The sequence below is a fragment of the Struthio camelus genome, chromosome 3, assembly GCF_040807025.1.
Source record: "Struthio camelus isolate bStrCam1 chromosome 3, bStrCam1.hap1, whole genome shotgun sequence".
In the NCBI taxonomy this organism is placed as follows: domain Eukaryota; kingdom Metazoa; phylum Chordata; class Aves; order Struthioniformes; family Struthionidae; genus Struthio; species Struthio camelus.
The window spans coordinates 31,401,224-31,545,402 of NC_090944.1; the positions used below are offsets into that span (position 1 = coordinate 31,401,224).

General features: G+C 38.1%; 1 protein-coding gene across 3 annotated transcripts; it reads left to right on the top strand.

Moving 5' to 3' along the window:
- The first annotated feature begins 2,302 nt into the window (after nt 1-2,302).
- Nucleotides 2,303-81,360, top strand: MYOM2 (myomesin 2). 3 transcript variants are annotated; one of them, XM_009677447.2, is made up of 38 exons: nt 2,303-2,386; nt 10,801-10,934; nt 12,055-12,177; nt 13,875-14,013; nt 14,206-14,363; nt 15,288-15,380; nt 24,055-24,143; nt 24,222-24,272; nt 24,565-24,729; nt 29,739-29,900; nt 31,897-32,038; nt 33,711-33,910; nt 35,091-35,144; nt 37,717-37,844; nt 41,106-41,289; nt 44,646-44,820; nt 46,178-46,299; nt 47,208-47,228; nt 48,537-48,724; nt 51,309-51,435; nt 55,581-55,759; nt 55,931-56,045; nt 56,672-56,828; nt 56,934-57,040; nt 59,066-59,110; nt 59,587-59,723; nt 63,056-63,200; nt 63,314-63,373; nt 64,634-64,701; nt 68,601-68,714; nt 70,069-70,156; nt 71,752-71,790; nt 72,441-72,546; nt 74,776-74,939; nt 75,264-75,300; nt 75,429-75,451; nt 76,312-76,367; nt 80,268-81,360. In XM_009677447.2, the coding sequence occupies exons 2-38, from the start codon at nt 10,828-10,830 to the stop codon at nt 80,610-80,612; spliced, it is 4,413 nt and encodes a 1,470-aa protein (XP_009675742.2). In that variant the 5' UTR covers nt 2,303-2,386; nt 10,801-10,827; the 3' UTR covers nt 80,613-81,360. The 3 variants fall into 3 exon arrangements, with proteins under 3 accessions (XP_009675742.2, XP_009675741.2, XP_009675743.2); XM_009677446.2 differs by lacking the exon at nt 2,303-2,386 and adding an exon at nt 2,918-3,000; XM_009677448.2 differs by lacking the exons at nt 2,303-2,386; nt 47,208-47,228 and adding an exon at nt 2,918-3,000.
- Nucleotides 81,361-144,179: the final 62,819 nt, after the last annotated feature.

Consider the following 144,179-nt stretch of genomic DNA (forward strand, 5'->3'; position numbering starts at 1 on the left):
CTGAGGAAAGAGTGTAATTTCTTAATTTATAGTTGAATTTACGTCAATGTTTTTGTCTTTTGTTTATAATGCCAAGGGTGTTCCTAGGACCTGAATATCTGTGAAGAAAATCCAAGAGATTGCTCTTTGATTGCCAATGTCTACTGCTATGGCCTAGCTTTAAAACTTTACTGTAGGACTTTGTGAACAGTTAGGACTGCTGTAGAGATGGGAAACTTCATTTCCAGCTACCAATCTTCTAATTCATATGAAGCTATAAACGTGCTAAGAGCATTTGAAAAAATCAAGAGCTAAAATATTAACAAAGCTGGACTTCAGAAGCCACCATACAAGGATGCATTAGATTTATTTTTTTCACTGCAGAAAGGTAAAAGCATGGGGCAACATATCCTAATAGCAGTCTTTGGGAAACACATCATTGCATTCAGATGGAAAAAAAAAAGCCACCATTAAGGTACTGTAGGCTAAAAAACATACCTCTTCTAACACTATTACATTTCATTATTGTTTTGATGCTCCCTCTAGCAGTTAACTACAAAGCTAAAGCAACCTTTTCCAAGCTCTGTTTCAGCTCTAGGTCTCCCTCTTACGGGGAAATGGCTGGGCCATTATTTAAACCTGTATGTGTCTAAACATCCCAAATCAAGAGCTTGATGTAAGATGGAGAGGTAATCCTAAAAGATCACATTCAGTAAAGGATTTTAGCACAACTTAGTTTTAGGTTCTTGAATAAGCCTGCTAAATCTAGGCTTTAATAAGTACCTTTTAGGGAAGGATTTCTATGTGGAAGGTACAGAGATCAGGGAGGAAATATGTTTGAGGCTGTAAAATAAATTATTTTATGATTAAAATGCTGGGTAATATTTGGACAGTATGTACTCTGGTGCCTAATTTTCCACATCATTGTTTTACACTGTATTGCATTTTCCACTCCTACCCTGTTTTGTGAGTATCTATGAAGAGAAGAATCTAGCTGCTGACTTACCCGGAGACAACGTAGAGCCTGCCCAGCTGCATGACTTGTTCCTGTCTCTGGCATGTCCTCCACAGCCTTCAGGATGTGTTTTCACATTTTTGACATCCAGCCACACCCTGAAGAAAAAACGTAAAATGTAAGAGAGCTCAAGCGTAAAGGCAGACGGAGCAGGCTGTGTATTCCTCCATTTTTTTTAAGATAATAAGTAAAGAACAAGAAATTAAAATCAGAATGTGTAATGAGAACATTAAAATTTTCCTGAAAATCGACCTCTTACCTTCCACAGGAAAAAGCAATAGGAGAGAAGAGAAGGAGCTGTGTAAGTAAAGTGGATTTGCTCTGGTTTATTACCTGCTGATTACTTTGACAGATGCTTCTGAAGCAACAACTATGCTCGGTGCACATGGACTCCTTCCCCTGCATCCATCTCTGCAGATCTAATTCTGTCAGACTGAGATATAATTGAAGATGAACGAGAAGAAGGGAGAAATTTATGTCAAGCACATAGTCACCCTAGATGATGAGAAGAGAATGGGAAAGACCCTTCCTTAATCAGAGCTACTTAGGAATCCTGGATGAATACTGTGAATGCAATTAGAATGAGCTGGTTAAAGGCTTTTCCACATCTTGCTCTGCTTCCCTTACGTGCATGCATGCAAGAAAAATATGACTTAAAAGAGCATTGTTTGCGTATCAAAGTTTCTTATAGCAAGCATTGAAAGATCTTTGTCGTCACTTACTGACTTTGATCTTGACTCGATTCCTGTGTAAGTGCTATGAAAAAAGATTTTTGTTACTTTCAAATACATTAAAATACAATGAAACCCCTGTTTACTGTATATTGCTGACCCAATGACTAGCTGTCTCATTATGGCCCCAGTCATGAAGTTTATTTAGGTCTGCTGTATACCCAGGTTTTCCCAGAAACGTTTCCAAATTTTTTTTTTTTTTTCCAGACTGAATAAATGCGATTATTTCCTCACACATGTCACAAAGCTGGGTCAGGGTTCCTACTCCTCCTTTGACTCCTGTGTGCTCACATCACAGGACAAATACCTGCAGGGTCGAACATCTCCCAGAAGGAGCAGGATTCCTGAGCAGCCACTACAGCCTGGACACATCTGGCCATGTCAGATCCACCACAGCAGCGCTGCATGGCACAAGCCACCGTGCTTCTGCCCTCCAGTTCCCACGTGAAAATCTAGGAGCCCTACAAGCACTAAACTTCAGTTTTAGCCAGTAGTAATCAGGCACTGTCAGAGCCTCACAGAATCACATGCTTTGGTTGTGTTTATTTTCTGCCCATATATGCCTCTACGCACATTAATTCTTTCCACTTTACAGACTACCTTCAAGAAGCAGAGACATCACTCTCAGGCTGGCTGGGGGCATTCTGGATATAAAAAAATAGTGAGTAGGAGCTGAACGCTCTTTAAATCCATGTTAATGAGGCTTTTTATATAGTTGCCATGTCTTAACATATTGCAGTCGTGTTCTCTAAGATCCAGGCAGCCCTTAAGGAGGCAACAGGGAGGCTCATTTTACAGCCTGAGGCACCAAAGGGATCTCACGTCTCTACTAATAAGATTCTGGAGTTTATGGCTTCTTACTGGTCTTCTAAGTCACTGATGATTTTAAGACTTCAATAATTTACAAATGAAATGTTCCAATTGTTTTCTCATTTTAAACTGTTTCCCAGAGACCATGAGCTTGGTGTTTGCAGGGAAGAAATCTCCCCTTTTAACATCAACAACTGCTGTTTGTTAAAATACAATTTAGAACTTTGTGCTGGGGAGGTTTTTCCTTCCCCTTTATATTATACCCATATTGCTTATTACGCTGAACTCAGTTTTGGGAGAATCACTTGGTTAGTTCTAAATATAGAATTGCATCTGCCCTTAAATGGGAGTGAAGGGGCAGTAGCCTTTAGAGAGGGGAATTATTTTTGTTTTCCTCAGCCATAGCTTACTAAGCTGGGAAAGGCTCGTCTTCCTCTCTACTTTGCAATTTTGCTGTCTTCTTAGGTAAGTCTATTTTTCATCTATTTTATTGTTCAGAGCAAATGAGAATGATTATGGGGCAGGTGCTGGGCACTTTTCTATACAAAATACATGATCTTTCTTGGAGAAAGTACGCAATGACTGGGACACTGATTAATTTATGAAAAGACAAACAAACATACATACAAATAAAATGATTTCATTCTGTTCGTGATCAGTTTGATTTTACGTTTCCTATTTCTTTCTGCATATGCAAAACTATGTTATACCAACCCATAGTTCCATTGGCAAATGTACTTCCCCAGTTGGACATATACTCTGAGAGTATACGGAGAGTGCTACTTTCTTGTGTGTTTATGCTGTAAAAAGATAGAAAATGTAATTTATCTGGTATATATACATAAAGAATTAAGGACAACAAAACTTATAGCAGCTGGCAAAATTAGTTGGTATGATGAGAAATAAGATGTAACTAGGACAAAAAGTCCTACTTTTATTTTTTGTCAATCATAGTTTTTAAGTACATATCTTTAGAAGATGCATTTCTGGTTACTGCTATCACTTTAGGCCGTGCATGTGGTGTGCTCTGTGCCACATGAAAATTCCAGCAAAGTACCACTGATAGAGCTGTGCGAAATCATGTTCATGGTCTTGACACTATGCCTGTAGGCTGGTAATACCTGTGAGCCAGTATGAAAGTATCATAATGAAGGAAAATAAATGTTGAGATCATGAGAAGTGACTGACTTTCACAATCTTACTATCACACATTCCTTATTGCCCAGCTGAAGGGACACAGTACACTTGCCAAGTGAAGGGAAATCTTAAAACTTCATTGGAATGTATTGCAAATCTTTGTGCATTTGAAGTGTTAGCATGGCAAAATCTGAAGTCAGTGATGTGGCCAAACTCAGTCTTTTTAAGTCCCAGTGAAGTAAGAGCATGAATCCATAAGAACAGAGCTGCATAAAACCCTTTCTGGGCTGCATGCTGCTTGGCTCGTAACAGCGATATGATAGGAAACGTTAGATTGAGGGCCTTCAGTCACTTCCGTTGTGAGCGCTGTGTAAAAGCCAGCCAAAATTCCAGTTTTTACACTCACAGAAACATAAGAACCAGTACTCCTCTCCACAGCAATGACCTCACTGCGACAGGAGGACCTGGGGGCAGAGCCACGGCTCTGACTCCTGCCTATGTGCTGCTGAGCATAGGTAGTAGCTAAAACCGTGAAGGGTTGTAGCTGTGATCACGGCCAACCATGGTACATGCCAAACTGCTTCCCTACTGATCATTAAGATTAGTAGGTGAAACAAGCCCTTCAGGGTCTACTGTAGGCTCAAGGAGTGCATTCCACCTAATCATACAGTATTTAACTTATACACATTGAATTTAGCTATGCTATTGTTAATATTTTTGGAAAGCATACATTATTACGTGTGCTATAGGCACATGACTGTGATAAACCTCTTAATCTACCCACATATATTTGCAAGCAGAATCATTTGATGCAATGAAATGTTAAATCCCTGCTTAACCTGCAAAGTTACTAGCAAAAAATAGACACATTTGTGATGGTCGATATCACCAGCTACTTGGAAATGTTGCATTACTGGACATTCAGAAGTCTACAAATTGTTTAGAGAAACTCCATTTTTAGGCTTAATGAGGGAAATAATGCATTTACTACCCTGAGAATGATTTGAACAAGATCAAACCTGTTGCCCCCAAGAATTCTAAACATCTATTTAGAACTAATTTGAGAAAGTACGCTCATACTATTCTCATACAAAAGAAGTTTAATCAGTAAAAAGTAAGTCCAGCTATGATGTAGCTAAAGATGTCAGAAAAAACTGAAAAGAGAAGGGATCTCACAGCTTGCTGAGTCATGTCTGGAATTCTGTATGGTTTAAGCATATGGGAATTCCATATGCTTCTTTAACTTCGGAAGCATTTGTGTTCCACTGTCAACAAATTAAAATTTAATTTTTTTTATAAAGAAAAAACAAATTCTTCAATGAGAGAGAGGGAAGCATCTTACGATGAGAGTTAATTATGTGCATTTTTTTCAGTTCATCCCTTGATCCTTTTTCAGCACATAGACCACAAATTTCTATACAAACCTAAATACACACACGCACACAGAGATAAAAGACTGAAGAGAGCAGTATCATTTAAGAATTTTTGTTATCAAAATGGGGAAGATATTACCAGACATTCTACCTCCCGTTCTGTTCTAGACTGCAGTGCCTACGAGCCAAATAATTATCCATGTTTGTTTTGTAGGATTTCCACCAAAGTGAGTTCCCAGAAGGGATATGCTCTCATGTTATTGCCTACTGCAATTTTACAGGATTGATATAACCATCTGAAAAGGACTACATGTTTTTTGATGCAATATGGTAACTCTTCAAAATAGTCATTAGCATCAGCTAATGCCTGGAAGTCTTTTTTTTCTTTCATCTTTCATCTTAGCATATAGGCTGTATAGAATTAAATTTATTTTATCAGCAAAATATGATGGTCTGTAATGTACTATGAAGGTATTAGGTGGCAAAATAGCGCTTACTAATTGGAGCACACTTAACTTGGAGTAATATGGAAAACAACGAGCAGAGCTAAAGACACAGAGAGGAGAAGAAGACGCACCTCACAGTAAAAACAGAGAAACCCTTGAGTCAATGCAAATGATGAAAGATGTTTAAGAGAGACAATGCATAGAGGAGAAGCAAGACACACTAAGAATAAGGATATGTACCCAGGATCAGGATGTACTGATCCTTCAGCCAGTATGAGGGTAGACTGCGTGAGGGCAGGCAAGAACCTGCCAGTCGCTTCTGGCATTTCTGCAGATGGACAAGGACAGTGATGAGCAAAAAGTTGCATATTACATGGTACAGCATTGACAGGGCAGGCAGAGAAAGTACATGCTGTATAGTGCATCACTCAGGACAGGAACCTCCTGCATCAAGGAATGCAAGTTGTCTATCTATGGTGAGCACAAGCATGATCTCCCTCCTGTGGCATTTGTCAATCCCATCCATCAATTCAGTTGATTGCCTGCCTCCTTTCTGAGGCTATGTCAATGATCATGCTAGAATTTGCTGCCTGTCCTTTAAATCTTAAATTAACTCACTTATCAAACTAACTACGTCTATATCAGACCCTGGCTTCTCTGCTCAAGAATGTGCCCCTTGTCACATGGTCCTAGATTATTGCTTTCTATTCAGGTCAGTATTACTATAGCATGAAAGTATGCATATCTTCGCCTGGGAACTCTTGTCTTTTACTCGCAAAAAAGTATCCATTGTTATACACATGCTATTAAGTATGTGGAAAAGTGTGTTTGTATAAACTGACTTAAGGAGTCTAATTCGTCTGTGTTTTGTATCATTAATCCTTCCAGTTAAGGGTATTCTGCCTGACTTAATTTTTTGTTTCGGTTTGATAGTCTTCTGAGTGGTTTGTACAGCACGTAGACTAGTGCAGTTATATCCACAGCATTTACAGTCATAGAAATAAATAGGAATAAAAAAAAATGTTAGCGCAAGGGCGCAATGGTTCTGTGTTCCACCAAAAGAGTGAGGGCAAGGCCATCTTTGTCTGTAGCTCTGGATCTCTACACTAAAATCCAGGAAAGCTAATGGGATCTGAATAGATGCAGTTCAAGGGTTGCTTGGGAGACACACAGGCCGTATTTTTCAAAAAGTCCTCTGTAACTCTTAGAGTCACATACCAGTCGAACTTGGTGAATAGAACACATTTTTACTTTGTTACGATTGTTATCACACTTAATCTCTCTCTTTGGACATTTGTGTGACTTTTTACTGATGGGAAATAGAATTTTTTTTTGACGTATATTTCAAAGCACTGCATGGATCTTGCTGTTGGGTCAGTTCCACCAATTGACCTGCCAGTATAAATAGGTCTCTAGTCAACTGCCAATAATAAAATCTTGATTCACCTAAGTCATTAACTTCACTGGGATTAAGCTGCCATCTGCTTATCATTTTATCTAACTCTGTTACCGGTATGTTGACTAAATGTTCTCATATTTTTCAAACATTTCACATAAATGTATGTTAGTAGAAAACTGGAAAAACAGTCAACAAGTTTCCAAGGAAGGCAATAGAAACCTATTTTATCCTAAATGCAGATACCCTAAGTGCTCTGTAGACTTTACTGAAGCAATTTTTACAGTGGGGCTGTGATTTTATTCTTCAGATACTCATCTTTGCAGCGCTATTAAGTATTAAATACATACTCTGCAAGAATCATTGTAATTAACTGATGATGATTATTACATTTGGAACGGTTACCAGGCAGCTCCCGTCTGTGTTAACAGAAGGCTAAATGAGCCTGGCTTCTAACAAGATCTGTTAACTGCTTGTGTAGAGGACAGGAGTGATGGCTGTGTGTTTCTGTTTTATAAGAGTTTAGACAAACATGCAAAATATGTGAACCTGAATTTTGAGAAAATCTGGCTACTGATTAATAGGAAAAGATTAAAATGTAAGCTTTATATTTAGGGGAGAATGCTGAACTGTAAATAGCAAAGATGTTGTCTCCCATCTCAAAAATGAAAATAACCCAGACTTTGATCCGTCCAAACACATGGGCGTTATTCTACAGCCCTTATACGTCAGATCTTAGTTAGAGCTATACATAGCAACATATAAATTGCATGTGAATGAATTCTCAGAATTATTTAACAGGGCCACGCATAAACACGAGTAGCTCGTAACAGCTGAGTCAGTCTTATAAGGAACCTATGGGTTTGCCCTTTGCACCTCCATTTAAGTGAAAGGGCTAATTATAAATAGAAAAGAGGGAACATTATACCATTAACTGTCTGGTTAAGGTATGTACTAAGGGGAAGTCAAATGTCATATGCACAATAGTCACAGAGTTAGACAACAGGAAGACAACCTGTATTTGATGTATGTGTGCGTAGCATAACATCCTGTAGAGATACCAAAATTAGGAGAAGCTGAGGCTGCTCATGAGTCTATGCAGCCGTGTTCATGTAACTATGACCGTGTGGCAGCCCAGAGGATGAGCTAATAGGTCTGCGATAGCTCAGTGCTGTGTGAGGGCACCTAACTAAACTAGCACCTCTGCAAGGTGCTGTGCTGTGCCGTATTAGCTTGGAATACGTTAGCTTTCTTATTTCACTAGGCATGTGATGATACATTTCTTTAAATGTCTAGTGCTAGTGTTGTCAACCTGTTTTATTTTTGTGTTTTGGTATCTGGTATTTTGCCTAAAGCTCACTCCTGAATTCATGGCTTGTAGCCCTTGTATCTCCCAAAAAAGGACTGAAAATGTATCAAGAGGATATGCAGAAGGTGCAGTTATCAGGCGGTAAATTACAGAAACTCATCTCTTTGAGAGTCATGACTTTTTTTTTCTTTTTAACTAAGATGGCCTCTGCGGAAGACATTAGTTGTATTTAGTTGCAGAAACTTTTTTTTAGAGAAGTAAAACTAGCTGGCTTGAGAATGGCATGGTTTGGGGGCATCTGACTCAATTTTTGAATGCTTGAAACTAACAGTCACACAGCTAGAATATATTACAATACTTAATCAATAATGATTATTTCCTCTTGTCATGAGCACTTTATGCTGGAAATACTGGTATTTGCAGCTATTTAGCCATGTATGAAGGCTTAATTTCATAGTCTGCAAAACTTGTTTTTTAAATTAATTTTGTCTAATCTTATAGTACTTAGGCAAAATTCCCAAACAAATACATAAAATAGAGTTAGTTACCAGACTAAGAACTACAGTCTTTCATTGAATCATATTACGTTTTTCTTCCTACAAGAAATCTAGCTTTAATTTTTCAAGAATAAATTGCCCCAAAGAAACACATGAAATAATTTCTTCTGCAGATACAGCACGTCTGATAGAGCAACTAGGAAAAACATTAAAAAGTCACAGCTGAAAAATTCTTGCAAAAGTCATGATAATATCTGTAATTCTTCAACATTTTTATTGCTGATTGTTTCCCATTCTCGCATGGGTATTTTGCAAGCATTTTTCAAATCATGAGATAATAATTAAAATTCTATAATGTAACAGAAAGCATTGCTTTCAAAATAGGTAATAAACATTTAAAAACCTATTTTCAGTATTTCATTGAAATAAGTTTATTGCACATACTTTTATTAGAATTAGAAGAGATTAATGAAACCAAAAATGTTATTTGAAATTGGAAAGTTGACAATGAACAGTGTTTGAATTTTTAAAATTTTTAACCAAGTCTCATTTTAACAGAAGCCTCTGTTCCATTGAAACTGTTTATCATTTAATTTTGACACGTGTACTACTCATCTTTTCTCCCAAAGTGCATATCTCTAGCTATATGATGAGAAATAGAACATGGATTAAAACCTGTTAGTATCACTGCCTTCGAAATTAAGTAAGAGGTGCTTACATTGTATCTAAATCAATTTACAAGATTTCTGTTCAAATTCCTTTGAGCTCTGCATTTTGCGTGTGTCATGAAGCTACCTACTTATGGGACTTTCAAATGCAAACAGTTGGTACGGTTCTGAGGATTTTATTCATAGGCAGGTTCTGCAGCGGGTACAATGACAGACGAGGATGGCAGTCGTTCCCTTTCCCTCTTCAGGCGGCCCCTGGATGAGCTCTGTGTGCACTGCCCAAGGTCGTGTCTCTGCCTTTACAACAGCTTCTGGAGTGGAGCTGCCAGACTGCATCCCACCTGGAAATAACAATGGCCAGCGCATTTTCCTTACATTTCAGGAGGAAACTAGGTTTTATTGCAGGATTTTGCCTGATTAAAAACTTCAGGATTTGGCCAAAGCTGTTTTACAGACTTTATATGGGGAAAGTGCTTCCTTTGTCACTGAAATTCAGCCATCTCTTGGGGAGGGTGGCACTTGCTAACTGGCCACTGCAGTCCCTCACAACCATTTAGACCAAGTAGCCCAGAAGTGAAGAATCCCGTATCCAACTAAAGCTGCAAACGGGACTTAGAAAAGCAGACTATAAGTACACAAGTGGGCACCAAGCCAGGGGAGAACTAGTTAACATCCCCATTTTTGCAGAAGTTGTCACTGTATTTCTAATGAGCTTAAGTGGGTAGTGCCTCTGGCTTATTTTAATGCCATGCTTGGGAATGCACTTAACTCTGGTTCATCGGGAAGCACATCATCCACTGTATCACTTACACAACTTCCAGGAGCTCCCTGAAAACTTCTAGCCAAATGCCATGCTTTGGAGAAAGTCCACAAGAGAACAACCAGAATGATCAGACGTCTAGAAAAAATAACTCATGAGGAAAGCTTGAAAGAACAAGCTTCGTTTAGCTTAAACGAGAGCTCTGAAAGGAACTTTGAACAAAATCTGCAGTTCTTCAACTGGCTGCTGCAAGGGTGGGTGAATGCAATCTATTTTGTGTTTTTGTGATGAACTAGACAAGAAACAGTGAGCTTAAGTTACGTGAGACCTAGTGAAAGGTTTGAAGAGCAGAAAGCTGAAACACCAGGGAAAAGCCCCAAAACTGTAGAATTTTCATATACGGAGATTTCTAAGAAGGTGTTAAACAGTGTCTGCAAGGAAGGGGGGAACTGATCCCCCCCAAAGTCTCTTCTAGCTCTTTGGTCTATGATTCCTTGATTCACTGCTTGGCTTAAATGGTACAGCCTGAGGTGCCTGTGCATACCATTGATAGCATTATTTGTCATAAATTGATGGAATTTTATACATTTGTGGGTGTACACACATATGTGTATATATGTAAAAATATCAAACCTAAACGTTGGAAATATATTGGTAAATGTGGTTTTATTCTTTGTAGGAACTGCTATTTGTAACAAATTGAACTATGTCATCACTAGCACTGCCATTTTACCAGAGGAGACACAAGCACTTTGATCAGTCCTATCGCAATATTCAGACAAGATATGTACTTGAGGAATATGCAGCAAGAAAGTAAGTACCATGTATTTCATAGATGTACCACAGAGAGGTTTCTATTTCAGATAACCAATTTTTGGAATAAAGATATTTACAGATTCCCCCTCCCCTTTCCAAATTTGCTGTTTATTCACAGCAGTAGTTTTCCACCTCCATCCACTGGGATGCTCCTTGTCCATGGTCTCCCACTAACATAGCTAGAATTTCTAGCTACATAGCAACTCACCTACTCATACCCTTTAGCTGAAGATCCCTCCTGTTGACCACCTCCAAGTTGGAAATTCCTTCTTTTAGAGTCTGATTAAAACTTATTGTGATTTAAGCAAAATGATTGGGATTTATCTGAAATTACAGAAGTAATTTTTTTACCCATCCTTCTCATATGACATGAGGCTATTTCTTGTCCTGAAGTTGGCTATTCCAAGTTATGGTTTCTGTTATTTAGTTCCTCCTTCCCTTCCTTTTCAAAATTTTCATTAAAAAGTTTAAATTCCTCTAATTTAAAATCTCAGAGTTTTATCCACAAGATCCAGGTTCTTTGTATTTCAGACTGGAGTTTTGACTGTGGGTTGCTTAAGAACCACTGTCCTTCCCCCTCAGTAATTAAGGTGAATAATTACCTGATTGTACCCTACTGGTGTAAATGGGAGTTACCTGGTCCTTTGGTCCCAGGCCTTTACTTAGTAGGACTTCAGAGCCCCATGTGCTTGTCCAGCTTTCTTTATGAAAAAGGAGAGTTTATGAGTACGGTTATGTGAAGCATAGAGAGGAAGGAATATTTAGATGTTGTTATAAGGATTCTGTATTACAGATGGGCTAGTACCCTTGTGCTTCACTGAAATGGTACCATAACGCTAAGTGACTGGAGACTGGATGAATATCAATTTGATAGAAATGAAAGAAGTAAAATAACTAATGATCCTTAGTGATTGATAATGGGCATATAGCCTCTGAGGGACAAGTGAGAGCTGGAGCACTCTAGTAGCAGTGCAGTTAGTGAGGAATACAGAATAGGTTTCTCACTGAACAGCGCTCAGTCAGGGCATTCAGCTCATTTAAAATAATTTCTCTGACTTTTCTGAGTTCATGTTTTACCATAATTGCTAAGTTATAACAACATCTTTTATGTTCAAAGGGCTGCTTCTAGACAGGCTGCCTATTACGAATCATCTGGCAGCCTGGGAAAAACAACATGTAGACTCTGTGCCAGAAGGGCACGTACCTTGGCTCACGAAGCAATGCAGGAATCCAGGAAAAGGTAAAGCTCTGTTGGTCCCGTCTGATCTGTGTGGTGGCTGTGATCCCATTTAGTGTCTGTCTTTTGTCAAGGTTCTTTTCAGAATCAACAACACTGGAGGCTTTTCTGTCACTGTTCTTCACTAATCTATTTTGGCTAGAATACTGAGTGGTTGAGTGTCACTTTCAATCTTGTGTTTCAACCTGCTGCCCAATTTGACCCTTGAAAAGAATTTTAAAACCAAAAGAAATTAGAAACTATATAGGATCCAGCATTAATTTTTCAAACAAATTTGCTGCACTGTTCCTGCATTTCTGGTGGGATCATTTTAAACATTTTGAGTTCTTTCCTTATTATCAAGAGGGCTTAGTAGCACATCTCAATTACAGCCTTGATATGAAGTCCTACAGTAAATGTGCTGACAGCAATGTTCCTGTTAGTGAATCTATGTATTTCTTCTCTACCATGCTCTGCAGTGACTGCACCAAAGACGTAGACAATATATGCTATAAGAAATACTTTTGTTTTCTCCTTTCTAGAGAATGTGTACAGGGAATCGTACATATACATATGTTTCTGGTGCTTTGATTGTTTTGAAAGATATATCCTAGAAACTGGATGTTCCAGGAAAATCAAACTTGTTTGCCTACTTTGTTGTTTTTGAAACTGTTTTAACCTCTATTAATGTAAAATAATACATGACAGAACAAGATTGGTATTTAGAATATGATGAAATGATGCAAAGAAATAAAAAAAAACAAAACAAAACAGACAAATAAATAGCCCAAACTACGGTTCAATGAAGTTCATGTAAGTCTTCTTGTTTGCTTCAAGTGCGTGTTGGGTTATGCCTTAAGGGTCTTGTCATATTCTTAGTGACAGTTGTGAGAAATTTCTGATATTCAGCTCCTTTCTTCATCCTGTTGGCAAAGCAATGAATAGTATAGGCTGCTTACTGAGTCTAGCAGAGCCTGGGCTAGCTCCTCCTAAATATGTTGATGAGATTTTTTTTAGGAATTCTGAAAAATCTATGCAATCAGTGCTTCCTCACTGTTCCCAAAAGTTGCTCACCAACCCTTTTAAAAGCCACAGGTTTCTCAAAAGCTCGGTTTTTCCTGGCAGTTTCTGCAATACTTTTCACTCACTCCTGCCCAAGAACAGCTTTCTTGCCTGCAGCACTTCACCAAACATTGTTGAACTCCATGATCTGTATCCTTCAGGTGAGGTCAGTTAATAGAGCCCATGGAGCTAAATAGAGTGCTTCCCGGGTGCTAGATCCAAGGCTATGACATGAGCAAGGTGAGCGAGGCCCAGCTCATTTCAGCGTGTGATGAATGGACAGGATATGCCTTCACTCCTCTGCCCTGTGCTTAACCCTGCAAAATCAGGGGCCAGAGGAATGCCAGCCACATTCTTGATCCTGATGACTAGAGGACTAGGACTGCAGGGTCCTAGGACTAGGACTGCAGGGTCCGTGTCATAGGGACCAAGATCTGAAACTTATGGCCCCACACATGTCAGGGGAAGGAAAGGGAAGTAAAATTCATAGTAATTTCAGATGGTCATTAGGATAGGTGGAGACACTAAGAATCATTCCTAAACTAGATTTTACATGCTGCTGATAGGGTTTCACAGCCCTCAGCTGCCTACTGTGTATGAGTAATAATCTTAAGCTTCATTTTAGCTTACTCTTGCCCGATTTCCTTCTTGTCCTACAGAACTCATGAGCAAAAGTCTCATGCAAGTGAAGAGAAAAGGATCCGGTTTGCCAGCGAGTTGTCTGCTTTGGAAAAAGAGATTCACACAGCCAGGCACCGTGCTAGAGAGCATCTGGACAAACTTGCTATTCAAAGGATGGTACAGTGAACAATTTTTGTTCCCATGCAAGCAGAATTATAAAATAAACTGCAATTTAAGTCTGTGTTTCACATCCTAGCAGTTACTTAACATCTTTTAATCTTGTAGATTTAAGACTAAATCTCAAAGCCCATTTAAGTCTGGTGCTAGACATTTCTTTGCCTGCCTTCATTTCTATTCTACGTTCAATAGGTAGAAGAAAACATGGCTTTGGAAAGACACGCGGTTGAGGAAAGTATAAGTCAAGCTCCTGAAATTCTAGTGCGCCTGAGGTCTCACACTGTCTGGGAAAAGATGTCTGTGAGCCTTTGCTTCACTGTACAAGGATTTCCCACTCCTGTCGTACAATGGTAAGAGATTGGCCTTTCCCAGGCCTCGAAAAAATGTTGTTAAGCTTTTTTCATTTGAAAGTTATGGCATAACTGATAAGTGTCACATACATAATGACTATGTTAAAACCCCTTTAAATCCTTATTGATGTGCTGGATCATAGCAGTTGATACTGCACTGGAAGAAGTGGGAGGATACATTGCTGCATAGCTCTGTGTAGCACGAAAGCAAACCAGAGTATTTCAGAAAGCAGACTCTAGTTTCAGAAAACAGACACCAGCAGAAGGCAACTCCATCCATTTTTTTTTGTCCATTAATTTCCTTGATGATGAAATAGCACATGGCAAAATATACAGTGCTCAGAGGCTCTTTGCTCAGCATAGGTAAACTTGCACAGCGCCGTTGCTGTCATGGGCAGTACCCGCGTTCACGTTGTGTCAGCTCCTATTGAGGTATACCCTGTTTGAGGGTAAGGTCCCTGGAGCTGTCCTCCTCACCACATGAGAGCTATCCTGCAGATCTGAGAGCCTCAGGATCTGTGAAGACCTAACCCGAAACATAACTATGTTACTGCTTCCCTTTTTTGAGCTGAAGTACATTACTGTAATCTCAGATGTAGTTTACTTCCTACCTTGTGTTAGGGCTAGTGGACAGGAAAGCTCAAGGCACGTGTCACCCTCTCTCTGCTTCACCGCCTGATCCCTGTTTTGGGTGTGCAGGTTCTTCTCCTTCCACATTCCTCCCACAGTGATGGTCCTCCTTTGCCTTCATGGCCCCACACATATCTATCCATGCATACTGGAAAATACTCTGTTCAAGCAGAGAACATTTTCTGAGAGAGGAGTCAGATGACAGTGAATGATATCTGGATGTAAAAAATCTACTTAATTATTGTGGTGAATAGTAGCTACTATTAATGAGTTCATTTTTGTCTTGATTGTCAGGTATAAAAACGAGGAACTGATTACCCCTGCAAGTGATCCAGGAAAGTACACGATTGAGAGCAAATATGGAGTACATGTGTTGCATATAAACAGGTAGATTATTCTGATGGATATAACAGATTTTTATAACCTACACAAATATTTTTTATCAAATATAATTGCAAAGTCATACAATAGCTGCAAGAGAGTTGTTACATTCAACCCACTTAACTTCTGCTCTGTTAGTACTCATATTTGGGCCACAGAATGTTCCCTAAGTAGCTGTTATTAGATCGCTGAAGTGAAAAATTGGATATTTCTATTATTTAACTTCAGCAATCTGCAAGTAGGAAAGTAGAGGTAAGTAGCTAAAAGAAGTAGTTCCTTTTTTATTAGAATTATATCTCTTTGGCAGTTAAAGTGGAAAATTTTCTTTATATTTTCTGTTCTTCCAAAGATGAAGTTCTTTAAAGTAAGAATAATTTTAGCTGATCATGGCAAGTATAACCAATCCTCAGGATTTTTTTATTATATGGTAGCTCTGTTCTGTTTACTTTTTGATGTCCCTTTTTCATTCTTCAAAAACTAAGAAAGTGTTTACCTAAAAAAAAAAAAAAAAAGAAAAAAGAAAAAAAAATCTAATTTTATTCATTATGTTTTGCAAAATATAATGAATAATGGTATGATTTAGGAAATGCCTTGGTAGAACAGCTTCCCTAAAATAATCCTATACTGTCCTGCACAATATGACTTGGTACAAGATTTTTTTTAAATATAAAAAGCTTAAATAAAATAATGAAGTAACTGTGGTGTTCAAAAAGAAAATTAATATCTAATGCAGAGACACAAACATACAGACAAAAATTTAATTTCTTCAGAACATGAGCATTTCCTGTGCTCGTATAGCCGGAATATTTGTTGCTAAGACTTGGCTAGACAAACATTTCACCTCCATCTCCACCTGTCAGCAGTGGAAGCAGCCCTGAGCATGGCCTTGTGGCATTAGTACAGAAAATAAGTGCATCATTCCTTCTGCTTTTGCAAAAGACTACTTAACTGTTATCCTCAAAGGAAGTCCAGCCCAACTCTTCACCTTTCCATAGCTTATCTGGGGATGAAAGGCACGCATAAGCATTCAGAAGCTGGCTGCAACAGCCGCTCTGTTGTTGCTTCTTAAGAGATCCTCATCTCATGCTCATACTAAGATTAATCATTAGTAGACAATAAGACTACCTCCTAGCCCATGAGCAACTTGCTGACTGCTCGCTGCATCTGTGAGAAGTCTCAACACAGCTAATTCATCCCACCTATATTATTTTTGGAGGTCAGAGCAAGAGGATAAAAGATATAAGCAGATCATCCTCCTGTGATCCTCAGCTTTGCAGCAGGGTAAATGAAAGCACCCTCCTCTGTCTGAGTATGAGTGACAGATAGAAGAAATGTAGGTGAGGTCCTGCCAGTGAGTAGCTGTACTTGTGCTCCTCTCCCTTGGTTCATGTTCATGCTTGGCAAGTGCGAGTACCCAGTGTGTACTACATAGGCTCCTTTTGTGACATGAGTAAAAGGCATTTGCAAAAATGAGAATTGGTGCGGATGCTGCTGGGTGGCTTTTTGAACATCTATGGCTACCACTGAAGGGTGCTAACGGCTTATATCCCCCTGATATTTTTTTGCTCTTTACTGTGTCAGTCATCACAGTAGTGTAGACACTGTCTGTGAGGAGCTTCATGAGTGTTCAGACCCAAAAACACTTACATAGATCCAGCATGGAGTCATTTATTGGCACCTACTCAGATTCCCACACCCACCTATAGTCACCCACTGGCAACTGTGTACAAGGCCCAGATCTGTACGTAGTTACGTGGGCTCAGTCATGTTCAACCAAGCTGCCATCTTCAGAGAACGTTGCTTCGTTTCTCTTTCCTTCTATCTGGCAGCGTGTCTTTTTTGCCAACTAAAGACACCTAGCTGCTCTCTGATGACTTTCCCTTCTACACTTAAAAAAATATTGGGGGATTATAGGCCCAGAGTTATGATTTATTCACCATAGTTTTATACACACATTAAATTAAAATTTCTAAGCTAAAATATATCTATTTATTACCACTCTATTTTATTCCAAAACGCGACCATGAACTATATAGCGCTTCCCAAAAGACACAAAATCAACATGCAGGAAATGGAAGAATCTTTTGATAGTGTTTTTAATTACTATTATTGTGTGTTTTTTGTATTTCAGAACAAAGAATTTATAGCTAGTCAGTTCATATGTGTGTATATATATGTGTGTGTGTGTGTGTATACATTCTTAATGGTTTATATATAAGTATATATCAGTTAACTCTTCAAATATCTGTCTTCCATACATATCTCTATATATCTATATTTACATTTATTTAGAATGTAATTTTTTCCTGGAAGTAGAACAGTTAGGATTTTCTACCTATCTACTTCTGTACTCTTCTCAGCTGTTCATACCAAAGTGCTGAGCTGCACGTCATCTGATCCACAGCCACTCAGAACAGTCTTGGAATTTCTTGGCCACCTTCTTAGTGCTTCAGTGGAGCTCAGGGAGTGAACTTTTCCTTCTGATGCAAGTGTGATATTTATTCCTATGAGTATTCTTTGATCCCAGTGGAAAAATTCTTGAGGCGCCAAAACCAGAACGTCAACTTGTCATCTTAAGCTGGTAACTGGACACAGTTTCATCCCTCCATTTGCTGTCTTCCTGGGTCCATAAACCTACAGAGTAACCAGATCATTTTCATTTCTCTGTCTCATACTTTTATGATGTCCTACGCTCAATTTGTCATATTTTCTGCATTCACTCAACACTATCATTATCATTTACTGCTTCTTTTTTGCTTCTTCAAGGGATATTATTTTAGACTTCCTCAGATGGGAACTTGGGCTCCAGGTCTCCCTTGGGCACTAAAGAAAAAGTATTTGGAGCTTTCTTTGTAATTTTTGCATATCTCACAGTTATAGGGACAGAGACATTGCCAGCCTGCCCCGTGACAGTGGTTGATATTGTCTTTTATTTCACTTCTGATGGGTGATCCAGAGGAGACTGTAAGGAGCCCTCCGAGAGAAAGCTACTGGTAGTAGAAATGACTGATCAATGTCTGAGAAAATGAGGGTTTTTTTAAACTTGTGTTTCTTTACCCCACTTAATTTAACTACGAATGGTCACATAATATAAGAAAAGATTTCTATATCAGAGATAATCAAGATGAATATACCCTGTTGCCTTATAACATGCCTAAGGAATATGTTCTGCATTAGTGTCTATCCTAGTACTTAAAAAGTACTTAAAAGTAGCACTTAGGTGGTGCTGCTTGTTTAGCAACAATTTCTTTTTTCTTTTTTTTTTTTTTTAACCATTATGCCTAGGCTATTCCTTTTGCTGATGGTAAAGTGAAATGGCTCTTTAAATGAATCTCTTGTCTTTGTGTAACCCTAAATGGTTATATTATGTTTTCTGATATGGTGCTGGGGCACAGAGGAGACAGCAGTGTGCTCTGGTTGTTCCTTTACTACACAGTGAGCCAGCAGATGAGCTGAGGAGGGTGAGATGGTGGAATGAGCAGAGAAGGAAGTTTGATTTTTCCAGAGCTCTGCCCATGCGGCTGCTCAGTGCCAAATACGCAAGGCTCAAAGTCTGGCAGTGTTTTCTCTTTCATTAGGGCCTTCTTCCTTTCCCATTTCATTAAGTCACCAATTAAGAAATGCCTCTAATTGCAGCAGGGAAGAGTTTGTGGTTGCATCAGCAAAAATGTGTAGCAAAGCCAGCAGAGTGCAGTGTAATACCTGCTGCGGGGAGGCACAGCTGACCCGCTGATCAGGCAGCTTGGCTCCTAAGAACCACTGATGTCACTGTAAAAAAAAAAAAAAAAAAAGAAAAGCTTAAAATCTGAATGAACCTTCTTTTCTAACTATTTGCATTTAACGGATGACACTGTGCAGTTGGTACATGACTATTTTAGCTTGATTGGGCATAAAGGGCTTGAAATGATTTAATCTGGAGATGCAGAGAAGAAGTCCTGCTCTTCCTCCTGAGGCAGGGCAGAGTACAGGCCTTGCAGCAGAGACGTGAGACTTGGCTGAGACCAAAAGCAGTGTCCAGTTTAGTTTTGAGCTGTATGGGGCAGATGAGGTGATGACAAACTGCAGCTCCTGGGGTTTCTCAGGTGTGCTGTGCTCGTGTGTGTATAGATAGAGTGGGTATGGTGTACTTCCTGTCTTCTGTCCTTGCTGTAATGCAATGAAATGGTCTGTGATCTTCTGACCTATAAGCTGCAATAGTTGGGAGGCACTGAGAGAAGCCTGAGGCAGTGGCAGCCTCAAGAGACACACATATCCCATCTTCAGTAAAAACAAACAAGCAAACAAACAAAAAACAACAATAAAAATGAAACAAATTTTGACCATGTATATGAGATAGTAGTTCTGGAGAGCATTTCCACGTTATGCTATCGTATAAACCTAACACTGGAGAGAATTTTGTCGTCTGAATTCAAAGGAGGCAATTTGAACTCTATATTCCACCCTCTGCTTCCTGTTCTAAACATGGGCTGAATTGCCTTCCAATTCAGGCAAAAAAGTTATTTCATTCTTCACTTCTGTGTTTAAATCTTCACCAGGCGTAGGGATGAATATATGCATTTTAAACAGGAGTATCTGCCTGGGGAATATTCCCCACACAAACATTAGCACTTCAGAGCCTAATGTGGATTCAGGGCAATTTAAGTTTCACAAGAAGTATTAGTGTCTTGGGACAGTTACAGCTCTGCACTTACACTACATGGTACCTAAATGTACTCTATGCAAATTTTGTCTGACCTTTGTAAAGGCCAGAAAACACATTCTCCATCACGATGCAAGAATAACCATTGGAGAGACCACGTCTTGTCTCCTGTGTACTTTAAATATCATTTGTAACTGGTCTTGAATCAATGCTCTTCACAGTGCAATTTGGGAAATTTAGAAGTTTTTTTTGCATGGAAGCAAAAAAAAAAAAAAGTTTCCAAGATAATCCTCAGTCTGAGTATTATCTTACACCAAAGCACAGCCAGGACCTGATGTAACTGGCCATTCTTTCTAACTTTCTTTGGAGCTATGTAGCTCTTACCCACCAACTCCATAGAATTCCACCATGAGATCTGAATGTAGTCTGCTGAATATCAGGCTATTTACTATTAGGCTGATGTGATTCGTATGCTGGAGAGTCAGGTTAGAGATCGTAGAAAGGAATAATCTATTGTAAAATGCTTTCAAAGCAGTGACCTCCAGAAAATGGGCAGAGTTGTGAGAACTTTTTAAATAGCAGAAAGTGCCGTGAAATAGTTATACGTATGTTTATAATCACAGTAAATGCCCTGTTTCTCTTCTTAAAACAAAATGCTATTGTAAGAGTGTGGTCAGTAGTTTGATTACCAGTTTCTTCTTTCTTTTCTTCTCCCTCAGGAAAACAGTTCTCATTCCAGATAACATCTGTCAAATTGTTGCTTTCAGGCTTTCAGCTACTTGTGCTAAAGAAATAGCTCTTTTGTGAATATCCTGCTCATTCTAGTGATTTTTATGATCATATTCTGTTTTCTCTACCTTAGAGACCCTCAGAAATGGGAAAACCTTGTGAGGCACTCTGCTTGCTCATTTTAGGGAGACGACATTGCAGCTCTTTTACCTCTGGGTTCCTGATGCCTTGAGAGGTCCAGCACAGACTGGGGCTCCATGTTTGTTTACAAAATACGTTTTTCGAATTTCCTGATTATTTGTACGCCACCTTGTGGTTACTGATAAATCACGCTTTTAATCCTGAATCCTGTGTAATCCTTACCGAAACGGATTCCTGTTAACTGTTGTATCTGTTGTTTTACTGGAAAATGAGGCCCATACAGAAAGCAGGTAACCACTTGATTATTTTAAAATGAGGGCTAATCGGAATTAACCTCAGTTTAGGTGCACTGCTGTTTTGTCCTTGTTGGCAACGCTCTAAAACAACAACAAAATGTTAAAGAATAGTGAAACTGTATTTGGCAGAAGCAAGGCAAGCTGAAGCAAGGGTGCCGCGGCCCAGGCAGGGCACGCGCCTGGGGACGAGCCTGCAGCTGTGCTGCAGTGTGTACCTGCCACCGGCACCTCGGAGTCTCACTCCTGGGCTGTGCCTTCCGCAGAAAATTAGATACATCCTCTGCTACGGAGGTCCTCTGGCATGAGATGGGCTCTGCCCATGCTGGTAACTATCTTATCCCTCAGGAGAGGGCAGCTACATCCAGCCTGCCCTCTGGGAACGGTCCCTGACCCCTGGGACCTCCTGAGAGCACCTGGGAAACTTTCGGGAGAGCTGGCACACACCACAACGTGCCAGGGGCTGCTCTGACGCATCATCACTACGGTGATCAACATCCAGTTTCTGGGCACTTTCCCTGGCACTATTTCATTTTACGAACATATAATACATCTTATTATATGTAATGCATAATATAATAAGTAACATGTAGCATACAGCATGTAATATGTAATATATAATACATAATGTATAGCGTACTGTATGTATGTAGTGCCTCAAAGTAGACTAAAACAGGTGTAGTGCAGAGTGGCTGAATCTCTGTGGGTTCCTCTATAGTACATACTGTAGTACCTCTTCTGATGAAACCTTTTGAGACACCTAGCTTGGTGTTAGCGTGTTTCATTAGAGCAAGACATTGCAGTGGGCTGTGAGGAGTGTATAAATTACAGTCATTTAAGTGTACAGGCATTGTTATATGACTTAAGAAAAAAACTATAATGCAGTTTTACTTGCGTTTAGCATTTTATAACAGGACTTTTAACATTGTGACATTAGGATAGTAAAAAAACTTTCTAGTTTTTAAGAAGTTACTGTAAAGAAATATTGTCAATTCGGATAGCATCCAAGCAAGTCCAGAATCAATTAAGCTTCATATAGATTTGTGAACAGGTATTGGCATTTTTTAAATCCCTCTTGAAAACTAAAAAACTTTGAATAAAATCTAGCCTAGCATTTCAATTGTTTTCTTTCCCAGAATTTCTTTGTCCAGACTGTAGTAAGATACTCAAGGGCTTCGCACCCAACTGCAGGCTTTGTTGGCTAAATGCACTAATCTTGGGGCTTACTACTGTGACTTCGGTAATTCGTGTTTTGCTGCTTTATTTTGTGGTATGTGTGGCTGAAGATTTGCCTCTAGGAGGAGCTCTGAGTTTTGTCCGTTTAAAGAGAGAAAACTCATTTTAACACACCTTTCATCAAGTTGTTTAAGGCATCATAGTGCAAATAGTATCATTTCTGTGATATGCCACTGTCCAGAATATACGCACGGGCTGAAAAACAGGTGTCTGATGTACCTGTCGTTGGTGTCACATACCACAAAATTGGCATCCTCTTATGCAGTTTAAATCAAACACTTTCACATATTCTTTCTCCTTTCACACCTGGGATATATAACCTTTCGGGAGACAAGGGCAGCCATAATTTCATCCCTTCATCTGACAGTTTCCAAGAAGATACAGATTCATTCTTCTGAGGAAAGCTAAGTGCATGCATGCAGAACATTACAGCTCATCACTGGCAGTTCCTGAGTGGCCTCCATTAAATGCACTGGAACTGCACAGAAACAGGATTCAATTGCGTGTGTTTCAAGTAGAACTCTGTGACTAACTGATTGCTCAACCTAATAGAAATCCCAAAAAATAAATTAAAAAATAGAAAATCACCAATCACATAGACATATATCTGCATATTCAGCTAATGGAAAAGTTGAAAAAAATATTGAATTGGGTGAAATCAAAAGTTTTTTTCGTTCAAAACAATTTTTTTTTGTATTGGAGTATTTAGTATATTTTTGAAAATAAAGAGAAACAAATTCTGAAATAAATATCCATTTGAATTGAAATGTTCATTTTGAAACATCAAAATGAAATATTCAAACTTTTCAGAATTTTTTCTTCCTTTAGACTAAGTTGATTCAATCTTAATCTATGCAAATCTGCATATAACCAAAAACCAGCTCAAAATATTTTTAAACTTTTCTGGTCAGTAGTCATTTTTATTTATATTTATTGGAAACATATCTGATCAGTTACTTCAAATGTAAATTTGAGTAATTGAACCAAAACAATTCACCTAAAGAATTAGTTTCCTTTACCTCAATTCTATGTCAGGATAACACCCTTGAGCTACGTAAGAGAGGAGCTGGGATATAAAAGTTTGTACTTAAATCTTAACGTTTGTCTTTGTATCTGACAATACAACTTCCCTTGCAAGGAACAATATAGTAAGTGAGATATTCTATCATCAGTCCCTATATTGCATGAAGTGACTATTTTTTATTTAATTTTCCATTATATTTTCCTTACAGAATAAAAATCTATTCTTACTAAAAAGGTATGAAGCCAAAAACATTTTGTCCAATTAACAATCTAGGTCAGATTCCCTGTTTTTGTATCATTTCCTCTGGACTGCCTAAGAGATACAAGACAGGCAGCAAATGCCAATAGCTGCCTCCTTGGAATAGCCATAGAAAGGTGAGGTCATTTCCAGTTTCCTCAAGTTAATGCAGCCTGTGCTGCTTATGTGTTGAAACTGCAGCAAATCCGGTACCAATTTTCTGATGGTCTTTCATCAACTTCCTGTCCTGCCTAATGCCAGCAAAGAGCTTTACACACTTTGCTTGGGTTTGGCATGTCTAGGTTTGAAATAACTATCATTAGGACCTTATGAGCATTCTTCGTATTTACAGTCATCTGTTTTCCTCCTTCCCCTTTTCAGAGCTGATTTTGATGACTCTGCTACCTATTCAGCAGTTGCAACAAATATCCATGGGCAGGCATCAACTAACTGCGCTGTGATTGTGAGAAGTAAGTTCTACTTCATGATTAAAACAAGAAAAAGTATTGCGCTCATTTTGTTGAATCTTTGCTGTCTGTGTTTTATAGGGTTCAGAGGGGATGAAGAGCCTCACCCAGCTGGGATAATGCCCTTCCACTGTAAGCAATTTTTTGTTTTTGCTTAGATAGTTTGTGTGCTCTTATCATTGGTAAGAATCAGAGCAGTGTTTTACAGATTAGAAAATTGAATATAACTTATTTCTTCTGGTTTAGCTTTCTAAGCATTCAGTCACAATAGCAACTGTCCAGGTGCTTTTAATTTCCAAGTTACATTTCTAGACTAGCATAAAGTATAAAAGAACTCCACCTCCTGTTCAGATTAGACAATAATCTGTCGATTCCAAGTACATTTTACTTATACTCAAGAATGTTTTGATTTTTTCATGTATAGTGCCCCTGTCATATGATGTTTGCTTCACCCATATTGACGTCCAGTTTCTGGATAAATTTGGAGTTACCTTTGGAACTGAAGGTGAAACACTGACCCTTAAGTGCTCTGTGTTGATCACGCCAGAACTGAAAAGACTGCAGCCTCGTGCTGAGTGGTATCGAGATGGTAAGTTGTTTTGTTCTGCGGTACTTCATCTGCCCCCATAAACACGATTTTCTGTCTTTTATGCTATTATCTTTCCTTGAAAACTTTGTAGAAATTTTTTATTCACCTATCTTAGTTGAGTAATATCCCTTTATAATATTTTCTAATATCTGGAGAGTTTTCTCAATTACAGTGTGTATGGAGGGGGAAAAGGTACATGACATGATAGCTACAGGTGATGCAGGAAAAGGGGATAGTTCAGAGGAACCTGAGTCAAAAGAGATGACTTAATCTACGCTCATTTTTGAGCAGCTGTGTTGCTAGCTGTGGGCAGAACAAACATCACATTGTCTTTGGGCAGTAGAAGCATTAACTGTACTGGAGCGCCTAAGATCTACAAAGATCTAAAAAGCAGGTGTTCAGTCAAAAAATATCACTGTGCTCCTGAAGATGTGCACCTCCAGCCACTCTTCCCACTGCATATTTCTGTAGCAGAGTGGGGGATGTTGGCTAGGGTACTTACCTACACTAGTTTTTCCTGCAACTTCTCCAGAAGTTTGTATTCCACACCTGGATTCAGGAAGGGCTCTTACAACTGAGCATGTCATAAGAACTAATTAAAACTTTGTCTTCAAAGGATAGGGGGTACCGGTAAGTGTTGTTGCTCCTATGGTTTAAACGTTTAGCTACCTCGTACAGTTCACTGACCTATGTTAGACTTCTGGGAGTCCTGTTGAATGCAAAGGAAGAGCTAGAAGCTGAATAATCTCTGCAATAGTTAGCACACTAAACAGAAGCCACCTGGAAAATCAGTGTGGAAACACTGAGGAGACAGGTCTGGCTTAAAACATAAGACTTTCAAAACTAAATTCAGAATACAACAGACAACTAACTCCAGCTGGAATTCATAGTCTTGAACTCTTTTTAAATTAGATGACTTGGTTAACCGTTTCTTGAGCAAACATTTACAAAAGGAGGAAGTGATCCCATATTATCTAATAGCACAACAATTACAAAATTTACTCACTAGGTGGAGATGCAAACTCACTTCCCAGATTTGAACACGCTTCATAATTGAATGCTGTGACCACTGAGCTGAGGGGTGTTCACAGAGCAGTAAATTAATGGCTGAAGCACTGAAGTGTGGGTGTGGGCCTTTATTTCCATATCTTACTCTAGTATTTATTGGGAATTTTATATTAAAATGTATTTGATTTAAAGTACAGAACCGATTATTGGAGCAAGGCCTGGAACACAGGACTTTTCTCTGCCGTACAAGTGCCATCTTGGTATGTTGCTCTCTTTCCCTGTTTTGTCAGGGGAAACCTATGCCATGCCAAGTAGAACAGTTTTAACTGGAAGTACGAAAAAAAACTTCACTGAAGCATGTTCTTCAGTTTGGTGCATGGTACACTAACTCTTCTTGAATAATGTTTGTCCATCCCACAAAAAAAGGTCTTGAAGCGTAAAACTAAATACTTAAAGTTTAATGTGTAGTAAACTGTACTAGATATTTAGCTCTCCAGCTCTCACCAAGCACAATGTCTGCACAGGATTCTGAAGGAAATATTCTGTCTGAGGATATAAGGAAAGATATAATTTGGTTACTTTTGAGCAGTGAGACATTTCCCCCAAGGTATCACACCTGAGAATGGAGAATTCCTATGACTGGTGTTGAGAATGGTCCCAGACAAGCTGGTAGAATTTTCCATAGTTGTCAAAATGTGGTGGATAAAATAAGAACTGCAAAAAAGATTAATAAGGCAATCAAGAAAATTCAAGGTCAGGAAAAAGAGAAAAAGGATTCTTACATAGCTGCTAGTTAAGCTTTTTTTTTCCCCATATACTCTTTTTTTTTTTTTTTTAAATAGATTCATATCTGACAGTTCAGGGAATAGACTTCTATTTACTCTTTCACTCCTATTTTCCTGTCATTTTGGATACTTGATTGTGTTGGGGCTATTAGGTGCTACTACAATGAAAAAACTTAATAATAAAAATGACTGTTTTGTTTGGTGAGTAATTTAAAATCTGAGGCTTATACTTAAACCTAAGTTCTGTTTGCAATAAAGTGTATAGTGATTTATAATTGCTGTGAATAGCTTCTGAGGTGACCTACCAGTCTCAATGGCACCTTTAGTCTATCTTCTGTTGAGCCCGCCTTAAAGGCATCAAATTTCTGAATGTTCTGAAGCTCAGAATAAATCTAGTTTTTTGAACTGTAGCCATGAGGAGTTGCTAATTTTCTAGAGATGCCTCATGCTGTTCTAATTTTCATCCAGTGAGAATTGTTCTAGTTCTACAGTTAGGTAAAAATGAGCTTTTGGCCCTGTCAGTTTAATCCTTTATGATAGCAATGTAATTTCTTCGTGACATGCAATATTATGCTCTTTATGTTTCTACTTATTTGACATAATGCTATCATCTTCTCCATGAAAACCTGCGGTGAAAATATGGTCTCTTTTAGAGCTAATAGTTTTTTTCCAGTGACTTGAATTAAAAAACCTTTTGCTGCAATATTCAATAGATATTATAGGAAACAGAATGATATGAGAAAACTTAAAATTGGTTGTCATTGCACACGCATGGATCACAGTATTTCCAAAAGGTATATGTGTGCCTCAAAGGACAAAACTTCTTCCCAAACATAGCAGGAATTCATGCAATAAGAACCTTTTCTATGTGCTTGAGTTTCCTATGCTGAGTCTCTGAGAGCTGGAGGCAATGCATAAATGCAAATGATAAGAAGGTTAGTAATTTGTTCAACAGTATGAGCTTTAAAAGTGCTGTTCTTGGAGAGGTAATATTTAATCCTATGCTTGTATTAAGACAATTTTTATTTTTTCTAAGATTTTAAAGTTCATATCAATCAAATAATAACATTTGAAGCCCTTGGATGGATCTATTTGATTTACTTCTATTAATTATGCAAAAGAGAAGCATGTGTTTAGCCAGAATTAATAAGTTTCACACAAGTGGTTGTCTACTAGGGATGTGGAAGTCATCTGAATCAAATACTCTGAAAATGTTTGAAATTTGACAAATATGAGTACCACATCCACAATCCTTGGCCCATTTAGAACAATTTAAGATAGTGAAAGAACTATATTGAAATAATACTTCAAGAATATAAATCCAACCTGGATATGAGTTCAGCTTGTAAAAGAAGCTTACTATAATTGATCTCTAATGTAATATAAATATTATAAAGCTGTATGCACAAATATTCTGCAGTCGTTTATACTGAGTCTGGCATAAGATAACTGGAACTCTTAGGGAAAAAAGCGTGGAGTGCAGAATTTGGGTGAAACTTCAGCACATCACAATACATGAATTGAGCAATTAGGATGAAAAGAAACTTCAAAATACAGTAATTTCCAACTCCATATATAAATTTTCAGCAGAATATTATTTTAGGGAAAATATCTGTTACACTCACAGCAGCACAGGAGGGTTGAGTCACAGCAGCTTTGAAGGTTAGTCTCTTCCAGGTTCATTCTTCGATAGTGACAGAAATCCCTGAAACATCACATTATAGTGATGGCAGGTTCCCACTCATGTAGTAGTTCTGACTTCCCTTGTGGCCTCCAAAATTAACTCTTTACCTTGGTCTTATTTGGAAGGCCAACCATCCAACTGCACTAAAAAGCTCTTGCTTTCTAAGGGGACCTGGTGGATCTGTGATCCTATGAGAAGGAAACAGATTTTTCTGCGCTTACCAAAGCTGGAATATTCTGGTTTAGTTACGTGCAAATGGTGGGACTGGATGTGGATGATTCTGGCCTTAACAGACAATACAAGCTTGCCATTTGCTTTTCAGAGGTATTGGTTACTCGACTTCCCTTTTTTCTTCATGATTTTCCAGAGAACTCGTATTTTGGTTAAAATGGGTTAATACTAGTGAAGATGTTTTGTAATTTCATTTAAAATTCTTCATACCACTCTACTCAAGGTTTCTCTCAGTACTATTGTGACTTGCATGAGAGAAAGGGGACATGTAGATTTTCTAGGTAAGGATCACATGATTAGGATTCTCATGAAAATGAGTGCATTGAATTTATTCTGTATGATTCTCACAAAACAACTGTGTGCTTAGGTGATCATGTAATTTACTGCTGTAAATTCTAGTAGCCTGTGTCTTATTAACACTTTATTGAATGAATGTAGGCCACTTTTAACACCTCCTTATGCAATAGAGTAGGTAATTGGACAAATTTCCTTTGTAATTACTTGAGTATCTGCTCCAAGGCGTATTTAAGCAATACAATAAATAAACATCTATAGATCTCCAGTTCTTTGTAATACAATTGTGCAGCATTGATTAGAATAAATCAGCATGAGACAGGTCTTATGGAGTTAAAAATCAAAAATAATCCGATCAATTATTCAAAGAAGATGATAGGAACTCTCTTAGCTAGCGTAAAATATTCTGCTCATATTTTTCCCCTGGTTTCACTAGGCAATCAGATTAATTTATATTAATAATGGGTCACCACCTCTCACCTGTGAGAAATTCAAATTTAATTTCATTCACTGCTCAACAGGCATGCCTTGAAGAATTAAATTTAGTTCATATTTATAGCAGTCTTCAGATTAAACTGAAACCTGATCTTTAAACTTGAAGGAAGAGATTGAGTAATTTGACATTTGACCAGAACAGATAGCAAAACTTATTAAAAATGAATCAAAGTTCCATCCTACATCTATTACAATGTATGGCAGGTTTTCGCATGATTGTCTTAAAATATAGATTAATATTTTTTCCTGTCAGTGTATTAGAAATGATAGTGAAGGGAATTCAGTTCCGTTTCTATTGTTGGCACCTCATATTCTCTACATTTCACTGATGAAATAAGTTTGGAGGGATCCAGCTTAGTCTCTGTAGAATTTTGTTGGCACCAAAGCACCGCCACTGCGAACGCAGCTGGCAAAGAGACCCGTCTGTGCCCCTGACCGGCGTAGAACGACACTGGGAAGTCGGTTGTTCTGGTCCGGGTGGGAACTGGTGCCTGATGGTTCTTCTCTTCCAGATGTGCTAATAAAGGACTCCAAGTGGACGAAGCTGTACTTTGGAGAAGGCCAAGCAGCTCTGTCTTTTACCCATCTGAACAAAGATGATGAAGGTTTATACACCCTGCGTATGGTTACAAGAGGTGGGGTGAATGAACACAGTGCATTCCTGTTTGTCAGAGGTAAACTTTTCATCTGTTTCTTGGGGAGAAATTAAAGAGAGTAGCAGGAAAAGTAGTTTCATTGAACAATCCCATGTAATGAAAAAAAGCGTAAGAGAAATCCAACATTATGGTATTTTGTAGTTGTTTGATTTTGTGTAATAGTCTGTGCTAGAAACAATACAGTGGCATTACCTGAGTGGGGAGTTTCAGAAGGAGTTTGCTTCTGAAGCTGTTTTCCTTCCCGAAGAAACCAGAGAAATCAATCTTATGAAGAAATATTTTGTTTCCTCCTTCACTTTCATTATCTGCTAGGGATTAAACATCCTTGGATCCTACCTCTCCTCACTGGAATGGCTTTTACTCTAGAGACTTACAGGCAGGCGTGGATCTTCTTGGGCATTCCCATGCCCTCTGCCTGGGCTTAGGAGGAGGCACAGGAGAAAGCAAAAGCAGCATTCCCACCAATATGCCAGTCACGGCCAGCGCAGTAATCAGAGGAAAGAAGGGAAGTAAGAAATTTGCTCACCAAAGAAATACAGTGTTCACAAGAGGCACGGATAAAAGGAAGATAAATATATTAAAGTAGAACAGAGCTCAGGATTTGCCCCCATATTTGCATGCACAACTCTCAATGAAGTGAGAATGAGCTCCTGTACGCACCTCTGGGCAGAACTTAGTTTCCCATTTTTGTTTTTATTGAAAGATGAAAATATCTCTCACTGAACAGTTCTATCACTCTCTTAAATACTTTAGACAAGATCCTCAGTAGTAGCTACCTGGAGTAGCATCACTGAAGCCATTGGATCTATACTAACTTAAAACCTTAAGGAGATCTGGCCTGTTCTTCACAGAAATGTATTGAAACATACATGTCCCTTGCAGACTTTTTTTCCAGATAGTTTGTGTGTGGTGGATGGAGATTAATATTTTTTTGATGGGTTGCTGTTAGGTACCTCTTCGGTCTATTTATGCTGTGCTTGATGCCTTTGCCTGCACAGGTTCTTGGACTTAAGTGTGTCCTCCCTGGTCTGTGGTGTCCTCTGTTGGCCTTCCTCTTATCTCTTTTCGCATGGGCTGTGATCTAATGCTACGGAGTCATTTTCGTGTGTACAGTCAAGCCTATAGATGAAAAACCTCACAAGGGGTTGCAGGCCTGATGCTGAACATCAGCCTCCTAACAACCGATTGCCTTTGCAGTATGGCAAATGTTCTCCATTCCTTACAGTTCCTCCTGAGACACCCCAAATTCAGTGCAAGAAATATGTGTACCAAGGTACAAGTGCTTCTTGGTGATAGGTTCTAGAGCCACAGTGATTCTTTGCAAATATTTCGGGAAAATTTGGGAAACTACCAAGATTTAGGTTCAAATCAAACTTGAAACTTTTGCATGGTTATTTCAGCAAAGGGGAATCCAGAAAGTGATAAATTTTGACTCTATCTAGACGTCTAAGATGTTTATGTTCTAAAGCTTTTCCCCAGAGGCCGACAACTCTACCTGTTAGGAGATATTAGCAATTGTGGGTTCACACCAGTCAGGTCCTCTCAGAATGAAGCCACAAGCAGGCATCTTAATGAAAGAACATTCGTTACTTAGGCCTATTCATATTGTAAGACTTAAAACAAAGAGTAGCCTCAAAAATGTGCTAGAAGTTACAAACTTCTTATTCTTTAGGGGATTTATTTTCCTTTTCCACTGATATACAGCTTTTAGTGGGAAAGATTATCAAAAACATGTGTGGTAGTCAGGCATTTAATTCCCATGAAGATTAATGGGTCTTTGATGCCTAAATCACTTTTCTACCTTCAAAAATATCCCTGAACATCCTTACCTGTCTGGGGAGATAGACATTATAGACCTGATTCATTAGTGCAGTGAATTAGTCTGAATGGAAGACTCTGGGCTCCCCCTCATAGAAAAAAATAGCACCGACAACTGGAAATCTTCTCTTTTGTCTTTGTTGCATATTTCAGAAGAATCATAATCAAAACTAATTTATCTTTATTTATGACCCAGATGCTGATGCACTAATCGCAGGAGCACCAGGGGCACCAATGGACGTTAAATGCCACGATGCTAACAGAGACTATGTTATTGTCACTTGGAAACCACCAAATACAACCAGCCAGAGCCCAGTCATTGGATATTTTGTTGACAAGTATGTAAACATTGGGATTTATTTGATTTTGTTTGTTGCCAGAAGCACATGTCTACAGAAGGGGAAAAAATTATCATTTTTGTGCTTTGATATTTGTGCTATTTAGTTATATCTTTACAGACCCCAGGCACTGGAACCCAGTTGTCTACTTTGTTAAATTACTCGGATGTTCCCTGGAACAGTTTTAGCCCAGATGATCTAGCCCTCGGATGTTCCCTGGAACAGTTTTAGCCCAGATGATCTAGCCCTTTCCTAGGAAATTTCTGGGCACAGCCTGGAAGTTAACAAGGACAATGGGATCATTCCCAGTAATCAGTTTGCAGGCAGCCACCCTTTATGAAGAGGTGAAAAAGGTTCAATAAACAACCTTGGCCAAATCAGAGAGTGAGCGAGCCCTGGCACTGTTGTGCTTATAGAAGCCAGAATCCATTAATCAGATTTAAGTCTCTTTAAACTGTACATTACTGAAGCTGAAACCTAGCGATTATTACACGATCTGTTTACTCCTGCCTTAACAACGACATACCGTTGAGTTCTAGGCACGGGTTCCCAGGAGCTGGTGGTTTAAATCAGAAGGGCAGCTCTCTTACTCCTACTGCCTGCTTTGCACGTTGCAGTGGTTTCAGCCCAGTGCAGGCAGCTCAGGATCAGGGGATCCGAGGGTTATTTTGCATCTCTTCCTCTGAGTGCATACTTTTCCCCGTAGCCGGAGCTGAACATCTGATCTTTACTGTTTGAAAATGACAGCTGGCAAAAATGTTACTGAAGTAGTTTAACAGTGTATAATGCTCTACCCTTAAAAGCAACATTTGCAGCTCAGTGCTATCCAATACCCTGTAATTTGGTTTAATTCAGAGACAACTGTCTGGAAATTGCTGGAAAATGTTGACTTACGAATGGCTGTCAGTATACAGAAATTAGGGACTCTACCATTTACATCCAATTTATGCAGTGCATAGATCATGGGAGCATTTCACCTATTATGTGTATGATCTGCACAGCTGTGCCTTTTGATGATTTGCTTGGATTACCACAGTGCCTAGGAGTCCTCGATCACAACCCTAGTTTGCTGGGTGCTGTCAGAGCAAAAACCAGCCTTCTCCACAAAAACCTACAGTGGTATGATACAAAGGAGATATGTGCAGACAAAAGAATGCAGCATGAGGACATCCCTGTGCTTCACAGTGACTCCTGTGCTCTGTGGTCCAACCATTGTTGAAGAGAAAAGCGCAAAAGTGCTTACTTAAAAATATAACAAGAAAGGGATGGAAAAGGTCAGGTGAATGTTGCAATTTCAGCATATTCTGTGGAGATACATGTTAAAAATAAAGGTGTGTAATTTGTCATATCAATTTCTTTGATATGACAAAGAAGGGAACCCAGTGGAAGGGAAGTAGAGGGAGTTGACAAGGCCAAAAAAACGTGCAAGAAAAATGCCCTTTGCAGCTGCGTTATGAATAAGTATGAGCACAGTGAGACTTGGTTAGTATGGTCAAAGGAAAGGTTGTCTAAAGAATGTGGCTTTCTTTGTTAAGTTGTATGGATTAGTTCCTCAACTTAGTGAGGATGGCTTTTGTGACCCTGACTTGGCGTGTGTAAGTATGGTGTATGTTTATTGTGGGATGACTTTGATAAATGAGCACTGAAAAATGCTATCTTCTGCTATTCCAAGGTGTGAAGTGGGTTTGGAAAACTGGATCCAGTGCAATGATGCTCCTGTAAAAATCTGCAAGTATCCTGTGACTGGTCTCTACGAGGGACGGTCTTACATATTCCGTGTGAGAGCAGTGAACAGTGCGGGCATTAGCAGGCCTTCTCGTGTCTCTGAACCAGTGGCAGCTCTTGACCCTGTTGACCTGGACAGAACACAAAGTAGGTTGTGCAAGGCATGGAACTGGTGTTCAATATTTGATCTTACATTTATTCAGACTCTGTTTTCAGATTTTGTGTGCTTAGTAGCCTAAGGAGCAGGATTCACTTCTTTCTTTGAGTGAATGGGCATCTCACTGATTTCAAGGTGGGAGATATAGCTGGAATAACAAGTTCCATTCTGGCAATTTGTCAGGAGCTGAGGTTGTCATCTGAGTTATGGCTGATTTTGCTTACCTTTGAAATATAAAAAATTATTATCACAGGGAGCGACGTTTACAAAAGAGACGATATGTCCTGGACGCTTGTATCATTTCCACTGGGAGATGGGCGCTCAGATCCCACAAACTTTCACGTTTGCTGGCAATCACTTTTGAAAAAGTTATCCAATTTACCTTCTTTAGATTAAAAAAAAAAAATCATTTGTGATGTGAATTCACCATCCTAGAGACTCTTATATTTACCCACTTCTTTTTTGCTAAGGAAAGTGCTAGCACTGGCACAAAGCTCCCCTGCCACACGTTGGAGTTTTCTGATATTGTGACTTTCCCGGCAGATAGAAAAAGTCAATCTAACAACCAGCTCTCTCTGAAAACTTGTCTTGTGCTCAAGGCCATTGCAGTCTGCAAAGGAACCTTCATGAGAACTTCTCCATAAGTAGGCTAAGCTGGCTTGCTCTGGGAAGTAGTCTTTTTGTTTAGTCCTGTCCAAAGATCCAGCACAAAGGCTACATATACCATGTACCTGCACACCTACTGTTTTGCATGGTCCTTTTATGCAGAGGAGAATTAAAATTGTTATGAAGACTGCGGGTCCCGATGTCACTTGAAAAACCTAAGTTGAATACGCTATATTTCCATTAAATTTATTGCTAATTCTTATGACAAAAGCCCAAGTCGTGATATAGCTGTCTACCAGTCTACCAGAGAATTGTGACCATGATTACTGTTTTATAGTTCATCTTTAAATAGTACTGTTATGCTTAGTTTTCCCATGAAAGTGAATGAAGTACCGTACAACTTTTAGTTGATTCCATCTTAGGAAAGATTTAATAAGGCAGTTACACAAACAGAAGTATATAAAGATACAGAAAGACTTTTTAACTGCTAAGGAAGAGTAATTTGCAAAATTTGTAAATATATCAAACTGGCTCAAGAAACTAACTGAATATTTTGGTTAACAGCTATTCATGTGGATGAAGGGCGAAAGATTGTAATCCGAAAGGATGACCTTGAAGGTATGCCACTTTTCCATGATTTCACTTATTCTAGGAATTTAAGACTATGATTAGAAACATAGCAAACCAAAGAAATACACTTAGTGAGCAAACTCTTCATAAAAATAAATGAAGACAGATATTCTGGCTTGCAAACCTGAGACAGAAGGTAAAGGCAAAGGCAAAGGTCCAACAGGAACAGTATTATGCTCTTGACTGCACCGATTTCGTTACGTGCTGACAGCATCTCACCTTTTTGCCTTGGCTACTGATAAGCTGTGTTAAAGCAGCAAAAAATTGCATTTATTAACATGCGTTTCCCTCCTTCCTATCCTTCTGGGAGATAAATACAGCTTTTTAAACAGAATTTGATGATTTGAGCAAGTTATTTCTGTTTTCCACTAAAAATATGGAATCCAGCCTTATTCTTTAATTAATATATCTGTTTGAATAAAGAGGCTTTTTTTTGACGAAGTGTTATAGACTAGTCATTGTTTTTTCTCAAGAGAACTGGAGAGATTACTGCTAGCTTTTGGGATAAAGCCTGAATTTGTTCCATCTTTGGTTGTTTCTATATGTGCTGGTTTTTTTTTTTTTTTGGTGTGGCTAATGATCTTATCTTCACTTAAACTGTCAAAAATGTGAACAATAAAAGCTCAGTGGTATGCATATTCTGTCTGCTATCTTCCACAAAGCTTATATAGCCATTAATAGCCTAATAAAAGGAAATTCGCCTGAGAGTAGGTGTAATTCAAAGAGAATCAGGCTCAGAGACACTCAGTGATTTCCCCCCTAGATGAAGTTTCTCTAGTTTGACAATGAATTGATTGGCTATTCTCACATTATAGGATCAAGAATATCCTTGTCTTACCTGTCTGGCTTCAAAGGATCTGCTCCTGCTCTCAGGATTACCTAAGAATGATCAGAGCAGCTAAACAGCCAATCTGATATAAATATAAATAATGTCATTTGGATGTATGTTGTGATGATTTATGCATATTTAATCAAAGAGTATGAGCATATAAATACCACTATTCATATATATCATTACTTTCGTGTGCAAAATTGGAGACCATTTTTGAAAAAAAAGTAATCTCACAGATCAAAAATGGATTTTCTTTTCAGTACCAGATGACCTTCCATTCTGAAAGAGCAAACTGTATCATCATGCTATATCATCACAAATCATATTAGCTTTGGGTTTTTCAATAATGTTTATGTAAAGAAAAAGTAGAGGTTTAGTATGTGAAACCAGTTGAAAGCCTTTTGATTTTATGCGTTGTCCTGAAAATTATTATTTTTAATGCTTAAAATTACTTTCTTGACTGTACATTAGCAATCTCAAACTCAGTTGATTTATGTGCCTTTTTTAATGAAAAAATGTATTTATAGGAAAGGAAAAATTAAAATGCATTGAGAGAAAATAAATTTTGGTTGGATAAGTCTCGGTTTGCTTTAAAAAAGCATGTTTTTGATTCAGAAAAATGTACAAAAAAATAACTACAGTGTACATTTTGAGCCTGGTTCGTTCTAGAGATGTTTATAAACTGCTAAACTTTGCTTTCATGATTTGGAGATTATTACCAAAGCATTTTTTTAATGTCAGGTTGTGAGCATTTAGAGAATATATGCTCTTTGTTTCCACCAGAAGCGCCAAAAATTATCTTAAAAGAACTAAACTTTTTGCCTTCTCTATTGTACACCATAAAGCTAAAACGTTTACAGGTATCTGCTGAATTGCTGTGTCTGAACTGTTACAGAAGAGGAAGCTTCTTCACAGCTATGTAGATATTTTTGAAGCTGTCCTTCATAGGTCTGAAGTTCTCCTTATCCGTGCCTATTTTACACCACTGTAATCCCACTAGTACGGAAACGAGCTGCTTCTCAGTGCTGTGGTGGGAGAGTGAGGCCACAAAGGGCTGTGGGTGCCCAGGCTACGCCGATCCTGGTAATGCAGCGGTGAGAGTGGGGAGAAGGTGGCTGACCAGGCCACTCCAGGTGAGGTAGTCACCAAAGGGCTGGTGACATATTTGTGCATCTCTGGCCCAGACGTCTTAGAGGTGCTCCAGACTATCCAGCTGGTAATACCATCACATTACTGGAGATACTATTAATATTCTCTGTTTCCTTTTGCACTCTCCACTGTCTTTTAAGCTGCTTTTCTCATTGAGTGTACCTCCCTTCCAGTTATCTTCTTCTAGTCTAATTTCTCGTAATAACTCTTTGGACTTCTGTCTTTGATCAAAAAATAGCTCTTATTTGCATATAGTGAGTAGGTTTTTCCAAGGCATTTTGCACAGCAGATTGAAGTAATTCAAATGCGATCAGAGAAAAACCATGTGTGACAAATGCACAGCTTTTCAGGGTAATATTTAACTTTGACTGAGAAAGTAAATAACTAACTTTTAACACGGATATTTCTTTCCTCAAAATGGAACTGAGGCGAGAAGTGAACTGCACAGCTGATACTGTAGCCCTTAACAGCCAAGCAACGTGCTGCAGGATGGGAGTTCAGAAGGATGAGCGGTAGCACAAATGCTGACTGGGGGGTTAATCTGCTGTTTAACACTCACTATGTTTATTGCTCCTCCAGGCGATATTCAGATTCCAGGCCCTCCCACCAATGTACATGCCTCAGAAATCAGCAAAACATATGTTGTACTCAGCTGGGATCCACCTGTTCCCCGTGGCAAGGAGCCACTGACGTATTTCATTGAGAAGGTACTGCGCTGTACAGTGGCATTGAACTGAAAGGCATTTCATTGCCACATGCAATTATATTCAACTCATTTTCAGAACTACAGAATGAAGAGTAAAACTAACACTCTCTGAGTCAATAGGATGTTGCAGAAGGCATGGACAGTCAAATGACTTATTGCATGCTTTAATTGAAATTCAAAGTCCAGGGAAATGTGCTATTTGCTTACTGCTATCTAAAATGACAGCAAAACTACATGTGTAAGGTAACTGTTTAATAGAAAAGAAACACCCTAGACTTCTCATTCCTACAGTCAGGACTGGCCGTTTGCAATTTACCCTTATTAAAGGGAGGTATTTGGAGGTTCGGCAGTGGAGCAGGGCACAAACAGTAACTCATCATCTGATCCTCACCTCCCTTATCCTCACCTCTTATCCTCCCTTACCACAGGCATACTGCACCCTCTGCAGTATGCAACTACTTGACATTTTCGGCTTGTTCCCTACGAATTCAACAGAGAGAGAGAGAGACCTCTGTCTCAGGTTCACTGCTGCCTGGTAGTCTTCATGGCTGCCTTTCTCCTCCCCTTGACTTGACAGGGAACTTCAAGAGGTCTGTTCTTCCCCTACCTGGGCTACTAAGATTTAGATACATCTGTCCCTGAGCCAGGTGTCTATATCAAGTGTGTTGGATACCAGCCAGAGGTCGTAATCCTTCTTCCTTCCTAAAATTTTCCCCATCACTTCAGTAGGTAAATTCGGCCTCGTCCCTGACCTCTAAAACTCTTGCATGCCAAGCTATACTTAGTCTTTATGAATAATGTCTGTAGCATTTGCCCACTCATAACAATCCACAAACACTAAAACCATCCATAAAACTGCCTCACACTCAGTTTGCATCTTGAATATTGCAACAGACTTTCCTCAGGTCCTTACCATGTAATTTTTCTCTTCTCACACCTGTTTAGCACATTACTCCAAAGTTGATTTCCTAGCCAATAATTCTATTCATGTCACCCCTCTATTTGCAGCCCCCTCTTCTGCCTTCTCTTTCTCTGTCACACCGAAATCTCAACTGCAAAAGCCCTTCATAAGTCTTCCTTATCTTATGGATCATCCGTCAGCTAGTGGGTCTCAAAGCAAGAGGTGTAAGGTGACGTCCACTCACAAGTTAAATTTTCCAACAAATATGTTCATGATTTCTACTACTCTGCCTTTCCCATTTAAGAAAAGTAACGAAAACATCCATGGAAAAAAAAAAACAAAACTATTTTTTTCCTATACAACACACTGTTATGTCATTGATCCTTTGTACTTATTCCCTGCCATTTACATGCTGGCTTTTCTATAGATTGCAAGCATGCTGAGTTAAAGATTTTGAACCAGCTCTTTATCCTATGTTTGTGTATCAACTAACAGGCAGGTTTTGGTTGCTGAATAGGTTTCCTAGAATAAGAAGAATGTAAGTAAAAAATAACCCTAATCAGGAACATGTTTCAAATCACAACCTGATGCTAAGTATAGGATTTATCTTCACTTTAGTTGCCTAAAATTTATAGGTCTACATCTAAACTAGTTACCTAGACATTCCTATAGTGAGGAAGGAGAAATAGGAACCTTTTGTCATGATCTAGAAATCATGTATTAGATGACTACCATAGGACGAGATGCGTCCTGAAAGTACTTAGTTGTTTCCAGAGATGACAGAAATAGCCTAGATGAAAAGCTCAGACACAAATTTCTGTTGAGTGGACACCTACACTTAGTTGAATTTCATTCTAAATATACATTGGAAATGTGTATATTCACACGGTTTACAGAAATAGCTCTGTATAACAGCACAAAGAGTGCAGAGCAGTGGGAATGAAGAATAAATGAGTCTTAATTAAGTGCTAAATTTACTGAAGGAGACTGAGACTGAGAATTAAAAGGCTATTATTAGAAAAAAGTTTCATTATTAAAACTTGACTCTAAAATCCATCGTCATAGAACTAGTTGTTACGCATATGTATAGCCCATTTAGTTCATAGGTGAATATTTGTTCTTTGCTTTGCATAGACATCTGTTAAGTTAGAAATGCAAAATTTTAAATTAATTTATTTTAAATAAAGAAGTCTTAATCCTCAAGAATGAAATAGAATTTTTAAAGGCTTCAAGAAATACAAAATGGAAGTGAGTTCTGCATTCTGTATGATAATGTTCCCTTAACAGCAAAAATAAATTCAATCAAACTACAGAATAAGATATTATCTTGATTCTTGCCTCCACCAAAATAAAACACAACAGTTAATATTTTTCATGCCAGAATGTAAGATATATCGCAAAATTATGCTCTTTTCATATTTAACATCTTTTTATTAATGAAGAAAATTACATTTCTTTTTTGCTACTGAGAACGGTAGGAGGGCTCAGTATCTATGAAAAAGATTTTGATACATAGGCTTTGCTGTTTACTTTTTCATTATTTATTTGTAATAATGCACCCATGAAACACTGTTCCTTCTCTAATGAGTTCCTAGTCTAATAGGCTTTGTTCATAGACTCTCTATTCCATAATTTTATGAAAATTTAATTTTTATGCACCTTTCTGAGTCCTAAGGCAATTTATTTAGGCTGTTTCCTGGGCACTTGTGTTTTACTAAAACCACTGAAATAGCCCATGGCTTATTTTTGTTTTAGGTCAACAGTTTATTTGGGGAGTCTAATGGACAGCAGAATTCTCTCAGAGTGCTGGTTTGCTGGCGCTTCTCCATATGGAGTTATGACAATAATTAGCTCAGCTGCTATGCTGAAAATATTCTAAAGTAATTATTTCATTTGATGAATACTCTTATGGACATAACTTTACTCAGCAGAGTACATAAACATATAGTAGCGAGTAAGGAAACACCCCCCTCCCCACCTTTCTGCAGAATCTGGACTAGGACTTGCTTGGTTCATAAGTAACTTTTGGGTGTTCAAGTGATTTTTGCAGGACGTGAGAGTAATTCTTTTGGGAGCAATCACAGGTGACAATCAAGGCCCTACATGAAGGCTAGCTGCGTGTACCAAAGGGCACATATTGGTGTCTAGACAGACAGGGAGACATTGATGTACTCAGACCTTTTCTATAGAGTAATTGAATGCATGAACGATGCAGATTTGCATATGTTAAAGCAAGGCACTTGAGAGTGATCATTCTTCTTTAGTTCTTAAAAAAATTAATGACAGACTGCAACATGTTCATTTTTTGAAAGCTGCAAAATGATCCTCATCTTTCTTCCCCCTCCCCCTTTTTTTTTGTAGTCCATGGTTGGCAGTGGAAGCTGGCAAAGAGTCAATGCACAGGTTGCTGTAAAATCTCCTCGCTATGCAGTGTTCGACCTTGCAGAAGGAAAATCATATGTTTTCCGAGTCTTGTCAGCAAACAAGCACGGCATCAGTGATCCATCTGAAATTACAGAACCTATTCAACCACAAGATACTATTGGTAAGGCGTTAACTGTAAGGCATCAATATTAAATGCAACTGATATTTTAAAAAATGCAAATAAATATCACCATAATTAAATCAGTATTATTATAATAATAGTAGTCATATTCATTTATGTTCCAAAAGGACCAATACGTTAAATTTTGGAAACATTCAGAAATTTTCCTAATAATTGTACATCTCCTTGTTGAGAGCAACAATTGTTACAAAGTTGAACTAATTTTAGTTAGTCATTCCTCAGAATGCTCTGTCAGCGTAACTTGTCAAAAAGGTAGGATAATACTGGTTAATCACTAACCAGGATAATTATATTGTCTGTCTCAGGTAATTATATATTACCTAATTCCCTACAGTTTCAATTAGATACGGTAGCCTTTCCTTTCTTTCTGAGTAATCTAAGTTGTGAATTACTGCTGGCACAGAATTCCTGTGCATGCACATGACTAGATTTCAGTGACAGGGGAAGATATATCTACATATTCAGTGGCAACTTTCCAAATGAACGTGAAGAGTTTATCTTGAGGCTGCATTTAAACACACAAGTGAAAATTTAGGGAGCAATTTCTCCTCTTGTTGCTCAAACATATCATTTACTTCTGCAGTTTAATATAAGTCGCAGATAAATAATCCCATATATTGACAGCTGTCACCTTAAGAGCTCAAATAGTAGTAATACACTTGCCAGAAATACAAGAAATGACAATATCTGATATTCCACAGTGCACTAAATGGCAATAATGTAGTCCCACACTAAATATTGATAATGTAGTCTTCTTCATGTTTACGATAATCTGAAAAAATGTAACCCAGCACCTTGCCTGATTTGAAACTACACAAAATGAAACAAAAGCATCTTGTACTTTTATGTATTCTTGATTTGATATCTCATTAATATATATAAATTGTTTAAACTGCTCAACATTCCCGAAGGTAGGGAAGAAAAATACTGTATTTATTTCACTTAGTATGGAAAACAGGCTAACCCTTAGGGGCTAACACAAGAGGTTCTTGATAAAACATAGCAATAGCAGAAGACAGAAAGCACGAGATACTATTCTAAAGAGAAATCACATTTTTTTTGGAGCTGGAGTTAACTACCTGCACTAAAATACATCAGGGACACACATGGCTTTGTTTAGTTGCCTGCACACAGTGCTGTTTGACATTCCTGAGGGTAGCTGAGAACTTCACAGGGTGGGCAAACATGACGCAGGAATTGTGGGAGGCTTGCTTTCTTGAGCAGCAACTAGAGGATGGATGGGGTATCCTTGTGCACCCAAAATAGCAGTTAATGTATGTGTGGGGGCAATTTAATCGTTAAGAGTGGATTCAGTTTGAGATTGACATTTAAATTTAGGTGTCTCCACGTTGGCATTTACAAGTGCTCTAGAAGTCTCTGCTCCTAAAAAAATCAGCTGGGTCTAGAGGATGATCTGTCTGACAGCCATGGGGTGTCTACATTGGGGTGAGATGAATCCTTATCAGCACTTTACTGATCGCTGGTTAGTGGCTCAGCTCAGCTGCTCACCCAGACATCTAGTACCTTTTGAAAGGCTTTCACTTTGCCATTTCACAGAGGTGCAGGTATCCTCTATGTCCTAAGTCGTATCTGCCAGCCCCAGGAAGAAGTCTCCGATGCACTAGAATCTTTAAAATGGCACTAAATATGTTTGGGTGTGTAACTGAATCAAGTCCTAGATTTTTGGCTATAATGGCAGCTTAGGAACATGCACTTGTAAACTCCTGCATTTAGGTACCTTTATCTCAACCTCAATCCACTCAGTGTTACAACCCTATTGTATAAAATACAGTATCATGTAAGGGTTATTTTTTATTTTGAATTGAAAGACTGAATGAAAAAAATTTCCGCCTTTTTTGTTTCATGCTGCTTGCTTCAGCTGTAGTTCTATGAAAAATATACACATTTGGGAAAATTAAAATGCCTTTGATAGGCATTGTGCTAGGTGCTGCTCTCTAACCTGTCATGAAAGGCTGGGACATTGCTTCAGTTCCTTATGTTATGGAAGCTCAGAAAGGCATTTTGTAGTGTACAGATTGTTTGGATTGGCCCTTTTAAGAAAGATATTTTGTACACATTTAGATCTTGATGTTTTTGCTTCTATTTACGCACAGGGAATCTAGCTGAACAGAAACCGGCAGCTCACTTTCATTGCGTACAGTGAGCTGCATCTATGCTATGTTGTGATCAATAGGTTGCAGGAAGCTGCTCTGCTTTGTGCTGGGAAGGTTGCTGCTGGAGTCCTGGGTCCAATTTTGGATCCCTTAGGTTACAGGGATGTGGAGAAACTGGAGTGGTCCAGTGAATGGCAAGCAAGATGGCCAGGGGCCTTGAGGTTGTGACCTATGAAGAGAGGTTGAGGAAGCTAGGGTTGTTTAGCCTGGTGAAGAAGAGGCAGCTAAGGGGTGATCTAACAGCAGTGTACCTCTGCTTGAAGGGGAGTTACAAAGATGGTAGCACCAAACTGTTACCAGCAATGCTAGATGATAAAACAAGAGGTAACAGCCACAAACTGTGGCTTTGAATATTCAGGCTGGACATTACTTTCTTACTGAAAAAGGTACAGGAGTGCAATACTGGAACAGGTTGTGCAGGAAAGCTGTCAAATCTCCATTGTTAGAGGTTTTCAGGACTCAGTTACGAAAAGGCATGACTGACCTGGCTTATCGCGGGTAACAGTCCTCCCAGTGCTCCCAGTGACAGGTTGGATTAGATGGCCTCCCGAGATCCCTTCCAACTAACATGCTTATGCTTCTGTAAAATGCATCTAGCTAAGTTTAGCTAAGAACTTGGCATTCAAACACGTGCTTAAAGTGATCCTGAAAAGCTATCCATTCCTGAACTGGGGTGGTCATCACTGACTGGAAGGTAATGTTTCCTATCTCTCATGATACTACCCTGCAGTAGTTTGTGTGCGCTACTTATCGAGGCAGTAGTGCTACAAAGGGTATACATGAAGCCATTATCCTAATTTGAGAGAGAATGTTTTCATACCTGTACGTCTTTATCAGCACTAATATTTGAAAATATGCCCTGCTATAACTCATTCCTCAGAAAAGCTGTATAAAATCAGAAAAGTACGGAGACTAGTAGCTTAGAGTAAATTTGCTATAAGTAAACTAGTAGAAAAATAAGTATTTACACACAAATATAAGTATCCAGATAAGTGAATTACTTGTGGCAAATTAAATACACTAAAATGCAAATTATTAACATAGCAGGAGTCATAGCTATAGTGAATAAATGTGATAAAAGTATAAAATGTTGTATCTAACCTAACTTAGTTTTATTTTTATTTATTTCATTATAGTGCATATTTTTTCTGTTTTTCTTAGTTGTTCCATCTGCACCCGGTCGGATAGTGGCCACAAGGAACACAAAAACATCAGTTGTAGTTCAGTGGGATAAGCCAAAACATGAAGAGGATTTGTACGGCTACTACATTGATTATTCTGTGGTGGGATCAAATCACTGGGAACCTAGTAACCACAAACCTATTAAATATAACAGGTATTGACAATGCTTCTGTATCTCCAGGAGTTTTGAAAGCTGTAGAATAGTTTTAAGCCAATTTATGTGGTAAGCAATGGCATTATCATAGAAGATGAATGTTTGGGTGAGGAAAAATAATCTGCAGACTCTCAAGCGTGAACTTTTCCGGTTGCAGGGCAGACTTTTTCCATTTTTGTTTCTCCAAAGAGAAGTGTATTTTTCTGTTCCATGACTTTGAGTTATATAAGTATACATGAATAGATACATGAATTTGTATGGCCTGGTTCTGAATGAGCATAAGATGAATGCCTTTCTTAATATCTGGATTATGTCGGGGTGAACTGAGCTGATGCAGACGACAAAGAATATGAGGAGAGGGTGCACAGAAGCTTTCCGGGCTGTTTCTGCCTGGAGCCCATAGTCCAGGCCATCAGGGCACCCAGCTGTTTCTGCTATAAATGCGGTAGGGAAAGTGCTACTGTTGCTGAGACCGCTGAGTAGGAAATCCAAATGTGCTGTCCGGAGACATCAGAGCTCCTCGACCTGCTAGGTCTAGAGGTAAAGAAGAACCCGTCTCTAGCTCCCCCGTCATGATGCTAGCCCTGTCTGTATTTCTGCTGATTTCTTACTTCCTCCAGAAAATACCACTTTGTTATATGATTCATCAAGTAATTTCCTTTGTGAAAATCTTCCTTACTTTTATTGGAATCATTCACCAAATGTAAAGTTTGTATATGTTATTTATATTTTCTTATGGGCAGATAACAAGCACATAGTGTTTAGTGTATTCTGTTAGCTATTAATTAATTTTGAGTGACTGTATTCTGTGAAACTCTTTGATCAAGCAACCAAGAAACTTGATCAAAGAGAATGCAGAGACTTGGTCAAAGAGATTGGGACAGCATAAAAATAAGAAAAAAAATCAATTTTTTCCATATTTGAGCATCTCCTACAATAGGACAATCCTGACATTTCATCTGTTAAAATAATTGCCTAGAACTTCAGATCAAAACTGAAGGCTCTTCTTGGCAGTTACTACGAATATAGTGAAGAACAATCCCTACCAAGAATAGATTAGAATTTAGCAACCCCAAATTCAGAAGGAATATGCTATGGTTTATCTGACTCTACACAGCAGATCAGCACTAGCAATTTAATGAGTCCTATAACTTTCATTTCAGTGCCCCGCTCAATTATATTGTACTATATACTTTATATTAGGTTTCTTTCTTGAAAATATTTTCCTTTGTGAAGCACTCGTGAAGTTGAGCTTGCTTATTGTTGCCAAGATTTCCTTTTACAGCACAGAATACTTCCTGTAAAATATGAACTAATATGTGATGCTGGTTTTTTTTTTTTTCATTTTTTAACCCAGGTTTGTTGTTCACGGTTTGGAAACTGGGGAGCAATACATCTTCCGTGTAAAAGCTGTGAACGCTGTAGGATTCAGTGAAAACTCACAGGAGTCTGAGGCTATAACAGTACAGGCAGCCCTTAGTAAGTATGATTGTGCAGCTTAGCTTCTTGTTTCTTTAACAGTAAAGTTACAGAGTTGGCCCAGCCGACTCCTTGGATCTCCTTTACTATAACAGTACATTGTGGATACCTTTTACAGTCATAGATCACATCCCTTTGGTAAAGTTTATGCTGTGGCATATCACTGTTCTCCACAGAAAAGACATAGTAGGAGGAAAAAAAAAGTTAATCATAAAGTCTGTTAGAATTATTGAGTCAGATTCACTATACTGGCCAAACTGCCTTCTGTTACTCAGTTGCAATAAAGAAACCATAAATCTTGACTAAGTTAGCGGCTTCTGGGTGATTCAGAGTGGTGCAAATCAGTTTATCATGAAATCTGCTCTATTTAGAAGAGTTTCAGGAAACATTACTATTGTGCAGCTGGACCAAACAGAAAAGTCCCTTTGGCTGCTCTAGGCTGGGGAGCAATCTTCCTCCTCTGGTACCCTGCAAGCAACATTTCAGCCTAAGAACAGTCCACTGCGTGTGCCAACCCCACTAGCTACAGTCGGAATGCTACACACCTAGTGGAGGGCTGAGTAGTTATTTAGACCATAAAGTACACAGAGCTGGGCTATTAAGGCCTCTTTCTTTTCCAATTTTCATTTCCGCACTGCGTTCAGAGCCTTGAAATTTGAATGAAAAGTCATCACAGAAAAAGCATGTACCTCGGAGGTCAGCAGCCTACAGAAAAACTTAAAATAGAAAAAAACAGACAACCTCCCCCCTCCAAAAACACACCCACCTGAGTGGCTTCCTCTTAGAGAGGAAGACACACGCTTGTTGGAAGGAAAAGATCTGCCATTCAGAATGCCCATTAGAAGATGATGTTTTCTTAAATTTGGATGAGATGTTACTGACAAACCTACTCTTTTTGATTGTTGTAGGAGGAAGTGTGTCTCATATGGGTAGGTAGTACACAAACACGTTTACATCTGCCACCTTTAGGCTGTATATGCACTTACACTTCTAAATTTTGTGGCACCTTTCATTTTGTCACTGTGTGTGTTTGAAAATGAGGGTTGCATGGCGTATATCACCAAACACAGACCAGATGGATCTTACACTCACTTATGGCATGTGAAAAGCTTTTATCCATTTCAGTAGTCTTAATAGGAATTTAGTAGGACTATTTGCAGGTGACTTACATTTGTATGGCCAGATTCCTTCTGTAATATTAGTTTAAAGGCTTGTATAGGGGTTTGCTATGGTCGTTATTACTTATCAAGAAGTGATAGGAATTGCAAAGGCCTTTTTTTATTCAGTCAGAGCCACTCTGAATATCACACCAAAACTGAGAAAAAGAACAAAAAGTCCATTTCTGCTGATTGCTATCTGTTTTCATGCTGATCACTGCTACAGCTACAAGTTCAAGAACTGCATTAAGGGCCTCTGCTAAAATGTTCTCTTCTAAATGAGATAAATCAGATTCTCTCAAGAAATACTGGCAATTTGGCTGAAAAGATTGGATGAGCTTTAAGGTCAGGAGCTTAGCCTGTACTGAGCGCAGCACGACCGCGTCCAGGAAGGGGTGTCTTCAGGTGAACTTTCTTGTGCAGAGGGCAAAAACTGCTTTCTAGACTAGAAGGGTGTTTGCTAGTAGAAGAGGTGTAAAAAGGAACTCAGGAAACAGTGAAATGTCTTTCCTGCCTCCTCAAAGCTTAGGCCTGTACAAGTGTAACCATTTTCTGTTCCTTATATGGTAGATAGCAGCTTCGCTCTGAAGTAGGCATAGAATATGGGGATAGCACGGAAAAACATGAAGGCCGTAGGTGAGACAGTCATACGACTTCATTTCATTTGAGCTCATAGCCATTTTTTTATTGAGTCTTAATCCATTCCAAACGTCCTTGATCAGCTTATGTGGTTCTTAGCAGGAAAATGCCTTCTGATTCTTCTGAAATCTTGTGGCATAGTATTTGATCTGGAGACATTTTCACTGGCACTACCATTTCCATACTAAAGATGTTGGTCTGTTCATTCTTTCTGTCTCCTCAGAGGGCAACTCTGAGACAGATGTTTCATAAGGCAGATGTTTCAGAAGGGAGCTTCCATGCTTATTTTTGTTGATAAAATTAATTTTGATTAGCGCTCTACAATTGCTTTTTTACTGAGATGTAACTGATAGTTGTACACTGCAGAAAACAAAGACAGTACAGAAAACCTAACCTTCTGCACTGCAGTATCTCAAACTCCGTATGCTTATTTCCTTCCAGCTTGTCCATCACATCCTCATGGTATCACACTTCTTAACTGTGATGGTCATTCAATGACCCTTGGCTGGAAAGCACCGAGGTTCAGTGGAGGTTCACCAATCCTTGGTTATTATATTGATAAACGGGAAGCTAACCATAAAAACTGGCATGAAGTCAATTCTTCCCTTATTACCCGGACAATTTATACGGTTGGTACTTTTTAGTCCTTGTCTTTCTGTATTTGGCTCATATTATGTCACTACTTTTGGCAGAGTTCTACTTTCGTGCAAAGATGTTATTAAAGTTTACCTGCTTCACCCCAAACAGGCTCTTCCACTGTGTATTTTGGAGTGCAACAAGCGTAAGAACTGAGATGGAGATACAGTGAACCACTGCCATCCCTTGCTATTAAAATCTAAGATAAACATGAGGGAACTTCTGAGGAAAAAGTTGTAAAGCACATTTTTTGCTAAGGACAAGATGAGCTATAAAATGCTTCATAAACTATATTCATTAATGACTTCTATATATATATCCAGAGTAATAACATGCAGAGGAAAGATGGAAGCAATTAGCAGGACAGATGACCGTGCTATCTGTAGAACTGGAGACTTGAAAATAAAATGAAGATAGACTGAGAACAAATGAAAGTGGTCCAATTCCTTCTCTCAACATCCACCTTCAGCTAGAAAGGGGAATATATGAATAAACCTGCCATTATACTGCATCTTCTCCTTTCCAAGGAGTGCTCTAAAGTATTAGATAACTATGATTTTAGTTTTGAAAGAAATTATTTCTACTTGCTCTTTTAATGTATTCAATGTTTCTTAACAGGGAAAATGCACGATGTAAACTTCCATGAGGAAAGGCTAGGGAAGATAGGCTACAACAACCTCTTTATCGATATGATGCTTGTGAAATTAAGGTAAACAATCAGGCATTTATTCCCAAATACTTTTTAAAATTACCTCTGCAAGCCAGCAAGCTTACTATAAACCTCAGGGCAGAAATAGATCTTTAGCAGAGATTTGATGCTAAAGCAGATGAGCTCAGTAAGAATGCCTCATGCACAGAAGAGAGTGTAATGCGCAGAGGCAATGCAATGCTCAGCTGTATGCATGAAGGCTCATGGCTGAGTTTATAACTGGCATCTCTGCCACAGCAGATGGAGCATGGATGTTGAGAAATAAAAAGGGTGGATAGGATAGACATGAAAGGGCAATAGTAAGCCATGCTTCCCAGGTATTTTAATTTGTTAATGTGTTTGTAAACAAATGAGTAATGTAAATTAAGGAAAATCATTCAAGGTTTAATTAATTTGCTGTTTAAGGTCTCAGTCTGGCCAGTAAGTGTATTTGTGCCTAAAGGTGCATCTGCATATATTATTTTGAAGGACTGGAATCTGAAATACTGACTGGAAATAAAAGCAAGAGAGCTTTCAGAAGCACAGACTATTTTATGACATACTGCAGGCAGACAAGGCCTTCATTTACACAGTATAGCACCAGGAAATCAATAGAGATTTGTCCTTGACTGATTAAATAATTCTGTGGGAACCCCACAAATATTTATTCCTTTATTAACTGGGATTTCAAACCGTTTTTACAGGCTGAACTTCTGTTCTCTCCTGTCATTTACGACATACAGCTTTCTATTGTCAGGAAACTCTGACTAAATTGTATTAGTGACTGACTTCTCCTAGTTTACTTTGTTTTGGTTTGGTTTTCTATCTGATACCATCTCAGGTAACCATCCCATCATATGGTTGTTCCTATAAAAAATAAATATCACAAAAAAAATCTTGTTTTGTCTCATATTTTTCCCAGAGAACAGTTATAGGTTATTTGTTTGTGAAAAACTAAAGCTGTTCAATATCTCTACCAGAAGCACAGCCCTCAGCTGCATCTTTTACTTGAGAAACATGATAAAATATGATTTGGGGAAAATTATCTACAGGCTTGAGGTGCGGAAGATCTGCTTATTATATTGAGGTGGTCTGGGAAAGGAAGGATGGGAGATAGCTGCTACCATGATGTGCTCAGGTTGGGGAGATGCTGTTGGGATGCCTTATAGCCTGTCTACCTTAACCTCAAAATCTGAGGTGATGATGTGGTGATGATAGCCTCTTTGGTAAGTCAAAGTTTATTTACCAGTAAGAGTAGCAACAAGATGGCATTGGTTCTCTTCATACCGCTTGCAGTGCTTACTGCCTTACTTTATAATGCTAGGTAATAAGAAAAAGACACATATAAACCACATAAAATTACCAACAGAGAATATTTCCCAGAGTTATCTCCAAACACTGCTGAACTAAGAAGTGGATCAGTTTTTCCTTTAATTTCCTATTGTTTCTTCTCTGTTCAGTCAAGTATGATGAAACACCATTTGAACTCTTATTTAAGTGTGTGGTCATTCATAAGCAATGCAAGAAGATATTTCATGTAAAAACACTCTTTCCTCAGTATCTGCTGATGACCACTCATTGAGTGGGCTCCCCGGACCTTTGCTCTAACCTTTTACAGCCTCTGCTGCCAATATGTTGAATGTTGTTGTTGTTCTTAGGATGATGTAGCTGAAATATGGAAGTACAATCTAGACCTCTCCAGTGTGTTTGGTTTAAATGTAAAATCTTCACATTAGAGTCTTCCAGTACTCCAAACATAGCATTAAGGTCTGATATTGAGTTAACCAACGACAGAGTGACTATTTTAAATATATTAAGTATTTCATTTTTTAAAAGAATACAAGTCATAGCTTTTTATACACATATATTGATTTATTTTCTCCAAAAAGGTAGAGGATTTAATGGAAGATGCCTTCTATGAATTCAAAATTGCTGCTGCAAATCTGGTTGGTATAGGTCAGCCTTCAGATCCCAGTGAGCACTTTAAGTGTAAAGCCTGGACTATGCCGGAACCTGGTAAGTCTATTAATTTCTCATGAATTTGCATTTAACATAAACTCTTTGCAACAGAGTCAGTGTAGCGTTCCATTTAAACTTTACAGAATGTCTTTTGGTTCATTTCTTGCAAACTACCCACTGAGATCACCACTGCTTCCCAATTTTCCTGTTAGAACTGTCACATCGCCACTGATGACATCGAATCTCCTGGGAAGAGGGTGACCTTTACCCAGCTTGATGTGTGGCTCCTTCCTCCCTTGCCCATGTCAGCTCAGAGCAGAGTCTTCAGCTTTTAGTGTATGTCTATATCTCTGTTAGCTCTTCACCCCTAGCCTTACAAACTCCACCTCACAATCTCCACCTGTACAAGGTGTGGGCACCCCTGCACCATAATTTCTGTCTATTAAGAATATTTCTGGAGTTTCAGACTCCAAAACTATGCTTCTGTTCATAAACAAGACAGAGTAGGACCTGTATCTTGATCTTAAGACAAGTGGCACAGTGTAACTCACACGTTACGGATAAAATCTCTCCCCTTTCTCAGCAGTGTGGCCTTTTTTTGTGCTGTTCCACTAGATTGTGCCCAGATGTTATCTGGAATATTATTAATAGCCAGGTGTTACAAAAAATATGCTGACAAAAACATAGTAGGAACGATTGCATGCAGTGTAGATGCAGCCCAAGACTGTTAATTGCAGGGCTAATTCTTTGAAAAACATTAAATGAGAAGTATTGTGAATTCAGGGGTCCCAGGATAAGAAAGATAAACTCTAGTCTACCTAATGTGAGGTGAGCAGCTAAATTGTGCCTAAATGCTAGATATCTAGGGAATTATTTCTCAGTAATGCTTGAGTTCTGTGGATAATCTATGAAGTGCCTTTGAAGGTCGGCCTGCCTAGTTTGTAACTCCCTCGCTCATACTGGGCAACACTTTTGCTGAAGCTATTTGTGATGTCTGGTACTGATTTGCCTAAACAGATGGTGTCACAGTACAGCCCATAATGAAAACACTAATTTAATATATTTCTACCTCCTTTTCCCCAAAATGCTCTAACATACTACTGTGTTCTTAATGCAAAAGTTATTTTTAACATAGAGCCTTGGTATGCAATTAAGGATCCATTCCAATACCTGTTTTGATCATCAGGAGTTATCTGGCTCCTACACACATCTGTTCCATGCATAAATGTGCATATAGTTATTTTCTAACTAAAGAAAAGACCCTTAAGTATATTTTTATACAACTACTGACACTCTCAGTGATTCCAAAAAGGGATAATTAGCATAAGAAGATAGGAGAATTTCATTCTTCTTTTCTATGTTATAAATAAAAAGTAATTCTTGCCTGGAACAAGAAACAATTTAGTAGGATCATGGAATCATTTAGTAGGAAAGTCTCTCAAATGTCATTTAATTCAACTGCTTGCCCAAGCCTGGATCAACTATATCTATCTAACTGTTGACAGAGACTTGTCTAATTGATCCTTACAGATTTCCACCCACGAAGGAAGTCAAGGTTCTTAGGGCAGGTTTCACTCCTGATCTTACAACCCTTACAGTTCAGAAGTTTTTCTAATATTTCTGAATCTTTCTTGCTGCAATTTAAGCCTATTTTCTTCTATTTCTATCCACCATGGACATGCAGACAAAATTGTTCCTTTCCTCTTTGCAGCAGCATTTCTGCATATTTGAGGTCTTCAGTCAAACCCCCAGCTTTCCCCTTAGGTTAACAAAACCCGGTTCCTTCAGCCTTTGCGCATGTAAAATGTATTGCAGATCTCTAAATAAGAGAGCCTGTTGCTTTCCTTCGAACTTTTTCTAGTTGTTTCATAGACTTCTTGAATGACAGCATACAAACTTGACACGTTATTCCAAGTAAAGCTTTATCAGTGCTGATCAGAGAAAAGGTAACTTCACAGGTCTCCAATTACATGTCTCCTTGTAAATCCCACTTTTAAAAAAAGAGGGTCTTTTTAAAAAAATCACTAAGACTCATAAGTTCAAAGTCTACTTCTTCTTCATGACCTGATTTTTTTTCTGCAAAACTACTTGTCAGCCAGTAGCTCTCCGCACTTTTAGCCAAGTTCTTATCTGAGTTTCTAAATCTTACCTTTTGGCTTTAATGGCATGGCAAAACTCTCAATTAAAAAAAAGTTTAATCTCCTGAATTTAATCTCCTTTGTGCTAATTACATTTTCTTACCATTTTGTAATATTTAGGATAAATATATCATCAGTGGAGCAATTATTTTTCTAAAAAAATCAAATTTGTCTGTGATTTATACTCTCCACACTGTTTTCACAATGTCAGTGGAATTGCCCATTGTGTAAACCAATGAAGATTATCTTTCATTTTAAACGATATGTAAAGAAATAAAATAAAAGGCTCTTTCAGGAAATGAAGAGAGAGAAATTTCCATTTTCATAATGAACAACGTGACCTTTCTACTCCTTGTCTGATTACATTGTTCTCATTATGAAGCTAGTTGAAGAGAGCATTGCATTCTTGCTTAAAAAACCCCCAAAGCACCACAAAAAAAAAAAAAATCCCAGACCTGTTAAAATATTTTCCAAGACTTTCTTAGAATAAATTTTAAAAAATGCCTTAGCAATAATGAAAAGAAATAAAAGAGGTTTAAGACTGAGAGAAAGAGGCTGATCCTTTTCCTTTGACTTACTAACGATACTAAAGACAAATGCGATGTGACTGCAATATACCCCCAGCTTCAAGGAAATATTCATCCACATTTTGATACAGAAGGGAGGTTTTCTTAGAAAAGCCAGAATGCCTAGCAAGATTTCCAGTGTGAGTGATAGATTCCTTGCCAAGAGCCCATTATTATTTCATCTCTCTGTAGAACTCCAGTCTTAGTTATAACTGTGAGCCTCTGTGAGTTAGCAATGATAGCTAATGAATTATTTTACATGACTTTAGAAGAAATGAAGCATCCATGATCTCAGCGTTCTTAGAATAGAACATACTTCGTTACACTTTTCCTTCTACAACCTAGGTTTCTAGCAGGTGCATCCGTCAGAGGAAATTTTATTATCTGTGAGTATATAGACATTTAGGTTGGGATTTTTAGAGTCCTGCGAGAAGCCTTTAGGCTTCTTGAAAACTTCAGTCTTTCCTTGAAAAAGTCTATTATTTATCTGCAAAAGAACAGCAACAGGTACCCCTATATTTGTTTTCTGGCATGTAATTATCCACTGTGGAGGAACACTCATTTACTGCTTTTTTGCTGTATATTTGCTGAATCTCATCTGTTATAGAATTTCTGTGCATTCAGCATTAGTTACTATTGTATAGACTGGAATGGCAATCAATCAGGTTTATCTGAGAGGTACTTATACTTGTCTGCATTTTGAACGATGAGACAAGGCTGTAGGGAAAAGTAATATCTTGAGTTAGAGCAAACTCGCATCACTGAAAAATTCCTTAGTCTCAGGAACTTTCAGGTTTTCTTATTACAAATATAAAGCATAAGGAGCAAACTTCCAGCTACATTATTTGCCTCAATAGCAGTATTTTGTCACAGGTGTTGTCACCTTGGCAGATAATTGTACTGATATAACCGAATATCAAGAGTATAATAAAGAAAATATCACAAGTTAAATTGGATGGCACCAGAACAGTTAAGTGAAAGAAAAGGAAATATAACACCAAGAACATAGCTTGACAGCTGAAAGATATGAACTCATACCTTCTCCGAGCATCAGCATGTTTTTGGTGTAAATGGTTCTCATAACAAATATCCTATTCAGAATTTCTTCCGGGCTATCTTTACCCACTTCATAGTGAAAAATGCTCTTCTATTGGTGAATGTGCAGACTGATCCAAAATGCTATATTCCTGTTGGAATAAATAAACTGCATGGATTTTCCAGATGAATAACCTTCCCTTATAATGAATTTACTGAGATCCAGCTAACAATGTATGCTTTGTGATACTGTTACTCCTGCCTAAAACAGGTATTGCTGTATGCAGCCACAATGGGAAAATAATATATATACCATATATACCATGTTTATTGTAAAGGAGGAGATATTTGAAAACAAACACATTTGAAATAAAATTAAAATGACACATTTTACCCTTTGCAGGGCCAGTTTGCAAAAACTTTATTATACTGAAGTAAACTTCCAATATTTGAAATATTTTAGGTCCTGCCTATGATCTCACAATCTGTGAAGTCAGAAACACATCACTGGTTCTTCTGTGGAAAGCTCCAGTGTATGAAGGCAAAAGCCCTATTACTGGGTATTTAGTGGACTATAAGGAAGTAGATGCAGAAGACTGGATCACTACTAATGAAAAGCCGACTTCACAGCGCTACTTTAAGGTAAAGTTTTCAGTGCAATTGGTGTTAATTCAAAAATCAGTTCTAAGAACATTGCCTTGAGTACAACAAAGGTATATATGAATATGCACTTCTGCTAATATGTTCATGCAATGAAAAAATATGAGTTTAGATTTTTTTTTTAAATTAGCTTTGCTCTTTATCTTGTTCAAGGTCACTGATTTGCATGAAGGTCATACCTATGTTTTCAAAGTTCGTGCAGTGAATGATGCTGGGGCAGGCAAATCATCTGAGGTATCTGAACCAGTGCTTGTTGAGGCAAGACCAGGTAATGAAGTAACTTTTTTGTCTACCGCTCCCCTTCTAATATACTGAAATACTTAGAAGTGGATTTAATCAGTCTAAATCAATACTGTAGCCCCCTAAAAGTATTTCCAGAGTTCAGAATCTCTGAGCCTTAAATCTTAAATAAATAAATAAATAAATAAATAAATGAGTGAATGAATGAATGAATAAATAAATAAATAAATCGTGTGGATAAAAAGGTTTGTGTTTTACTTCCAACAGGGAATATTTTGATAATCAGTTGCTTTAGTCGTTCTTCTTAAAAACAAAGATGCGTCTTACTGCAGGTGAAAAAAAGCACAATTAGAGAAATTTTTTAAAGCATCAAGAGTGATAATAAAATTAACATAAATTGTTTTTATCTTCTCACGTTCAGTTTCATTCTACAGCTTTCTTTCTCAATGAGCACTCATTATTTGTAGTCTTCCTTTCTTGTGAAACGTAAGAATCTTGTCTGTATGTGACATAAGCATATGCTTAAAAGTATGAAAGTAAGATCAACGTCTGTTAATAAGGAAGGATAGAATTAGCATGGGCTTTAGTCATCTGTGAATTGCAGCTCTGAAGAAAAATGCAGCCTTGACATTTGATTTGATTCCTATGTTGCAGGAACAAAGGAAATTTTTTCAGGTGTGGATGATGAGGGTAATATTTACCTGGCTTTTGACTGCAAAGAAGCTACTGATGCATCTCATTTTGCATGGGGTAAATCCTATGAAGAGATTGATGACTCTGATAAGTTTAAGATTGAAACAGAAGGAAATCAGTAAGTCATGCAAGTCTGCTTCAAGATGTTAGAAGTTTGTGCTGATAAAACCTTAATAAAATAAGAAAACATACTAATTATATTTTTCCTTATTGATGATTTTAGTTCTAAGCTGTACTTCAAAAATCCTGATAAGTCAGACTTGGGAACTTATTCTATCTCAGTTAGTGACACAGATGGGATTTCATCCAGCTTCGTTATGGATGAAGAAGGTAAGGACCTTGCTGTCTCAAGTCCTTCTCTTAACGCCTGATTTGCATTAAACATTGTACAAGAAAAGCAATTCATTCTCCCATTTGCTTCAGTTTGATTTTGGTTTACCACTTAGAGAGGCTGAGGGGAAAAGCAAAGCTGGAGGAATTTCCTACCTTTTTACAAAAATGATTCTGGTCCACAGAAAGTGGTTGTTATGCTCAGTTCAGCCCAGTTAGTTTCACTTATGCCAAAGATAGCCAAAAATAATGGTAGGGAAAAATACCTAGGAAGTTGCCCATTCTAGGAAGCTGGGAAATGGCAGGGGAGTATATCGAGCGTTGAGTTAGGCAGCTGCGCAAATTTTCCCATTCGTGGGTGACCTTGAGGAGTCTAACAGTGACTCTAGGGACAGCCACAGGCAGCTTTGCTGGCTTATTGCAGAGCACTCTTTGCTGGAAACTATTGCAGACAATTTATCAATGCTTTCTGGTATGGCACACAAGGAGGAAAATGCTCTCCAGAGCACTTCTTCACTAGGTACAAAGAGCCTTTCGCAGTTTGGGCCCCTGTGCGCTTTTTAATATTCTCTCTCGTTTGCACAAGTGAATCAAAAGAGCTTTAACTACCTAGTTATATTTGTCATTCAAAAACAGTGTTCAGTTTTATCTTTATCTCATCTTTAATATCTTTATATCTTATAATGATACTTGACTGTTTCCAGAAATTTATGCCAAACCCTACATTGTGTAGTTTTCAATTTTAACCGCATATTAAAGGTTACTGATGGTGCTTTGTATCACAATATTACTACTATTCCTTGTATTAAAAGATAGAAAAGATCAGATCTTGGCAGTAACACAGCCAATGGGAATTTAGATCCTAAATAAGCATGAGAATCCCTCAACTTACACTCTAAGTCCTTTAAGGAGAGGAGATGAGACAGTCTGAGTGTGATCAGTATGCAGGGACTTTGTCACAGTGTGGACCACATCACCTTTCTCCAGTCGAGGTAGGTGGTAAGAAGAAGAGCGCTATGTGGACTCAGTCATTATCGGTATCTGCTTCTTCTAGGGAAGCTAAACGTGTAATATTTTTAATTTACTAATGAATGCTATTGGAAAAGGCAGACAAGTAGTTGATCGTGAGAACTTCTCTTTGGCTTACTGCTGAGGCATCTCTCTGAAACCTGTCGTCACCTTCAGTCCTACCATCCAAGCTTTTTCTGTACAAGAGCACTGATGGTGTTTCCCATCTTACGCTTAGATCTTTTCTGGTCACATCTGCTACTCAGAATGATAATTTTATTTGTACTGGCTCTCTCCATAAGTATCAAATTTGTATTTTATCACAGAAAACTACTGTTTTCTTGCCCACTTAATTTCCCCAATTTTTACAAATTCTATAATTTTTCTAAATCCTCAGCTACGTCATAAATTTTTTTGCTAATTTTCTCTTATAGTATCTGTAAATTTGGCATTGTCATTTGGGTTCTTCTTCCAAATCTTTATTAACAATAAATATGATAAATAGGATTAGTATGGAAACCTAACAGTGCGATTTCTAGACTCTCACGCAGCCCTCATTAGGTATTAGTGCATTAAATAAAACTTTTGTACCTTTTTCATCCTAACCTGCACTCAGTCTTATTACTTATCACAGTAAAACAAGCATTTTAAATACTATGTGAGAAAGGAGGTCAGCAGACAAAAGAGCCTCACAGACTGTGTAGAAGCTATTGTCTCCTATTTTTAAATCCCATAGGAAGTTTAAAATAGGTCTCGCCCCTTGTTTGGATTCTTTTGCATAAGAATGTACATGAAAATGCATGAGATAGGAAAACTCACTAAATCTATGTAATAGAATTTCAACTTTCTTAAATCTTTTTTTTGAGACATAATTTTCTGAGAAGAGTTGGGTATTTTGCATGCAAGAGATAAGGAGATTAATTATTTGCTGATGCTGATATGTATCTGCTTTGACACTTGTATTCTGACTGTATTTTTCAGAATAAATTAAAACATGAGTATTATTCTTACTTTCAGAGTTGGAACGTTTGATGGCACTAAGCCATGAAATAAAGAATCCAAGTAAGTTGAAGATCTGAATGTATTCGGTAGTTTTGGAAGGGAATGTAATTACGTGCTAATGACTGGAGTTCCCAAAAGGTTCTTCCTGAGACAATGGAAGCTTCATTTTTCGTGGCACAACTTGCTTCCTTATCTTTCTATTCATTTAAAAGATTATTAAATTGTATTGAATAAAAATCTTCATTACCTAAAAGTCTTTTGCAGTTTAACTTTACCTTGGCAATAGACTATAGGTAGCTATTAGCTGATTCCTTAGACATTGTACAAACTGTAAGCTATAAATTGTACTCTTCCTTTGACAAATTAATTTTAAAAATCAGCCAAAGACGGCATTAGACCTCTTTTCCCCATATAAATTATATTACATGATTCAGCATTTCCTAAATAATGGGGAGACACTAATATATTACTACAATAGTCCTTTTTCTTATAAGGATTCATGCATTATTGACTTTTGATTGATTTTCTTTCTGCAGCCGTACCTCTGAAATCAGAATTAGCTTATGAGGTTCTTGAGAAAGGAGAAGTTCGTTTTTGGATTCAGGCTGAAAGTTTATCACCAGATTCTACCTTCAGATTCGTTATTAATGATAAGGAAGTTGAAAACAGTGATGTAAGTACATATTGAGGGCCATACATTTATGATTTTGTTTAATAACCCATTAGGCATTAGCTGTCAGTCTATTTTAATAGTTATTTAAAGAGACATTATTAATATTAGCCTGATAATACCTGAAGGGAATGACAATTTTTAATCTGGACATCTTTCACAGTTCAGAATTACTGTCCCAGAGATTTCGGTGAGATTATTCATACCAAATAAAAAAGTAAGGCTTAGCTTTCAGAAGTTTGTATTCATTTTGGGTGGCTAGATGAGCAATAACCAAAGAAAAAGAGAAGTTAGACATAGAATATTAATAAATATTTCTGATTAAAAGTAATATTTTAGGGAAATAACTCAAGCCTAAAAAAAATGCTTCAAGTATGATTATTGACTGCAAACCAGCAAGACATGCCATTCCCAGAGACTCTGTGTGGCTACTGCTATTAATTTTATATATGATGTGGGAGGCGCTCGATCACGCAACAATGATGAAAAATATAAAACTTTTAAACGGTCTCTCCTGTCCTGTCCTGTCCTGTCCTGTCCTAGATACTAAGTGGCCATTGAATGACTGCATGGAGATGAAGCAGCAGGCCACAAGGTTCCTGCATTTTTGTGGTTCTAGGAAAACCTTTTGTAATAAGAGACAATAAAAAGTGGCCAGATAGGGCGGAGAAGAAGGCAGGCTCATGCTCTTGTAGGGCAGGATACGTTTCATCCATTGGGCATTGAAGTACAGCAGTGGAAACATTTTTTCCTGTGAGGAATCCACCGACACTGCAGCTGTTTGAAAGTGTTCGTTTATTCCTGAGGTGGCAAAGCCTGTTTTTAGCCAGAGAAGCTTATCAGCGTTTTAACACCGTAGAAAAACAAAATGAGTTTGCCTTAATTAGATACTGCCAAGTGGAAGAGGAAGTGTTTCTGAGTAATATACTTCTCTTCTCTATATTTCTTACTGCAAGAAATAATAAAATATAGCCCTGAAAACCTGAATATTAGTGACTAAGACATACTGAAATGACAATATTCTGTCTTGGCAGTGTTAGTGGAACAAAATAAGCTATTTTTAGTATGCATGTGTTTTGAAAGTGTTGACATCAGAGAGAGAGCCTTGAAGTGGAGCTGCATTATTTCACCTCTTTAATTAGTAACCCACAGGTGACATTTACATTTCGAGATTGATGATATTTTTGTGGAAAGTCACATAAAAGCCTAGTATTTATGGTGCCCATAAAATCATTGAACTTCATCTTGCTGCATAATGGCAATAGTTAGAAGCCTAATTACACTCTAAAACCTGCCTGGAGACTAGACTACAGTCACTGAACATGCTCAATAGACTGTTCTGCTGGTGAAAAGTATTCTGATTCTTGACATTGACTGAAGTGATAAATTTTTCCGTCTAAGTCCTAGCAGGGAACAGTTTCTTTGAGATTTAAAAAGAACAAACTGAGAATGGAGTCAACTGGGCCCTGTTTTCTAAGAGCTGTTATTTTAATCTTTCAATATTTTTTTCCTTCACACAAAAGCAAGAAACACAAAATTTTAGTAAGTGTGATAAAGGATAAGATTAAACCATATTTTTTGCTTTTCTTTTTCTGCTTCTGGCAAATCTCAATTTAACATTCTCCCTGAGATCCCATTTCTTTACCAATGAAGTGAGTGCAAGCGGGGTCTTTGACTTCAGTGGGCAGGAGGCTGTACGTGAGAATTTGAATTTGCAGTTTGATAACTTAACTGCAGTTTATAACTTCTCTTCTTAATCTACCTGGCCTATTTGCTACACTTTTACAGATAAACATGTATATAAATCAGTTACCTATTTCATTTCCTGACTAGTTAGATCTTTTCTTATCCTGTGACATTATACCTTTCTTTGAACTATATATGGAAAAGTGCATATTCAGATTATACATATATATGTTTCTCTGTAGTATCATATAACAGATGTACTTCAGTCTTCTCCCCCAATTCATTCATTTATATAACAGCTATCGTAATCAACCTGTTAGTTACTGCTTTATTAATTCCATTATTTTTTCTTTTTCTTTCTCTTTCATTCTTCAGTTACCTATCTAAGATATGAACTAAATTAGTTTCATATTAGTGTCAGCAACATGGTCTATAGCATTTTACTGCATAGAACTCCTTCTAGAAAACGATATTTTCTTTTCTGTCCCATCATAAACAGAGCGGTTAATGTGGAATATCCTTAGTCTCATTAGTTACTAAAAAATGTATTCACCAAGCAACTTCTATAGATTATTTTTACTTTACTTTGGGAATTTGTTAGCTGAAATTCAAACAACATCACTTTTGGTGGGACACACAGTCCTTATGGCTGTTACTCACTGAATGAAGGATGATACTTAGAAAAAGATGGTTGTACCTAAAGCAGTACCTATGAATGTAAAATACATATTTTGCAAATATTGTCCAATATTTACTTATAATTTTCTGTTTCTCTGAACGTTTCTGACCATAATTTATCTTTCTAGAATATTTAATGAAAGCAAACACAAGAAGGGCACACAAATAGTGAAAAGCGTATATGACTGACTTCAAGTCAATATTTGGCATTTGAGCGTATTTTCCAAGCCCTTAGTAGATAACAAGATGTTTCAACAGCATTCGAATTCTGTTTTGTTGATCTCACTCTGTTTTTTAGTTCACAGAAACCTTGTTGGTTTTACATAAGGGAGCCAGAAGTGACTTTTCTCTCTTGTGGTCTAGTACTTTAGTATTCTCTGAAAAGAACACCTAGTATAAGATGAGACTATCATTATACTGTTCCTAAATAAACTTTTTTTAGTTAGAAAGTAAGACCCGGTATCCAGCTGCCACATATGTATGCCTCAGAGGTATTTAGTAGCTATGACTGTTTGAATTTATTATAACGGATTTATTTACAACGCACATATTTGGAGATCCACATCTGTGCCTGCAAAGGAAAACTCACAGCTCTCTCTGGACTCCACTTAGGAATAGTGTTTTAGACTAGCAGATCCCCTTTTTGGCCTGGAAGCTGTGATGTAGCTGATGGCCAGATGTGCAGGCTTTTCCTTAAGCACATATAATTCCATAAGCTAGTGTTTTTAAACCAAAACCAGCGCTATTATGATGACTTGAGGATTCTAAATGCAGCTTACAAAGCTTCCCATCAGCATGGGACCTTGTCGTGCAACAGTAAATGCAAAAACAGCTCTTTCCCCATAATTTACAATTTAAAGGGCAGGAAAGAGATGAAGTGTGGAGGTAGAGTTATAATATATGATTAATTTGGTAGGGAGTTATAAATTACTACATCATACTAGAGTAAAGTTATTACTTATTTATTTCAGAGGCATAAAATAAAATGTGACCGTGCTACTGGCATAATAGAAATGGTGATGGATCGATTTACAATTGACAATGAAGGTACCTACACAGTACAGATCCAAGATGGAAAGGCCAAGAACCAGTCTTCATTAGTCCTCATTGGAGATGGTAGGCTCACTGAAACATTGAAACTTTGGCTTAGATGAATAAATGCTCTTCAGTTATTCTTTGAGTAGTTTTGTGATTAACTCATGTTTTCATTCACCTCTTCTAAAATTTAGCTTTCAAGGCCATATTGGCTGAGGCTGAGCTCCAGAGAAAGGAGTTTCTCAGGAAACAAGGTGAGACAAAGTAGATCGGTGACTTTAGGCCCAATTTGCAGTTAAGGATGCACCCCTACTGTTTACTAAGTGCTTCCAACTTCCATTGACTTCATTAGAAGCTGAGTACATTGCACATGTTAGGGAGAGACTGAATTCTTGCTGGATGTGGATGTTATTTTCCAACAATGTCATATAACACATGCAATGTGTGCTAGAAAATTCGCTAAGCAGAGAAATAAAGTAGGAGTCCTTACAAGAGGTTATCTCTGCTGAATATTCGTAAGAAATGCTCCTACTCTAAGCTCGGATCCAGCAAAACACTTCAGTGCATGTTTAGTTTTAAGCACACGAGTTGTCCCACCAATATATATTCTATCACTGTGGAATCCTTCCTTGAAAAACTGAGTTTGAGCTCTAATTTGTAATTATCACTTAACAAACAAACAGGTTTTAGGATGAAAGTAGTGAAAATAATTACTTATTTACTCTAAATAGCATAAGTAAGTGTATCTGACTAAGCAGTGTAATACTATCATTTTCTATTTTCTTGGCCTTCTTATAGCTTTATGAAATAAATGATACTAGTCAGTATATGAAAGCACAAGATCTTCATCCCTGGGTACTGCAATTACAGGCCCTAATCCTGCAGACATTAAAACATACTCATATATTTACATGACTAACCACAAAAATTTAAAAATGACTATGTGGATCAGTAAATTTACTTAAGAGCATATATATTTTCAGGATTGGAACCTCAGTGGGGGACAGAAATATTTCCTATTCTGCTTGCAATACTTAATGCATTTTTAAATTTCTTATAATTTGGACAAATAATGTCTGGCCTGGGATTTTTGCTTTGAAAATTTAACTGGGTGAGTGTTTGGATACATCTGTTTATTCTGGAGTCCTCTCTACGTTAAATGTATCATGTATACACTCATTTGTAACTGTATTCTGCTTCTTTCCTACGCTTAGTTGGCAATCAGATATGATTAGGTTTAGTAAACTAATTTGTCTCACTAAGCTATTTTACATTTTGGAATGCTACAAGACTTGCCATACAAATGGAGATGAGCCTCAGGCTTCTAGTCTGTACTGTAGCTACCGGGGTCAATAAGGTGAATATTCACTGCAGAGTTTTCCTTCTAGTATATGCATAGTGTCATCATTCTGGGATAGGGATCTTTGACTATAATTGATGTCCTTTTTCTTTCTACCGCTGGGTCTCTCTGATCTCGTTTTCTTCTTATGCTTTAAGTCTGTTTTGTTTCTTAGGTCCTCATTTCTTGGAGTTTTTGCATTGGGAAGTTACAGAAGAATGTGAAGTTTTACTTGTTTGTAAGGTGAGTGAATATACTTGAAGAAATTTTTTAGACAGTTTCCATTAATAGCTGAGGAAGGAAAACGTGAAGAAACATTCTGACATATTAAAAGTGAAACTTTCTAATTTCTTATTTTTAAATACTAATAGTCTTTATTAAAACAAATAAAAATTTCAGGATTGTTGCCTTAATGGAGAACAGGAGTAGGCGTAAAAAATTAGAAAAAACACTTTTTTGAAATGTGTTAAATAATCTAAATTTTTAACAATAATAATTGCCAGCCATAAAAATCATTTGGACTAAATATTCAGACCTAAATGTTTCCTTTTTCCATCCTCAAAAAATGGCGACAAAATTCAGTTCAAACTCTTTCCTTACCCTTTTCTGATTTGGTGGTTCTTCTACCAAAGCATCTATTATTTAATCAGCTGTAATCAAGCATACATCACAAATTTCTGGAATTAGTGTTAAAAAACAGGATTTTTCCTGTATGGGGCCAATGACCTTTGTACCCTAGCTAAGGCAGATGTACATAGAATTCATAGTAACTTCCGCAACTAATGTCTTTATCTGCTATTCTAAACTGATATTTTTTTCATTTTTGTTGCCTTTTCTAGAACGGCTAATTAGAGGTCTGAATAATTAGCTTAATTTAATTTAGCAAGCACCAAACTTTTCTTCATTGCCTTTTTCTGCAGTACGGGCTGTTTTGTGTTAATTTTATCCACTTCTTTTGAAAAAAGTTTTCAGTTTTTAATTAGTCCAACTTGAATCATTCATTATGAGTAATTGACATGCACGTTTGGGCTTTTTTTCTTCTTCTATATTTTTCCTGCTCACTAATTAGAGGGCCTTTAACCTCTGCTGATTCTCAGCAGAGCTGACCTGGGTGGTGAAGCTGCTGTTCTGTGTGCACCTAGTCTTAGGGCTCAACACTCATTAGCTAACATGGTACCTTGGCTGCTACTGAGCTGCACTGCTGGAGCACTTTATAATCTCAACATGCATTTGCCTCACCATGAACCATGCTTATCCTTTCATTCATAGGGGGAATTAAATGGTTCTGAACCAGTTATATTAGAGTTAATTCTATACAAATTAATCTGAAATTATCTATTTTCATTGACTTTAGAGCCTCTTTATACCACCGAAATAGTGCAAAAGGCTGAGCATCTGATTATGTGCTTTTCACCCGTGTATTTTTTGTTTATAAGGTCAGAAATGCAATCCATGACGTGGGTTGTCTGCAAACTCGTCATTTTGACTATGCTATTGACCTTATAATGTTTGTTACTTTCAGTGTGTGACTGTGTATTAGGTCCACATGGTACTGTTGTTTATGCCTGTTTGACTGATACTTTTAGCTAGGAAGAGTTTGAACGATAAAGCCTGGATTTGTCCTACTACCTTCAGGTCCCTGACTAAAGCACTCAGTGGCTTTTACTGTCAGCAGTATTACAATTGTCAAAGGAGCAATTTCTGCTTGCCCAGGCCAGATCCTTCAGGGTGGCTCCCATCCACACTGCTCAGAGGTGGCTCCCTGGAGAGAAGACGACAGGGCATGAACAGGCTTCATTGTACTTGGCCCATGTCTCTTTCTAGACTCTGTCTAGTGCCACTGTGCAAATATTATTTTCATGTGTTTTCATCTCTTCCAAGAGCCCTGGAGTAGTTTGAAGGAAGTGCTGTGACCTGTAAGAGAGGTGTTTTATAGCATGCCAAGACTTTCTTATATGCCTTGGTGTGACATGGGGGAGTCTGGGAACCAGGCCGGCTGGAAGCTTGTGTAGAGCAGAGGACTGTCTGCATGATCCAAGCCCATAACAATAATAATGAACCAAATATGGATTGTGTTGTGTAAGAGTATATCAAAAGTAAAATATGTTACCTCCAGTACCACTTTGTTTCTCACGTGATTGGACTTGACTAAATTTTGATCGACTTTTGTATTTAATTCTGGAATCTTGGGAATCAACAATCACGGTCTTGGTTTGTGGAAACTATTGCAGCCCCTGCATACTAGGGGGACATGCTTTTCCATGATCCTGGCTAATAATTTGATGGTGTTTGCTTTTCATTCCATGCTTATTTTTCTTTATATGCCTGCATCTACATTTTTCTTCAGGTATTTCTAAGTTTCAAAATGTTAGTTTTTAGGTGTTACGTACTCTTGTATACCTTCCACCTTTATTTGTACTGGGAGTGTTAAAAGCAAGCTAAGCAGCAGAGAAGGTAACTTTTTGTAGTAAATGTCAACATGAAATAATTTTGGCACCGCAAACTGCATTTGTCTGAAACCCGGTCTATTCCTTGTCATATTGAGTGCCAACAGTCTTTGATGTTGAATTTGTCTTTGAATTGTTGAGAAGCATTAAATGCTTGTTCCTTCAGGCCTTATTCAAATAAAATTGCCATTCATGTAGTATGATTGCACAAATAGATCATGAGCCACTTTCTAGTTACTGGTAAATGTGAAATGCTGCTTATTTTTCTCATGCCGGCTGTTGTTTTGGGACAGACTGTGCTCTCAAATACCCTTTCAGAGATCCATAGCAACCACACTGGCTATTAAGATGCAATATATGGGATTAATGCTAGCGGGATTGAGAGAGATGTCCAGGAGTCACTATAGAAGAGGGAGGAACCCTCCTATTTGTCTGGTCCTCTCTGCAGAAAGCTTTCATAGAGCTGTTCATCTGCAGAGTAAGACCTGTCTAATATGAAAGGGTTAGAAAAGGGTGCATGTATTTTCCCCCAAGTAAGACACTTGACAACTACGGCAGAGCTGTATTAATTTCTGGGCTGCCCTGCATCCATTTGTTCAGTCCCTTTTTAAGGAGATTTTTTTTTTTTTAAACTGATTGCATGGGGACTCAGAAATGTCCTGTTAGCCCTGCCCTTCTACCAAAGTCATGCTGACTGCGAATTCGGGCTAAGTGCATAAATACAATTGCATTTCTGTGATTTTTGGAAGGGTGAGGGGATAATGATTTCAATTAAACCGCAGCATTTCTTAAAATGGAGGAAAATAAAATACATTGCCAGGTTTTCTAAAGAGAATTGGGCTTTTCGCTTCTTTGAAGTCATGCTTTGAGGCCATTAGTCCAGCAACATTTGAAGTGTCACCAATTCACAATTGTATTTCAAAATTATAGCTATACTTGAGATACAGCTGTAGCCTATTTCTGCACTGTGTAGATGAGCTGCTGCTACTACAGCAAAATTGTGGCTTTCAAGAAACTTCTCTGAATTTGTCCTACTATGTTACATTCCTTTGTATCAGGAGAAACTGCAATTCTTCAAATCTTTGTATTTCCCATAGGACACAATTGTAGTGGGGAAAAAGGGAAAGATTCTGTGTCCCTTCTCACAGTTTTGAAGTCTCAGATGCTTTCAGAATAGTAATTTCAGTAAGCTTCTCTGCAGTTTAGCCCTGAAAGACTTTGCTTAAAGCCAGGCTAAATCTACAAACCGGCTAAAGATCCTCCAAGATAGGGCCTAGATTCTATGTTACAACTCTCTGGAGACATATGGCAAATGCAAAAGGATAAATGAGAGTTCAGCAGCTACAAGACTACTCTAATTTCAGGGATATTTGTCACAGTTATCTCTAGACAAGCTGCAGCCCACAGAGCAAGGATGCAAAATACTTTAAGGGAGGAGACCAATGAGATTTCCTTTTAGGATTCCACAGTACTCTGAAGCTGCAAACTACATACTTCTCACTTGTTCTGTGCTGCAAATGAACACTGTAGCACTAACGTTTTGTTTCGCAGAATTTGGTGGTAATTGTTCTTCACTTAGCTTTATTTGACATACGTTATAAAAAATTGGCTTCTTACATTGAAAGTGCAACTACCTACAGTATGGTATCTTTTGTCTGGATATAGCTGTGCTTACATGCCTATTCTGCTGTACAGGTGGCAAACACAAAGAAGGAGACTATTTTCAAATGGTATAAGGACGGTTCTGGGATTCAGGCTGAGGAAGCACCCGATCTGCAAAAGGGAGAATGCCACCTCACTATTCCCAGGGTACAGTATCATCTACTAATTAGAAATGACAGCTTCTACTCGGCATGCTGTCACTTTGCCAGGCAGCGTACTAAACTAGCTATTATGATTTCTGTGAACCATTTTAAGAAAAGGCACATTTGCCACCCTTCATTTAGCTGGTGAGTAACTAATGCTGGTAAAGAGTGTTATTTTTGTTATTAGCTCAGCCACTTCATGCTTAAGTTACTTCAGGATCCTTAGATGAACTCTCTCCAGTTCTAAGTCTTTTTGCTCCTTAATTTTTCAATTTTTTCGGGCACCTCTTTCTGTCAGTGTCTCAGATTTACTGCCTAAAATTAATAGGTTTGAGGTATAGGGTTTCTTAAGAATCCTCTTAATGCAAACAGAATAACCTAACTTCTGTCTGAAGCCATATTTTTCTTAGTTGCTGTCTTTGTCAAGTCCCCAAAACTCCCCTGGAGTCTTTCTGCTTTCAGTGTAGCGTGCACTCAATTTTTTTTTTTAATCTATATTTTTACCCTCATATTCTCCCAATTTCTTTCTGTCATTTACTTGCAGTAGTGTACTGACTTTCCCCAGTGGCTTCATTTTTATTGAGTTAGCTTTTCTGAGAAGTGACTCCTGACTCTTTAATTACTGTTGTTATTTGTCATTTAATGATATGATAATTTTCCTACTATTCCCTTGTTTACGGGTTTTTATAACTCTCAGATTCAGCTAAATGACTTCCAACCTGAATATAAGTATTTATATTTTTCCTTTGGGTTTTTAACTAAATTAAAATAAACCCCCCCACCACTTCCACTTTCGCAGCACTATCACTGTGTTGGATTTTAGAATGTAAGTTCTCTAAAAATAATGAATGCGTTGTTTACTTAGCATAGATATTATTTGACTACAGTTGCTGCTTGAATGAAAGCAAGTGAGTTGAATTCGGATAGTTAGGGTATTGATCCCTTTTTTATGCTCTATATAGATTGATTCCAAAAAGTAATAGTTTCAGCTGAAGAAAAATTGCCTCTCTTAAAAGTGTATGGCTTAAAGTTACCCTCTATTACATCTTACTAAGCTACTTGTGATTTCTACTGACCAGGGTGAATCTTATTACGTCTTTATGGAACAAGAGGAAAAAAGCAAATTTCTCAAGGCAATTGAAACGAATTCGCAGTATGTATTAGGCTTAAGGACTAGCTATATCTACGTAAAAAGTCATGCACAAGCCATTCATAGTTTCCTATCTCATCTCTGGTAAGATTACTTAGCCAGAATGCAGAACAATGTATGCTGTTTGGTTTAGAAAATTGTGCAGTGGTTATGAAAATGTTGTATTCTTATCAAACTTGACATGTAGCGTCTTGTCCTTTCCTTATAGCTATCTCGCAAAGACGAAGGAGTTTATAAGGCAGCACTGTCAGATGATAGAGGTCATGATGTATCTACTCTTGAATTATCAGGAAAAGGTAACATGCAGTTTATTATATTGAAATAATGATCTCCAAATGTTCTCAAAAAGTGGCAGAAATCCCCCCTCGCAAATGGAAAAGTGAGCAAACATTTGTATTGTATTTCAAAGCTCTTCTTATGTTATAGAGGCCTGAACTGCTGATTATCAGTTAAGAAATTGCAACACTGGGTATTTTAACGATAAACGAAACAGAAAGGATAAGTGGAGGAGTTTAGCAAGAAGCTGGCCCTAGAAGACAGTATATCGTACAGGGCAAGTTTGAGCTCAGCGTGCCTTCTTCCTCTGGCATTTGAGTGAAGATAAATGCAAGTATGGGTAAGAGAATCCAGTTCAAACAGTGTTTTATATTTTATCAGGTATTACAGTGAGCTGTTCTAATTTTATGCATATGTAGATTTGTTCAGAAGAATAGCTGTTATTTTACCTCTGAGTCTACAGCAGAGGCAAATCGATGGCCAGCATAAAGGAATTTCGCTCAACCCTGGCAGATTACCAAGGACTCTCGTGTTTAGATCCCAACAAGAAGTCCAAAGTGGACCTGTATTCATCCCACCTACATTTAGGCACTTGACTTGGCATCCAGATACAGGTTTTTTCCCCTAGTCTAATAATGGAGAAAGACACCTTTGAAAGTTAATTTAGTTCACCAAAGATCTTCTCAAAAATTTTTCTCCAGGAGTAAGGGATGAACCTCAGACTGAAATCTTAAGCTGCCCATGACCTGAGAAGGCTGTATCATCTGAGAGACAGCACAGTCTTTCAGGCATTTTTCCTATGCATAATCTCTGTCCACTCTCCATTGAAAAGAACATCTTATTGGGACAAGATAGGTTTTATTGCCCTACTTTTCCAGATATCTACTTTCTGCTATGTAATTCATCTCTTCCAGTCAACAGAACAGTGGAAGCGTGCTGAATTTTGCAAAGGCCTCCAGAACTGAATCACAATTTATTTTAGCAGAGACAAAAAATATGCAGATACAGATCAATACTGGCCAAATATGCAAGCTGCGTTTTCCCCGCTTCATGCATTTCACTATCCTCCCTATTCATAAAAATTCTTTAGTATAAATATGGGTTTTAACTCTCCAGTCTTAACACGCCTTCCTCAGATTAGGGTGCCTCTTTCTTTCCCTTCCTTTCCCTCCTACACAGTGAAGATTTTTTCTTTCTTTACACTGAATAGCATTCTTCTGCTATGGAAGAGCGTCCAACTCTTCTAGCCAAGCTACTCTTGTCTCTAGGGATCTCTCCTTCCACCAAGCCATCAGCTCAGTGATTTTTCAAAAGCTTGATAAGATACCTAGTTTCTTTCATTTGCTGTTAAATGACATTACAATTGCCAAATGCCGTCCTACAGGGAGCAGGTGAAAATTTTTTCTACCCAGTATTCAGTGACACAGCACAGAATTCATATGCTGTACACAGATGGGGTCTCCAAATTGTCCCATAAACCTATTGCAATTTTAATGGTTTTCTTTGCCTAAGGATGTGAAGATTTCCCATATCATTTTAATTAAACTAAACATTAACAAAACTGTATTCTGATTGAATTTTGATGGTGCATTTTCTTTTTTTTTTTCCTTTTCAGTGTATGACGATATAATTCTGGCACTGAGCGCAGTCAGTGGTAAGTAAATGCTATCTCAGATTGTCATGTAATTTTTTTATATTAAAATCACCTGAGCCTGAGGCAGACAGTTTTTATTGCAAGTGGGAAATCTCTGGGAGTCATGATGCTTATATTATTATAGGCATGTTATTAAGATTCTGAATAAGCATTTGACCTTGCTAATTGACACTACTAAAAGGGAACAAAGTGCTATTCCACCTGGCTTGTTTAGTTGAGATACTCTGAGAATGCTAGGATAATGGTTTTCTTTATGCTACTCATCAGTAAATGAGTCTTATCACACAGAGAGAATTAAATTCTGATCCTACTGTCAGTAATAGTCAGGAATCATTCCAGTGAAAGAAGAAGGTGTGCGTAAGAATAAAATAGTTGTTCAGTTAGAATCATGACACTATTGTTTCATGACCATTGCACGACTATTTTTTTTTTAGAAAGGATCTTGCTTGTCATAATGATTTACAGTAAAACTGTAAAATCATGTTGAAATTAGCAGATGTCCTTTGAAAATCACAATTCTCTTTGTTGTAATTGAGAATCATGACCCAAACCTTGAACATATTTTGTCCTGATAGTGCAAGAACTCCATTTGACTATTTCCTGTTCATTCCAATATCCTACTTGATCTTCATATATCCTATTTTATATAGGTAAGTCTGCTTCTCCACTGAAGATCCTTTGCACAGAGGAAGGAATAAGACTCCAGTGTTTCTTGAAGTACTACAGTGAAGAAATGAAAATCAACTGGTCTCACAGGTAGGTGAGAATATCTTTCTCAAGATGGAGCCTACATTCAAAGTTATTTGAGCAAAATATATTTTGTATGATTTACTATTTACTATTCTGTAGCACTCATTTAGTAACTGTTTGGTTCAAATAAAGTAAAGTATCCACTAAAGAAGAAGAGCTCTCTTCTTCTTTTAGTAGATGACATTCTCCTACTCCAGAATGAGGTGAATGTGAAGGATCTGCTCCAGCAGATTAATAAAAGCCCGCACTAAAAAGAAAAAAATAAATTTCAAACTGAGATAGTCTTATTTGACCTAAAGTGTTTTAATTCTACTCGGCTTCTTTGAACAGATATTCAATGACAAAGGGAGGTACCAAATACCTTGGTAACAGCCCTCAGCACTGAGAACATGACCAGAAATGAACTGTAAAATTCCAAATACTTCTTCTACCCTCATGTTACATTGATCTTTGACTTTGATAGGACTCTCTATTCATCTATATATTTATAATTAAATGCATGTTCAAATGCTTTCCTAGGTCAGGGACATCATTTGTTTTAAACTACAGATAGAGTTTTGAAGGACTTTAAAACTCTTCAAGTGGTTTCAACTGCCGCATTCCTTGATGACCTCCAAACATGACACAGAGTGAACTGGTTTCGCTGGTTTACTACCATGTTGTCCTAGTTTTGCAATGATGTACCTTGATTTCTGTGAAGATAATTAGAAAAGTAAAAAAGGTATTAGTAATCATCAGGTTCAGGGAGCTCAAGCAGGCATCTATAAGAGTGTGCAGCAGTACTTGTACCTCCAGCTTTGTATTCAGTAAGTTCTGCTCCTTCTTTCGATAAATGTAATATCCATATGATGGAAATGGTAGGAATAATTTTTTTTTTTTGCCTCTGCCTCCTGCTACATCTGCTTAAGTTTTAAAGGTTACTTTAAAATTCCATTCCATTTCACTACCCAGTTCATAGAAATAGAAAGTCAGAGAACGTTATATGGCAAATATGAAAACATCAGCATGCATACTTATATTTTTATACATACACCCCCACTCAATATTTCAGATTTTATAACAGGCCTTATATGTTGATTATCCTGAAGATCATTAAATTTAGATTTTGAAAAAAAAAAATCTTTTCTATTATGAATACAGTAAGTAGAAGCCAGAGTTGTTATGTAGAGCTAAAATAAAGACTAAAACAAGTAAACAAGCAAACCAGCTTCCCCCAGGCCCCTCAAATATGCCTAGTCTTTTACATAAAGTTCAGGCAAATTATTCCTGGAAAGCAGAAAGGCTAGACAATCATTAGTTTTCTTACCGTCGTTTGCGCAACAGGAAGCATTGCATGCAGTTTTCCAACTAGCTTTGAATTATCCACTATTCTGCATAGCAGGGAACATAATACAAGTCCTAAAACCAGCAAGCATCATCCACTTGTTGCACAGGGGGCAATGCAAGAAACAGTGCATTCTAATATATAGTAGTTTCTATCCAGGTATCTAATTTGGTACACTGAGCTCAACATCATTTCCTATGCCTCATCAAAGTAGATCTCTAGCTATGAAGCCAAATCGATCCTGTGGGCAAATAAGTTAGCTGATCAAAGGGAAGCCAATGCTGACTTTATCTATTTAAAAACTTCAGTTAAAGAAGCTGAGGAGGAAGGAAGAAAAGGAAGATGTCTTTAGTTAATGAAGGAAAACTTCCTTGCAAACCATTGAAGGTGGCCAGGTTTACGTGGTCTCTCTAAATACTTTATTCTATTGCCACTCTTCAGGACAGGTTATAGGGTAGGCGAACTACTGATCTGATCCTGCTGGACATTTCTTATATGCATAACGGAGGAAGATATTTTTCTTCATTGAAGACAACGGTTTGCCTCTAGTTTACCATTCTGATACCTTCCACTGTGTGCGTATGAAATATACAGAGCTCTAAAGTCGTGTAGCATGTTTGCATACAGATAAGTATGTGTGCATAGGGCAGTATACCTATAAACGTATATCTGTGTATGTAGACAGAGAGAGAGTGAGAGAACGAAATGGAATGAAAGCTCAAGCTAGTGATTTAAAAATGTTTCATACTCACACTAGGAAGAGAAGAATCTCCCGTGAAGTTGCTTTCAGTAGTTGCAATTTATCTGAAGTTTAGGAATGTTATGTAATCCTTTGTAGTGTTTTGTAGATATCTTCTATGGAGAATATACATGAAAAGACTGTTCACACCCCTTTCTATTAATTTTTCAAGGGAATCTAAGATCTCTTCTGGTGAAAAGATGAAGATTGGTGGTGGAGAGGTTGTTGCCTGGCTGCAAATATGTGAGCCCACTGAAAAGGATAAGGGGAACTATACCTTTGAAATCTTTGGTGCCAAGGAATCCTACAAACGCACACTTGATCTGTCTGGGCAAGGTAAATTTGTAAGATATGATGACTTTTCATGGTTTAAATGGAATTAACCAATAGTTATCAGGAGAATGATATTAAAAATAGAAAGCTGTTGGTCAAAACCAGTTGCAGTTTAGCTGCATAACTATTATGATCATTTTAGTTTTGAATCGGTTTCTACAACATGTGCTAGCGGGTTCCAGGAGTTTGGGTTTCCATTTTGATACTGTGTAAAATTGTCTTGGTTTTAAAAGAGTTTAAACATAGATATATGTTACAAATTTTATACTGAGTTTCAAGTGCAAGTTTTGTTTATGGACAATAATACTCTCAATTATTTTGTTACAGCCTTTGATGATGCATATGCAGAATTCCAGCGACTTAAGTAAGTCCCTACATCTTCTGCATTTCAGTGCTATAGTAGCAGTGCCTTACGCTTCAGACAAATGTTTCATTAATGATTTTATTAATAACATTACATATTTCTCTTTCTCTCCTTCTCAACAATTTTAGGGCAGCTGCTTTTGCTGAGAAAAGTAAGTTTATTTTACATTTTATCAACAATGTTCTACTTCTGTAAAGGCATTCATCGTGATATGGTGCCATAGCTTTCAGAGTTCCGTGGCTGCGGAATTTCTCCATTACTGCAAAATATTGTTACAGAATTTGTGGTTTTATTTCTATTTAATTTCAATGGAAATCTGCTGCTAAATGTGCATTTTTTCACACTTTGCAAGCCTCCAGCTGTGTCTCCTTGCACGTTCAAACAAGTAGAGTTTCTGTGAGGTGTGAACTTCAGGGTGTAGCACAAGGAGGTGTTGACTCTGAAAGATGAGGATGATGACCCTGAATACTGGGATCTACCTATTTAGGAAAAAAAAAAGACTGTTGAGCGCAGTGCATACTGAGAGATAGTATGGAAGCTCGTTGCTTTTTGGCTTTTTGAGGCTGCAGGAATTTTAATACTTTGATATCAAGTCTCCTGATAACGGCAAGATACTTCTGCTCTGCCCACAAAGAGGCAGAGAGCCATACAACAAATTTTCTCAGATCTTAGATACCACCCAGATGCTAAAAACATCCTCCTTGCTACGTTCTGTGCCCAGAGCACAAGCTGTCAAACTCTGCAGCAGCTGCAAGTCTGTTATGTGTATCAGTTTAAAACTTCATAGCACAATCTCTGCTAAAAATCTGAGGGAAGCATAAAATACATTAATACAAATTAACATAAAGTATCAAAAAGTATTATTTTGTGTTTAATTAGGAAAGAATGTCAGTTACATGCCCAAACAGAAGTTATGACTAACATGGCACCAGGTTATTAAAATCATAAATAAATGAATATTTTTGAGTTGTAAACGTCGTGTGATCTGCATAATTTTCATTTAATTCCTAGATCGTGGTAAAGTCATTGGTGGTTTGCCTGATGTTGTTACTATAATGGATGGCAAGGTAAGAACAGTTTTTGTCAGTGAGTCATGCTGGCTGGCAAGATATTTCCTTTAATGGGGAAAAGGGAGGAATACAGATGATTTCACAGAAGCCGAGAAAAAAAAGAGGAGAATTCAAACCACCTAATGGTAGTCATTTAATTGAAGTACATGAGAAGTCATAAGTGAACATAACTACTGTAAGCTCTCTGTACAGTAAGGGGGAGGCACAGCTTGATTCAGATCTTAAGTGAGCAGGGTCAGCCTCAAGGGGTGCTGGTCTTTTGTGTTGATTGTACAGAGACTCTGAGTTGACTACAGGCTTGAATCTGGGCTGGCATACAGCTCTGAGTATGGAGCAGGGGAGTTAAACAGGAGAACCTGCTCCAGCCCAGGAGGAGACACCAAAGAGGCAGGAAGAGGCAGCCGCTCTCTGAGACCTAGTGTAACAGAAACAAAAACTGGGGCCCATTCTCCAGCGTGCCAGATACAGACTCTTCTGGCTGGTAAGAGTAGCGGAGGGTAAAGAGCATTCCTGGGACAAGGGATTCCTATACTTTGGCAGACAGCCCCATTGCAATATATAATTATATCAAAGGCCAGAGAATACACATAGTTTCTGGTAGCAGTAGTAACTAAAAGCCTAGATAAAAAGTCAAAATTAGTAAATCATCCCAAAGTCCCTTTACAGGTCAGTTTGACTGGTGGAGGCAGAATTTTGTGAAACTGACTGACTGGTGTCCCTCGATGGGATTTTGTCAGGAAATCTCAGGCCAAACTCTTCAGATACTAGGAGGGGAGGAGAAGGCTATTAGCCTGAGTTGCAGTCTGTCCTTACAGATGCAAGACACTGAAACTCTCATCCTAGCAGTAAGCTCCAGACCGCTAAGCCTTCAATCCAGAAAAGAGAAACCAGTTTTGTCCTTCCAACGCAGGGAGCAAGGTCTTCTCCGCTTTCTCCTGCAGCCAAATCTTATTCTAGTGTGTGCTCAGCCCTTTCCTGTGTAGAGTAAAAAGGTCTCTTCCATGTGAGAAAGAGATGACTGAAGGAGACGAAAGAGAGGAAGAGGGGAAAAAAACAAAGAAATCTGCAGCATTATGCGTAGTGCAGAGGAGGTACTTAGAAATGATTATCCAGCACTTTTCATAGCACAAGAACTAGGGAGCGCCTAATCACATAGTGATTACAGGCTTCAAGGAAGCAAAAGGAAGTAGTTTTTCATGTGGTGCACAATTAATTTGAGGCAATATCATTGAGGATAGTCCAGCAGGGGCTATTAAACATAATGTCTGGATATCTAATGCTCTGGATGAGCTTAGAACCAGTTTATTAGCCATCAATTTGTGGAAAACAGGGAGTTATACTGGCACTAGGATCACGCTATCCTTCTCCTGTGTTTTATATGCTTTCTGAAGCAGTTGCTTTTGACCTTTAAAAGAGCTAGATGGAGTTTTAATCTGACCAGCCATAGCAGATCAGCTCATGAGCCAATGTGACTTCTACCATCTGCTGGCTATCAAGAGCTTGTTCATCAGGCTGTTTGTTGTGTGAAGTGCATCTTCAGAGGCTGCAGCTGTGTTACTCTGTGTGGAAACTGTCTTTCTCCTGGCCAGTGTAAGAGGCTGCAAATAGAAAAAGTTCTTCCAGCTTTCCATGTAGTTGACCATTTTCTGGCTGTCTGAAAATAGTCTCTTTAGAAGGAAGGTGGATGAGGTGGGCTTTTCAGTGGATACTGAATGCTACCCAACTCTGGACCAAACAAAGGTGGTTTTCCTTGGGCCTCAGTGATCCTTCTCCTTCTCTTTCTTTAAGGTATTCACATGAGGTCCTTTCCTGTCACGGAAATAGATAGATGGAATAGATATCATGGAAGTAGATACAGGTGCCTCACAACGTGAAAGCCAGTCTCTTAGGAAGTTAGGTATAAGTCACCTTAAAGCCAACATCTTAAAACATTGTAACTGTAAGGAAACAATTTGAGGAAGTCACCCTGGAGCTGCAGTTTCTTCATGCAAAATCGTACCCTAAAACCTAAGACCTTAAATTAAGGAAATGCTCCTAAGTCAGTTTCAAGAAATAAAATACTTCAAAGAAGATATAATCATGTGAGGATTAAATAGCTGAATGTGTGAAGAAGAAACCTCCAGTTTTCCAAATAAGGCAGAATAAAATGGTTCACAAGAAAGTAAATTTTTAAATTCACCTCTGAATTAAATATGAATAGGTATCAAGCAAGATTCATATAAATACAAGCATGAAAAGTTACTATAGGAAGCAAAAGAACAGAGAATTTTCTTTGTGCAATGGAATGGACAAATACATGAACAAAAGATAAAGCTTTACTAGTACTTACTAAGAAAGTATAAATGGTTTTAGGTCATATCTATAATTTAACAAATTAGAACAGTACCAAATGATCTAAAATGACTGTGGACTATATCTAGAATATATCTTGTCTCTGGTAATTTTTAATATTAACATACTGAGACTTGATTAATTATTATGAATTAATTATTAATTACTCTTAAATGAGGTCACTTTTGAGGGCAATAGTGATGAAATGTTACCTGAGTTACAGAAAGGACTGTAAGACTTAAACTCATACTATTAGACATTGGTTTGATTTTCCAAAATTATATTTTCAGACTTGCTTCATTACTCCTTTAATTATTTTGTAGTAAGGCTAGTTTCTACAGGCAATTAGTTAACTTTACATCATACACTCTTAGGTTGTCACCAGATTGTACCCAGAGCCTGTAAATCTTCCTTCAGTAGTCCTCTCTGACTTTGGAGACACACGGACATACAGGACTTTTGATTACTTACAATTTCTGCCTTTTTTGGTTTTTTTTCATTGAGTTATTCCACACCATTCACTAGAATTCAAGAAAAATGCTATACTCAAACATGCACACGTGCACACAGGCAGACCTTTTCTGCTCCCTCTGGGTCCGGAGTCTGTGGAACCTGAAGGCAATATATGCCTTCTGGTAAAAACTGTCGCTTTCTTTTTTCTTTTTCTTTTTTTTAAATAGAGGTAGATATGTGAGATTCTTAAGATGACTTTTAATTATCTAGGTAAGAATTGTGCAGAGAAAGATTCAAACAAAGGTGGACAAAGTAAGCCCTTACAAATGCAATTCTTCATAAGATTCTTTCATTTACTCTATCATAACCATACCAAAACACATAAAATGTACATACACACATTTTGTATTATGGTCAAAATTAGGGTCAGCAATAGCTATATAAAATTTTGGAAGAATAACCATAAAAATTTTATGATCTTCTTCATCTCATTTCAGCCTTTCTTGGAAAGCATCTAAATTGCCAGAATGGCCTACAGATCATTTCAGATATTCTCTGAATACACTTTTCATGTGTGTAATACTTTTCCAACCTTTATGTATTATTTAGTCTTCATAAAATATTTCCACTTTACTAGTCAGCAGCACCTGGAAGACAACTTTCAGTGACTCATGTTATGTACTAATTCTTTTTAAGTGATTTTTTTGTAACTTCTCCAGCAATAATCTCAGGAGGCCTAGGTCTGAAAAGATTTGCTCAGACTTCCTCCCTGATGTGTATAGGATATCTTTGACGATTTTTTTAAACCTATCGCTGCCTGAACATCATGTCAGACTAATGGGTTGTCAGGAATCTCCTGCAGGCAAAACTGCAATGGCAATCTAACATACCATCTTCAGATAGTGTTACCCTGGGGCCGTTCCTGCATCACAGTCACTGGTAAGAGGGTAGAAAAACTGAATCAAAAGAAAAAAGGTAAAATATTTCTTAGTCTTCAAGAACATGATACCTGCCTTACTTTAACTAATTAAGAAGTGCCTGAAAGCAATGCTGAGAATACACTGGTTAAACAAATCTGTGATACTTAAAACGACATCTTTTTCCCTCCTTCAGACTCTGAATCTGACCTGTACTGTGTTTGGAAATCCTGACCCAGAAGTGGTTTGGTTCAAGAATGACAAAGTCTTTGAACTTAATGAGCACTATGTTGTTTCACTGGAACAAGGAAAATATGCCAGTTTAACAATCAAGGGAGTGACCTCAGAAGACTCAGGCAAATACAGCATCCATGTCAAGAACAAGTATGGTGGGGAAACAGTGGATGTTACTGTAAGTGTGTACAGACATGGTGAAAAAATGCCTGAAATTAAACCTGGCCAGCTTGCTAAACCCAGGCCAATACCACCATCAGAAGAAGTCCTAGAATCTGAGGCCAAGGCAAAGTCCAGCAAGAAATAAAGCTTGAAATTATATGTTTGAGAAACATAACAGTAGAAATGAGTTGTAGTTGAGGTGTTCCCACACATAACTAATTGATAAAGTCCAAAGGGAAACTGAGCTTTTAGAAGTGTGCTTTAGGGAGGCAGCTGTGCTACAGAACTGTACACATGTGCAACAGTGTCAACAGGAATATGTGTAATAGGGTGGGACTCACAACCAGCGAAAAGCCAAATGCCTGCCAACAGTTCCTGTGTGCAACGGCAGGTCCCATAAACCTACAAAAAAACCTCCCTTTCCACGCTCTCCAGCCACCTGCAAAAGCAAACAAACAAACAACCCCCCCATGCTCTTTGAGAACAAATGTCCCATCAATGAAGGTAATGAACTGCAGTTAGATACATATTTAGAGATGAGTTCTGCTTTCTTACACATACACAGTCCCTTTGGCTTTGAAGCTGCTGACCATGTGAGTAAATCTAGCGGACAGTTCCTCTTTAGTAGTAATATTGTTATTGTATAGTATGAGCTTATCTTTCGCAGAATTTTACAAATGTTCACTGTTTACTCATTGAAGCATAGGTTACATGGTTGTATTTTGTTTTCTTCGCTTTGTGCTAATAAAACTTTAAAAGTCACCTTGTGCTTCTCACTGCACCAAATCACACCTAACTAGCTCTGTTTACTCTCTTTCATTGTTTAATTATTGCTTATTGCGCAATTTCACAGCTGGTAGCATGCAGACAATCGACTTTCAATAAAGAAAGCAAATTATGGTTAATCACAGTCACTGGGTGGCACTTATGACATTAGTTTTGCTCTTTATGATATAGGTCAAGATGCAAACTCAAACTGGTATCAAAGATGTGTACACAATTCAGTCACTTAGCATAATTATGTGTTTGATTCTCCTCTATCCAAAACGAACAGCACAGCTCTTCAGTGAGTGAAGTGATGTTCCTGTAGGCAAAGATTCAAGTGTTTGCTCATCACGAAACATTCAAATAGAATGGGCTTCAGTGAGACTACTCATATGTCTATCACACAGTATATGCTTGAGCGTTTGCAACACTAGTGTTTTTTTTTAGACTGGGTTCTCTATTCGATAACAGTCCACTTAGCTATTTAAATGAATCTGTGTAATTTGCCAACCAGTTTCTGGCAAAGAGTTCTTCTAAGGGTAGGTAACCCTGGCGAAACAGATGTCCTGGGTGCTGCCCTCCTCTCCTGTGGCATTTCCCAATCTATGGAGTAGGATAAATGTCAGGAAAGGAGAATCTGGTGGGAAAGAAGGGAGATGAGACTAGCCGTGGCCTACAGAAATGGTGTTCTGCAAAATCTTCACTGGAAAAATTGGGTGAAAAAGTTTGGAACAAGTATCAGGGCTGTAAGTTGTCTTTGGGATCATGGCTGAAAGTGAGACCTGAGTATCTGATACTGTGCTGAATGGATCTTAAGTGCAAAAGTATGGAAATTGATTTTTGTTTTTCAACAGACCAACTAGAAAACCAGGAAAATGAACATTTTCTGCATAAACTTTATTTCTTTTTTTTTCCTGTTTTTTTTTCTCATCTGAGTGACATAGACCTTCTGTTGTTTTGTCTGGCATACCAATACTTCACTTAACTCAAAAAATATTTGATTTTTGAGACAGATGAAAAGCAGAGGAAATGAAAAGCCAATTTACAAGCTGTCAGATAAATTAGGTTGGAGAAGTCATCTGGGAGGTAGGGAGAGCACCATTTAGTCATTCTCCTTCGGCCTCCTCCCTGTTCATGGGCATTTAAACCTCTCTTTCTGACCATCTAGGGCAAGTGCACTAACCTTCAGTCTTCACTGTATTTAGGAGTACTGCTTCTCCCAGCTATTGATGCCTTTTCACTTTGTGTGATTAGGTAAACAGGCACTGAAGAAGACCCTTGACCTCGATGTCCTACCTCTCATGTGAGCATGCTAAATGTGAGACCAGAGCGGTATTCTTCATTTCTTGCACTTTATCTTAGTTTCTAGTATTGAAGGAGGGTTGAGAGTACAGTACCGCAGACTACTCAAGAGCCTGGTGGTTTTCACATATAATTGGGGATGAGAAGGGATTCACTGTGATTTGAAATTCCTCAGGTGAGAAAGAGTGCAGGCTGACTCTGCAATCCATTAACTGCTGTGAGTAGCCATGATAAAAAAACAGTTGGCCAGCTCTGGAAAGGAAATAATCTTTAATCACATTTTGTTTAAAAAAATACTTTATTTTTAGATAAATGTCTTTCTGGAGAGATTTGTATACATAGAGTGAAAAGGGAGGTTATATTTAAATATAATATACACAGTTCAGAATTACATTAGATAGTGATGAAAAATGGCTTATTTGGGGTGAAAAAATTCTGTATTTATGGAACTAATGTGTCTGATCATTGAATGAAATTATCTGAGAGGATTAAACAGTCAAGAACATGATATTCCTGTAAGGTAGTTTAATTAGGAATTTTAGAACATAAAGTAAAGCAAAAATGTATTCTTCAAATATCAAAATAAGAAAATTAAATATTTCTGAGAATCTAACATAACAGGAACTTCAGAAACCTTTCAATGAACTAAAATAATTCATTTTCTTTCTTTTCTATTCTCATTTAGTATTTAAGGCCTTTAAGGTTTTCAGATTCTTACTATGGCAGGCTCATAAAACATCCGAGCCAGTCTCTGTAGCATACAAAGTGAGTATCAGCAAGAATTTAATATTATTCTTATCTCCTTTTACAGCACACAGGTTAAATTTAGCTGAGACTATCAAATTATTGCATGTTATGGTAGCTTTTCAGAGGTATCCTTGGGCACAAAAGACAAGGTTAGCCTCTTCTCAGTTGTACCTTTAGCTGACAGTCTTAGTTAAAGTGAAGCAAGCTTCACTTATTTCCTTTCAGGTAAAAAGAAATAATTTATTATGACAGTTAATCCTCTGCTGAAGTACAGAAATTATCATCCACAGGAACATCATATTCAAAAGGCTAAGGACTTCCTATAAACTGTTTAATATTTTTCAGTGTTTAATGTACCTTTGATTCTTTTATACACATTTAAAAATGTTGTTACCAGTGCTAGGAAATGAATCAGGCTAACACTGTTTAAAAGGGTCTATCTTTTCAGAGAGACCATGCATCTAGTTACCCAGAGGGCCTATGCAATTGGATAGACATTAGAGGGACAAATAGGATGCTGTTGTAATCAAGTCAGATGGAATTCGTAATGAGGCATATTAGTATTTGCACATACCCTTCACAGGCTTAGTGTCATCATTAGTTTAATTAAAATACATTCTGAAGGAGGGAGGAGAAGAAAGTAAAAATTCACTGAAAAAGTCTGATGTAAATGTGCATACTCTCACTAAGGTCAGCAGAGAACTATTCATTTATACTGGACGTGAATTTAGTTTGTTGTTTTTACAAATGCAGGGCCCCATAGCAGTGAGTTAGCTATTTCTTCTACCCTTAAGAAGAAACACTTCTCTGAGAACGACTTTCTGTCGCACCGGTGAGTTTTGCATTGTCTGAGTTTCACGTTGTGCTTTTCTGGGCAGCACTAACATGAAATGGAGCGTCGTTGAGTTGCCACAGGAGGCAGATAAGGTGTCGGGCAGTTGTGCTGAAGGGTCTGAAGTCGTGGCTGTGTCTGTCAGGTTGACACACCGCTTGGAGGCTGGCAAGGCTGCCTTTTCTCCAGGCACCTGCTTCCTTTGAATCTGCTTTGATATGTTACAGCTGTTTGGCTGAAAACAAGTTCTATGAAAATTCCTCCTAAGGCCAATTTACAGGTGTTTTTCTATGTGGAAAAGAATTTTTTTTTTTTTTTGATGACAGTATTTGCCTCTAGTGTAAATCTTTTCCCCAGTCTGCAAGGTTCACTTGCATCCTGCAGCTCAAAAACTTGGACACGCTACATTAATCTGCTTTTATATGGAGGCAGAGGTTCAGTAATAATAGCACCCTAAGTGGTGTTAACGCATGGACAGGCTTTAAAGAAAACTTTTGAAATATAATAAAACACTTTATTTTCCAGTTTGTAGAACTCAGAATAAAACCTCTAGATGGCACCAGAAGAACAAGATAGAAATGAACAGGTCTTAGAAAATTCTACCAGCTATAGCATATCCATCTTTTTGATGCAAACACATCACTTAAGGGATGGGAGATTATTAAAAGCCTTATACTTATGCCAGTGACAAGGACAGGTCCAGCAAATGACTGTTTCCCGGAAATAGCAGGTGATTTTGCAAGCAGTAATGCTACCTCTTAATCTTTGCATGATGCACATTAGGAGGTTAAGCGTGCCATGTAAAATATTGCAAGACTCTTATTACATCGAGTTTATTCTTAGGATATGAAATGCGTAGCATATAGGCTATATTTACAAGGGGAGATTTGAATTCAAGCTCTAAAAGTAAACCTTTCAGACTTAGCAGTCTCCATAGATTTTCCACACACTGTTTCTAATATCGAAAGGGCTAAGTTCTACTTTTTTTTTTCCAGTTTTTGTGGAAGGATGATTCCGTTTGAAATTAATGGGAGGTCTGGGAGCAGAGTGCAGGATCTGGCTCTCAGCACCGCCACTGCAAGATTCAGTGATGTCAAGACCTGTAAGAAACTGCTAGTAATCTTCTATATTAATATTTCATTCCTCATTGGAATGTGCAGTAACTCAGTACTGGCTGCGTCCTTGGATATTAGCTCAAGGTTTATCAGATTGTTATATTTTAAAAATAGCACACTTGACCTCACATCATTTCCTTTATGAACATTTGAACTTTGTGCGGGTGCACTAAAGGGTTGTTAACTTGTAATAAACTTGTTTCATTTTTTAACAAAAAATGAAGTTACTTTATCTTATTGTTGCTCCTCTGTAAAATTAATATGATACAGTTGATAATCACATAGAAAAAAGACATATCGTTAATAGCAACAGCTAAAGCCCTACCCATGGCATCCTAAACTATCCAGCAGGGTTGTCCTGTGCCGATTTCACCTGGCACTAGTGTCCCCTACAAGTGACTGTGCCTCCACCCTACCAATGGCCCCTGATGGGAACTTATTATCCATCTGATGATGCTGATGCACATAGCAGGTAGGAGAGAGGCAGACAGAAGGAGCCACAACTTCTGTTAAACACAGAGCCAGTGTCTTCACCATGTTAAGTCATTGTTAAGATCAAAAGTTTAGAGTCTGCTGACTTACAGTAACCTCCACTGGGCCATTCAGAACGAAGAAATGCACTAAAAGCCAATCCCAACAATTGTAAATCAACCCCAAAGTCAGATCTCCTGATTGCAAGATAATGCGTGAAAAAGAACCCCACATAGTTGTGTGCTGCTTTTGCTGTCTGGGAAAAAATGCCTTCCACATATGAAAATGGCAATCAGCCTCCTGCGTGGTGCTTAATGGGAGGTAAAACACAAGACGACTCCCTGGCTAGGAGTTATGAGGCCACATGCAGATGTCTCCATCTGAGCTAATCATTGAAACTCCTTTCTTAGAAAATGGAGAGACGCAAGTACTAGTAAGGAAGAAGTCATGTCTCTGTAAAGCAGGTGTCTCAAGTGAGCGAGATGAATCATATCTGTTCTTTCCTCTAACTATAAAAGGAGCTTACAGCCTGACTAACTCAGATGGGAGACATCCCATGGTTGATGTTTAAGGATAGATATGACAAATTCTGCAGCATATTTCTCTAATTGAATTGACTCTTTAGTAGAAAAATCTATTTATAGGGATACTTCGTAACAGCCGGAATTTTTGCCGTGTGTATGCAGGCTGGCTTCCTCCACTGAACTCTGGTATCTTGCAGTCTGTGCTCCTTTCTCCGATTTTTGCATTACTTTGAAATCTCTGTGCAAGCATTTGTTGTTTTCCAGCTGCCGCTTGCTCATAGTCCGCCCTTATGATTTGACCTTTACCAACACACTGTGTTAGGACCTCTGTTCTTCTAAATATGCCCTCAGATCTGCAGAAGCACAGCTCCAAGGGGTTCATATATTAGACTCCTTCCCACCCGCCTGTGCTAGCTAAGCTACTGGCCAAAGCTCTGAATCCTCCTGGTCCTGGCCTTGACACTTTGGTCTGTAGGTAGTCTCTAGGTAGTTCCCAGTTATCTTTCTTTTTAACTCGGTTCTCTGTTTACCTCATGGTTACCTGATCTGATCGGCATTCCTCTGTAATTCAGTAAATCATCTTTTGATACTGCTTTAAGGGCAGCATCTATGTCATTGGATAAAACTATCAATGCCCGTTATATAGCTCATGGGCCGACAGACCATACAGACCCTTTATCCCCTTTTAATATCCTCCTAAGTGGTGGCTTTGCCAGAACTGCCCCTGGGGACAGTTCCTTCCCCATGCTGGCTTCAGCACAATGCTCAGGAGTTGTCTAGGAGGGTGTGGGTTGCTTTGGGCCAAAACGGTGCTGAACAGTTTTTTGAACAAATAAAAGTACTAGCTAATTAAGTTGAGTGCCTGTGTCTTAGCTCTGATTAATTTACCAACAGATTGTAACTGAAGTGTCCAAGCATCAGTAGCCATATTAAATGTTATGTGTGATAGCAGCAGGACTTAGTGTCCTGTTAGCTAGTAAATAAATGAGCCAATGTGGCCTGCTGTTCTTATTACCACTTTTGTCAAGCAAGCCTTTCCTCAGGAAAAGGAAATGTTTGGTTCAGTAGCCTATGTGTTTCTGCACTGTTGGTAGTTGAACTCAGCATTTCTGGATATTGCCCCTTTCCTGCTCAAGATTCCTTTTTATCAGTGTCTCCTGCTGATTTTTGGGTAACCTAGGGGAAAAAATGGGTTGTGATAAATTGGCACATTAGTGCCTAAACTCCCCTGTAATGTAGTACATTGCATGGGCACCTGGCAAGCTTACACCTTAAACTTCCTGATCTTGTTCTTGGCTTTTAGATAGACCTGTGGGTTGTCGACTTCCCTGGGGCAGTTTTTGCTGTTAAAGGTTCTGTTCTGACCTTTCCACGATCAGGTTGAGCTCTCATGCAGCCTTTCTCCTTATCCTGGCTCATACCCGCTGCTTTGCTCTAGCATTTACGTCTGGCCAATAGACTCCCACTTCACCTTAGACATGCCTTATTCTCCAAGTGTGACACAACCCTGTTTCATGATGTCATCAGGTCTTACACCTACTGTTGTGTTCCCTTGTTTTATGAGCACACCTTCCCTCTTACTTGGTTCAAGTGGATAACTTCCTATGGATCTTATTCCTTTCATGCTTGCTTGTCTGAAGCATGTCTACATCCCATCCTGTCTGGATTGCCTGTTGCGTCCCATAGGAGATCAGAGAGTATCTCTTGCAGAACTCTCTCTTCCCTCTATCATCAAGTTACCCATATTGTAGTCCATTTGATTAACCATCATTTCCCTTGTCAGTACCTTATCTTTACCTTGTAGTACTGAAGACTCAAAAGCATTATTTCAATTACTTTGAGAGCTCCGCAGTGACTCCTTCACGACATTTTCCGATGGGTTTTGGTCAGGCCTCTTGTCCTTACTGTACCAAAACATGAAGTGATAGGACTGTTCCATTCCATAGAGCACAGCCAGCAGTTCCTGCTCCATCTGAGCACAGTCCCTCTGTGCCTGACAGGCTTTAATTGAAAACACCATGGGCCAATGACTTTGCAGTAACTGTGCTCCCAAGTCTCCTCCTGAGGCCTCAGGCTGTAATTACAGATGCTCCACAGGCATTTCAGAACTGGCAACTTACTTATATTCATCTTTATTCTTTCAGATAATTTTACATCATGATGCTCTTTTGCATGTTACATCACAGTATGTCATCTATTCCTAAGCTTCACAAGCATCTAACATGTACCTGCAAAATACAGAAAAACTACTCACTCTACCTGTATGTTTCTAGGTGTTTCCTTTGTATTTCCTATTCAGAGAAGTAGAGAAGGTGGTAAGTGCTGACTGTAAGAGGAACATTTGCTCCCAGCACCTTTGTTGGAATAATTTTAATATTACAGTATTTTTTTTCCTAACATGCTATTTCAAGAATATCAGCAAGAGTCTTGGCTTACAGGAGTCCCTTTGTGTTTATTTCCTTTATGTAGGAGTTCTCTGGAGCCAGATAAATGAAAGCAGGGAATACCAGTGATAGAAAGACCACACGGTTTTAATGCCAGTAAAAAAGCTTATACTTTTTCAAGGGACTCAGTTCTTACCACATGCTTAACTTTAAGTTAACAACATTAAGCTCACAATACCTAAGCTTTGAAAAGTTTCTCAAGACATTTCCAAGCTTCAGCTAACTTCTTATTCAATTTATTTATTCTTTCAAGCCGTTTCACACATGCTTAGTCTTTCTTTGACCACTTCTTCCTTTGCTGAATCATAAATAGTAGCTATCAGTTATCACAGTGGGCCTCTTCTCCTGCTTGAATAGAAGGCTCAAAATTCAGACTAAGTGCAGAGAACACCAAGGATCTGCTGCAGTGTAAAGGAAAGTGGGATATAATCCAGTTTCCTCACAGGGGTTGGAGGTGGAGTCACTGAAATCAAGGAGGTATCCGCGGATTGAAGGAGGCTTTGTCTTAGGCCCCTCATTGAGCCTTTAGATGGGATCTAGTATATGCATGCACTGATCGCAGAAGAGTAGCAGAAATTACCTGCAGTCAGAGAAACAAAATTCTGGTGCTGGTGTGGAGTGAGGAATAATTTTTTTTTTTTTTTTAAATGAAGTGTGGCCAAATCCTTCTCCTACGTCAACCACCTACATTATTTAATGGACAGAGTTCCATGCCTCTTTTAAGGATGCGGAAAGATGAGGCAGTCAGGATGTGGGATTGCTGGTCTTCCAAATATCTCTGTGCTATTAACAGTCAGGCCACATTTTGCATGTTATTGTGTGTAAACAGCTGGCAAATAGAAAATTCACATGCAGAACATTTAACTTCAAATTCTTCATCAAAGAATTACTGGAAATGAAAACTAAGTCTAAAAAAATTGAAGAAACTTTGATTCTGTTCATATCAAATATGCCTGAAATCTAAGTTTGGTAATAATAGTTTCACAAAGTCTTCAAAACCTAGGACTACCAGTAGCATTCTCCTTTTCTAGATGTTTCCAATGCATTCAGGGATTTTAGATCAACAAACAAAGAGCTCTCTCTGGTGTTTGTAACTCAAATAGGGCAAAACTGGGTTAGTGCCAAATAAATTATAATTGACTAGAAACACAGCTAAACAGAATACCAACTGACTGGTCTATCCTCATTGCCTGAACTAAGAGAAAGGCAAAAAAAGTAAGAAGTGATAAGATAACATAGACAATAACAATTAAATCTGATTTTTTAATTCTTTGTGCACCATAATGTATCATCTTATTATAATACATATAAGGGTAATGCATATATTTTCTAAAACTCCCTAAACTCAGATATTTTTATTGTCGTTAACTCTTTAACTGTGTTAATTTGAAATGTTTTCCTTCTTTAAAAGCATTTTCATACAATTCTTACTTTTTCTTTTCTGCTGAATGAGCTGGTTTTATTAAGGAGAATGAGACAGAAAACATGTATGGAAACGCAGAAATACAAAAAGCGTACAGTGCATACAGTATTTGCACTAGTTGATAACAGTACTATGCCATGCATTATTTAAATATCACCATCCCAATCCTATCTGCAATGCAAAAAAAACGTACATTAAAAACTAAGTTTAACAACCTTACCACTTTTTGAAGCAATTTTAGGTAGCAAAACTGTACAAGAGAAGATTTCTGTTTCATTAGGTTTACTTATGTGAATAAAGTTAAGCGTACTTATTTCTCTTTGAAATCAGTATTCCCACCGACTAAAGATGGTGCATATTAAAGTTCACGAGCAATTCCCATTAATAAGTTCTTTCTGATTCTTCAGCCTAGAGAAGAGAAGACTGAAGGAGAATCTTACCGATGTATATAAGTATCTAAAGGAAAGGTATTAAGAGGATGGGGCCAGATTCTTCTCCGTGGTGCCCAGCAATTAGGCGAGAGGCAACGGGCCCAAACATGAGGAAAAGTTTCTTTACTGTGAGGGTGACTGAGCACTGGCACAAGTTGCTCAGAGAGGTTACGGAGTCTCCGTCCTTGGCGATATTTAATAGCTGTCGGGACACAGTTCTGGGCAATATGCTCTAGAGGACCCTGCTTGAGCAGGCAGGTTGAACTAGATGATCTCCAGAGGTCCCTTCCAACCTCAACCATTCTATGATTCTGTGATTGCTTATAAGTTTGACAAACCGCTATATTTTGTGCTGAATTTGTCTATGAGAGCTCTCTACCTCAGAATGTTTTTCTTTTATTATTTATTTCATTTTATTTGGGGAGGAAAATGGGAATTGCTTTGAAAATATATAAACTGTAATACTGAAGTCAGAAGAATAATGCAATTTATTTTATATCTGTATGCATACAAGCATATGTACTGTATATTATATAAATTATATCTACAAAATGTGTTTATAACCCACATTAGGAAAATAAAAACACTTTGGAAACTTTTTTCAACCTTCTCAACACAGGGGCCAGGGTCTTGAAATTTGACTTGAGGAGACTGAATGTAGAAGAGTGGGAAAGGGGATTTTTTTACTTCCTGCTGTCCTCTTGAAAATCTGTCTAAATTTATCCAAGTTGATAAATGGTAGTTTACACATGAGTGGAGATTTCCTAGATGCAAAATTCTGTGATGATTCTGTGTGCATAGGTCACAGTCCAGCCAACAAGCAGGTTGCCCTTTCCTGGAGATAATTCCTCTGGGATGCTGTAGGCAATACCTGCTCGCCTGCTAACTAGATGTTGCAACGTGGAGCATCTCTTTTTCTTCCTCACACTCCTCTCCTGGACTGGGGGGGGGGGGGGAGGGCTGGGGGTGGAAAGGAAGCTGCCTGATGTGCGTGCAGAGCAGGTGAGGGGAGAAGGGGAAGAAGAATGAAGTTACTTAAGAATTGCTGGGCAACTTAGTTTGTGTTTTGGAGAAGGTCACGCTGGAGAGTTATTTTCTTCCTGCCTCAAAAATCTATAGAGCAATTGCAGCAGTCTCATAAAATATTGAGCCATTAAGTGAAAGTCTAATTCATTCATAGGCTCACGGATCTAGGGATGAGGTCCTGAACAAAAGAATAAGTGACTCTGTCGTTACGAAATGTGTACAACTCCACAAAAATGAAAAGTAACCAAAAGGGGAAATTTGACTTGATCTTTCTGTGAGAGACCTCCTTTTTCACAGAGAAGGACAGGTGAAACTTTTCCTAGTCAAAAACACATGCCGGGATTCAACTTCTTTGCATCAAGAAATGGGGATCCTTAACAGTCTCATGAGTTGGGTACAACTCCTTACACAGGAGCAGGCTGAAATTTTGAGTCACAAGCTTACCATATTATTGAAACAAACGGGGTCATGCTAAGTGACATGTTCTTGGACATTCAGAAGGTTTGGCTCTCATTCATCTGTGCTAATTCTGCTAATCAATCAAACGGTGGTTCACATTTAATCTTGAGACTAAAATATTCTTGCAGGAGAATCTGAATTTGAGAGCTCTGGTGAGTCAAGAAGCTAAACTAATTTGATATTGCACTCCCCGAAAATGAAAAAGGCTGATGCAAATAGGAAAGATTTTAAAGTAGTCTATCTCATTGAATTGTTTTGCATTTCAGTAGCAGGATGGTTTACTTTCCAAGTTGTGTTTATGGTCCAGGGAAAATAAAAAAAATGTCCAACAATCATACTAAAATATAACTGTTCACTCTTTTTATTACAATAGCATCCAAATTTCTGGTAAACATCATGGCTGAATGGTGCTAGAAGTTGTACAAATAAAAATCAGATCGTTAAATGAGATGTAATTTTTCCAAGGGCTGCAATTTTTATTGCACCATCTCATAATTTAGAGTTCAAGTTCTAAGCACATGTAAGAATCTCCATTTTAATTTAAGATATAAGAATACATTTCTAATTTTGCGAGGTGGAGAAAAGCTTGAGAACATGAACTAGAAAAAGTAAGAAAAATAAGAAGGCAGCAGATAAAACAGTATATATCATTTTCTGCTAGCTTCAGGGGGAAAAAAAAAGTGCATCTAACACCTCCCAGGAGAACTGGGCTTATTCTGTCCAATCTAACCACGCTGTTCACAAGTGTGAGTTCCCCAGGTCAGCATCTGGAGGGGGTGACTGCCACTGGAGCAGCTTAGACCACCAGCTGCTCCGGTGTTTCTTTCCTTGGAGGTAGCACGGCAGGTGGACAACTCTCCTCAGGCCGCATGAATTGTCTATGCTACAGCAGTAACCTGCTCCTTGACACCATTTTTCCTTGAGATCCCTCCCTCATGACATGACAGTAACCCAACCAATGTGTTAGACCTAAACCCAACTCCTTGCTTGCTACTGAATTGCCTGAAGAGATGGACGTTGGAAGCTGGCCACATGCTGGATTATTTTTTCTGATGGGCCACCTGAAGCCCTCAGGCTGTGGGGTGAACATCCCTGAGTTATAATATTATGATAAACCCAAAGGCATTTGGCTGATAGCTAGTGATATATGAACATGGTGAGAGGAATTTTATCTTCTTCTGTAATTAAAACTGTGTCAGAACCAAGGTTCGTCAGAAAAAAAATTGTCCTCAGAAACTAAACCCAAAGCTGCCCTTCATACAAGGGTCTGATTTTCAGGCACAGCAATGTGCTTATCTGTGCAAGAAGCCTTCTTGTTCATATTCAAATAGTAATGTACTTACGGAAACATACGGGCAAAACAATAATATGATGTGCAGATTTAATGACAGACTCTTATCTTTAGCCATAAACTCATAAATAAGCTTCTTTATCTAACCAAATATGCTGTCCTTTCCATTGTTGCAGCATTTTCTTGTGCTACTCTAAAGCAATTTTTTATATGCTTATTAGCATAATTGTCATACGACATCTCTGCTTCTGAAAAGAGAGATATAAGCCTTTATTTTTCATCCTTTGTGAGTGAAAACTTATCTCCACTCCTTTGTAGAAATTAAGATTGGTCTGAAAATAACTCATGTTAAAGCAGGATTTTAGTGACCTTCGGTGTTTATTGTTTAGAGGGGAAAAATAGGGTTTAGGTGATAACTAGTTCTAGAAAGATCGATCCACAAAACATCCAGTTTAACTTTCATTTGCAAGTAAAAAACTTACCAACATCTAAAAAGATGGTCTACAACTTCATGAAACAAATGTCTCAAGTAACAATAACAAACAATCCCAAATAATAACAAGTAACAGATTTTAGATTAAGGGTGAAGACAAAGAGGAGAAAGAGGGGTTGATTCCTTATCAGAAAATGAGAAGAAATACGCCCACGATGCCAGACATCCATGTTGAAAGTACTCAGTAGCACTGAAAAGCAGATCACTTACACTGGTGTCTAAATATGGATTAATGAATATTTGGCCATGTGTAGCCTCTGTACAGCACTGCAGTGTCCGTGAATCAAAGCAGGGCAGCGTCTTTGCAGACTGCAGCGCCCCAGGCATGTTAATGAGGCAGTATACAAAAGTCATAACTGTTGCCACTGGCAAGTGACCATGAAAATGATTCTTTGGCAAGATACTGGAGGCCGAGCTACTATCACCTAAATTCTCATGGAACTCATCTGATTTACTAACTTCTCATTGCATCGAGTTTTCTAGTTTGTCATGGCAACCTGAGAGCAGATAGAGAAACACACAGGATGCCATCAGGCAGCAGTCATAACGCAAACATAAGTTAAATGGCTCTAAAGTTAATGATCCAGATTCTTCACTGCAGCTATGAGGCATGCAGTGTGACTTGGGGGAGGTGCACAGATGCTTTAAATTACTTTGGACACCGTTACCATGACCCTGGGCCAGCTGTGTATCAGGCCAGACCCATGGCATGAGTGAAAATATTCTAGTGGTTGCTCTAAGTGGTACTGAATGGCTATTGCAGCAGCGCTGTAATGCCAAGGTAATGCTAAGTCCCTGCAAGGCTCCTTTCCCTTTCCTTCTTTGCACTGGCTGTAGGCTAGAAGGTACCATAGGAACTGCTGCATTTTTTCTACCCCTCTAGAAAATTGTCTTACTCTGAATAATCCTTCCATTGATGCTGGCCCGGATTTGGGCCCTTTTAATTCAGTAAAATGCTGTAATTCGTCTTGAGAATGCAAGGGACAAGCTAAGCCAATATGCTTTCCCTTGATTTGCATTTGTTTCTCTTTTACTTTCTATTTAATCGTAATAGCGCAAACACTAGTTTTGTTTTAATTGTAAAGCCTGGATCCAAGAAAATGCTTTTAACGGTATCAGAAGACTATTCATCTGGCAAAAAATGGTAACTGAAAAGACACGTTATTGACAAAATTATCCGTCAGTGCAACAGCATCCTCTCTACAGTTTTCACAGTGTGATCATATTAGTGCATGTTCAAGCTGCCTGCCTGCTCTGCTGCCTGGTTTTTAGTGATAAGTATTATCTGTTATATTGCAGAGGCTTTTGGTCAGAACCATATATTTTGCAGTTTTCTGAATATATTTCAAAATCTTAAGTTCAGTTTTTATCATCTGCTGATAATTGTTACAGACAAACTAAGTAGAAATTAATCTAGAGAAAGAATACGAAGCATCATCTGCAACTGGGGACACCAACAAACAGAAGTTCAGAGATAGCAGTTGAATCATGTGAAAGTAGGACAGACCTAGCAGGGAACAGCCACTGTTTGTCTGTGCAATAAAATCCATGCAGTTTAAGTCACAGCTGTAAAGTTAATGGGATTTTGGTGCAGTACCACTCCCTAGGGATAATATTCAGCCTACAGAAAGCCCTCTCTAGATTTCTTATGTTCTCCTTTCCTTATCCCTGTAACCTAGGCTGCTGGAGTCCTTTTTACACTACCCTCCCCTCTTTTTTTCAATAGCATATGCCAGAAACTCTCATAAAACAGTCACTGAGCTTAGGAGACAGAAACTCCCAAAGCCTGGGTAAATGTTAATGCCATGAAGCAACTTTCACCCCTGAAAGGCCACCTACCGCACTTCCAACATGTTCTGGGCCAGTCAGTAAGCAACCAGTAAAGCATGTCAGTTTAGTTTAATACCATACTATCATATTTCTCTGGCCAGCATTAAGTGGACTGCAGCCCTGTGCTTTGTTTTCCTTGACTTTGAATGAATGGGAAAGCTTTGGTGGGCCATCCTAAAGCTGCTCTTTTAAAGATTAGAAAAAGGCCACCGTGCCTGATATGGGATTTAGACTGAATGGAAACACCTAACTCCAAAAATGTGATCCCAAGACTCTTACTCAGCTTCTATCTAATCCTCACCATTTACATTTCCTAATTACCTTGTGCAGCACATTCAAGTTCTCCAGTAGCACCTCAGATCTGACGGGACCTGGGAGCCCCTGGGACAAACTTATGTCTATCTGAACTTACCTTTTGCCCGAGTGCCTGGAGCTCGTGTTTGCAAGGACATGAGTCTCAGCCTTTGAGATTACTGAAGCAGGAGCAGCCCTCTCACCACCCTAAAAAGAGCAATATCTTGAAAGAAAGCAGTAATTCCTGTTCTCCCTTTTTTGGAGTGGAGTGGGATGGGGAAAGGGGTCTAAGAGTTTTCCAGCCTGCAAATCCCAGCAGGAAGGCTATGCTGTCTGCTAGTGCCAGGGCACTAATTCAACTCCAACCCTTTCTTCACGGCTTCCCTTTAGGCTGCTCTGTGCTTGATGTGCTTACATGTCCTACATCTGGATGCCTAAAGGATAGGTGCTGCATTGTTTAGCGTTTTGATTTCTAAATTCTTCTGGGATCTTATATTTTGCTGATTATACCTGGTTGTTGTGCCTGAGGGAACAGGTTTGAGGAATAAGAATTTTCAAATTTGTTTAACTGATTTGATAGTTTTTAAATGTTAGAAAGTATGCCAGAGACAGGTGTGCAGTTTTTCTTGAATTTACATACAGTTACAGTTTGCTTTTTTCCCAGACAACAGCACTAGGTCTTCTTAGCAATATGGCTGCTACTAGGCCCTTCAAACTGCTGCTGATTATGTGTTGCAATACAGTAGAGATTATATATTGATTTCATAACATTTTTTAAAACATTAGCTGAAATTTTCACAGTCACCAAGTCCCATTATTTAGAAGACTATTGATAAATCATTCATTTGATATTTACTCACTGTTCTTTTGGAGTTTTTTGCACAAACTACAAAACTTTCTAAAGCTGTGTTTTGTGGGGGTTAGCCAACACTCTATAAAAGGCCTCTGCCTGTTATAACTGTGCGGTTTGCAAAGGCAGGTTGCTGATCGTTTCCTTCGCTTTTCTGAACATTATCAGAACATCTAATTTCTATCCTGCTTTAGGGTCATGCTAAGTTACCAATGTAAAACAGTTGCTGTGATGTTGACAGTTTTAATTTGTTCCACTTGATATGCTAGTAGGTCTATTGTCTGTTCAAAGTAGGTTTTGTGCTTCTGAGAGAGACAATTTCTGTATTTTCTGAGCGCAATGCAGTTTGTACTCATATTGCAGCTTCAGACATCTCCTTGGGAGCAAGTCTAATTGAAGTTGCTTGATTTCTGTTACCAATAACAGTCTTTTCAAACTGTATTTCTTTTCATCTCTAATGCTTTAAGCTTCTGCTGTATTAGTGGGCCCACTCAGGTGTAACATTTTCTCTGAACCTGCCTGCTTGACCACAACCCTCTGGTTTGCTTTATTCTATCTCTAAGCTAACATTAAAAAAGCACCTGACGAGATCCAAGATTGTCTGATACTTATGGGAATTTGTTTATCCTTTCTTAAAATTATTGCATGTAAATTAAATCATAAATCTAGTTCTACCTGTCAGTGACTGGCACCTTGGACATAGGTAGTCAGCTTCAGCTGGGCTTCCAAGAGTATGAGGCAGGAATCTGTAGGGATATGGCCCTCTGTCATACAATATTCATTTAAAGGGCTAGTATTTCAAAAGTTCCTAGAGAAGTTACTTTACTGGATCACTGTGCAGAAATTGCATGTGCATTTTTACCTAGTGAAAAAATGGTTTTATTGCCTGTTTCCATCGCATGCAGTGGGTTATGAAGAAAAAAATGAAACCTTATATACAATTGCTCTACAGTTAATGGAACTTGTAAAAGAGAGGTTGAAGATGGAAATTTATGCAGCAGTACATTCTCCGTGGAAAAAACGCATAGATGTAACATGCACTGCTTAGATTTTAGAAAAAGAAAAGCATATAATATATTACTTCAGGGTTTTACTTACCGATTTGATTTTAGCAAGACTAAAAGTGCTTGACATTCATGGGCCTTTTATGTCTAAAAGTCATAAACAAAATTCTGCTAAGTGTAATTATCTCGCCATTAATTATCTCCTGTTTCTGGACCTCGGTGTAACTTGCATTTTAAATATATTCAGTTTATGTTAAATATTATACTTTGTGTTAGACTCACATTGTAAGCGTATCCGAATGACTTTCTTTCCCCTTCCAGGTAAATGGCTAGTCATGCAAAGCTTTCTTCCCAGCAACTAAATAGCTGACTTTTTCCAATTGGTTTTCTATCCACTCACAAGGTTTTTCCTCACTCCATTTCTTTTTTCAGCATTTAAATGTTTTCTTTTTTCAGAAATAAAAGTTTGAAATTGAGTGTGCCTTTTATTTAACGCTTGCCAGTAAGAAAGGCAATGATGGAAGAGAGATGATAAAGACTGACCAAAGATTCAGGATCTGGTGTGCACCAGCATCTTTGACTCTGCCTAGCACTGAATGGTCTTCTCAGTTTGGATGAATCTCGCCACCAGCTTCCCTTTCCCTCCCCTCAGTGCTGCTCTCGAAGACAAGTACTCTTTCTGCTAGGAAAGTCACTTGATGGAGGATGCAGGCAGAGGATTTGCATCACAGGACAGAGGGTGGGAGGACGGAGCGTGTGTCAGGGGATGGGGCAGGGTGGCTTGCAGGAGCTGTGTCTTGCTGTCTCTCAGCATGGTGGTGTGTTACAGCTCCCAAATAATATCAAGACCTCTCTTCTCACCTGTGACTGTACGGTTTTGACACAGCAGTTGGAAGATTTACAGAGCCTCTTTGTCATGTGACCTCCACATGCCGAAATGCAGGCCTGGCTATGGAGTGTGTAAAGCAGGAGTCAACTGCAAGTTTCCTGCAAAGCGTACAGGATGTACTTTATTGTCTTCAATCTGGAAATGGGGAAACGGGACACAGAAAATATAGTGATTTACTTCTGGGAACAAACAGAGCCAAAGTTAATGCCAGTAGTAGAGATAAAGCACTCCCAGTGCTCAGTTATATCTCTATTTCGTTTACGTTTTGTCATTAGGCTGTATGTAGCGCCTCATTTCACTTGTGAAATTCATTTCATTTGTGAAATAATTGAGGATACAAACTCAAATGTCTACTAAGCAGTATATTACAGAACATCCAGAAATGTTTTAGGGTGGCTCAGTAGTAGCTAGACCATTGAATATGAATTAGCTGCTATTCAGATACTACTTTGAAGATATTCATGAGCTAGGTCCAGAGCTATTACAGATCAACATATTTCCATTGAAATCAAACTTCTTGAGCAAGTTTAATCTTTAATGACGTATTATATGTACAAGAGTGCTATCGTACTACATAAAGCATTTTTCATTTCAAAAGTCTTTTTAACGTGCAGTATTTTCATCTCATACTTAAGTTATAAAAGTTGTCAATAAAATAAAATTACATGTAAGGAACAATCTTACTTTTATATAAAATCTAAATATATAATCTTAAAAGACGCAGTTTGAGAAAAGCTCTGATTTTTGCTGCATATGAATAAATGTATGTAAGGAAAGCTTTTTCTCAAGGGAATGATGATCTTTGAGTAACTTGTTAAGGGAAAGTGAATCCCTCAAAAGAAAATCAACATTTGGGCTAAGTTAATGAGGAGTAATTTGGATACTTGTAAGTCTTTGCTGACAAAATTCTGTCACATTGTTGCCTAAAGTAATGATGCTCCATTTTGATTTCTAAATACCTCACAGTGCACTAAAACGCATGGAATAAGTGGAGTTTATTGAACCATGACATGAAAAAATAGAATTGCTCTGCATAAGCCTCAAGAGGCTCGCGCTTGTCTATGAAGCTTTTCTTAAGCTTTTCCCATTGAATTTTTAATACCATTAATTCATAAAATAGATGAACCAACAGACTTCTAGTTACTTTAAAGTCTACCAAATTCCAGCAAGATCTGAGGGAGACCAGTTGCATATACCTATTTCCTCGGTAGCAAAAATTTTTAGAAGGTTCACCTTGCTCATTTAAATCATCTCCCCCAAGTAAGGAAGACTATTTCCATAAAGAATGTTTTGTACTTGCAGCACATGGTGGCTATACTAATCCTATCAATACCATTAGTAGTGAGTACCATTCATCAAATCTCAGCCACTGGAAAAAAAAAGATTTTTTTTACACATACTTGGATGATTCAGTAGAATTTAATAAACTGTTTCTGGCAAGGCTTTCTGACACAAATATACGCTTTACACACACTGCTGCTGTTTTAAGTCACTGAAACTAGTCACGATATATACATTTATTACTATATGGTAATCAGCATGGCCTTCTTGGGTGAGCACACCAAATTGTGAGGTATATTAGTGTATTTGCTTTAAGGAGATATTGGAATGAAAAGTTTCCAGTTAGAGATACAAATTATAGTATAACTTATTAGAGCCTATTTCAACTGTTGACATTTAAAATCCATAGTCTAAATTTATTAATTGAGCTCAACACTAGAGCATCATATTCAGTTTACTATTGGCTCCTACAATTTACTGAAAAAATGATATTGCTTAGCCTTATGTATCATAATCAGTTTGCAGAGAGCTTCTCTGCTGCAGAGGTATCTACATTAAATTATTACCACAGATTAAAAGAGAAGGAAATGTTTAAAATGCCATTAAAATTGAGCAGTAACTCTTTCACTTCAAAAAAGAGAGATCTCATTTCTCATTTCTCATCAAAAGTAGGTGAATAATTAGTCTCACTCCAATTAATGCTTGTATTATACAGAAGATGATTGATTCTGTCTAGATTTTTATCCTTTGAACATATAGCAACAAGGAACCTGGAAATCTTCGTCCTTCATGTTTGTACTGGTACCTTAAAGTGTGACTGCATGGGTTATGTATAGATGATGGTGTATTATTCTGGCTGCAGAGATAAGTACACGCTATTTAATCTCTTTTATTTCTAATATTTACAAGCGACAAAGAACAGAGCCTAGGCCAGAAACTAATTTTGACCACAATGTTTATTTTGGTCTACAGATGTCTTTTGAAAGCATATCCGGACTTGGGATTCCAGTCCAGGAAGAGGACATAGTGGTTAGACTAAAGGAAGATGTAGAGATTGGCCTTGAAGGCCTTTCCCAATACAGCCTTGTTAAGAGATCCCTAGCCACTCTCAACTTCCTGCAGCCAGTCCTTCCTACAGCCATGAGGCTGCCCAGTCCCCCCAGCTCCTGCTGTCTTCCCCTACTGGCTAAGCTTCCTACCTTAATCCCATATTCCCATGCACACGGTTGGACATGGACATAGGCTGGACTAGCCAGCCTCCTGGAAGGTTTTGGAGCTCCAACCTGCATTCTCAAATAGGAAAGACTTCCTTGTGTGGTGCAAAAGCGGCCTGCACACATGCATGTACAGCATTGCCAGTGTAATTCAGGCTTGCCTAGTAATGCATGAAAGCAGACCCCCAAGGAAAAATTTTGAACAAAATCACTTGTTGGAGATGGCACGTAGTATTACGAGGGAGGAGAAGGGTAGTGGGTCCGGCTTCAGGAGCCCAGGAACAGGGGCTTTTGGGCAATATCTTGGACTCCTCATGCCTAAGGCAGGTCCACTGCAGGCAACTAACTACAAGCACTGGGCCACCTGGCTGTTTGTGTTTCTGCAGTTCAGAAGTGTTTCCTTGCACAGGTCACAGCAGGGCTGACTGCAGCTCTTTGCTGACTGCTGCTATAGTGGCATATCATGAAAAGGGAGAGGTCTGCTGGGAAGTGGACTTACTACAGCCACACTTCTTTCCCTTTTTGCATGCTTTCCTGTTCCATCTGTACATGATGTGCTTAGGAAACACAGAGTTAGGGCGTTACTAAATGTTAGCTGTCCCTTGAGCCAGCAAAACTCCTATTAGGCAATACTGTTCAGTACCCACCCTCGTTTTACAAAATCTAGCTTGTCTTCCTCAAAGTGTCCTCTGTAGCATGAAATAGACCCATCATGCTTAAGTGTGCTCAAAAAATAAGGCAAAAGAAATTCATTCATGCTGAAAAATAACAAATAATGTAATTTGAACAATATATAATTGAACAATGCTGCTTCCGTAAGCATTTTCTGGCCTTAGCTTGTAAATTAATTCAATTCCTGATAAAGGAATCCATGTAAATCCAATACTATTACTTCACTTGTTCATATACCTTTCTAGAGGACTCTTTTTCTGTAATAAAGCATATCTTCTGTGTTGTTGCACTACATTTATCTGAAAAGGATCTACCTCTTTTGGATTTATAAATTCATTTGAGTGGGAGGCTTGCCTGCTAGAAAAAGAGAACTTCATGAATCACGAAAACAAGAAAATTGCATATCCACAAACCACACTCTTGGATTTTTATGGCAAAATGCACATGTTAACAGAAGAATTATTATAGTACAAGTGTAACCACCAGTAGCTATTCAGGTTTTTGCTTCCTCAGTTGTTTATGCAATGGCAGTAAATATTATAATGTTTTGGTGATTCACCTGAATACGAGAAGAGAGTATTTCAGTGACAGAAAGGGAGAACGGGCTAGGAAACCACTGTCCTTCTACTTTTCCAGTATTTTCAAAGTACTTTTGCTTTGGCAGATTGCATCTTGAATGGCACCAACTGTGCGCAGTTTGCTCCTCTGTGATGAGGTGCTTTGCTTTCTTGGAATGAAAGGGAGCTTCAGGAGCCAGATCCTCAACTGGTGCGTATATCTGAATAGTGCTGCAGGAAATTTGCTGCCATTCAGGCTGCCCCCGATGTTCCCTTTCATTCCCTGAGAGTGATGCATGTCATCACACTCACACAAGCCTAGTGCTGCTGATGTTATTCAAGACATAATTTGCAAAGCAGAAGTGCTTTGTGCACAGTAAGGTGAAAAGGGCAGTGATTCTCTATTTAGTTCTTTCTCTCTACCATTGAAACGCTGTTCACAGGCTGTTGGCTCAAGCAAATCACCACAACATGTTTGCTTCCAAAGCAGAAACCACTAACCAGTTACTCAAGGTTACACCAGTAAACTGAAGACAATGGAATTATGGCCGTTTGCTCAGGCTGAAAGTCTGCGCTGGATTTCACAGAATCACAGAACGGTTGAGGTTGGAAGGGACCTCTGGAGATCATCCAGTCTAACCCCCTGCTCAAGCAGAGTCCTCTAGAGCACATTGCCCAGGATCGCGTCCAGGTGGATTCTGAATATCTCCAGGGAAGGAGACTCCACAACCTCTCTCTGGGCAACCTGTTTCAGTGTTCTACCACTTTCACAGCAAAGAAGTTTTTCCTCATGTTCAGATGGAACTGCCTGTGGTCCAGTTTGGGCCCGTTGCCTCTTATCCTGTTGCTGGGCACCACGGAGAAGAGACTGGCCCTGTCCTCTTGACACCCCTCCCTCAGATACTTGTACGCATTGATGAGATTGCCTCTGTCTTCTCTTCTCCAGGCTGAACAGGCCAGCTCTCTCAGTCTTTCTTCATAGGAGAGGTGCTCCAGTCCCCTAATCATCTTTGGAGCCTTCCGCTGGACTCTCTCCAGGAGTGCCATGTCTCTCTTGTACTGGGGAGCCCAGAACTGGACACAGGACTCCAGGTGAGGCCTCCCCAGGGCTGAGGAGAGGGGCAGGATCACCTCCCTCGACCTGCTGGCAACACTCTGCCTAATGCACCCCAGCATCCCATTGGCCTTCTTGGTCACCAGGGCACACTGCTGGCTCATGTTTCACTTGTTGTCCACCAGGACTGCCAGGTCGTTCTCGGCGGAGCTACTTTCCAGCAGGTCAGCCCCCAGCCTGTCCTGGTGCCTGGGCCTTGCCTTTGTTGAACTTCATGAGGTTCCTCTCCGCACAATTCTCCAGCCTCTCCGGGTCCCTCTGAAAGGCAGCACAGTCTTCTGGTGTGTCAGCCACTCCCCCCGGTTTTGTATCATCAGCAAACTTGCTGAGGGTGCACTCTGTCTTTTCATCCAGGTCATTGATGAACAAGTGGAACAAGACTGGACCCAGGACTGACCCCTGGGGGACACCACTAGCTACAAGCCTCCCACTAGTCTCTGCACCACTCACCACAGCCCTTGGAGCTCTGCCATCCAGCCAGTTTTCAATCCACCTCACTGTCCACTCATCCAGCCCACACTTCCTGAGTTTACCTAGGAGGATGTCAGGCGCTATCATGTGCCGTACATAACACTGTGCAGTAACTCACTTGGGTTGGATCTAGAGACTGGAGAGCAGAGGAAGCATGAGGGAGAGCAGAGGGAGAAAAAAGTAGAGAAGGAGTCATTGAATAATATACAGCAGCAAGGCACTGAAAAAGGCCCCAGAGGAGCTCCTCAAGAAAGACAAACCAGAAAATAGTTTCAGAACACAAGTGGTGAAAGATGAGGAGAGAGACATTAGAAGAAATGTAACGAAAGCTCTAAACTTTTGTTTTATTTGGTAGTAAGTGTAGAAAGGTAAATATTGCATTTTGTTTATGCAGTTAGTGGTACCTGCACCTCTAACATGGTTCTCTTAAATAAGGCAGTAAGAATACTTGATGGTATTTCACAAAATTAAAATAGTAGTAAGATGCAATATAGTTTAGGAATCTTTGCTACACTTCAGGAAAATTTTTGTAGATCTTCCATATGTATTCCATTTAACTATTAGTAATACCTGATCATCTAAATCCTGAGCCAGATCCCCAAAGGAGACAGCCACAGATTCCAAGGGAAGGCAGAGAGGGCTTCACCTCTCATTACAAACATCTACAGTATAAGTGTCTACATATGAGCAAGGAGTTTGGGCTTCCTTTAGTGTCATTGAAGAGAATAAGAAATTCTTGGAGGACAGGCTCTAAGATTAATTTGGATTGTTTTAGACTGTATTTTAGAAGAAGGTAACTTGTGTCCTGGCCAGCAGTGTAGATGTCAACATCTGAGACTAGACGGGAGCAACATCATGTGAGGTGCTCCACTATCTTTAAGAATTTGGGATCTCTCAAATAGTATCTCTCCTCTCCTATGGATATTATGAATATAAATTCATTATATATATGTAAGATATATATAAGTGTCAAAAATAATGGAAGAGACCTATATGTGCTAAACAGTCAGGAATTTACAAATATGTGACTTTATTCTTTCAATTGAACAAAGCAACACCACTTCAAATCTTGTTTCTAGGGATTTAGAAAAGTTCAAAAGACTAAAGTGACAACAGTCATGATATGCATTCCTATCACAGCTATACATTTCACAGCTATAAAAACAAGTATATACAATTAATTGCATTTTCTTGGCTGAAGGACAAATTAAAAGAATATCCTATAATATGAAAAAGCCTTAGGATACAGCTGATGATCTTACATAAATGTGGTAAAAATAAAACTGGCTTTTTCACTTTTTTTTTTTTCAGACTTTGAATTATGTAGCTAATAACACATTCAAAAGGTATTAAAAGTTTAATGGAATTTACTATAAGTTACATGCAGACTTTTTTATTCCTAAAGGGTAATTATAATTATTTGAATTCTTCACTTCATTAAAGACATCTAAAATGAACTCAAGGAAAGCATATGAACATTCTTCCATGGCTCAGTTCAGATATGAATACAAAATTTGTTTAGTGAAACAGAACATCTGATTTTAGAAAACTAATTCCTCTATTCTTTACTGGTTTATGCATTTTAGTTGGCTGTATAGATATGGTTAGGGGAATTCATTACTAGTGTTTAATTCTTCAAACTGATTTGGTAGGCTTTCTGCATCTCTTATCAGTTGCTCATAGGAGACTACCCCCTGGAGCTAATTAGAAGATGTAAAATAAACCTACAAGCAGCCTGGTTCCATCTCATTTGTTAGCATAGGCGCTGGATTCGGTACAAAGTTTGATAAATCTAGTCCCCTAGTAGAATTAGGTCACAGTAAACCAGAGTTTAATTAAAATCAAGCATAATATCAAGCATAAATTTGTACATTTGTAGAGGTATAGGAAATACAGTCATACGCTGGTGATAAAAAGGAACGACACCTACTTTTTTGTGAATTTCTTTACAGAAGATAATCTTTGCAGAATGTCATAATGTAAAGAGCAAGAATATTTTTATCTTGTAACATATTTATATTGTAAACTTGAGGAATCAAGTGAATGCAACAGGACTTCATTTCAGTGAGCTATGTGCAAACATGAAACAGAAGGATTGTCCTCACCCCACAGAGGCTACAGGTAAAAGTCAGCAGGTGGATAGGGAAGATGGGTGCATGCAAGAATGCAAGAAGAGGATCCTGGTTAGCACTGCAAGCCAATCACTACTGCACTGTCCAGTTTCTTGTAGCCACTATGGCAAAGGAAAACTTTAAAGAAGCTAAAACTTCCTTCCTTTGAAGGAAGATAACACAGGAATGAGGAAGATTTCAACATATTTTCTCCATCCTGATACTAACCAGTTAGAACAATCTAAACTCTTGGTCCTCTGTGATGTGTCTTCTATGTTTCATACCACTGCACCAAAATCATGTGATTGCCAGGTGTATCCACAGAGTAATGATTTTCTTGAGGTTTTAATTTTAGAAAGAGGAATTTTCCTATGTATCAGTGCGTGTATATGTTAACGCTTATGGCACATTCTTGCCTCTACTGCTTATCCTTCACAGACCCAAGAAGGTTTATTTGAAAGTCCCAAACCCAAAAGCATTGGTATGTACAAATCTGTTGTGCTTGACTCTCTTTATGGAGAACTGCTGTGGTTCCTCTCCTCCAGGTAGACTCTATACCTTTCCCTCTCTTTAATCATCTCATCACACTTTGTGGGCTCTGACTTGTCTCCACTGTTCTTGAATTTTGTGATCCAGCCACTTTACCAGTGGGAGCAACGCTCACCTTGACAGCTGTGTGGTTATCTGTCGTCAAATATATCTTGCCATCTACAATCTGTAGCAACCACATAATAAAAGGGCTGCCAAAGGGGTTATAGGACAATTACTCTTTAATTTTGACGACACGGATGATGTACAAGTTCAGATATAAGCAATGAATACTATGTCCATCACCTAGGAATAATCTCTGGGATATAGCCACAGTCTTTCAGCCTGCCGTTTCCTAAATTTATCTTTTATTTCAGTCATGAACTCACAGGCTGCCGCTCCCTCTCTTTTTCCTGTTTCTCCAGTTACGCTTGTTCATAGCTGATCAAATAGTAAAAAACTCCACCTTTCTACAGCAGGAGCATGCTCTTATAGTTCCTTTCCCAATTTTGTGGTTTTAAAGACTGACACTTATGTTTAGCTTCTATGTGATGCCTAAATTGCAGAATTAAGCAGAGATCAAACTAGTCACTTGAGTCCTGGAAGCAGCTTGGCAGCATAACACAGAGCTAAGTGAAGGCTAATTTACTCAAATGGGAAGTGGAGTATGTTAGTATACAGATGCTATATGTGCTGTATATGGTATCTGAGCTTCATACTACCACAGTGACCACTCTTCATTTTTTGAGTAAGCTTAGATAAGAATGGTAGAATTTGTTTTACTTATCTTGTATTTCTTTGTTTTGCGCAGATAGGCATGTTCAAAAATTAGTAAATCCTTGCAGTCTACTCAGTCTGAACAGATCTGATGATGCCGTGCACAGAACATGTCCATTTATTTACCACTGCCAAGGACTGTCTGTTGAAACAGTTTCCTTACATTTGGGCAAAACTCCTCTGCATCAGATTAAACAGGCAGACTACATCACTATGCCTCATAAAAGCAATACAGAACTCCCTAGTATTTTCACAATGCTTTTTAAATACATGAAGATAGTTATTTATCTTCATAGTTCATTTTATCTGCTCTTAACAGCATTATAAATGTAGTATTATTTTTATGGTAGAATGTATTGTTTTTACAAGACTCTTGGATAAGGAGCGTATGTTTGGCTTTCCTGAGAACTTTGGACGGACTTATTATCAAATGTTTATTCTCAGTTGAGCTTATAGCACTTTTAGTTTATTTGAATTATATATTACATTCTTAAAGTCTTTCGTGCTTTTATGGCTCTACTCTGTAAAATACTATTTTTGACATTAATTACAGAGCTGAGTAAGTTTGCATGTTTATAATAAAATATTTAGAAGACAATGGGAACTTGGCCTTTACTTCATGACTTAAGATGACCAGATGTTCTCATTCTTAATGGAGTGTTCATTGTTATTGCCACATTGTCAAGTTGCCGAGCTGTTTTATTGAAAGTGTTTCTGAATCAGCAGCTGTCAATAGGGCTTGAAAGAGGTGTTTCTGCTCAAGGAATCTTAACATCTTTGAACACAATAAGCCTTGGGACCTTTCAGACCTCTCTGGTTTTGTGGTAATATTTCTCTCTCTTAGGGACACTGTGTAAAGGCGAGGACTAGATTATTAAAATTCTTCTGGAAATCAATTAATGGCAAGCAAAGAGTAACAATAGCAAGGACATTCTTGTAAGTACACTGTGGAACCAAGAGGCTGATTTGTCCATTCATTTAGGCTATACTTTAAATAAGCTCCTCAGAAAGCTCTTGCGCATTACTGAAGCCTCAATGTGCACTCGTTTTTGGACTTAAACTGAAGATCACCTCTAAGCCCAGACCCACAGGCAACCTCCAGTGAGAACTTCTGAGCATGAATCTGGATGACTGTGGTTCGTGAAGCTGACAGGAAGGTCGTGTCAGAGGCGAAGTTTTGCCTCCAATCCCTTCAAACCCCTTCCTTAAAGCCTGTAAGCACAGCACTAAGTGACCAGCAGCCAATTTCTTATTCCTGACTTCCTGCCATCTGTACCCTGTGATTAGCTATCTGGCTGAAAGGAGAACCAAGACTGACCCTAAGAAAAGTATTCTTGGAAGGGGAGCCCCACATGTGTAAATAAAACATAGAGACAAAATAATGTATAACTTGGCTGCTTTGATTGAGGTAGAAGGGGCAGGTTGAAGTCTCCACGTCCTCTGTGTCTACTTTTCAGGAAAAAAATAGACATCTACCATCCCAGGCTCTTCCCATGCTCGATTTGTGCTAACATGCACTCTACTGTCAAAAAGTAACCTCAGCTTGAAATCTATTATAGTGTTTATTTTCTGTATCGAAAATAAAAATAAAAAATAACTCAATCCAAAACATGTACATCTTTTAAAAATGTACCTGATGGCAGTCCTGACAAACTGTTATTCCAGTGAATAGTCAAAATCAATTCCTAAATCAAGTGTGCCTTTACTGCAGCTCTGGGAGACTCGAGGCTTCAAGCACTCTGTGTGTAGTCAGGAGCCTTCCACTTACAAATTAGTGCTGTAGCATCCTTTTTGCATTTCAGCTGAGGGTATTGGAGTGCTGTGTACTGTAAGCCTGAATTCATACTCCAATTTTAAAAATAGAAAGGAATAAAGAGGGAATACTTTGGTGTTTGCTAGTCATCTTGAAATCATCATAATACAACTGTAGGTTGAGTGCGGCATGCATGAATGCAATGAGATGAGAGCGATGCTTTAGAGTGAATGCACCAGTAGGCATCAGTGTTTTCCATATTGAAAATTAGTGCTTTAAAAGAATGTTAAACGAGAACAAGCTAAATTTTAAACAAAGGGAAATTCAAACATGAAAGGCAGCCCCAATCAATTAAAAAGCTTGAAAACTTGTCTGTCTCCTGCTCATTGTGTCCTTTCTCAGCAGGTCCTTTCTTCCAGTCCTCTTTCCAAACTAGTTATCATCAGTGGCTCTCTTGAAACAATTCCACACAGTGCCCTGTGTATTTTTATGAAAATATTTTTTTGCCATCACCTCAGAATGTCGGATTTTGACCATGCTGTTGGCAGGACCCTCCTCCACTTAAGAGTCAGCCGCTCTGTACGAATGTGTTAGCTCCTGTAAAAAGCAGAGCATATAGCAGTTCTTGTAAATTGCATACTAATATTTTCAATTACTGAAAAATTCAATGAAATTAAATCTGATAGAAAAAAATGGCAGTATGACATCTTTAGGCACATTTTATGAACTACAAATTTAAAAAACATCTTCAGTCCACTGCTGACTGCAGATAATAAAATTAAGTAGTGATACAGAAAAGGAAGGACTGTTTAATATATTTAGAATGTTCTGTATTAAAATATTGAGTTAAAAAGAAGCATCTCATAAATGTTATCGGTAGAAGGGATGTTAAAATTCTGTAGCAAAGGAATTTATAAAATGGTATCCATTCAATGTTCACAGATTAATAGGGACAAATAATTTATGTTTAAGGATATTAAAGGAATTATTTAAGGAGATTACTTAAGATAATCAATTAAAATATTGATTTGGTTAATATTAGAACTTCTAGAGTTAAAAGAATTTAAACTATGGACTAGTTTCCTAGACACTGATCCTGGGAAAAATAATGGTATGTATGTATAGTCTACCAAAGGATTTTAGTCTCTAAAAATATAATTATAGCCACATAGTAAGAATTGCTTTTGAACAGCTTATGTCTATATTAACAGATGTGTAGTGTAATATGGTATGCAATGACTTACTAATTAAAAAGTTTGACCTACAGAATTACAGGAATTATATCAGATGAATTAAAGGATAATCTACTGCAAATCTCTAAATTTACGTGTAATTTGTTAACAGAATTCTCTCTGATCAACATTTTAATATTTATTTATATGGCAGTTTTTTGATGATTTTGATGATGGTGAAACAATTTAATAGGTAAATTCTACCATAACATTATTGATTGCAGATAAATAATGAAGACTACGTATTCTCATACAGGGATATAAAGTGCTAGGATAAGTGGTAGCTGCCAAAAATTGTGCTTTAATGCTGAAAAATAGGTTAGTTTAGGAAAAAATGTAGATAATCTACAGGATGAGGATGTAAATCTTGGAAAATACAGCTACAAGATACCAAGAATAGTCAGCTCCTCACGTGCTTCACATTGCAGTGCTGGGGGCGAGAAAAGCTAATGTGATCCTCGTATAGGTAGAAACTAGAAATAAGGTCATGGGCTTGCCTCTGGCTGTACCACCGTTAAGGCTGAAATGATAATCCACTGCCTCTGCTTCTGTAATTTAAGAGGGATATATGGAGACAGTTTGAAGGAAGACCCTCAAAATGACTTATGAATTGGAAAACAATGTGAGACTTAAGCTGCTCGACTTATTGAGCTTATTGAAAAGCTGGCTGAAAGGTCATTTCACACATAAATGACTCTGATGGGTGAAAACTTTCTAACTTGCTGAGAAAAAAAAGTCAAAATGGGATTCAATGTCTGGAAGTTAGAGGTAGACAAAATCAGCGTTAAAGTAAAACGTAATTTACATGCAATGTGTGCAATCAAACATGAGGAGGGGATGGACTCACTATTGTTCGGAGAAATATAAATGTGCCTGTATATTAAAAAAGAAAAAAAAAGCTTTAATACTTCTTCTCAGAGCCTTCATATTGCCTAGATAGGTGCAGCTCAGCATTAGGACAAGCTGAATAGGAAAATGCCATTTGCTAGTACTGTCTTCAGGGTTTGGAAGGACAGTTTTCCTCAAAGCACAATCAACTAAATATTTGGTTTATATTTGATTTTGGTTTTCTCTCTCTCACCTCAGAGATGATCAAAATTGGGTAGCATGAGTCAGTGCCCTGAGGTGGTCTGAGTCACCCCTCTGGAGAAGAAGCCAGTCATTCATGTTCACAAAAATATAGGCTGACCAACTGTCAGCACTGGAGCTGGGAAGATATAGACCTGCCATTCAGATTTACAGGGCTGTAGAGTTCCTTCCCCCCACCTTGGCAAAGTGAAGCAAAGAGCACGTGCAGGATTATCTAGGCATGTTTCCTCTGCTCTGTTCCTTGCTGCTTTGGGGCCCTGAAGTGCTCTTGCACCTCGAGCTCCCCTGCTTCTCTGCCTGTGCTACGCAACAGTCTCAGCTTCCAAGGACTGAAATGCTTTAATGTAAGATAGGGTATATGGACTAATAAAAGAGCTGCTGGGTGAAAATAAATGGTCTGTGATACCCAGGAAACCAGCCTAGATGATCTGAAGGTCCCTGAAGCTTCAAATTCTATGAAGCAATGAAAAGTTAATCAAAATAGTACATAAAAGCGCAATAAAGCTGATTCCTTTAAAAGGGGTATGAGCCACAGGATCCAAATATTAGCTCCGAGTACCTCTTGTCCCCGCCACCTACCTAATTCAACTGCAGCCCCTAATAGGTTTAATGGCAAAACTGCCATTAAAATCTTCAATACCTATTTACATAGGTATGTATACATAGGATTAAACCACCGGTGGCTAGTTGTATTGTTGGGTTAACCCTTCAATCCGTGTATGACCAATGGCTCCTCAAATGGCATTGAAATAAAGGAGTTTGCATAAGACCCAGCTCTCAGTCACATTAATACCAACTTCTGCCATATCAGTAGATGTAAGTATTTAGAAAGTTCTGCTGTCCGGGTGTTTGTCAGTGAGCAGGAAGATCACTTTAAAGTAACAATGTCAATAACTTTAGAAACTGAGTTTCTAATTAAATGTTAACTTTGTTTGCCTTGGGCTTGGAAAAGAGATAAGAAGCTGCTTCCTGCTGATAAATAAATAGGCATGCAACACAACAGGACATTGAGATCACTAACTTTGCTTTGCAGCATGTGGAATTATTACTTTTCACTTCATTTAAATAAGAATTGTAACGCCTAACAGAATGTCTGCTTACGTTTAGAGCATGCTTGAGGTTACATTGATAAAAATGAAAATCAAACTTTGTAAGGTGGTCTGTTCATTGCTGGCTGAGTGGTGACAAATGATCACTGCCTTACTTTCAGATGTGTGTCCTGTAAACTATCTGTAACGTCCTTGTGTTTCATCAGCACCACAGGTGATGCGTGTGTATAGGCAACGCGAAGAAGAAGTCAGCCCAGAATTCCCCTTTCAGAAGCTACCTCCTCCCCAGGACTGCCGTTGCACCTGAATCTCCTCATACTCTTCACTCCTGTTGCTGAAGTCTTATGCAGGTTATCTGGGGATATAGTTGTCTTGAGGACTTACTTACAAGGGAGCTATCCTGATGTTTATATGCAGAAATATGTATTTGCTTTATAGGAGAATTTCAATTGGAAACTTCCTAGTGCTTATGAGCAGTTGATCTTTTTGTTTGTGTTTTATACTGCGTTTATGCAGCAAAAATTAAAATAGTAGCTTGGAGCGGATTTTGGAGAACCAAAGCTCACAGTCTCCTGGTGAAATTATGTAAGTGACCTGCAAATATTCAGTGTCGTCTTTGTTGAGAAGGGTGGTTCAGCAATGGCAAAGAAAACAGGAATAAAAGTCAAACACTAAATAAAAAACATCAAAAACATCACTTTGTTCTTTTATTTATGTCACTTTAGGCAGTCACTAATGCTTCTTCAGGTCAGTTTGATCCAAGAAACTTTTTCATTTGAATGATTTGCACATTATAAAAGCTACACAGAGAAAATAATATCTAAGTGGAGGAAACTGTTTTGCATCCTATCCTTCCCTATGCTTACAGATGACCCACTGGGGACAGGAGAGGAGTTTTAAAGAATAGGCACCTAAAATGTGAATTTATCTAAAAAATTCATGTTTTCTATCCTCCAGTGTAAGACAATTGATTGCACGTTGTCTACTAGGAACGATCCATGGCCCACGTTAGCCCTGAACCATGAAAAGAAATTTTTTTGAGGAAGAGCTGGTTGGTTCAAGTTAAAAGGATGCCAGAAACTGCTCTAGCAATTTAGCAGCTCAGAAGGTGAAGTTCAGGATGCAGAAATGAAAATATCTGTAAGGTGAATTTATGAAGTAAATTTAAGGCTAGTAAGACATATAACTGGACTTTAACAACAACAACAACAAAATACTTCCTTTCATTTGCTTCCCTTTTTCTTCCAGTCAAAGGTTATAGTATGAAATTCTGATGAAAGAAAGTGTAAGAGAAAATGGAATTTGACACTGCATTGTATCCCAGATGGATCAGCCTATCTCATCTGTAAACGAAATGAAGATGTAGAAATGAGGGGGTTTTCCAAACAGGAGTCTAAAGAAACATGTTTCAGGCTGAATTCTCAGAGCATGCCTGACACACATCAATAGTATCTGGTGCTTCACAGTTACCACTCTCTTCTGAAGATCTTCCTTTCTCAGCTTGTGTCTTCCGGCCCATGTCTTCCTTGACAGTGTTTGAACTGTCAGGAAAGGGTCTTCTTCGTGCAGGATGTCATTACAGCCCTCCTGTGGTTCGAACTGCACTTTCTGTACTACTGTGGAAAGGTGATGTCAAGAGCTGCTGAACAATAAGAACACGCAAGAATAAATATGACCCTGTAAGGCATAAAATTTCTGTGAGAAGAGGTGATCTGGCTTCCCTTCTCTGCTCCCAGGACTATTCCAGGACTTTATACATTGACTATGCAAGAACAAACACAGCTTCAGTGGTGAGAAAGGAAGCAAGAATCGTAGAACTATCTTACCAGATTCAGGCCCTCAATACTGAAATTGCAAATGAACCTCTGTTAGGCCTTTCTTTCTGGGGATAGATTTAGGCACACTCTTCTCTTCAGCGCCTCTCACTCAGTATTGACCATGAGTCCTTACTGGCAGACCCTTTCCGAGACACTTAATTCTTCTCGCACACCATATAGGAAATGACAGCTATCCAACCAAAGCTGAATCCTGCAGAGGGGCCTAAGAGTTAGGCACTGTGACTACATTGTTTTGCTACATTGAGTCATAGAGGAGATAATGCTAAGGAACTTTTCTGCATGCTGGAACTTCACCATGTGAGCTACTAAATTGCTAGAGCAGTTCCTGGCATCCTTTTGACTTGAACCGACTAGCTCTTTCTCAAACTATTTCTTGGCATGGTTCAGGGGTTAACATGGGCCACGGACCATTCTTAGTAGACAACTTGCAGTCAGCTATCTTATATTGGAGGACAGGACAATTTAGTAGAATGGATGAAAGCTGTTTTGGACAGATGTGCCTCTATTAAAAGTTGTTCCTTGGCACATTCTTTGTTGTCTTCAAAGACCACTCATATTCAGGAAAGCTTCTGAGCTCTAATATTTGCCTCGTAAGACAAATTCTGACTCAATGAAAGAACAGACAAAGAGACAACCACCAGCTGTTTGGAAGCTCTGCATGGTACAGAACACAGCAGAATATCTCATCAGCAACACATGGACTCCCTTAAATCTGACTGTTGGTCTTTACACTGCTTTCTCCTAGAATAAACTCAGCAGACTTCGTTTCCCTTCTGTTGGCCTTTTTGTTGCTCAATTCAGCTGAATGAAGTGGGGTTGCCATTTTATTCTATAAACACAGTTGCAGAGGATTTTTTAATAGATTCCTACTTATTTCATTTTCTTTGTTATAGAAATATATCTGATATCAAGAAAACTTTGGAATATGAAAAGATATTCCCCTTAGTCGCACACAGATGTGAGCTTCTACAGAAAGCTGTTGATGCTTTATTGTTCAAGGGTTTTCCTTGTTAAATACCAAGTGTTTATAGCAAGCCACAGGTACTAAATTTATTCTAAAATGTTTAAATAGTGGCAATAGAATATTCATTTCAGTCACTGCTAAAAAATCAGTGAACTGTTTTCACCCAAGTCACACAAAAAATGCCTCAGGCAAACAGCAGAGGCATAAAATGTCATTATGTAAGTTAGAAATTTCGAAAACCTGACTGCAAGTACAAACAAATCATTTTTCAAATATAAAATGATACAGTCTTAGCTATTGAGGTTGCTACATAATGCTGCTTCAGTGAGACATAATAGGTAAACTTATCACAAAGATTTTCCTTTGCTACCTTCTAAGCTAATCTTAGCTCAGATGAGTCGTAAACAATAGAGGTTCATATCTGTTTTGTGACACTGAAAACAGAGTTAGAGAAAGGTGCATTTGTCAATAGCAGGATGACTAGAGCAGTCAGTGTGATGTAGCTGTGAAAAAATAAATGCGATCATGGAAGTTATCTGGTGATGTTTTTCTCCAGTAGAGTTAAAGTAGTATTATTAGCACAATGCACAGGTAAAATCTGATAGTTCTGGTTATGTGTATTCGAGAAGGATGATTCAAAGATTCTGAGATGGTAAAGGGAATAAAAAAAAATTACATGAGGAAGTTAAAAGAGCAAAATAGCTCGTGTTTACACAATATTGGCATAGGAACAAAGAGGTGTAAAGGGACCATGAATATTAGATTGGGAGTTAGAAGGAGGAGTCTTATCACCGCAGGACTGAGATTCTGGAAAGTTTCATTATGAATAATGAATCTGAATCAGCTCTAAGGTGGTTCTTGATTAATCTACGAAGCAGATTATTTGTGATAGTGGGAAGCTGAACTGAGGATCCGGGAGATCTTTTCCAGTTCTATACATTTTTAACCCGGTACAACTGCGGTGTTTAGTGGCAATACTCCTTGCAGATCCTCAGGATTTACAAACTATAAAAGAAAAGTAAGTCATCACAAGAGTCTTCTCTCATTTTCTTACTGTATTCTCCTACAAGGTTCTCTTTCATCACAGCTGACATGTTGACTTCTACACGGGATATCACAGTAACATCAATTACTTCCAAGTGGTTTTAAATTTTCAATTTTTCCCTCTAGCCCCCAAGAGGCTGCGACGACTCAGCTCAGTCAGTATCATCATGGTTCATCCTCTGTGAAGAGGGCTGAAAAGACTTGTAAGGACTGGAAATTTCCCAATGAACTCTTCTTAGCAAGTGCCAGTTACAAAGTACAGGCTTTCCAGCATGAGAAAGGCTACTGGGTTGTTGCAGTGAAAGTCAAAATAGAAATTACAACTCATAAACAGTATATTAAAGAAATCGACTGCAGTGTGGAACTGGAAAATTAAAAATGTTCAGAACTGAGGCGTATCCTCGTAATTTATTTTTTCCCCTCAGTGGATACTCTGAGGAATGTGTCTGAGGAATGTAAACTTGCCTATGATGAGATGAAGTTCTGGGGATGGATTTGGTAGTGTTGAGAAAGAGCAAGACTGCAGAGAAAGACAGAGGATAAGCAGCTGCAGGTGAATGTCAAGGCTTGGTGCTTTCTTCCCTGTGCCTCCAGTTCCTGCAGCCTCCAGGTGCACTGCCTGCTGTGTTAATTGCGAGCATTGAAGAGGAGAAGGAACCTATTTTGCCGTGTAACTCATGGGGATGTTAGGTGCCTTCACAGTGAGAGGTGATCCTCCTCAGCTTTCACAAGCCCTAGTAAGTTGGGAACATTGCTCTAAAAGCTTACAGTACACCCTTCCTTCCAAAAATAGTAAGCTATGTCTGTACTAGTAGTTTAAACTGTGCAAAGCACTGGAACTGAAGTCGCTTTTGCTGTTAAATTGTTACAAAGCTCCCTAGCACAGTTTTGGCCAGAGGCTACCCTCAATAGGTAACTTGGATGTGGCCACTTTGTTTCAAGGCTAAGAGATGTAATGGTGTAGAAGCTGTCTGACCATGTCACTTTGCCCAGACCAAAGAACAAGCCCTGGCAATGTTAACTTTACAAACACAGATGTAGTCTCAGAGGTCCTGGCCTGCCTGGTAAGGTTTCTGTGAGTGTGTTTGGTGCCTACCCCTACAAAGAAATAAAAGACCAGTATGCTTGTAGTCGTTCAGCAGTGCAAGCCCTCTGAGGCAGTCCCTGGTGGATCTGGCCACCCCCCAATGTCCTTGCTGGGCCAGCACCTGGTGCACACTGCTTGTTATGGGATGGACAGAGAAAGAGAGAGACTGGGCATAAAGCCAGTGCGCAGCTTGTGCTCCTCTTGCTCCACCTACACGTCTTGCAGGTGGCTTCCTGATGGCCTCCTTGCTTGAGACGTGGACACAAACAGAGTGCTGATCTACTTCCACTTCCACTGATGGAGAGCCAGGGAGCAACCAGGACAGAGCTGTGAGAAGGCTGACAATGTGGCATCATCTTTTCTCCAAAGCTGTGACCATCTGCTATCTAAAAACAAGGCAAAACGTGGCTCTGGCATGGCAGTGATGCACTACTTTGTGGCCCCCTTGTATTGTGTTCAGTCTTTTCTCTCTTTGTAGCACCAGCATTGTTGGTCAGGGCTGAAAAAAGAGTTCAAATAGTACTTGTGGACTCTGTGTTTATAAAGGCCGAGTGGCTGACAAATCCTCTGCCTTTTGGAGGGAACGGGAATGCACCTAGCAGCTGTCAGACATGGCCTGGTGTTGTACATGCTGAAAGTCAGAATGGTCTTTAGGATGTATGTGGTACTGGAGCATAGCAAAGTGTTTTTCACCTGTGGCATCCAAGACTTACATTGCTAGAAAGATTTATGTTGTTCAGCAAACTCAGACTAGCCATTCAATCTGCAACAACAAGCAGGCTTTCTGGAAAGGTGCTGGGGGCGTGCTGCATCTGTAATCCATGTGTAGGCACTTCTGGGCTGTAGGAATCATGTGAGATTTAGTGGGATTTTTCTGAGATGTGCTGTTTCTGTCAAGATCTCAGGTGCCTTTGTGGCAGGATGGGTTGGATGAATGAGAGGACTAGGTATCCTGCATATGAAGGCAGGTGAGCACAGGCATGTGATCCGCAGATGCAAGAGCATGGGCTTTCTACAGGGCCTCATGAATTTGGGATCGTTCCTGCTTGAGAAAGTGCAAGGACAATATAAGGCTCGGCATTGCTGATTTTAACTCTCCTGCAGTGTAAGTACTATCGTGATGGTCCTGAGAGCAGCTGAATACCCTAATAGTCAGGAAACTGGAGTCCTAGAGCACAGCTGAGATTGCCCTTACAGGGAGTCCGGCTGCAGTCTGCAAGGCTGATTGCTTTTGTAAAGATACAGAATATGCTAGCAGGAATCTACCTCTCCTCTGCACTGCTTCTCAGCCTTCCTTGAGTCAAGGTTAAATGTTAATATAAATAATTATACATTATTTGTATGTGCTATGTATTAGTATAAAGCGTGCAGACTATTTGAAAAACTGTTACTTCGATTCCTCAGAAAAAAAAAAAATCTAAAGATCAAAATGTTTTCCATTTTTAAAAACTTTATTTCCTAAATTTGACATGCATGTGTAATTATTACCAGCTAGTTTCTGAATTCTGTTATAATATTTAGCAAAGGTCTACTAAAATAACACAAATCGCTGCAGATGTCAAAAAAAATTAAACAGTCTGATATCATATGAGAATATCTTACTTTTCAAATCTTTCTCCTTACTTCATCACTTCATTAAATACATGACTGTACTCAGTTTCAGTCCAAAACCACAGGAACAGCTAATGTTTGCTGTTTCTCTGTTTGCTACACTAGAAACTAGCCTTTTAACTTCTATGTGAGGTTTAAAGTCAGGTACACATGTTTAGAATTAGAAATAGCAGTAACAGCTCAAAGTAAACTTTAGAGTTTACTTTAAACTACAAAGTAAACTACAGATACATATTTATTTTAATTATAATTGCTGAAAGATTACTGTAATGACAGGAAATTAACGTAAGTGTTTATACCATACAGAAATTAAAATTGATCACAAGATGCTGAATGTTGACATTTGTCACTCTGAAAATAGATTTTTTTCTTTTCTCTTTTTTTTTTGAACAAAAAGCATAAATTTCAAACTGAGCTGGCATGCTCAGTATGATGTAGTATCATACGACCATTTCATCAATAATTTCTATATGACTTATTCAATACGAAGGGAAGAGAAAGAAATGAATCATCTACAGATTTGATAGATTGGGACTTTACTAATTCAGAGGCATTTCAATTCAAAACTTGCTGTAAAAGCTATCTGAGAGAGAAGTGGAAATTTCCTCCAAGCCAATGTACAGCCTGTAGACTGTAATCCCACTGCAGGATTCTGCTCTTAAAACACATTGCAGTAGAGTAGCAACTAACCAAAGCTCATTAAATGAAATTTGTGAATCAATTTTACTTTTTTTTTTAATTTTGAAAGGATCTTTCACATAGCCTCCTTTCCACCCAATCATTATAATTAAAAACACCCCTCCCAAAGCTGAATGATGTAATCAGATGTGTGACAAAATGTTAAAACTAGAAATCACTTGGTATGGTATTCTGTTAACATTGTGGCACTTTATTATGCATTTGGGAGAGATTTTTATTAGTTCACATATTCTGAGACAATGGTTATTACTGATTATCACTAAATTAGAACATAGAAGTTGGATTTGATTAGGCAATTCTTCTTTTAAAATCCTTGATGGACTGTTAATTAACGATAAGACTACTTTCATATTTTAATATTCTTTTGCAACCAGATGATTTCCTTATACCTTACCTACCCCTATTGATGTGAAAAAAGAAAATAGGCTAATATATAAGTGAGAAAATATGATATTATTTTTATAATTGCATTCATTTCCCCACCAAGGGTTTTCTATTAGTAAATGATGAAGACTGTTTGCAAGTACCGAGCACTTTACATATTAAAATTATCATGAGTTATTCTAACTGCCAGATTATTGCGTAACACAGATGCAGTATGTACCTTTCCCAGAGTTTAAGGAAGCTTAGAAGGACACAAAACACTTTAATACTGTATCTATTTCTCTATTATTTTTTCTTCAAAAATTTCTTTTTCTTCCCCTTTATTTTTAAGCAGACATCAGACAAGATGCTTTGCAGGAGAAGATGGCACATGTTGGAGCAACTGTAGATGTTGATTAGCTTTGTACTGCTGCTACTGACTGAATTTGCCTATATCAACTATATCTATGACTAGATTGCTCTTTTTCTTAACAAAAAGGCACTTTACAATGGTGTATCATGGTGAAAAAGGGAGTCTTAAGCATTTCTTCATTGTTTGCTCCTGTGCTCCCCCATAGACTGGATTGCACAGGATAAGGCCCAGAAACTTGATAAAATGCTTGTTAAAAGCTCAGCAAACACTTCTATCAAAGGAAAAAAAAACCATGAATTCTGCATATGGTCTTTTAATTTGTGCATACTAATTGACCATGTTGAGCCAGAACATTAAAATCAGCATCCTTACGCATGTGGAAGTGGAGTCCTCCATGCTGCGACAGGCTACCTCAACTCAGTGTCCAGGTTTCTCACCACATGGAAGAGGAGATGCAGAAGACGTCCATCCTGTCGCTGAGAAGCAGAGGCTAGCGGATCACAGAACCAGACCACAGTTTGGGCTGGAAGGCCACAAGGATGGCCACAACTTGTGAAATGTATCTTAGGTTCATGTCCAGAGATAAGGTAACATATGAAATTAATGCAGCTGGAAGGATACATTTAAGAAAATGCCTGAACATCTGAAATTATAGTTTTCTTAAATGTGTAGTGGGAAGAAATGCAAAATATTTTATTTCTTATAGCTGATATTTATCAACAAATTCTTCCATAGCAGATAACTGGCACGTTGCTGTTCAGGGTTTGATACTTAAGACACTGGGAAATACACTATTATTCAATTTTTAAATTGTTAATTTATCCTCTGTTCTTTGTATATTTCAGTTAGGTAGCAGCCCTGAGGTTTTTTTGTCAGCTGTATCTATTTGGCTGAAGTTAAACATGTACAGCAACTTTTGAATTACAGTATCACTTTCTAGTTCTTGAGACCTTTCCTTCTAGATTAGATACTTTTTCATCTCAATCAGTTTTTGATCAAGATTATCCTTCCTAAATTTCAGTTCTGCTCTCACCAACATAACAAGGAACAATTTGCCTTGTGATTTTAGTATCTTTGCTTATATAGTGGTATCAAAGATTTCTTTCACATGACTATAAAATCTCTAGCTTTTTTGACAAGTATTTTATGATGTTTCCGTTTTGCACCTCTTTAGTTAGTGTAGTTTATATCATCTAATTTTAGAGGCTATTAAAATGTAACCCCTAATGTTTTTCTCCTTTGAGGTACTACGTGGGATATAAAGTAACAGGAAAGTTTCTGCCATTATAACAGGAAGGATAAACCAATAATAATAATGAAAATGTAAAAATATCTTTAAATTTTTAAAAATCTCTATCTTAAAAATCCCATGTTATAGAATACACGGTGACTCTGTGTGGCATAGCTTAAAAACAAATAAATAAAAAAAAACTACTCTAATTTATTTATTTAAGAGGAAGCATACCAACTTGTGCCATTACCAATTCTAGGAAATGAATGGAAACGTAGATACAAGATACACAGGAAAAAAAGAAGTTGCACAAAGTGGCAGCTTCTTTTCTTCAAGAATCTGAAAAATTTGGTTTCAGTTACACAGCTCGTGAAAGCTCATTTGACACCAGTACTGCTTTAATTGTGGGTCAGGAATTTTTGGTATCAAATACCCAAAGCAAATAATACTAATGAAAAGTAACTGCAGCCAAAACTGAAATATTATGTTTAAATAATTTTGTTGTCTAGATAAAATCATATGCTATTATCTGCAAGATTTTTATAATCAAATCTTAGCGCTTACTGCTATATGGAAATGCTTCACAGAGCATAGTGTGGGTATATTTATTTTAACTGAAGATGGGTAAGTGTACTGGTCAGTGATCTAATTTAAGTCATTGGTCTAAATTTAAAAATAGATCCAAAATAGCATATCCAAGTTTTGAATAATAGCACAGGCTCATCAAGCTAAAATTAATAGACCAAACAGCTACTTATAAGAATTGCATCTTTTTTTCAGTTAATGATAGTCAAAGGATCTAGGACTGAAGAAACGCAAAGCTAAAAACTGCACACAGCAGTATATTACTTGTGAGGAATACATCTGGGTTATTTCTAATACTTTGCTCTGACAGTATATCAAGAGTATTGAAATTCCTCTATTTTTCAGTCTTTTGTATCAGACCGTTGTCACACAGTCAGAGGTTCTTAGGCACATAACACCTATGGATTTAGGAGATAAGTATTTAAATACCTTCAAGCTTCTGGGCCTTGATACTAAGATTGATTTGAAAAAAGCTGTGTCTATATTAGCAAGATATGTGGTGCAATCGGAAAGGATATGTACAGAAAAATGATTGATACTAAGGACCTGGCTTTCACACTGCGCTTTGAGGGGTTTGATTTGGAGCAGCTCTAGAGTGGTTCTGTGGACTAAATATCCGTTAGCTACTGGAAAACATTATGTGAACTTTAGTTTTATACAGAAGTAATTGAATTTTCATGCTTCAGGACTACTCATAGTATGAAACAAAGTACAGTAAGTGGGGACATTGGAGAAAGGTTTAAAAACCTCTTCAGTCTGCTGGATAAAATTTACTGTATATTTACAATTACTGTTATAATGCTGATTGGAGATCACCATTGATTGGAGATAGGATGAGGTAAGTTTTCCAGGGAAGACAGGGATTGTTCTGTCTTAATTAAAATTATTTTATTTTAATCCTTATTATATATGAAGCTGATTGGAAGCTTCACTGGAGAAAGGAAGAATCATTTTTCAGAAAAATACTTCTGAAATTTTTTCCTGTTAGCCACATTTTTACCGAAAATCTGAAACAAAGCATCATGAAAAAAGTCTAAAAGTCTAGCTGCTGTACTTAAGTATGATATAGGATATATTTGGATTTTATCTGTTATTTTTGCATACTGTATTTATTTAAAGTTTTCCTTCAAGGCATAAAACTTTCTTATTTCCCTTTTGCGTGTTTGCATTGGTCTTGACAGAATGGCTTCTCCCATGACAGGTTCACTCTTCTTTTTTTTTTCTATGGAAAAGTGTTTCCATACAAAAGTATTTCCTCAAGTACTGATTCCTCAACGAATCAGGTCTGGATAGAAATTTACCAAATGAGTAAATTTACTGATGCCAAAATCAAATTATGCCTTTGACAGTATGTTTAATTTTTTGTAATAAGCATGTTAATAAATAAATTTCATAATTCAAAAGCAAGTACCTAGGATTTTTAAAAGTCCATTCTATTCTACTTTCTGAGATCTCTTTTTTCTTTTTTGATCGAACTTGAGCCTTTGATTTATGAGATATATATTAAAACAACCAATGGGTTAGCCACATTCCCACTGGAATGCACAGACTGACAGTATAATTTTCCTGAAGGATACAAATCTTCAGCATCAGATAATATGCTGACAGTATTTTATCAAGCTGATGCCAACCCTTTTGTAACTTTCTGTCAAACTTCTGTCTTCCTCTAGAAGTATATTGTGGCAATGTATTTTTACTTAGCATAAAGCTGAGTCACTGAAGATATCTTTCCATCATCAAAGTGACAGTGCAACCAAAACATAATTTTGTTTCTTATCTAGCCCTCCTGGTTTGGTTATATGTTCTGCTTATTTGTTTCTCTGAAATCATTCCACAGGATAACATCAGACCTTTTCCCCTGTAGTTCCTAAAATATGACCTAAATATCGCCTGAAAATGCTGGCTCTTTCCAATAGGTGATGAGATAATCATATTTTTGGAGCTCTACCCTTTATGCTTCCTTCTGACCCACGCATATGAGCGGTGACAGCTCTTTCATTGTCCTAATTTAAAATGAAATGTTAATCACTAAGGAATAAAGACTACAGTTTTATCCAGTCTTACAGTCCTGTGCTCTGCAGCATCTCAGGTTTCCATGAGATAGCTCTCCAGACAAAGGATGGGGTCTAATTCAGAAGGACAAACATTTAGGCTGCTGCCAAGAGGTATAGTAGATAATAAAAGTTAGTTCCTACTCACTCCATACAAATGTCAGGAACAATGTGTTTGGTTCAATGGTGTTCTCTGATTGTCCAGAAAAAGCAAGCACTGAAGGAGGAAGGGAGAAGGGGCACCCACAGCCTCTGTAAGGAGCAAGTCAGGTCACACAGAGCCCTTAGCACAGTAAAGGGAAACAGTGTGCATAGGGATGTGGGGAAAAAGGGAAAGGCAATACAAGGAGGCTTTTAGGGGATAAATGGTAACGATGAGAGAAAGCAGAATATGGAACTAGCTCCTGAGGAAGATGATTCTGTGGACAGGAAAGGAGATAGAAAGAGGGAATGAAGGCATGCAAACTATACTACTAATATAACAGGCCAGAGACCATCCCCCTAGTCCTGAGCCCAGCTGATACGCCCCAGCTTGCATCCACATGCCTAAGCTCCTTTTGTTCCAAACCGGTCCTCTCCAAACTGTCCACTGGGAGCAGTCCCTAGAACATTTAACAGCCCAGGCTCTCGAATGGTGGTGCCCAGACACTCTCTGGGTTAACGCAGATTAACGTGGGCCTTAACTTTGCATAATTAGCCTAATTAGCATAATTAATTATTATTGACAAGCATGGATCGATGCTTGAGGCTATGGCCTGATCTGATTTTACTTTGTGTGATTTTCAGTGACCTTAAATTTTGAAGAAGGAGAATGAGTCCTTCTTACTGCTATGTTCAAGTACAACCTTAAAGAAGCTAAAACAACACTCTTTTCCTTTAGTATTTAGGCAGTACCTAGCTCAGTGGAGTCCTGGTTCATGCCTGCAGTCTCTTGGCACTATTACAGTACTAATACTGAAAAGACATGCAAAGCATAGACATATTCCAAGATGCAAAATTTAAAATCATAGCCTAGTGAAGTCATCTAATTTCTTTTTATTGGTATCAACGAAATTTGAATTAACTCTGAAAGAAACACATAAAATGAAGAGAGGTAGGAGAAGGAATGTGAAGATAACTGGAATAGAATGGAAAAGGAAATAAAACCTGTGTACTTCATGTATGAACAGATCAGCTAAGTTAGGTGAGAAGAATCCTATTCTTGCTATCTTCACTGGAAAGCAGGTAGCCTAAATCCTGATTGCTGAAGTGTTACTGACTGGTTGATGGCAAATGCTTCCTCAGAGTATATATTTCCCCTTTCCTGAGAGGGAGGACGTTTTGGTGAATTAGGTGTATGTCCCAGATTTCCTTTGAATTCTTCATAAGTGTTCCCAGTCTTACTCTCTGGATGTTTGGAGAGCAAACTGCATGCACCAAGCTAGCCCTGATTGGTCTTTATTGATATGCTTATTCTTATAAAGCAGAAAAGATGGCTACAACTGGAAATGGCAATTGAAAAAGGGAATACTGTTTGGAAAAATAGACTATGGATCTGAATAGGAAAAAAGAAAAACAGTGGGAGAAAATCACAGCCTCCAAGATTTTGGTCACAGAGGACATAGCTTTAATGAGGCATGTTAAACTGGTAGATAGAATTTAGCTGGGTTAATACCCCATCACGATCCACACATACACTAGGAAATATAAAAAAATTAAGACAAGTGTCATCCAGTGAGGTTAATTACTTTGATAAATTCCATTATATATATATGTTTTCATCTTAAGATGTGCAAAAATCTGGCCTGTAGGCCTGTGACTGCCTAGGAAGTGTTTTTTCTTTCTGAATACACTCTACATGCTGATCTGTTCAGCCATAACTCTTCTCAAGTGTTTTAAACTGAGGAATACACAAAGGATATATCAGCAAAATCAGCCACCTACCCATATATCATAGTTAAAATGTGCCCTCTCTGTCTTAATTGCCTGGGCATCATTACACTAGCTGTCCGTTCTAAAAACAATTTATATCCCCTGATATTAATACATTTTTATTGTTATCTTCTAGCAAAGTTCCAGTTAGGCTCATAATATTGCACATTTATCTGTATGTAGATAGCTGAAGATTTCCTCATTTCTTTGCTACATTTCTTGCATTTGGATGTAGGGACTTTAATAACCCTCTATTAATAAGCTTATGTCCTTCTTTATTAGTCTCCATAAATCCAAATTTAATCTGTTATTTAGCTCATTTCCACCTTGAGTGAACACTTTGGTTTTATCTTTATTCCTATCAACTTCTCTTTACACTTTTCTTCCTCTGCTTTATACTCCTGTGTTTGCCATTTTATTCTCTGTTCTACTTTAAAAACTTTCTTCTTCTTTTTTTCTTAAACTAGTCCGCTAACCAAGAGTCATCCTCTGTTCAAATCCTTGCAGTATATGACCCCTTCAATTCAAAATCACATCCTGTGGCTTAAAAAAAAGTTAATGTTTTCCTGTTGCTGTAGCAAGATTTATAAATCAAATCTCTTTTGGATTATTTCTGTCCCCATCTCGTCCTATGTTCCACTCATTTGACACTGACATTTTATCTTTTTCTTCCTTCATGTTGCTAACTGCACCTTCTCCTGATCTGTCTTTCCAGTTCCTCAGTCTCACACTTTTTTAATCCTAGAGAAGAGAATGGGCCAGGGCTCTCTATGTGGATCTCAGAACAAGTGGCACAGCAAAGCAGAGGTTTTTATGTCTAAACGTCTTCCCTTGCCCCAAAAGAAAGAAAGAAAGAAAAAATGAAAAGGAAAAAAACCCCAACCATGAGGACCTTGTTCTTACTGGGAACTTGTCTATACCGTCTGAAGTAGACCTGGGCATTTTCTGGGAGAATATGTTGGGCCAAGTGAAAACTGTGTCAAGAAATGTCTGGATAAATAGTATGGATAATCATGGACCAGTGCTGAAGTCCATGCCCTTGTTCGTTTACTAGCATAGATGGAAGCACAGGTCTCACTGAGGTATTGAAAAGCACATTTACATTGCCTTTACCTCAGATGACGTCTGCTTCAGTACTGCTATTGTTTAAATACATATATAATAATTTCAGCGAAAGTCACGTGGTGTCAAATAAGGCTGCTTTGTACTTAGCATATTTTTAAAATCACAATTACTTTTTGAAAATTTACGCAATAGCTTGAGATGTTCTGGACTTTTGCTTTGTAGTCTCCCTTTTCACCTATCATTTCTTGTGAGGATATATTTCTGTAACTGACTCCTTCCTTAATGACCAGAGATTATAACTAATTAACTCTCCAGGCCCAAAATCCAATTTCAGTTATTCAAGCTACATTACAATTCATGAAGACACGTTTGTAAGCCAGATTGTCATTGTCAACCAAGTTTCCTGTATTAGAAACAAGACCTGACTGTTCTTCTCATTAACCTTTTCAGCTAATTTAATAAAGCTGATGTTTACAGATCAGCAACCTAGTAATAAACACAGCAGCTTTATTGATATAAGCAATCTTGTTCCACATAACATAGAGATGAAGTTCTCCAAACTGAATTTTACCTGCCCACTAAATAGGCGTTATGGGAATATTTTTAATCAGCACCTACAATATTAAATACAATTTTCTTTTCATCAAGTGAAACGGCAAACATCATTGTTCCTCACGCTCCTTGTATTACTCACATGGGCAGCAGTATCTAAAATACGAACAAAAAAGCAAACAAAAGAAAATTTAGATCAGTCCTCTTGAAGGAAATAGTTTCAATAACTTAGCTCTGCGCTGAGCTCCTCTGCTGGAAAGATAAATAGCCTCTTAAGTAGTTTACGTATTAGCACAATAGTGAGAAATACTGAATTAGAGCTGATTTCTGTCATGGTCCACACTTCACAAAACTCACAAAATTATACTAGCACAAAATTATACTTCTTGATGGCATGAAAGCTAAAAGAGGCCCCTATGTTACTTGAATGACAGCTTCAGTCAAGGACTGTGTGTTCAAGGACAAGATTAGGCTCTGGCCTGTCCTTCTCATGGGCTGCTGCCACAGCAATGATACAATCTATGCTTTTGTCTCTCTCTCACCCACAGCACAAGAGTATGTAGAGTAGCGCAAATCAAATGAGACTTCACCTGACCTTTACTAGCATAGAGGAGGTTGTCAGATAGAGATTATTATTTTTTGTTTTGTTTTTTAAAGAATGATCCTGCGGCCAGTTTCAAAATCAAATCTGACAATTAGTCATTTACTTTCAGAAGTTCACTTGACGCTGAGTGTGAAGTGAAGCAAATTGTATTCTCTCCTAGGGTAAAAAGCTTCAGGTACACCTTCAGCTGCAAAGCACTCCCATTCTGATACTTCAGTAACGCATCAGTTCATGCTTAACAGTGCTGCAGGAGTGATTCACATTGGGATAGAGTGTCTTCCTTAAGCATCCCATCTCTCTGGGGTGATGTGAGGCTGGCTGATATTGAGTAGATAAAATGCCCAGGGGTATCTCCTTGAGTCTGCCTACAAATGCAGCAAACACGGGTGGAGTGGGGCTCTGCTAAGCTTCAAGCAAATCCTGACACCCCCCAACTAAGTTATAGTGTAGATATAGCCACAGGATCAGGAGAATGGGGAGGTTTTTTAGCTCCATCTTCTCCCAGCTGTTTCTCTCAGCTGGATATGATATATCACCTTGGCATGACTGAAGACTGAGTTCAGTGATTTGAGAATGAGTCAGAGCTACGAAATCCCAGCTCCAACTAAAAAAATCAGGGTAAATACTTTTGCAAGAGTCCGGAAACATTTCTGAGTACACGTTGTTGTCTTTGTTAAAACGAATACCCTCAGTGGGTAAGGAGATTCCTTAGCTCTTTGGCTCCCACGCCAAGTCAGTGTGGTAACTCAATCCAGAAAATACAATAGTAGTTAAGGATGCTTCATGAATAGGAAAGCCCTTCTTCTGTAAAAACAGCAAAGATAGATAGATGGCTAGGTAGGCAGATGGAAGAAGGAGAGTAGCAATCTTGCTTGTCTGGCCTAATGAGACTGGTGCTCTTGTAGCTTGACATCTCTGGACCTTCCCCCTCTACAGAGATGGCAGGAGACATAGTGGGTGCACTTGCCAGAATGATGCCAACCAAAACCAGCAGAGATCACTGGAAGGAAGGGGAGATGAGGAATCAAAAAAAGTGATAACAGGATATTAAGATAGAAACGTTTTTGTCCTGAAATATGAAATTAATATGGAAAGGTGAGCTTGGAATGTTTTTCCAGGAAAGGTAGATCTAATTGTCATATTTTGTCCACTGAATCAACAAGGGATAGTGTGTATAAGAGGAGGTTGCTCACCAATCACTACAAAATTAGTGCAGAAAACATGAAACCTAATATGAAGAAAACTGAGAATATTCACACAGTACAGCATTTTGGCACATGGGATGTCTGCTTCAAAGAGGATCAGAAGATTAGAGTGATGGATTTGAAACATAAATAATTTGATCTTTTCTTTTTCTTTTCAAAACATTTTTCATAAAAGATTAATTTTCTTTAGCATGATGCATCCTTCCTGCAGTATATGTGAATCAATGTGATTTCAGTTATGTTTTCTGTGTCATGGCATGATGGTGTCATTTTGTAAAATAGTTAAAATGTTCATGAAATCAAATGAGAAGACTTCAGATGAGGCATGTTATGCATGGAAATTCAGATTCTGTGCTTTAATACACCTCTGATTTTTATAGAAAGTAACCAGATCTTTTTAAGCATGTATAAATTTTAAGTAGACAAGGTTTAGACTCGTGGTTTATGTTTTCTAACTGTCTTTGTGGTTAACTTTATGCTTAGTGTATTTAAAATTGGCACATAAAGTAGGGAACATGTTCTATTTATCATTGATAAAATAGTCCTGTAAATAGATATCAAAAAGAATCTCTCATCCATACTAATAATTTTCAGCATTAGCTACTTAACATTTTTAATAACAATCTCTCTACAATACCTTTTGCTCCTCCTCCGATGGTAAAACATTAACGTAATTTTTTTCTAGTGATTTTCTTAGGAATATTTTTATAAATGCATCCTAAACTGTTTGCAATTGAAATGTATATGTGCTATGATTAATAGGTTGCATGGTAATTCGGTCACATTTTGCTGCCTGATGAAAATGATGATTTAATTATGATAACTTGATGTGGCATGCATTTAAAAATCTCTCCAGACTTTTTTCCCCCTAAATTCTTGATTAGGAGCAAGGTCACAGTTGAAATGCAAGGTTATTTATGAGCAATTTATAATATAGTGATTTTGATTTGAATATTCAAATTTTCCTAACTTTGATCTGTTTCAAATGTTCAGATCTTAAATTTGCAGTGATTTTCTTGTGCTCAGTTTTACAGCATATGGAATCTGTCATTAGAGGCCACTACGCCCTTTGAAAATGAGTCATATTAGAGCAATGGAAATTACTTTTCTCTACCATTTTCAAAACATGTGCTGCCTCTGTGGTACTGACCAATACTCTTAGGACTCAACTCTTCTTCTCTTATTGAGGTAAAATTCTATTAAGTTAACGTGAGCTCAGGGTGAAACATAAGATAAAAAGGTACTATTTATATGTATTACAGCTTTGTGTTTCCTCAAGGGAAAAAAAGGCCTTGGGGCTGGTGATAATTTCTGCCAGTGGATTTTCTAAATAACTGACTTGAAGTAAAAGAATAATGGAAGACTTGCCATTCACTATTTTGAAGAGTGAGTAGCAGAAAATTATCATTATGTTTTTCAGAGATGGTTTGAATAAAGCAAGTGGAGTGCTGTGCTGTGACCCTTCTTGGAAATAGCTAATAAATTGGCTGAAACTTTTGAATGGATGAGAGGAGAGGAGTGCTAAACATGGCAAAATAACTAGGAAAGATTCATTTACACATATCTGCATGGAGAGAACAATGACACAGAAGAGCTTACAGCGATGAGTAGCTGAGAGAAAGCTTGTAGACAGGCATCTTCCCGTATGTTGTACTCTCTCGTAAGCTTGCAGTATTAACTGGTGGTGGAGGGGACCTTTTGAAGAAAATCAAAGAGATTTTCACACTGAGGTATTTTTTAGGGAACAGTTCAAGTCTTCTGGAAACTGTGCATAGATAACATACAACGTGTGTTTCGTGTAGAAGATGATTAAATCTCTGCAGGAGGATCAGTGTACTGGAGGGATGAAATTTCCAGATATGATGAATTAGCAATCTTCCCATCCTAAACATTCACAAATACCCACAGTGTCTTCACACCTCCCTCCCACTGACTTCAGGCTGTCGTTGAGAACTAGATTTCTTTGTCCAAAAACGTTTTTGCTTCCTTCTCTTATGCAATGCTCTTCTCTCACAGTCTCTGCTTAGCTTTAAGTTTACATTATACATCTTTCTCTTCTTTTCTCTTTTACTCTCATACTGGCTACTGGTCAGGGTCTGCAGCACCTCACTCAACCTGTACCATTTTCTCTTTCCTTTTAATGTGCATATTTCGGTTTCCCACACACAGTGGAATATGTTTTCTGAAATACTCATGAAGGCAATCTCTCTTAACCACAAATATGCTAGTTTCCATTCAGGTCTGCCATCTGTCTAGCTAAATAACTACTTTCCCAGCTAATTTAAATCTCTGTAGTCCCATCTGCCTTCTCCCATCATTGGCTCAGACTTCAAACCTTCCTCGCCTCGCTTCCCCTCACCTTTTCCTATATGAGACCTTGGCTGTGCAGCATGACTTTCTCCTCACCTTCCTTTCCCTCTGTTTTCCTCCTGGGATTTGATTTTCTTCTCTCTTGCTGATGATCTGTATGCTTTCGACTAGTCCTCCTCCAATATTCTTCTTGTTCTTGTGACTTCTCTTCAATCTGAATCTAGTACACCACTCATACCCTTGCCTGTGTTTTCCACACGTTTTCTCACTACATTCTGAATCTTCTCCTTCATGGCACAGACAAGGCAGTCTTTGCTCTGTAAAACATACCCTACCTTTAAGTGAAATTTTTTCCTCCTTAATTGTCCATTCTTCTCCCTCCCTTTTACTTCAGGCTCATTAAACAGAACATTTACTGGCGCAGGATGGATTTTCCCTCCTATTTAATACTCTGTTTCCACCTTGCATTCCTAGGGAACTGTTTTTGCTAAACTCTTTAGTGACATCTTAGCAAAATCTCGGACTTTTCAAACCTGTTTTCATCCCCTTTGACCTATAACCTGACTGCTATTTTGTTTGAAATCTTTTTCTCTCTTTGCTTCTGTGACTGTTCCCACCTGTGCTTCTCTTTCTACCTGTCTAATCATTCCTTTGACATATCCTTCAGAAATTCCCTCTATATGTGTCTGCTTCCTGTAGATGCCCTATAAGGTCATGTCCATCATTCTCTTCCTTTTTTTCTACTTTATTTCTAAATGACCTCATTTGTGTATATCAGTTCATCTATCATATTTGTGCTGGCCTTTGGATTTAGGTTTCTGTGCCAGAAAACCTTTCGCACAACCTAAAACCTAAATAAAAATACAACCTCAGTTCAAAGTCTGGGAGTAAAAGTAATGTTTTTAATAGATGCATTTATTCTGAAAAAAAAACTCTAGTAACACACAAAAAATTTTCTACAGATTAGATGAAATAAATTTCATAATAATAAATTTTATAGCATAAGAAAAGCGGTAGCAAATACAGCTTTGATTCTGTTACAGTTTCTTTTTTGATTTAGGTCTTCAAACACTGTGATACTTGTTGGAAGCTTGACTGATCCATAGCAATGCACTGTAAACTATCAAAAGAACAAAATGAAGTAGGAGACAGTTTATCATAACAGTTGCCAGTTGGTGTGATGGGATGCTCTTGGTGAACTATTTTTGAACGCTGTTTTAATCCTAAAATAAAAATGTTGGGAGGTGGGCTCTTCTGGGCTCTCATTCAGAGGTATTCACAGCTTTGCATGAGCAGGGCTGAAGTCAGTTGTGTGCCACAGTTGTACTAAAGGGAGACGTCATTCAGATGGTTGTTCCGACTTTGTAGATATTCTGGTAACTTTTTCAACCAAACAATTATATAAAATTAACAGGGCACTTAATTGATACCTAGTTTTACTCTCTGCAGATGACTTCCTGTCTGTATGTAGAGCATTGGCCAGTGATCAATATCAAGAGCAAGAGAGCTTTGAAGGAAAGAGGAGAGTATAGGCAACAAAAAAATAGAATAGAATCCCCAAAATAGACGTGAAAGATAATTGGAGAAAACTTCTTCAAAGTTAACTAAATGAATAAAAGGAATCTGAAAAGTGAGAAATGCGGAAGAGAAAGCACTGCTATGACACACTGAGAGTGAAATTTTTGCTCCTAAAGAAGGATGAATCTGGAGACATCTATGCTATCTCCCAAAGCTTTCCCTTGAAATCAGAGGAATAATGCAAACTGCATATCCCCCTTCAATTAGGATCACTGTTGATGTAATTGATAAAAAGAACATCTTCTGTGGTTCACTGTATGAACAACATACAGTGTTGGCTTAACTCCTCCACCGCTGAAGCTGATTGTAGCTGGAACAGAAATGAAACACTCGCAAATGCTTTTGTAAATCCTAGTTTCCAGGTGAGAAATATTATCTTCTTCATAACGGAGACAATAGAGCTTAGTAAATTTTTGGCACAGCATCATGGTTCATTGAGTTGAGAACCACGAACTATGGAGTTTCAGTCAGGAACTCACATATCAGGAAACACAAACAACATAGTCTTCGTTGTGTATTTTACTTAGTGACCAGAGTAGATTTTAATGTTAGCTTTAGGTTACATATTAGGAATTATTACTGGAGATGGAAAAGTTTTAGTAGTCTCTTTTCATAGGTTCTAAGCTGTGAATTTCTTAGCATTCAAAGCCATGTGGACCAGCAGAGCTCAGTGTTCCCTTCTGCTAAAGTTAAACATGATAACTGACATCCTAGCATCCAGAGATGCTGGATGCTTCTGAGAATGCTCTGAAGCATAAGGTTCCTCTGTGAAAAACTGAGAGAGAGCAGAGAGCAGATGGGAGGCAAATATATACAGCAGCTAAGTGGCATGGCAGCTTAGCTTAGGCATGTGAATATGTTTGCTGATTCATGCATTTTCTTCTTCTTTTTGTAGGTTGCTAAAAATGAAAAAGATGGAACTATGAGATAGTAATGGAAAAACACAGTTCTCTTCATAGCAAGCCCTTGGCACACAGAGTTTAGCTGAACTAAATTTACTTTAAGATTTTGAAACAAAATTTACTTTCAAAAGATGATACACTAAATAAATGTTTTATTGTTCTGTCTCTTTCCCCCTAAATCACAATATTCACTAATGGCACTTTTGGTGAGTCCATGTCAGGACTGCTGAGAGAGATCAGCTAGTTTTTATTACGTACAGTGTTGTGCACATTCATTTAATTATTGCGTGACTAAAATGTTTAAATCACGCCTTGCAAGGTTTAATCAGAATGCAGAGAAAGCCACCCAGCAATTTCTAGCTCAATAATTAAACCATTTATGCCCGGCCTGCATATTTTAAAATCATGTGACCATGGGCTGCACTTAATAGTGGCAGTTTCAGTAATAATACTAGGAAGGTCAGAATTAAAAAAAAGGTAAATGGTCAAATCCAGCTTAGAATGTTCCCTGAATCATGCAGAATTTCAGAATGGCAAACATAATACTGAATACAGGTTCCATAAAATGGTTAGGCTCAGCCAACATCAGATATTCAGAACAAAACGCTAACATTAATTTAACTACTTTAATATCAGGTCCTTGCTAGTGATACCCTCGCCTTGTACTGAAATCAGAAAGAATTGAGGACTATCCAGAATAATGTCTAATAGAGAGACATTTCCTAATGCCATCTGGTTTTGTTACTGCTTTGTGTTAAAGGAGAGAGGAAAGAAATATCACAGCATTGGTGTAAACTGTTAGCTAAAAATGTGCATCAATCCATCTATTTATTTAAATTCTATCACAGCATTATTATCACAGCACTATATTCTGGCCCCAAATGTTATGTTGTGGCCCCAAAACTTTATTAGTGTGCGGGTTCTAGATTGTCTTTTGAAAGAATTAGTTACAGGTTAAGGTGGTTATCAAGCAGTATTGCCAACTTCTGCCTATAAGCATCATTGAAATATTTATGTTCAAGTGTAATGGTATAATGGAAGCAGTTCATGCGAATGACAGGATTTCTGCTGAGAGAAGACAAAAGAGTGAGAGGGAAGCTGTTTCAGCTTTCTTTGTGTGTTCATGAATTTTTTGTTGAGTAGAGATTTTGAAAATCACTGTGAGTACTTTCTATCTGCACCTGGTTTAGACCAAGCGAACATTCAATTCGATATGATTAATCAAAGCATGTACTTCACTGATTTTACAAAATCTTAAATAATCACCTTATTAAATGTCATATAATTTTACTGGTCTTACAGTATAATAAGTAGAGACAGTACAATCCTCTTCATTATTCCCTCTATCTCTTTTCTATTTTAATGCTTATACTCGGGTGCTTTCAAGTAATAATCCCAAAGTCAGTGAACTACTGTTGCCGTTCCTACTGTTATTCATGTTATTTGCATGTGGTGTCCCATCTCAGTGCACAGTGAGAAGAAACTATTAAAGGGATAAACACAGCAGAGGGAAAGGCTGTGTGTCTGTCTTGTCCTAGTGCTGCAGTCTGGGTCCTGGGCAAACTTTCTGGGAGCAAGAGGAGATGGATATGGCCAACAAGAGTCCCCTGGGATATTTCCGAAGCGGGAAGGAAGAGAGTAGATCCTAAAAGTAGCCTCAGTGCGGAAGATTATCAGTTAAGATAAGTTGGTTTTAACTAAAGCTACTAATGAAAATGAAGGAATTAAAATAAAATTCTGACACAAAAAAGAATCACGAATGAAGCAAAGGCCAGGTAAAGGATTCCCTTTCAAGTTTTGCATTTTGGTCTAAATTACCTCCTGATTCTGATCCTTTCCTGTTTAGAGAATTAATCTTTTTGGAATTTATTCAGTATTCAAACAAAATACTAGCTTTATGGCTAAAAATATTTAACTTCTAATGGTTTGCTCATCAAAAATTTTGTGTGAAAATTGGCTTTTGCCAGTTTTTTGTCTTATCCGAAGCTTCTCCTCTAACTAAATCTGTTCAGATACAGATTTACTCTTTAGTACGTTTGAAGCCTTTGGCAGGCACAGAAGAATGTGTGCTCTGTAGCTGCAGCTATTTGAGCTCCCCTCCATCTCTGTAACATCTCTGTGTCTCCTCACATTTAACAAGGCTCAGGAATGCCTATTTTGCACCAGAATGCAATCATTCACCCTGCAAAGGATTGCGTGGCTATAATAGCTTACTTTTTGTTTGATATGCAATTAAGATAATGGAAAGGAATATTTTCAATGGCAATGCAGAGGCAAATAAAATAGACAAGAATTATGAGTATAGATAAACTTTTGCTCCCCTTAAAGCAAGAGTCCTGCGCAAAATTCTGAGGAGTACCAACTGAGAGAATGGAAAAATAGTAGATAGGAACAGCTTCTGAGTTACCGATGCGCTTTACTGCTGCTTATCACAGACATAACTCTGTATACTACAGATGAGTCAGGGACAAGAGTGAATTTCCACTGGATTTCTAGGAAGCGCTTGATACTTTCTTCTGTACAAGCTAAAAATCTATTTTATAGTTGTATTTTTTCATTTTTTTAGCTGTTATGCATTTTATTTTGTAAGGAGTTTGCTTAAGGGTTAGCATCTGTTTTGATTTGTTTTTTTTTTTTAAGATAAAAAGAGATTTCCACATTGTGAGTGTCATCCTTGTTATCGTTATTTATAAATTTTCTTTGCTGTTACGACAGAATCTCCTCGTGCCTTGACAAGGAGTCATTGTACAGATGGAGCGGCAGACAGGCTAATTATAATTCCAGCAGCAAAGCCCTGGATCCAGACAATTTGTTGTGTATGCTACATGGCTTTAGAGCCTAAATATGTGGCTTTACAGACTGGGATCTTTTCATTACAAATCAGCCATTTATCCTACCATGTACTTTATATTAAATGCCATGACAACCGCAGTGGCTTTTTTCAGGTTGTGTTGATACATTTTATTAAAAAGTGACTCACTGCCATTAATGAATCCTTAATTCTCTGCTGAATGAATTGTGGAGTTTTAAAGTGTTTACTTTGCTTTTATCATTTATTATATAGTGATCCACATTTGATGCTTACTTGCTTATATAAATGGAACTGAACTTGACGAATTTGATCTATGATTTAGTGCTTATGCTACTTAGCTGACTAACTTTTCATAATACAAAATACTCTAGGATTCTAGAAAGACCTGAGAGGGAAAAAAAGAAATCAGAACTGACTGAGAATTGCTTAATGTATTTGCTCCTAGCTATGCAGGAGTCCTGGCACTGCAGGCACAGGTACCTGCCATCTCAGGAGGTTTGACCCCATCTATTTGGCTCCCTTTCCTATATGCCTGCCTCTCTGGAGGAAAGATTGGGGTTGAAAGCAGATAGACCTTTTTTAATAGCGTATTGTGGGGGATGGAACAAGGTGTCCGTAGATTCAAGGTTGCTTTACACTTTGCTTTCATGCTGGGAGAAGAAAGGGATGCCACCTGCTCCTTCTTCCTCCTACTTGCCTATCTGTCGTACTACGTCTAGGAGGAAGACAAGGGTGAGTGTATGGCTGCTGAGGCTGTATCACTTGGGTTTGGGATAAGGGGATGAAAACAGTACAGAGATAGGAAAGGCAGAGAGGCTGGGAGAGCTGCTGCGGATCATGCAGAATTCATGGTGGTCAGAGCTGACACAAGAAGTATTGAAACAGATACGCTGTGGGAATTGGGAAGGGGAGGTTTTATTATGGCACAGGATGTAGGAGGGGTGACAGGAAATGCTGGTGTTTGGTGGGAAGGACCTTGAGGGCCAAAAATCAATTTTCGGTGCATATGTAAATGAGCATGAGTCACTGTCACACATCCAGGCACAGAAAGTTCAAAATGCTACAGCCATATGAGTTTCATAGTATAATCTTTTAAGAAAATCTTATATGTCTTATCGGTTTGACCTTTTTTATTCTTCTGATTGGAGATTTTTGATCTCTTTAAGTCAGTAAGACTATGCACTAATCATGGAGACTTTGAGTGAGCTGAAAAGATTTTCATTTTTCAAATAGAAATGTTATCATTTTCTTCCCTAATTGGACTGTATGAATGAGATATTGCAAAGAAATAGAAATCCTGCATTGTATTTACCTGAACTTAAAATGCAGAATTAAAATAAAATGTCATATATAGTAATAAACAATGCAACTCAACTTCATAAAATTACTATCAGGCCGTAAGTGTGACTCCACTTCAAAAAGTAATTCTGCTTCTTCTTTTTTTTTTTCTCATGTGTAGACAACAGTCACAGGGAGAATGAGTGAAATTCAGTCAACTGTGAATGAGGAATTTGGACAGAGGCAGCAAGTTCAGATCAGTACCTTCTTCTAGGAGAAAGAAGACCTAGTTTTGAATTGAATTTTGTTAGTGCCTTGTTCCATAATCAAGGAACTTTTAAAATAAGAATCTTAATAGGTTAGGGTTGAAACTATACCTATAGCAACTGTACTGTCACAGTAAGCCTATAGAATTTAACACCGCACATAGGAGCAAAACAAACTGAATTCACAGTGTCTCAAAATCATAGCTCACAGAGGTGAATCCAGAGTGATAAGACTCAAAAAAGGTATTTTCTCACACACTTCAAAGCCTGAAGTCTGAGACAGCTTAACTCTCAAATCACTACCTGCTCTGGCTGTCATGTCAGAGAAGGCTGACTCAGAGGATACTGCAAAAAAATGTTCCCCTTCACTACCGTTTTCATTTCACTGCACTGAGCAACATTATTATTTAGGTTTGCCAGTAGAAAAAAGTGCTTACATGAGAATTCACTTCAAAGATCACCGTAATAGAAAAATAAATGATTGTCACCTACCTACCCTGGGGCTTAATGTTTAGAGAAAAAGGCTACATTGCTACATATCACAGCCATCTGGAGAAGGTGCATGTAAATGCTTGTTTTCGTCAGACCACCCTGTCTTTCTCCTGCGGTCTTCTGCAAGCGCTCACTGAGCTGAGCTTTGTGAAAGGCCCTTTTCAGTGTGCAGCCTCAAGTGTAGAGGTGGTGTGGTTTTGCTGACCTGTCAGGACAGGGCAGTCGGTGCGTGCCGGTGCTGTGGGAGCGGAAGCTCCATTTCATTCATCTCCTGGGCTCATGACAGCCTTTAGCAGGAGATAGCCTGTAACTCTTGTGTCCCACTTTGGGAAGCCTTCTGCTTCCACAAAACCCAGGAGAGCTTCCATACAAAGTCCTCGATGTCCCCTTTGCAGATAGCTTTCTTTCTAAGTGCTACCTGTTCTTCTTTCAGTGCTGAAGTCTCCTTATTGGTCCTTGGGCCTTGTATTGCCTTTCACAAGGTATTTTCCCTCTGAGAGGCCTTTATATATTCATGAAGTATCGGGGAAGGAATATCTGACCTTTATGTGACCTCCTCAATGCATCTTCATGACAGCTCCATCTAGAGAGAGGCTGGAGGGCATGATTTCTTATCTCATGAAACATCTGGTAAGCACGAGGTAATGCTGATTTGCAAGTCTGGGCCAATCTTACTGCTTAAGCATTTACAATCTCACCCACCTACTTTCCACTATGGCTTCTAGCAGTGTAGTTAGCTGCATAAAATCTTGATTTGGCTTAGTGTTGAATGTTTGAAGAAAATTTACACTTTAGTTTTTATCCATTTCTAAATTTATTTTGAAATAAAGCAGATAATTTTTGTTTTAATACAATATTACTGTATTACTAAAGAGAAAATAGACCTTAATAAATGCTAATATAACATGTCTTTATATACTATTAATTTAAAATGCAACAAGAAAAATCCTATATAAACTACATTTTATGTGACTCTTCTACTTATTGTCTTCTCTTACCAAAACTTACCATTTTGGGTATTATAAGATTTTATTAAATAATGTTTCCAAAATACTGTGAAATTGGATGATGAAAGAATATACTGAGGTGTTTCAGCTTCATTGTTTTAATTAAGAAGCATAAGGCCACAAGAAGAATCAGACAGTCTTTCTGCTCTACAGAAATAAATTTTCTTTATATCATACCTTTTTAGCACATGCATCCATGTGTATGCACTGTTCTCACTGTCTACTTTGCCCTTTAATTTCAAAAAAGTAGAATAAAAATTATTTTACTAATGAGGTCAGAAAACAAGCAATGAAAATGGAGGAGGAGCTGCCTGCTGAAGAGGATTTACAGTACATTTATAGCATGGCCAAGCATACTGAGAGGCCCCCTGACCCCGTTGGCTCCCTGACCAATGTCTGAACTTAGGTAAGGGCAATTCTGTCCTGAGCATAAGTGTCATGGCCACAGAGAGAGCCCCCAACCAGCATTAAGGGCCCAAATTAGTAAACCTGAATAATTGCAAAAAGTTGCACAATCTGCAACATTTTGTGCTGGTGGTTTTGCCTTCAGGCTCAGGAATTTGGAATAAGAATCATACAGCTTATACAGCTGTTAGAGCTGTTCAAGACATCCGAATGGAATGTAAACAGAGCTTGGTGAAAATTTATGTGGAAACAAAATTATGTGAAAGTGGCTGTGGTTTTCCACCTGACAGGTTCAGGGAGGGCTGTTTGGATCCCCTCTCCCAGTCTCGCAAAAGTTAGATAAATCGCCATCTCATGGTGCCTACATTTCTGCAGAATAACAGGGACATAGATGACTACCTTCAATTAAATGATTAACTTTTTAAAAGATATGGTAACCCCAGATGAAATTTATCTTTGCAGTTAGACTTATAAAACTATATAGATAGCTATATACATAAATAGCAAAATATTTCAGCAAAAGCTGAAATAATTTTCAACTTGAAAAACCCTCTAGACCGAGCCACCTCAGTAGATGCTTAAATGCTTAAAGAATTTTAGTCTTTACTGTATATTTGCCCAGCCACATATTTACACAATAAGACTACCCTTCCACAAGAAATTTTAGGAGGCTACATGCATTATAGATTGCAAAGGGCACAGTTACTGTAATAACAATATAAAAACCTGTAAAATACACTCCTACAATATAAAAGATAAGGAAAGCTAAAATACAAACCCTACCTTTGGGTATGTGCCTCAAACATCCAGGTGCCTCTAGGTCAGAGAACTTTCATTGAATAACAGCAGTTTTTGCATATTTTTGTCCTTCAGGTTCTTTCAGGCATTTAAGAAACAGATTAAAAAGCAAAGGAGAAAAAGGATATTTGTAAAAATTCAGAAAGACAGATGACAATAACTGTATACTATCTGAGGCTTAGTGCCATTTCACTTTGCCTGGATTCCTAGCTTTCTGAAGGTATATTCTACCTGGAAAATGTGAGACTTGGTATATGACAGAATCTATCACTTATATACAGAAAGCATGTTTTAAGCTGGAAGAGAAGAAACAAATGTGCAGTTAAGCAGACGACAGGCTGACTTTGCTTTGTCTGGAAAGATTTTTTGTATCGTGTGATCTGCAGCTCAGATGAACTCCCACCTCACTGCATCTTGTCTTTGATGAGGACTTGGGAATAATGAAACAGACACCAGAACCACTAAGCTAAAGGGAGAGGCCCCAACATTATCTAAATCTCATTAATGAAAGCAAACATCCCCAGCTACTGTCAAGATTATTGCTTTGCAGATCTCAGCTGGCATCAGAGACCCTGACGGACCTTTAACCTTGAGTTGGGTGAGAACGTCAGACCTCACTGAAACGCAGTGGCTGCCTAAAATCCTGGCTGGAAGCCGCCGTCCTTGTCCACCTGTGGGCTGTGTAACAGAGGAGAAGAGCGCTTCCAGCTTGCAGACACACTGAGGCAACCATGCCTCCACTTCCAGGTCTGCAGACAAATCAAAACAGGAGTTATTCCAATACGAGAACTGAGCTGTTTCCTAAAGATCTTCAAACCAGCATTTGGCTATGTTAAATCCTGTATCTCTGGAGAACGCTCATGAAACTAAAGGTAGAAATAGTGCTGCTGAGGCAGCCATGACAGCTGCCTCTCCAAGGAAGGACATTCTCCCAAAGTTTTTCACTACTCGAGAGAGATAGTCCTCTTTACCCCTTGGTGACAGCAGCTGTGGAGTGCACAAATCGCAGAAACAACACGCAATTCACATATATGCTTGCTGTCATATAGACACTGTGAGGCAAAAGAAGGGAAGGTATTTGGAGTAGCTGTGCAAAAATAAAAGATGGAGAGAAGGAAAGGAGAAAAATGAGAATCTTTAGTCCCCTCTCCCTTTTCTCCAAAGTTTCAGTGCTCCTAAACTCCTGAAAGCCTAATCTTCAGTAGCAAAGGGAATATTTTTCGGTACTCTCGATACTTCTTAAAATCTACCTCTGAAATGAAAGAAATGGTGGAAATGTCGAATTAAGAACAGAAAATGCATTAAAATATCATAGAAAGCAAATCCACTGTTACAATTGACCTGAAGAAAAGCAGTCTGTTTAAATTTAAATGAGTTATGTTATTATAATTGGAAGAGTAATTTCTACTTTAGTAAACACAAGAAATATTTTATGTACTGTATCATGTGGAAAATTGCTAGGTTAATTAACAATCAAATTGCCAAAAATAAGTGTACAGTAAATGTTATCCTTCAATAGCCATGTAATTAGTACAGAAACTTCTCTTTCAAGTATTCCCTGAGCACCTACACCTAAAAATTGTATTTTTCCTCCCACTACAAATAATCAAAGGAAATTTTGCATTTTGGAATTTGTGATGTAATCACTACGCGATGGAAGAAATAATCAGTTGCCCATTAGACAGAAGGCTCTATAGTGAATTGCAGTAGCATCTACCTTGAATGAAATGAACCATGCCACTCCAAGCGTGAAAATTCTGTTTCAGCATGTACAGATTTTATATATACTGGTTCAATGATATATCAGGTTATTTTCCTCAGTGGAGGCTGTTCTTGCATTCTCATCCTCATCAGCCAAAGCAGAAAATGAATATTTAAACTGATGTGGTTACACGTTTGCTACTTGGTTGAAGCAGGTGATTTTATAATAAGTTTTCCTTAGTTTTAGCATAGCTATTTGCATTGAAATTTAACATGTCAATAAACACACATTTTTTTTCTTGCAGTAGTGACAAGGAATATCTCCTGCATATGCTGTCTGACATTCCAAGAGATGGTTGCAACTTTGTTTCTGTTAAAAATTATATATTGTTAATCTCAGAATTTGACTGTAGTATACATATTCAGGTTTTACAGACCTTTGGACTCTTGCTGCTATGCAATAAAATAAGACTCTCCTGGATTACTAATTCAGCATTACTGTAATATGTGTGTCTTCTGGTCTTATTTAATTTTTGTAGTGTATGCCTAAAAAGTAAATTGGGGAAAATTTTTCTTAAGAAAAGTCAGCTGAGATATTTACTTCCTTAAGATGGAGAGAAACTGAATTATACTGAGACATCTTTGTTCTTAACAATTCACAGTTACTTCAGTATAAGGATCCATTTTTCTCAAAACTAAGAATTTGTAGAGGACATCATAGGATTTAAATAGCTGTTACTGCTTTTGGTATATCTTAATTATATTTTAAGCATGGTACTCCACCTTTTCATTTGTTATTTCTTCACTGTTTCAAACTAGCAGGTAACTGAAATATAAACTGTGTACATAAATATAGGCAAATAATTTTTTAAAATAACCTTCCTTCTTCTTAATGTAGACTCATTGATCAGATGGTAATACAGAGGCTGTTTAAAACTGTTT

What these genes read in the sequence shown, in the direction of transcription:
- MYOM2 (XM_009677447.2), top strand. Translation starts at nt 10,828, where the DNA reads ATGTCATCACTAGCACTGCCATTTTACCAGAGGAGACACAAGCACTTT. An exon ending in GCTTGTTGAGGCAAGACCAG is followed by an intron (nt 56,046 to 56,671) that starts GTAATGAAGTAA and finishes CCTATGTTGCAG; the next exon opens with GAACAAAGGAAATTTTTTCA. An exon ending in TTACTATAATGGATGGCAAG is followed by an intron (nt 76,368 to 80,267) that starts GTAAGAACAGTT and finishes TCCCTCCTTCAG; the next exon opens with ACTCTGAATCTGACCTGTAC.